The 138,515-nt window shown below is 35.0% G+C and overlaps 7 protein-coding genes across 25 annotated transcripts; 4 read left to right on the top strand and 3 right to left on the bottom strand.

Annotated features, from left to right (window-relative positions):
- Positions 1–48,816: 48,816 nt before the first annotated feature.
- On the bottom strand, positions 48,817–55,668 carry LOC110814218 (cell division cycle protein 48 homolog). The gene is made up of 9 exons (XM_022041613.2): positions 55,474–55,668; positions 55,176–55,341; positions 53,495–53,723; positions 50,880–51,646; positions 50,572–50,793; positions 50,391–50,462; positions 50,022–50,303; positions 49,512–49,871; positions 48,817–49,393 (listed from the first exon to the last, which is right to left on the bottom strand). The coding sequence occupies exons 1-9, from the start codon at positions 55,500–55,502 to the stop codon at positions 49,100–49,102; spliced, it is 2,421 nt and encodes an 806-aa protein (XP_021897305.1). The 5' UTR covers positions 55,503–55,668; the 3' UTR covers positions 48,817–49,099.
- Positions 55,669–69,123: 13,455 nt separating this feature from the next.
- On the bottom strand, positions 69,124–75,689 carry TKI1 (TSL-kinase interacting protein 1). Of its 5 annotated transcripts, none has more exons than XM_022041678.2 (14): positions 75,524–75,689; positions 74,491–74,748; positions 74,298–74,380; positions 74,171–74,218; positions 73,962–74,071; positions 73,447–73,531; positions 73,068–73,344; positions 71,917–72,054; positions 71,671–71,816; positions 71,335–71,573; positions 70,884–71,244; positions 70,109–70,513; positions 69,924–70,013; positions 69,124–69,731 (listed from the first exon to the last, which is right to left on the bottom strand). In XM_022041678.2, exons 2-14 carry the CDS (start codon positions 74,612–74,614, stop codon positions 69,504–69,506), a joined length of 2,334 nt encoding a protein of 777 aa, XP_021897370.1. In that variant the 5' UTR covers positions 74,615–74,748; positions 75,524–75,689; the 3' UTR covers positions 69,124–69,503. The 5 variants fall into 5 exon arrangements, with proteins under 5 accessions (XP_021897370.1, XP_021897367.1, XP_021897369.1 ...); XM_022041675.2 differs by having other exon boundaries at positions 70,109–70,525; positions 75,524–75,687; XM_022041677.2 differs by having other exon boundaries at positions 70,109–70,525; positions 71,926–72,054; positions 75,524–75,686.
- Positions 75,690–76,693: 1,004 nt separating this feature from the next.
- On the bottom strand, positions 76,694–93,987 carry LOC110814219 (uncharacterized). 10 transcript variants are annotated; one of them, XM_022041614.2, is made up of 16 exons: positions 93,848–93,987; positions 93,596–93,739; positions 93,262–93,458; positions 93,116–93,168; positions 92,133–92,400; positions 91,552–91,895; positions 91,166–91,448; positions 89,390–89,457; positions 88,234–88,485; positions 86,638–86,713; positions 84,069–84,145; positions 83,932–83,981; positions 83,617–83,701; positions 83,101–83,199; positions 77,232–77,581; positions 76,694–77,126 (listed from the first exon to the last, which is right to left on the bottom strand). In XM_022041614.2, exons 3-15 carry the CDS (start codon positions 93,422–93,424, stop codon positions 77,351–77,353), a joined length of 2,049 nt encoding a protein of 682 aa, XP_021897306.1. In that variant the 5' UTR covers positions 93,425–93,458; positions 93,596–93,739; positions 93,848–93,987; the 3' UTR covers positions 76,694–77,126; positions 77,232–77,350. The 10 variants fall into 10 exon arrangements, with proteins under 10 accessions (XP_021897306.1, XP_021897312.1, XP_021897308.1 ...); XM_022041620.2 differs by lacking the exon at positions 93,262–93,458 and having other exon boundaries at positions 92,133–92,766; positions 93,116–93,179; XM_022041616.2 differs by lacking the exon at positions 93,262–93,458 and having other exon boundaries at positions 93,116–93,179.
- Positions 93,969–96,222, top strand: LOC110814220 (membrane magnesium transporter-like protein). The gene is made up of 4 exons (XM_088210102.1): positions 93,969–94,104; positions 94,184–94,236; positions 94,342–94,442; positions 95,737–96,222. Exons 1-4 carry the CDS (start codon positions 94,032–94,034, stop codon positions 95,828–95,830), a joined length of 321 nt encoding a protein of 106 aa, XP_088066228.1. The 5' UTR covers positions 93,969–94,031; the 3' UTR covers positions 95,831–96,222.
- A 5,992-nt stretch (positions 96,223–102,214) lies between these two features.
- Positions 102,215–105,041, top strand: LOC110814212 (actin T1-like protein). Its single transcript, XM_022041605.2, has 3 exons — positions 102,215–102,461; positions 104,636–104,714; positions 104,830–105,041. The coding sequence occupies exons 1-3, from the start codon at positions 102,310–102,312 to the stop codon at positions 104,896–104,898; spliced, it is 300 nt and encodes a 99-aa protein (XP_021897297.1). The 5' UTR covers positions 102,215–102,309; the 3' UTR covers positions 104,899–105,041.
- A 248-nt stretch (positions 105,042–105,289) lies between these two features.
- LOC148240422 (uncharacterized) lies at positions 105,290–115,737 on the top strand. 4 transcript variants are annotated; one of them, XM_088209148.1, is made up of 3 exons: positions 105,290–106,673; positions 106,884–106,954; positions 107,198–110,327. In XM_088209148.1, the coding sequence occupies exon 3, from the start codon at positions 108,520–108,522 to the stop codon at positions 110,317–110,319; it is 1,800 nt and encodes a 599-aa protein (XP_088065274.1). In that variant the 5' UTR covers positions 105,290–106,673; positions 106,884–106,954; positions 107,198–108,519; the 3' UTR covers positions 110,320–110,327. The 4 variants fall into 4 exon arrangements, with proteins under 4 accessions (XP_088065274.1, XP_088065275.1, XP_088065270.1 ...); XM_088209149.1 differs by adding an exon at positions 115,516–115,737 and having other exon boundaries at positions 105,290–109,966; XM_088209144.1 differs by having other exon boundaries at positions 106,884–110,327.
- Positions 115,738–125,794: 10,057 nt separating this feature from the next.
- On the top strand, positions 125,795–135,802 carry UPP (uracil phosphoribosyltransferase). Of its 3 annotated transcripts, none has more exons than XM_022041665.2 (12): positions 125,795–126,075; positions 126,251–126,343; positions 126,456–126,534; positions 127,018–127,076; positions 128,280–128,357; positions 128,547–128,628; positions 128,799–128,847; positions 129,064–129,125; positions 134,411–134,478; positions 135,264–135,319; positions 135,412–135,459; positions 135,545–135,802. In XM_022041665.2, the coding sequence occupies exons 1-12, from the start codon at positions 125,938–125,940 to the stop codon at positions 135,594–135,596; spliced, it is 864 nt and encodes a 287-aa protein (XP_021897357.2). In that variant the 5' UTR covers positions 125,795–125,937; the 3' UTR covers positions 135,597–135,802. The 3 variants fall into 3 exon arrangements, with proteins under 3 accessions (XP_021897357.2, XP_088065695.1, XP_088065696.1); XM_088209569.1 differs by having other exon boundaries at positions 125,939–126,075; positions 126,232–126,343; XM_088209570.1 differs by lacking the exons at positions 125,795–126,075; positions 126,251–126,343; positions 126,456–126,534 and adding an exon at positions 126,591–126,730.
- The last annotated feature ends 2,713 nt before the right edge of the window (positions 135,803–138,515 follow it).

Genomic DNA, 138,515 nt, shown 5'->3' with positions numbered 1-138,515 from the left:
CTCTCTCTCTCTCATATGTATATATAGAGGTAGGTGAAGCTTCTTTCTGATCACCTGATCACCGTCATCAGACCAATATACATAAAACTGATGGCTGATAGAGAAAAGATGAACCAGCAGCATCATGCATGCGATCCCTGCAGATCATTTGGGCAGAAATGCAGTCATTTAGTCAAGAAGCAGCGCGCCAAATTCTACATCCTTCGCCGCTGCATTGCTATGCTTGTTTGCTGGCGCGACCGACCCGACCCTTGACACATCCGACCCATCATGTTTATATCCCCCACCATGTAAATTAATTATTGTTTAATTTAAACAATCAAGTTCTACTCGTGCTTAATTTTAATTATATATATATATATTTATATTATATTTCATGCCTTTAGTCTGTAATCTTCTTTGTAATCTCAGAATTATATGTAGTCTGTAGAGAAATCATTGGATGAATTTTAGCTTAATTTGTCAGACAACTTATTTCTAATATCAAACCCAATTCCCAAATCTTCTACCTAATTATTTATGTGCTTGTTAAAGAAATTGTTGATCCATCACCAATCATTTCTATTCTTCATATATATTCAAATCTTCACTACTATATACATATATAAATATATATGTATGTATATACAACATGGGTTTTATATAATTATTTACCTTTTTTAGTGTTATAACTTTTTCAGCTATATATATATATGTATATGTTAGATTCGATCTTTTATGAGGCATGAATTTGTTTTTTACTGTTTTTTTTTTTTTTTTTTTTGAGTGATGGATACTGTAGATATAAAGCTTTGAATATATAATCGTTTTAGTCAAAGTGATGATTATTAATGGGGCTAACAAAAAATTCTCTTATGTTATCCAAGCTTGGATTTAGTCTTACTTATAGAAAAAGTAGAATCTCAATCATTTCAAGATTACAATATCAATTTTGTGAAATACATTTTGACATAAAGTTTTTGTACTCTCTCTCCTTTTAATTAACTTTGCTTTACGCTCTCCCAACCATTCCCGTCTTTATCATCTACAGTTTCTCTCTCTCTCTCTCTCTCTCTATACATATATATAATTATATAGTACTTCACTACTGTGTGTGAGTGTGTATATATATATATATATGTTATGTATGTATTTATATTTAAAATGGGTGAAGGAGACCAAAAGTCTATACGGGTATGAACTAAATAGATCGATCACGTCTCCCCCGCTTAATTTATTTTATTTGAATTGCTTAATTTTCTGTTTTATTACAATCTGAAAACGATTTGTGATCTACAAGTAGAAATTTCAGATTCGTCTTTTGATTTCTAGTTGATTATCATTGGTCTGCAGACAAACATAATGATCACAATCTACAAATATTTCCAGATCGATTTTTACTTTTTTAACTTCTGATCATGACAGTTTTCACCCAATCTTATTTCAGTCAATAATAAATCATTTGTTAAACCTAGATTGGTTCTCTTGTAGACATAAAAAGAATTACCCATATTTTTTATTTTCTAATAAAATTAATAATTGGGAACAAATAGAGCTAGCAAATATATGTACGTGTATTTATATATATATATATATATATTAAAAATTAATTAAACAAGCATGCATGCCCACCACCCTCCTCCAACCTATCTATATGATTGGTCAATTCAGACAATGCGATGACACTAGCTAGCTCCTTCGCATGCCAAGGGAACATGAGACAAAGCAAGCATCAATTTTGAGAATTATTTTCTTGGGCCATGGCCACCCTTCAATTTAATTTAACTTCCTTAGTTTATGTATGTAATATATATATATATATATATATAAGTATGTATGTGTTTGTGTCCTCCTAATGTCTTCAAATAATCCCACTACATATGTTTTGACTTGTGCATTAATGTTTCTTTATATGAAACCGAAGTCCGTTTGGTCCATTTCAATTGGAATGGATGGCCATTCATTTAATCATTTATATTTATATATTTATGAAACTTTTAGTTCCACTTGAATGAGTTACACTAAAATATAAATACAGCTCTAGAATGAAGCATTTAAACTTCATTTATTCAATTTCAAAAATAATATTTGAGTAAAATGCATTGTACTGTTTAGGCTAATATTAATACATATGACTCTTTAATCAATAAAATAAGAAAGGTTAGGGTGGAGGGTTTAATTTGTGATTTGTAAGTGTTGAGCAAGAAATCTCAATTTTTTTTTTCGAGATGTGGTGTTCATTTAATACATCTTTCCTCTTGCTTCTTTCATGAATAAAAATTCAGGTAACCTTATTTTATCTTATGTTGATGACTTTATGATAGCAACAAACAATTATATAATTTGATTTTCAACTTAGCAAGATGATGAAAATCATGACAACTCAAATCAACCGATCAATTATGGTAATGTACTCATTTTTCCTTCTGAATCTTATAATAACCATAAATAAAAATATAAAAATACTTGTTTTGATTATCCTAATAATAGTCAACCATCTTTACCATCTAAATGTTCAAATAGGTTTATAAAGCAATATTCTTATTTAGAGGATTAACATTTATATGTGATGACAAAAGACAGAAATTAATAGCCGCAGAAAAATTAATATCCTTTACTAATACCTGATACAATCTCTTTATATATACAAAGAATGAAACTATACAAAGAGACTAACTAGCAAATAAGGCTAAATAGAAAATATACAATTAAGTATATAATTACAGGAACATATTAAGGAATATAATCTACTAAAATTATGAAATTAACATCACCACAATTATAGTTAATTATGTTGACGCCCCCCTTAAATTGATGCTAAGTGTCAAAAAGCATCAATTTGGAAACCAAATAATGATGACAAGCACATGTCATGGATTTAGGGAGCAAATCGACAACTTGATCTTGAAAAGGCACATGATGCAGTTGTAGAATCTGTTATTTTACAAGTTCACGAATGTAGTGACAATCTACCTCAATATGTTTCGTACGTTTGTGGTAAACAAGATTGTTGATTATGCGAATAACACTAATTTTGTCAGCATAGAGAGATATAGGATTATTATAAAAACACCAAAATCTAAAAGAATCCGACGAAGCCAAATAATTTTTGAACTAATCGATGACATGGAGCGATATCTTGCTTCAGTTGAAGAGTTAACAACATGATCTTGTTTCTTGCACTTTTATGAAATAGGTGTTGAACTGAATAAGACACACCAACCACTAGCAGAACGTCATGTATCAAGGCACCCAGCATAATTGGTGTCAGGAAAGGCAACAAACTCCATAGATGAAGTGGAAGGAAAAAAGAGACCTTGATCCATTGTATCTTTTAGGTACCGAATGATTCGATGAAGAGAAAAAAGATGTAACTTACAAGGATCTAAAACAAATTGATTCACCACTTGAACTGCATAAGAAATGTCAAGACGAGCCGTTGTAAGATACATGAGACTACCAATAAGTCATTTATGAAGAGTAGGATCAAATAATGGTTGACCAGATCCTTTGTTAATTTAAAGTTGAGCTCCATTGGTGTAGCACAAGATTGGTTGTCAGGAAAACTGACCAATTTAATCAAATCAACAGTATTCTTATGTTGACATAGATATACATCTTCCTTAGATCGTGAAACTTCTAAACCCAAAAAATAAGTCAATTCTCTAAGATCTTTCACGTGAAATAAGGATTGAAGAAGTTGTTTTAACTTATTAATACAATACGAATCATTACCTATGATAACCATATCATCCATATATACTAACAAAATAATGATGCCATTAGACAAATGAGAGGTGAATAATGAGTGATTATTGGAACTTTGTTGAAAGCCAACTAATTTAATTGTGGATGAAAATTTTTCAAACAATATACGATGAGCTTATTTAAGTCCGTAAAGAGTTTTATAAAGCTTACATACCAAATTTGGATCAGATAGTAGATAGCCTGGTAAAGGTTTCATATACACGGTTGCCTTCAAGTCACCATGCAAAAAGTATTTTTGACATCTATTTGATATAAAAGCCATTTTTTTCAGACACAACAGCCAACATAGTTCGAACCATGGTCATTTTAGCAATTGGAGAAAAAGTCTCATCATAGTCAATATTGAATTCTTATGTGCATTCCTAAACAACCAGCCTGACTTTATACCTTTCAAGAAAAATATCAGGCTTGAGTTTAATAGTATATACCCATTTACTACCAACTATTGAGGCATCAGAAGGAGCAAGAACTAAGTCCCAAGTCTGGTTTGCCTCAAGAGCTAAAATTTCCTCATCCATAGCACTTTTGCAACACATAATTTCTGTTACTTGCTTATAAGTAGAAGGTATGAAAATATAGTCAACATTATTATGGTAGACAGTGAAAGGATCATATCATTATAGAGTATAACTGTAGCAATTTGGAGGCTACCCAAAATTAAAATGGATAGATCAACGTGGTTGAGATGAAGTAGGAAAAGGTGATGCTGGTGATTGAGGAGCCGGACCTTCGGAAAGATGATCAAGTTGAGGCATTAAAGTCCTATTTTCATTTGTTCTTGATGAATCAGTTTCTAAATTGCTCTTAAGATTAATACAATCATTTAAAAATGAATGCATAAAAAAATAGGTTCACTATGGGAAGTTGTGGAAGAAAGAAAAGAAAAATTATACATATTTTTTTAAAAAATGTTACATGATGAGAAATGCATATTCTTTTTTCTGTAAAATCATAACAAAGATAGCCTTTATATTTATTGCTATAACCAAAGAACACACATTTAGTAGACTTAGGGGATAACTTTGTCCGCTCTTGTGAAGGCATTAAGACAAAGGAGACATAACCAAAGACTCTAAGATGTGAGTACTTAGGTGTTTTATTGTACAAACAAAACCAAGATGTTTTATTTTGAAGAAAAAGTGCAGATTGTTAGTTGATAAGGAAAATAGTTATATGAATAGCTTCCACCCAAAAACTCCATGGGACATGAGAATCAAGTAAGAGAGTATGGAAAATTTCAAAAATATATCGGTGTTTTCGTTCAACTTATCCGTTATGTTATGGAGTTTGGGGACAAAATAATTGATGTAAAATTTCATTTTCTTGAAAAAATGGTAAGTTGTGAACAACTAAATTCTTCCAAAGTCAGATCTATAAATCTTAATGAGCTTGCCAAATTATGTTTCAATCATATTGACAAAAGGTTTTTGCTATATTTGTAAGATTTAATTTAGCATACAAGAAAAATGCCCAAGTAAAATAACAAAATATCAATAGCCCAACCTAGACAAAGATGGTGATGGTCCCCATAAATCAGTATGAACAAGATCAAAAGGTGCATCAACATTAGAAGAACTAGGAGTAAAAGATAACTTTGTACCCTTACAATTAGAACAACCTTCATAATTAAACTTTTAAAAATCACTGTCAACATCTAAATAAATAGAAAAAACACCTAAATAAAATATATTTTTAAATCTACTTGTATGAGGATGTCCAAGGCATCAATGCCAAAGACCACTTTTTATTATTAATATTATTTGAAGAAGAAATAGAACAACAAAAAGAAGAAGGTGCATAATCTTAAGAAGATTGATTATCTAAGTACAAGTGAAACAACCATCCTTGTTATGCCCCTCCCCGATCACCTTCCCATTATGAAGGTCTTGTATAGAACAACTAGCATGAGAAAAATTAACTGAACAATTGTGATCAACTAATTGACCAATAAAAATTAAGTTTGCAGTTAAATTTGGGATATAAAGAGAATTAAAAAGTGAAATGATTTATTTAATGAAAGTGTTCATATACCATTAATAGGTAATTTTTCTCCATTAGCAACAATAACAAATTGATTTGGTGGATAAGGCTGAATTTTTTAAAAATTATATTTATGGTTGGACATGTGGTTAAAAGCTATAGAATCAAGGAACTAAGAAGATAAAAGACTGATTTTACTTAGTAAACCACCAGCAAAAAGAACAGATAAAATAACACCTAGTAGAGTTGTTTGTAACGTAGTTTGAATCATTGGTTGTATGGCTTCTTAAATGATGTTTAAGTTGTTACTAAATTAACCACTAGCCTTATCATGTTCTTCACCCAAACCATTGGTGAAAAATGTAGATTGATTTTGTTTGCTTTTCTATAAGAGTCGACAATCAAGAATCATATGTCTCTTTTTCTTACAATAGTTACATCCATTACTCTTCTTGCAATGAGATTATATGTGTCTAATGTTGTTACAAAATCGACATTGAATTTTGCTATAATCTCCACTGATTGCTTCATTTGAGGTCTGCCATGAGAAGCTAAAAAAACAATACCAACATAATTAGTTTTAGTATCCAAAATAACTTAAATGCTTAGTCTGGTTTCCTCATGAAAAAGATCACCTAAAACTAAATCAATATATGTTGTTCCTCGATTTATTATATTGCTTATAGCATTCTCATACTCAGGTATGAATTTCATGAGAAACTATAGTACTAGTACTTCTCCTATCTCTTTCTTTCTTTACCTCTTGATAGACTGACCTTTCAACAAAGTTCAAAGACATCATATCTAACTTAGTCCATAATCCCAATAATTCAACATAAAAGTTCTTATATCTTGATCATCTTGATTGAGTTTAACAATAACATATTCAATTTTAAATTGTCTAGCTTGGTTTGTTTGAAAATACACTTTCTTAAGGTTATCCCATATTGAATTAGAAGTACAAAAGGATCTCGAACTTAAAGCAATATCTTTCTCAACATAATTCAAAATGGAAGTAATAATTCTAGCATTATTTGCTTCCCATTTTGCCTTTTCTTTATTATCAACAGGTTCTCTCAATGATCTATATAAAGTTCCAGATAATTAGTTTTCTTGTATGAACATTCAAAAATGAAACTCAAAGGGGATAGTTTTTTCCATTAAAGTTAACAGAGATAATATCATATTTTTCAAAATTCATGAGGTGAAAAGAGACAAAGTATAGATTGCACTTAAAAAATGGTTGAAGCTAAAGACTAGCAACGAAGAACACTGTATAATTGCCTATAATAGTTGAGAAGCCAAACCCAAAAAAATATTTATGATGAAACAAAGAAATTTTATATTATCACAACTTTGATACTATAAGAACAGAAGATAAAAATTGATGGGCACAAAAAAATTGATCTACCTTTACTAATATAATCTCTTTATATATATAAGAAAGGAAATTATACAAAGAGACTAACTAAGAAATAAGAATAATTAGGAAATATACAATTAAGTACATGATTATATGAACCTATTAAGGAACATAATTTGCTAAAATTATGAAATTAATATCACCACAATTATAACTAATTATGTTGACAATACGGTCTGAAGTCTCATGTCAATTCTAAAACATTAACCCCTCATTGCATTTTTAATGTCCATTCTTACACAAATATAAATGCTACTCATAAACCATTTGTCCTTACCATATCTCAAGATAAAAAACTAACATCATATACTGAAGCCATTAATTTTCTTGTTTAAAAGAAAATATGCTTGCTAGAATTAAAGCACTAGTCAACAAATTTGTCTTCTAACAAAAAGCTAATTGGGTATAAATGAATCTATAAGATTAAAAGAAAAACATATAGTTCTATTGAAAAATATAAAGTAAGGTTAGTAGCAAAAAGATATACTCAATAATTCAATATTGATTATTTAGATGCTTTTTCACTGGCTACCATATTAACTCCTATCCGCACATTATTAGTTATTATTGCTTTTAGAGGTTGTTGTTGTCATCAATTAGACATAAATAATGCTTTTTTACATGGTGATCTAATAAAAAAGTTTATATGACTCTCCCACTTGGGTTTTAAACCAATCAAGATAATAATGTATATAGGTTGAAGAAGACTTTATATACCTTAAAACAAGGCAGTAGAAAGTTGCATTTTAAGCTGACATATGCATTAAGGAATCAATAATCAAACGAGCTCATTCAAATTCATCTTTATTTCTTAAGCGTACTAATTTAACATTATAGTTTTGATGATGAAGTACTATTATAATAAATTAAATTTTATATGAGCATGTGTTAAATAATTACTACTGATTTTATGACACGTTTTTAAATTTTAATTTTGGCGGTAAAATTAATTTTTCATGATAATCTACTCATCCAATTCACATATATGTAATCAATCATGAGATTAGAAATGACAGCATAATATGAGAAACCCTCTTAATTAACGTAAAGCTCAAAATCTTAAAGAGAATTATTATAAAAAAAATCACATTCTTCCTTCTTGTCTTCAATGATTTTCTCTACATCTATAAATGGAAATGAAACAATAAGCTTTTAACAAGAAGTGAGAGAAGACTTGAGAGAGATTTATTTTCTATGCAAATGCCGGAAAAGAGATGATAACATTACTTAATTTTAGAGTAAAAGGATTTGTAGATTTTATACTGTCAATAAAATAAAACTAGTAATGTTTTCATATGTTTTCAAAATACAATTATATATTTACAAATTATTATATATTTCAGTCATGTATCGTATGTATATAATAAATATAACTCAATAAAATTGAGCTCATTATAGAAGAACAAATTTATTCATCTATATTGACAAGTTACATTTATATTGTGTTAAAAATGCATCAATAATTTCACAAAAGCAAGCGAAAGGCTTTTGTCAAATCAGGCCAATGCATCTGCATGTGACTGTAAATTATATAATTAGTCATAAAAATACGCTATATATATATATATATATATCTTTCTCTCTCTCTCTCGTAAAATAGAAGGCTTAAAAATCACATGCAAATAGTGAAGTCTCTGATCATGATTCACTGACGTAGCCACAACAATTTTTTTTTTTTTTAATATTTCAAATCCCGGCCCACACCACCAACCATCTCTATTCATTGTATATATTTTTATTAGTAAATTAATTATGTTATTATTAATGTATAAATAATATTTAAATATTAAAATATATAAATTTTTCTCAAAAAATTTAAAAGAAAAACAAGAATAAAAATAACACCGGAAAGGTTTGTGATTGCCTTTTTAACCTAATGACATATATACAGTAGCATTATACATATACATATTATTTACTGTAATTTGACAACGACAATCTTTTAAACTTACAAATTATCATTCAAAGACTCGGATGTGATTAATGATTACATTGATTTTCTTTCGGAAAAAATAGATTTGGCAAACAGTAGTGGTACTACTACTAGAAACCAATACTATATATATATATATATATATATATATATATATATTATTCAACAACATGGAGAAAAAAAAAAAGAAAGAAGCCAATATTATTGGCCAACTTTTTTGTTGTCACTTTTTACTATTATTTTTCTTTTCTTTTTCCTGTAAAACTATAGTCTTAATATTTATGATAACGTATAAAGTGAAAATATATCCTAATTAAGAAATGCTATATGTGATATTGCCAAATCATGCATACGTTAGCAGCCCCCAGATGGTTAATATTTGATTGGCATATATGTATATTATATATGTATATGTGCATATATGTATATTCAAATAGAAAATGAATCTCTCATTGATTAAGCAACATTGAATAAATAATAGAGCGTGGATAATACAGACTGGAAAAACAGTACTACTTCTGTGGTTCCACCATTAATGGACATATCATCATCATCTTATTATTATTATTTTTTTTCCCAAATTTTTAATAAAGAGTTTAGCAAACTTTTTAACCCCAAAATTAGGAGCCTCCGGCTTCACCTAGATACTACCAGATCTCGAAACCCTTATGCATACATACATATATATATATATATATATATATATACTTGCTGGTAACATCTCATGAAAAAGGGAAATAGCTTCTTCAACCCGCAGCTTTTCTTCAATAAGGCTTGTATTGTGTAGTGGCTACGGATTGATAGTACATTTACATTTAAAATTTTAGAGGCATATGTATATATATAGTATGATTGTAAAGCTTTTGTAATTGGGATTCCCATATGGAACAAGACGAGAAGAACTTCATCTTTTGTCTATGCTGCTGCCAAGAGATATTCATTCTGAATTATAACAGCCTGCTTTTGAATCATACCTAATTAATCCTCCCTTGGTTTGCAGAGATTTTTTATAAAATATTTTCCTGCTTCTTGTTAAGGTTTGGAGAAAGGTTTTGTAAAGGAATTTGTATTTTCCATTCAGCATGACCACCTAATATATAGGTGAATGATGGTACAAAATAAAGTCAAAAAATACCTACTTATTCTCCTGAAATCAAGGCCAAGATATACACAATATATATGCGATATATATGCACAAGATATGGGAGGATCGTCAAAGATATGTCATTACTCTCCCTCAAGTTCGCGCATGAAGGTTACACATGCCCAACTTGCAATACAAGTATTAGAATTGGGATCGACCGAGCGCCTTTGTGAAGATATCATCAACTTGATCAGATGAGCAAACATGAGCAATAGTAATGTGACTGACAAGTAGCTGTTCACGAACATATTGGCAACTGATTTCAATATGTTTTATAATTTCGTGGAAGATAGGGTTGGAAGCGATGTGTAATGCAGCTTGGTTATCACAGAACAAACACATGGGTTGAGATAGAAAAACTCCCAGCGATGCCAAAAAGGACTTCAACCAAGATAGTTCATAGGCCACGACGGCCATAGCGCGGTATTCTGCCTCGACAGAAGAACGAGCAACAGTGGGTTACTTCTTTGTTTTTCAGGAGACTGGAGAGTGACTCAACTTGACAAAATACCCTATAATCGACTAGCGAGTGAGCAGGCAACCAATCCAATCAGAGTCACAATATATAGAGAACTGAATGGAGTTATCTGCCTGCAGGGACAAGCTATTATCAAGGCTGCCCTTGAGATAACAAAATATGCAAAGTACTGAATCCAAATGCTTCTGACAAAGTTCATGAAAAAATTGAGACAAAGTGTGAACATCATAACATATGTTGGGCTGAGTGATGGTGAGATAAGCGAAACAGGGCGGCCAACCAAGCAACGGTAGCAAGAAGGATCAATCAAAAGAGGACCATCAGAGACAACCATAGTATGATTTTGCTTAATGGGAAATTCAATCGATTTAGAGGCTCTCAAACCAGCGCCGTCCAAAATATCGAACATATATTTGTGTTGCGACAAAAGCAGACAGGATGAACATCGAACAACTTCAATGCAGAGAAATTATTTTAAGGTGCGAAGGTCCTTAATGTGGAAACATCCGTTCAGGTAGTGTTTGAAGGAGGCACAAGCTTCAGGGTTGTTCCCGGCAAGGATCAAATCATCCACGTAGACAAGAACAAAGAGTAAGACACCATGTTGGTGATAGGTAAATAAGGTATGATCGGCATGGGACTGCGAGAAGTCGTAAGCACGTAAGGCGGAAGCCAATTTAGCAAACCAATTTCTGGGAGACTGATGGAGGCCATATAAAGATTTTTAGAGCCAACAGACTTTATTCAAACCAAAATCAATGAAACTCGAAGGTAGATGCATATAAACCTCCTCTTGGAGATCCCCATGAAAAAAGTGATGCAAACAAGGCTACTCAAGATACTCAAAGAGCATCAAAGGTGACTTAGAGCAATTTTCAAATGACGTGAACACAAATAGAGTTTTAAACCTGGAAAGTTTCAGTGGACCAGTAACAAGATCAAATGCAAAGAAGCTTAAAGAGTTATTCCAAGTTTTCACTCAAAAACATGTGGATGATGGGCTGCCTAATTATGAAAAGTTCAAATATGAGCTTTTTGAACAGCCCAAATTTGTAACTTTAATTGGGTTTAAATGATTTGGGATAATTTGGGCTTGTTTGATTTTAATTGGTAATGAGTGAATAAGCCTTGTGTATAGACTTGATTAGTTGAGTTGTTTTAAATATTTTGGATTGTTTTATTTTAGTTTGAGTTAATTAAGCTCATATAGTCAAGTGTAACTCATTTTGGGTTTAAGTCTTGTCTTAGTGTTTAACAAGAATGAGCCCATAACTATATGATACCACAAATAATTAGTGGTGTTGGTTAAGAAGATTGAAGTTACAATGAGTTACATAATAATTAGATGCCTATAATTAGCATAGTTATTATTGGAGTTACAATTGTAATCATCACATAATTAGCATGGTTATTGTGGGAGTTACAATTGTAGTTATTGTATTGTACCTTATCATTGATTTCTCTGATTATAAATACCAAATGAACTCTTCTTTGTGGACATCAAGAGTTGTAATCAAATAATTCAGAATTGAGTTGAGAGTGTTTTGGCTTTCTTTTCACTTTATGCACAAGGTGTTGATTTGGAATACAATTCTAATCACTTGTATTTTAATTTTAATTTTCTATTTCAATTGTTCTTGGTGCTTGTTTGGATTGGGTTCAAGGGATATCATTTATTTTTATTGGGTTTTATTTAACTTCTACAGTTTGGGTGATTGAACAATTTGATTCTTTTTTACTTGTGATCTAAATTCTGTTCTAAACCGATTAAAGACTTCTAAGGTTCAAACAAGGGTCTTGGGGTTCCGCATCAAAAAGGCATTGTTAATATCTAGTTGATGTAATACCCACCCTTTAACCATAGCAACAGCAAGTAAGGTGCGGACACTGACTAGTTTGGCAACATGTCTCAATATAATCAAGACCTTCTACCTGAGTATCTCCATGGACCACAACACATGCCTTGTACCGTACAATGGAACCATTCGAGTGACACTTAATTTTGAGGACTCATTTGGAGCTAATGGGTTTCTTTCTCAGAGGAAGATCCTTGATGATCCAGGTACCCGTTCGCTTTAAAGCATCAATTTTTGCTCGCATGGCCGCATGCCACTTAGGGTCACGGCCAGCCTTAGAACAGTGATGAGGCTCAACACTAGTTGTAACTGCAGTAAAAAATTTGGTGCGTGCAGGAGAAAAAATATCATAGGAGACATAATTTGCGAGTAGGTAACTTGTACCTGGTGATGAGCTTGAAGGGTTGTCGAGAAGACAGGTTATGTGGCAGATATAATCCCGAAGAATAACCAGATGATGTTTAGTTCGTTTACTACGACCTAAATCAGTATCTGAAGCTGGAAATAGAGGTGGGACAAAGGGATACAACTCAGAAGAAGGTACAGGTGAAGCAGTACTTGTGGGGGAACTCCCCCTGTTAAAGAATCAGGACTCGGATAGTCCCAGTCCCACTGATTAGTAGAGATCAAAAGTGAAGGCGAAGATGATGACAAGCTAGACTCCTGTTCTGAGTGAATGTTAGAAAACAGAAACATAATTTCTTCAAAAAAAAAACATTGTGAGACATAAAGGCTGTGTAGCTGTCGAGGTCTAGCACCTTCCAACCTTTATTTCCATGTGGATAACCTAGAAAGACACAACAACATCTGCGAGGAGCAAACTTGTCTTTTTCCTAAGGATTGGCAACAACTAGCGTAGACACCCAAAAACTCGAAGATGGGTGCATGTAAGGGGGCCTGAGAACAATACTTCATGAGGAGTTTTGCCATTGAGAATAGAGCTAAGAGTACGATTAATAAGATGTGTTACGGTGAGAACACATTCACCCCACAGTTCGAGAGGGAGACAGGGGATGACGGAGAGAACACCATGTTAGTTTTGACAGCAGAAGTCTTCACATTTGCTTTGATACCATGTTAAGGTTTGGAGAAAGGTTTTGTGAAGGACTTTGAATTTTTCATTAAGCATGACCACCTAATATATAGGTGAATGATGGTATAAAGTAAAGTCAAAACATTCTTATTTATTCTCCTGAAATCAAGGCCAAGATATATACAATAGATATCTGATATATATGCACAAGTTATGGGAGGATCGTCAAAGATACATCATTAACTCTAAATTTGATTCTAAATGTTAAGTATACTTTATTATATATATGTAGATAAATATATATGTACAAGGTACGTGTGAGATGAGATCAATTGATACAAAAAAAAAAAGCTAGATGGAATAGATGTTGTGCGTCTCTAATTATTCTTTTACAAATATTAATTAGCTTCTATAGTCACGTTGAAACTGTCATACTGATAATTAAGGTTGAAGGTATTAAACAAGGACTAAATCAAACTAGACATAGGAAAAAGTGAGAAAGTTGCGAGCATCCACGAATAACTTCATGAAGCTTAAAATGAAATTGACATTAAAGGAAAGAAATACTAAAGTTGTAGATATAGGAATTAGCAAACCTTAATTTGGAGAGGAAGACAAAAAACTAGAAAAATTAACACTTGTTGTTATGGGATTGAGAACATGGATATATAAAATGCAAAACAATCTTGCTTATTACAGGTATTTCTATAATGGACTACTTATAGAGGAGCTTTGATTGTCAAATGATGAAACAAAATCTATAATTTGTCTTATTTTATGACTCAATAAATAAAGCACTAAAGACAATGTTCTAACTAGTTTGAAGGCATGATTTTGTGAGAATTTAATGTAATAACTACATTTTTATAGTCTGCAAATAGACCTCTAGGAATTTTTAATATTATATTATTCTTTTAAAAAATGTGAATAAATAAATATTAATAAATCGTCGAGGACTTTAATTTTTTTTTTAGTATATATTTATTTGGAAATAGTTTTCACAATAATATAGAATTTACATTTGATGTGGAAAGATTTTTTTGTAATTTTTTTTATTTTGCTCTTTGAGCAATTATTATTCTATTTAGGCAAATTATTATATTAGTTTTTAAAGTTTGATATTTATTACATATTAGTTCCTATATTTTTTAATTATAATTTGACTCATTACATCTTCTATTTATTTTAAATTTGTAGTTTTCTTCTATTTTTCTAATGGAAAAAAAAGTAAAATGATTAAACTATGTTCAAATACTTTAAAAAACAACCTCAAAAAAATTAACTAATCAATTAATAAGAAATAAAAGCAGAAACAATATTTCTATTAATTTATCAATTTAATTATAATTTATAAAATCTATTATTTGAGTTGTTTTTTAAAATATCCAAACATGATCTAATTATTCTAACTTTTTTATTATAAAATAAAAGAAAACAGAATATTTAAAATAAATAAAAAATGTTAGAGACTATATTATAACAGAAAATATTTTATACTAAATTGTAACAAGTACTAAAATTTGAGGACTAATTTAATAATTTATCTTTCTATTTATTTAGAGCATAATTTGCAGACTGTCTAATGACATAATGATTTAATTCTAAGAAAAGACATGGGTGTCCTCTTGTTCCTAAAGGAAAGCTTATGGAATTGTTTGGTCATTTTTTTTTTGAAAGGTAAGAAAAATAGATTTATTAAAGATATCATAGCACAAAACTACTCTAAAGATACAATAAATATCTCCCCATAAAATGGACCTCCAACCTATTTCCAATAAACATAAAACACATCCATAAAGCATCACAAAACTTAAATAAAAAGACAAGCTAAATCATCCTTGAAGTAAATACTTTAGTTCCAATTCATTAATCCCCCATCAAATGAAAAAGAAAAATAACAAACAAGGAAATAACATAGCGCAACAAAGGTGCTTCTTCCACCCATATATTTTTTAGAAAAATAGTTGTAAAAAATTGGATCATAGATTTTCCATCATTACATTACATTACATATCAATAAAGTTAAAATAAACTAGTTGTGTTGACCAAGAATTAAGAGACTTTAAGGATGAAGAGATAATCTAAGTACATAATTGAGGTTGAAAACTACAATCACTTCTCAATAAAATCTTCACAAAAACACTAAATGTAGATGATATTATAAGAGCATCATAAATAGGCATCTTTTTAAAGGCCCAAAATTTAATTGAATGGAAATACTGAATTAATGAAATATAAGCAGAAGCAATTGATAATTTTAGGGTCATATTCCCTATACAGTTAAATCAGAATGCCCAATAGCACTACGAGAATGCCCCTTAAAGGATATTAAAATAACAGAAATAGAAATATAATCAAGAAACTATAGGGTCAACCCTCGCAGTAGAACTTTGATGAAAAATGGGAGACAATCTTTAGTCGCTAACTTTCTTATTGTTCAGGATCCGGATCTTGGTCGTTCTGATCTGAAATGGTTAAATAAGGGAAATGAATTACACTACCCCAGTAAGAATATCAACATTTAACAAATGATACGAAAAATCAAAGGTTGGTAAAAATTACAAGACAACCAATGGAGCCATTTTTCTTTTTTGGGTAAATTCATTTAATTTTAACGACGTACTTCATACTCACATTTTAGGTTCTCAAATATGACTTGCGAATACAATAACCAAGATAACAATTCATTAGACATTCTAAGAAACAATAATAATAAAAGTTTACCTTTTTAATTACTTACCGGTATCTCTAAGGGTCCATAGGGGTTCTCTCTATACGTGGACTCAATATCCAATCTATTAAATAACTGGCCGTCCCCATACCCCATCTGATAATGGGTGCCAAATGTACTGCCGCTTCAATACCCCGTCCGATATGAGGGTGAACAAATATTTTTTAACCCTTTTCGATATGGGACTTCTTAGTCCTGTTCGACTGAAGAAATGTCCACGGTAGAATTTGCCCTATATACTGGGTCCATACACCCTTTTCTATGACACCCGATAAGTCTTTCACATACGTATCCTCATTATCAACTAATCATCAATTGCATACAAGAATCTTGTTTCATAATTTCAAGACATTATAACGACAATTCAACGACAATATAATTTGGTACTTTAATCATTAAGAAAACATTGTCAAAGCATTTATTTCAAATCAATCAACAGATAGGGATAAAATGATTAAATAAGCTAATAAACGAGAAAGAAATTAAAACCAATAAATTAAAGCATACGATGTAACAGTAAGCAGTTTAGGCAATATAAAAACAACAAATAAACTACACACTTACCAGTTACCGGCTCCATCGGTGATCAGTATTTCGTTAATAGAAGGTTGCCAATATTCACAAATTTTACCATTTATTATTATTATTTAAACTTTAATTAATTATAACGAGAGAAAGGGTGAGGGATTCTTACCTCGGGCTGGTGTTTGAAATACCATCTTTTCACTACACTTCCCGGCGGTTCCTGAATTTTTTGGTCAGTTTCGGGTTCCAGCACGGTGCCGGCTCTGCCACCTACAGTAGTGTCTCCTCTCAGTCTGGCCAGTTTCGGCTGGTCCTATGGGAAAACCTGTAAAATTCGAGGTTAGGTGGCCTCTATTGGCCGGAAAAAGAAAAAAATCGAAGCTTATTGGCAAGGTAGTCTTCCAGTGCGGCGCTTCACCGTTCCTCTCTCGCGGTCGGGGATTTTCTTTGGTTTTCTTGCACTAGAAAAGAGTAAGGAATACAATGATCAGAAAATAGAAGGAAACGGGAAAGGGATTCGGGCTCACCAGAGGAATATTAGGTCGCAGGTGTTGCAGCTCGACCAAGCTCCACCCTCAATTTTTGGTTTCCCTTTTGGTTTTTCGGCACTGATATGGTTGTAGGGAGGCTTAGAACTGAATTTTGAAGCGAAAGGGGAAAAACCTCACCTCCCCGGTGTTGGCGGCGGGCTCCAGTATGGCAACGATGACGACTGATCTTCTCTAGGGATTGGTTCGCTTTTTGGAAACCCCTCTTCTTCTTCTATGATTTCATCTAGAGGCTAGGGTTAGGGTTTCTTGTGGAAGAAGAGCTTAAATACTCCTCTTCATGAAATTAGGGTTGTCCGTTCAAGGAGCTGTTGCCTACTCCCGACTGTTGGATCAATCCTATATGGAGAACAAATTTAGATCGCACGATCAGATAAAATCAGGATCGTTTGATCGCACTTAAAGGGAGAATGAATCTGAGCCATTCGTGCGTGCAGGAGCAGATCTGGTCTGTCAGATCCATTGGCATGCGGATCGCCTATGTGGCTTCCCATATGGACGCGTGTTCGTGTGTCTACCACACGACGCATTGCGACCGGTAGCGCTGCTGACGTGGCAGTCCACGTGGCCATTTTTATGTTATTTTTACTTTTGCCCTAGTTTTTCAGATTTTTTTTCAAATAAGTTATTTCTTATTTCTACTTTGACCTTGACTTTTAAAAATTATTTTCAAATACACCTAAAACATAATTTCTTCAAAATTTCAACTAAAAATTAAAAATTAAAATTTTTTAAATTATGTATTATTATAATTTGTTATCTCGAGGCTAAATTTCAGGCTCAGGTGTTACAACTTTCCCATCCTTAAGAAAATTTGCCACTCTCTCACTAGTCAAACAATTGAGGGTACTAGGCCATGAACTCTGATTCTAGTTCCCAAGTGGCCTCGTCCTACGAGTGATTCATCCATAGGACCTTAATGAAGAGAATTTCTCTGTTGCGAAGCACCCTGCTCTTTTGGTTCAGAATATCAAGTGGTAACTCCTCATAGGATAGATCCTCATAGAATAGAAGTGACTCATAAGACAAGATATGTGAGAGGTCTGAGTTATACTTGCGTAGTATAGACACATGGAATACATTATGGACTTTGGATAATTCTGTAGGTAGTGCTAATCTATAGGTGGACGTTCCAATCATGTCCAAGATCTCAAACGATCCGATGAACTAGGGATTTAACTTCCTTTTCTTTCTAAACTTGTTGATACCCTTAAATGGGGTGACCTTAAGGAACACTCGATCACCCATCTCAAATTCCAAATCTCTCCTTTGGGTATGCACATAACTCTTTTGCCTACTCTGGGTTATCTGGATATTCTTTCTGATTTTAACTATCTTCGTTGTGTTCTCATCTGTAAGTTCTGGGCCAATCAATTTTCTATCACCCACTTCTTCTCAACAGATCGACGATCTATAGGGTCGGCCATACAATGCTTCATATGTAGCCATGCTAATAATACTTGCTTGATAACTGTTATTGTACGCGAACTCTATCAGGAGTAAGTGATCATCCCAAGTTCCCCTGAAGTAAAAAACACAAGCCCTGAGCATATCCTCTAATGTACGAATGGTTTGCTCTGACTACCCATCTATTTAAGGGTGAAATATTATGCTGAATGATAGTTTCGTTCTTATTGCTTGTTAAAAACTTGACCAAAAGCAAGATGTAAACCTGGGGTCCCTATCTGATACAACTATCACTGGAACTCCATGTAGCCTAACTATCTTCCAAATATAGATTCTAGCTAGCTTGTCCAAAGGGTCGGTCATTCTGATGGTCAAGAAATGAGAGGAATTAGTGAGTCGGTCAACAATTAACTAGATTGCATCATGCCCCGAAAGTGCCCTAGGCTAAAATCCATGGTGATATGTTCCCATTTTCACTTCAGGATTGGTAATGGCTGAAGTAATCTGCTTGGACATTGATGCTCTATATTGACCTATTGATATATGAGGCACTTGGAGACGAAATCAATAATTTTTTTTTTCATCCCGCTCCACCAGAATCAGAGTCACATACTTTGACACATCTTAGTACTTTTGAGATACATAGTGAATTTTGAATTGTGAGCCTCTGTCGTTTTATCCCTTTTCAATTCACTGTCATTTGGGACACATCTAGAATTTGAGAAACCCATCGGTAGAGATTCAAAATTCTGAATTTAAACCATGTTTTGTATCCTTTCTGAGAGCTACTAGAGTGAAATCAGTCAGTTGAGCTTTCTTTATTCTCTGAATCAATTTAGGTTGGACTGCTAAATGGGTCAGACATGCGTAGCTTTTATTATCCTATATTCATAAACCATTATATGAGCCAACATACCTGCAGTCTTCCTGCTGAGAGCATTGGTTACCACATTACCCTTGCCGGGTGATATAATATCTTATAATTGTAATCCTTGAGAAGTTCTATCCAATGCCTCAGACGCATGTTGAGATCCGTCTGGATGAATATATGCTTTTAGCTCTTATGGTCTGTATAAATTTCAAATGTCTCCCCATACAAGTAGTGGCACCATGTCATCAATGCGTGGATAATGGTGGCAAGTTCCAAATCATGGGTGGGATAATTCTTTTCTGTTTTCAACTGCCTAAACCCATAGGCTATGACCTTTCTGTGTTGCATCAGAATGCAACCCAGTTCTTGGTAGGATATATCATTGTATACTGTATATCCAGTTGTCCCACTCGGTAGAACTAAAACTGGCACGGTAGTTAATCGTTTTTTGAGTTCTGTAAAGCTACTTTCATATTCATCATTCCACTCAAACTTGATGTTTTTGTTCGTAAATTAGGTCAGCGGGCCGGTAGTTAATCATTTTTACAAACCTATGGTAATAACCTACCATGCCCAAAAAGCTTCAAACTTTCTTAACTGAAGTCAATTGCGTCCAACCCATCACTGCATCAACCTTCTAGGGATTCACTGACACCCCATCCTTTGATATTATATGCCCTGGGAAGGAAGTCTGCTCAAGCCAAAATCCACACTTACTCAATTTTGCATATAGTTTCTTTTCCCTAAGAACTTGTAAAATTTGAGTCATATGCTAAGCGTGTCTCTCTGCTCTCTGAATAGACCAGGATATCATCAATAAACACTATGATGAATTGATCCAAGAACGGCCTGAAAACCCTGTTCATCAAGTCCATAAAGATGGCAGGTGCATTGGTTAACTAGAATGGCATGATCAGAAACTCATAATGCCCATACCAGGTTCTGAAAGCCATCTTAGGGATGTCTTCTGCCTTGATCTTTACCTTATGATAACCCGAATGCAAGTCAATATTAGAGAAAACCTTAGCACCCTATAACTAATCGAAAATATCATTAATCTTGAGGAGGGGGGTACTTGTTCTTGATTGTGTCTATGTTCAATTTCCTATAGCCAATACACAATCTCAAAGGCCTAGCACTTTTCTTTGCACATGTGACTTCAGCACCCCAGGGAGATATATTGTATCGGATGAACCCATTATCCTATAATTTCTTGATTTATTTTCTCAATTCTTCCATCTCAACACGACTCATTCGGTAAGGAGAAATTGAGATGGGCTAGGTGTCATGTTAAAGATCTATGACAAATTTAACTTCTCTATCTACCGGCAGTCCTGGTAGTTCATCAGAAAATACCTCTAAAAAATCTCATACCACAAGAATCTCTTGAATACAAATTTCTTTCTTAGATTGATCTAATATAGAAAAGAATAGTTGAGTTAAGGTATATGATAAACAATGCAGTTACCATGAGTTAATAATATTTAAAACTTTTATTAATTTGTGAAGGATTCTTCGTTAGGAAGGTTGAATACAAGCTTCTTATGAAAAAAATCCACGATGGCATGATATGTTGCTAACCATATCATTTTTAGAATTATATCGAAATCCCCGTGTCTTGTGCTATCAAATTTACACTCAATTTTCTACCTGCTATTTCTACGATACAAGCTTTGTATATGATATTTACTAATAGTGTCCCATTCCTAGGTATATATACAAATAGTATAAAATCAAGGCTTTCAGGTAATATATTTAAAGTTTTTGTATAAACATGTGAAACAAAATAATGTGAAGCACCAGTATCAATTAAAACATGTGCAAGGTGGTTATAAATAATATACGTACCATGCATTATGTCTGGCTTGGCTACAGTATTCTACTGGGTGAAGGTATAGACTCTAACCTGGACTGGAGGTCTAGCCTGATTCTGATTTCGCGGGCACTCTCTCGTGTAGTGCTAGGCACTTCTGCATATGCAGTAGGTGTTGTTGAGTGATAGCAGGGTCGGTCTCCATGGTTCTTACCACAATACTGGCAAGTCCTGTTGCGTCCTATTGCCGAAGCCTGAGGAGGAGCTTGAGTTGCAGGCCTAGGTCTCTTGCTTTGCTAATTTAGTGTAGTAGGTGCTAGCCTGCGATGTGGAACTGGGGCCCTGGGGTTTCCCACTAGTGGAGAAAATATGCGGAGGTTCCTTTCTATCAGCTGTGCCTTGGCCAAAACTGTTGAGTAGGTGTTAGGTTCGAATACATACAATTGTTATCTAATCTCGGGACAGAGACCCCACTCAAACTTCCTTGCCTTTCTGTCTTCCTCCATCATGCTCTTAGGAGGGTATCGGTGATGCAAACGAGGCTAAAAACACTCAAGATAGTCAAAGAGCATCAAAAGGTGACTTAGAGCAAATTTCAAATGACGTGAACACAAATAGAAACATGAAAAGTTTCAGTGGACCAATAACAAGACCAAAGGCAAAGAAGCTTAAAAAGTTGCTCCAAGTTTTCACTCAAAAACATGTGGATGATGGGCTGGCCAATTATCAAAAGTTCAAATATGAGCTTCTTGAACAGCCCAAATTCGTAACTTTAATTAGGTTTAAATGATTTTGGATAATTTGGGCTTGTTTGAGTCTTATTAGTAATGGGTGAATAAGCTTTGTGTATAAGGTGGATTAGTTAAGTTGTTTTAAGTATTTTGGATTGTTTTATTTTAGTTTGAGTTAATTAATCCCATATAGTCAAGTGTAACTCATTTGGGCTTAAGTCTTGTCTTAGTGTTATAACAAGAATGAGTCCATAACTATATGGTGCTACAAATAATTAGTGGTGTTGGTTAAAAAGATTGGAGTTACATAACAATTACATACCTATAATTAGTCTAGTTATTGTCGGAGTTATAATTGTAATTATCACATAATTATCCTATTTATTGTGGGAGTTACAATTGTAGTTATTGTCTTGTAATTTATCATTGATTTCTTTTGCTATAAATACCAAAGAGACTTTTCTTTGTGGACATCAAGAGTTGTAATCAAATATTTCAAAATTGAGTTGAGAGCGTTTTGGCTTTCTTTTCACTTTTACACAAGGTGTTGATTTGGAATACAATTATTATCACTTGTATTCAAATTTGATTTCCTATTTCAATTGTTCTTAGTGCTTGTTTAGGTTGGATTCAAGGGATATCTTTTTTGGGTTTTATTTAACTCCTATCATTTGGGTGATTGAATAAATTTGATTCCTTTTTATTTGAAATCTAAATTTTGTTCTAAACTGATTGAAGAGTTCTTAGGTTCAAGCAAGGGTCTTTGGGGTTCCACATCAATTAGCCTAACTCCAGGAATTTTCAGGCATACTCAAACACTGTTATATCTCTCTGGACCAGGTGTGCAAACTCCATCTCTTTCAAATGTCAAAGGTGTTATAGGAGGTACTTTGCATTAAAAGCTGCCAGGAACTGTTCCTAGGTGATTGGAATGGATAAGGTGGCCTACTTTAGTTGCCACCAATGCCCTGCCTCACCCACGAGGATGTAAGTGGCAAGTATGACCTTCTATTCAGGAACCAACCCAAGAGTTGCGAAGGCTTTCTCTGTCTCTGCTAACCAGTACTCAACTTCTTCAAAAGTGGATACCCCTGCAAAAGTAGATGGGTTAAGTCTTTTATATCTTTCAATGTAGTCTGGGTCCATCACAGGTAGAGTTGGGTCCTATTGAAGAAAAATTGGATTATGCTAGGAAGGGATCGAGTGACCCTGTGGCGACACCTGGTTGTATAGTGGAGGCACTAGATTGTACCGTAGCGGTGTCGAATGATACGGTGGAGGAGCATGGTTGGACTGAAGTGATTGGATCCTCTCATTGTGGGGGTGGCTCATACTATGGTAGTGTTGGAGGAGGATCAAACAGCTCCCTAATCTCTTCCCTAGCCTGCTGAGCAGAGGTGAGTCTCTACAGCATCTTGAAGAGCTGATCGACAATCTCTCAAAGCGACCCATCCTAGGCTGCTCTGTTCAGTGGGGACTTTCATCTCCTCATGTCCTTGTACCTGCATTTCACAACAAATGGTTGAGAGTTGGGTTGTATTAAATGATTCTAACTTTTTGTGCAATGAATGCTTCCAAAGAACGTAACTCTGATACTAACTGTAAAGACCTAAAATTTAATTAAATAGAAATATTGAATTAATGAAATATCAGCGGAAGTAATTCAGAATGCTCAATAGGGCTACGGGAATGTCCCTTAAAGGATATTAAAATAATAGAAATAGAAATATGACTAGAAAACTATATGGTCGACCTCCGCAGTGCACCTCTGATGGAAAACAGGAGACAACCTTTAGTCGCTAACTTTCTTATTGTTCAGGATATGAATCTTGGTCGTCCTGATCTGAAATGGTTAGATAAGGGGAATGAGTTACACTAGCCCAGTAAGAACATCAACACTTAACAACCACTATGGAAAATCAAATGTTGATAAAAATAACAAAACAACTAACGGAGTCATTTTCCTTTTTTGGTAAATTCATTTAATTTTAAAGACGTAGTTCATACTCACCTTTTAGGTTCTCAAATACGACTTGTGAATGCAATAACCAAGATAGCAACTCATTTAATCAAACTTTACCTTTTCACTTACTGGTATATCTAGGGGTTCTTTCTATACGTGACTCAATATCTAATCTGTTAAATAACTGGCCATCCCTATACCCCGTCCAGTAATGGGCGTCAAACGTACCACCACCTCAATACCCCATCCAATATGAGGGTGAACAAATACTTTCCAAACTCTTCTGATATGATACTTCTCAGCCCCATTCGACTGAAGTAATATCGACGGTAGGGTTTACCCTATGTACCGAGTCTGTACACTATTTCTCATGACACCAAGTAAGCCTTCTACATACATATCCTTATTATCAACTAATCATCAATTACATATAAAAATCTTGTTTCATAATTTCAGGACATTATAGCGACAATTGAACGACAATATAATTCGAAATTTTAATCATTAAAAAAATGTTGTCATTGAATTTATTTCAAACCAATCAACAGATAGGGATAAAACGGTTAAGTAAGTTAATGAACGATAAAGAAATTAAAATCAATAAATTAAACCATACGATATAACAGTAAACAATTTAGGCAATATAGAAACAAATATGCGGCGTAAATAAACTATATACTGACCAGTTACCAGCTCATCGGTGACCTGTATTTCGTTAATAAAAGGTTCCCAATATTAATAAATTTTACCGTTTATTACTATTTAAACTTTAATTAACTGTAACGGGAGAAAGGGTGAGGAATTCTTACTCCGGATCGGTGTTCGAAAAACCATCTTTTCACTGTACTTTCCAACAATTCCTGAATTTCTTAGATTTTTTATGCGAAAACCAAAAACACGCATTACATATCCCGAAATACCCAAAAAAGGACCAAAAACAAGGGTTTAAGAATTTTTCGACCGATTTCAGGTTCTGGCACAGTGGTGCTGCTGTGCTCCGACGCAGGCTCCACCACTTATGGGCGTGTCTCCTCTCAATCTGGCTGGTTTCGGTCGGTCTTGTGCGAAAACTTACAAAAATCGAGGTTAGGTAGTCTCTATTGGCTGGAAAAGAAAAAAATCGAAGCTTACCGGTGGGTTGGTTTTTCGGTGTGGCAGCTCCGTCGTTCCTCTCTCGCGACCGGAGATTTTCTTTGGTCATCCTATATGAGAAAAGAGTAACGAATACAATGGTCAGAAAATGGAAGGAAACGGGAATGGAGTTCGGGCTCATCGGAGGGATTTTAGGTCGCGGGTGCGGTGGCTCGACCCAGCTCCGCCCTCAGTTTCTCGCTTCCTTTTTTATTTTTAGGCACTGATATGATTGTGGGGAGGCTTAGAACTGAATTTTAAAGTGAAAGGGGGAAAAAACTCACCTTCTGGGCATCAGCGGCAGGCTCTAGTACGGCGATGACTGTGGTTGATCTTCTTCTCCGGCGACTAGTTCATTTTCAGGCTGCCGCTCTTTTTCTTCTTTGATTTCTTCTGGCTATTAAGGTTAGGGTTTCTTGTGGAAAAGAAGTTTAAATACTCATCTTCATTAAATTAGAGTGATCAGTTCGAGGAGACGTGGCTCACTCTCGACCATTGGATCATTCCTATCTGGAGAACGAATCTGGACTGCACGATCAAATAAAATCAGGACCGTTCGATCGTGCCTGAAGGAGAAGTGAATATGGATCGTTCATACGCGCAGGAGCACATTTAGGATGCCGGATCTGTTGGCATGCGGGTTGCCCGCGTGGCTTCCCGCATGGACGCATGTTTTCATTCTGCCATACAGTGCACGACGATCGGCCGTGCTGTTGACGTGGCGACCCACGTGGCAATTTTTCTGTTATTTTTATTTTTACTCTAGTTTTTCAATTTTTTTTTTAAAAAGGTCATTTCTTATTTCCACTTTAGCCCTAGCTTTTGAAAATTGTTTTTAAATACACCAAAAATTTATTTTTCTTAAAAATTTCAATTAAAAATAAAAAATTAAATTTCTCTAAATTATTTATTATTATAATTTGATTATCCTGGGCCTAATTTTCGGGCTTGGGTGTTACAATCTTAGCATTGATAAGGAAAGTAGTGTGGGAATATGAAACTAACTGATGTAAAACGTAGAATCAACCAATGTGATAAAAAAGTCTAACATATAATTTAATACAAAAACTTAATTCGTAAATAAATCATCCCTACTTAACACACAATCAACCTATGATTACAAACTAAAATAATTGCAAAATAAAATAAGAATTGATAAAATACCACAAGATTATCTCGACAAATAGAACAAAGTCTCCATCCAACAAGACAGTTGAAAACAACCTCTCAAAAAGCACCCACATTAGTTGAAAGCTAAAGTAAAAACTTGAATTTTATTAATTTGAATTGATGTTGAACTCTACAGCTTGATGAATAAAATGTGTGGCAATGATTGTATTCAGATAAATAACTTAATAATGTAAAATCACGACTTGATTTTTAGGGATAAAATCTTTTATTTTCATATGTAAAATACGCTCCAAACTCGGATAGGACACTCTCAAGGTAAGTGATTAACTTCCACTTGTAAAAAGAATACAAAATCTTGAGAGCGCAAGGGATTTAAGACTCTTTTTGATAACTAATTGTGTGTAATCTTTTTGGGATATTTATTGGCCAATTTCTTATACTTGTAAGACTCCTTTTTGGATGAACTACTATAAGTTCTATCTGTTTTATAATTCCATCCAATATGTGCATGATGAGTAAATGACAAGGAGATTACTTGGCCAGGAGTTTAAGATTTTGATGACTTTTGATGACTATCATATATAATTTCCTGCTTGAGTTTCTTACCTCTAACTCTTGTGATTGGCCTACTAGTTATGATTATGCTCTTCTCAAGTGGCCCAAGTCCATCATTCATCATGTCCAACCTTGTTTTCCTTGTTGCACTTTATATATAGGTGATTTAGAGTCCAAATTGCAAGGATTAAGTGTTAGACAACCTTGCCCTAGACTTGGATGGATAGATTAGTCCCTTGAATGTTCCATGTCGTCTAAGATCACATCACTAAATCTAAGGTAGTATGAGAAAAATTCTCAAGTGTAAAGGTCATGGTCCTTGTCATTGTAACACATCTCACATGTTTAGCGAAGCAAAAAAACTTAACATCGTACAAAATAAATGAGATCGTATCAGCAACCAAAATACAGAAAAACAAGAAGTTTCTTGTTGCCATTAAATTTTGTATAAAAGGACAAAAACTTGGAAAACATATTAACATACCTGTCGTTGGATCATATATGAAATTTTTCATTATGTCATAATGTTCAAAAAGGTTTAAAAAGAACTTTATACATTTCAAATCGAAGAAACACTAAAGCTTTTTTTCTAATATACCACTTCTAGTCTAAAATAGATAGTAAAAATGGTTGAAATAACTCTAACAAAAAAGGAAAAAAACCTTATAAAGATGGACAATGGGACGAGTGATCCACTAACTTACTTCAACTCACCCGAAATACAGTAGGTAAAAGAATATAATTAACAAGAAAGTATGGATTTAATAATTTACCCGCTCCACACCTATCCCATCTTGTCGCTGTATGTAATTCGTAAATTTATAATTTTATTTTAGTTTTGGTTAAAATAAATCTATTTTCGTTAGTAAATGTTTAATCTTATATATTTATAATTTTAATCTGTATTGTCATTGGGTATTATATCTAAATATTATTTTAAATAATATTTTATTATATTTAGTATTTAATATTTTGTAATTAAAATTATTTAAATATTTTATAAAATTTTGTAAAATTAAAAAACGAGTCAATAAGACAGATAACAGATAGAAAGTTTTACCCACATAGTAGGTGGTAGGCAAAAAACTTTCTAATAACTTTGAGTATATAATGGGTACGAATGTATAGTTTTATTAGTGGGGCGAGTATGAGGATTTATGTGTTGGTTCCACACTCAACTCTCCCATTATACTCGGCCAAGGACGTGAACACCTTCCTATTATCATCACCAATATTATTATCTCTTTGTACAGAAAATTATAGATCCAAACTATGCTCCTCACCTCACAAATAAACCATCAAGTATCACAAGGCACACATATAAGATACAAAGATAAGATATATGACATTTTAATGCCAAATATCTCTTCTGAGCTAGACAAGAAAAAAATAGAAATAAAAAGATTGTTTTCTTTAGCACCTCAAAGTATGAAAAATAAATATTTGATTCCTTACCATACAAACCTTATCCCACCCTTGCCAGAAAACACTTACCTTGGTACTCTGCCAAAAGTTAAAGCCATCATTGTAGTTCTATCTCCCTATTAACACCTAGTCTTTCTAATGAGCATTAATGAGTTTATTTAGCTGTTCACCTTAATAAAAGCAATCAACTTCAACTCTCTAATGCCATTTCTTTTCTTATTTATCACCATCCCTAACCTCTATGTCTTTCCCTATTCACCTTAATAAAAGCAGTCAAGTTCACTTTCTAATGCCATTTGTCATCTTATTTATCGCCATCCCTAACCTCTATGGAATTTTATCTCTCAACACATAAGGTAAAACCACATGGGAACCACTCTCTCACTATCAAGTCTTTTCTAATACCCCAAGGTTGCTTAACCATCACTTTAAATTACATGACAAAGGATAGAGAGTTCTGCCATATTAACCCCACTACCCCTACCACTTTAGAGAAGATACATCTCATATGCCTCTCTTCACGCCTTAACACACCATCAATACATGCCAATATTGGCGATTCCTATAAGGAAACATCTAAATTAAACTTGAAAAATCCTTTGGCAGTGACATCCACATTGATGGTTGTGCAACTACTATAACCCTTCATTCTTTACACATCTCTTATAAAGACAATAACAACTGGTTAATGGGTACCTCATGTATTCTTCCTGAATTGATTTCAACCACTAAAAGAGTATCATATGGACCAAACCCAATATTTCACCCATGTCATCTCTTTCCCCTAAAAGTATTTTCCTTCCTCATAAGCCACAGCAACTATATCACCATATAGAATAACATATTAATTGTTTTCATTAAGTATACAAGACCTCCAATGTTATAACATGACATAAACATTGTGAAAATGTTTCTTGGGGCAACCACTAGATATCCCACTAAGATATATTATCAATCTGTACTAATCACGATAAACTATAGAAGAAGAAAATATATTCGATAGTCTATGGGTGATGGTTACACATAAGACAAACATTTAGTATTTCCAACTTACAATTGCACCTATATAATGCATCCATCATAGGATGTAACGGCCCTGAAAATTCAAAAGAAAATACATATAATAATCTGAGTGTGGAAGTAAAACAAAAGATTAAGGTTAACATCCCTTACACAATAACTTAAAAGTACTAAACAACATCACAGAATAAGTTCTCTAAAAGAAATACGAGAAATGAGAAAAATAAAGAAAACTATAAAGCATCTAGCATCTACTCGCCGTCTTCTTGTGGATCGGGCTCGAGAATCAGGTCCTCCTGATCTGAAATGGTTAAATAAGGAATGAGCTACACTAGTCTAGTAAGGACATCACACTATATCACCGTCACAGAAGCAATGGTTGGTAAAAAGCCAAAAACAACCAATGGAGCACAATTTTAAAGCAATACATTTATTTGAAATAAAAATATTTATCCTTTTTTTTACACTTGGAGATCCTGTGAAAACAACCTATAAAGACAATAACATCATACAGATCACAATTTTACGTATAATCAGTAACATAAAATATATAATAAATCCGTATTCCTTAACAATAACTGATTGTCACCATTTCCCGTTTTCGCCAGCCTACTAGTATCCATGGGGATCAATAGGGGTCCCCGCTATACGTGAACCATTCCCCATAACAATCTTAATTCTAGGGCCGTCCCATACCTCGTCCGGTATGAGTGCCAAAACAATAAATTTCAATACCTCATCCGGTATGAGGGTGAAGCGGGTCGTCCCCATACCCCATCCGGTATGAGCGCCAAACGACCAAGTCTTCATACCCCGTCCGGTATGAGACAACATTCATGGTAGGGTTCTCTATGAACCCAGTTCGTCCACCATATCCCAGGATATCTAGTGAGGCTGTCATCTTATCCATTTATTAAATCACATCCCATTTCTATTTGTCCTTAGTCTCTGTTACTAACTCAAACATAAATACATAAACAAGTAACGTATATCCAACGAAGCAAGCATATCTTAGATTCCCAAAATCAAACAGTAATGAAGTAAGCAGTGATACATGCATTTAAAACCATAGAATAGATAAACCAGATATCATAATGCATTTAAACTGTAAAATAAATCAAACAGGAATCGATAGAGAATAATGTCTGGTTCGGGCTCCATTAGCAACCGTAATTAATTATGCATATCTATTTAATTTGTACAAAATACAGTATCATCATTTATTCAAACTTCAATTCCATGATAGAAAATAGGGTGAGGGGGTCATTACTTGATTTGACGCCGAAAACTAGATCGTTACTGCGCCTACGGGCGGTCTCTAGGTTCCCTGAAATTTTTTTCGAGAACTAAAACGCGCTTACGGTACCTACACATGTCCCAAATAACCTAAAAATCAGACCCAAGGCTTACTCGGTCAATTTCAGAATTCTGGCATGGCGGCTCCGCCGTGCTCCGGCAACGACAGTGCTGCCGTGCCAGAACCCTAAACTAGCAAAAAAAAATTTAAAAAGCTCATTTTGACATTTTTGGGGTATTTTAATAATTAATAACGGTATTTTTTGTAAAAAAATTAGAGATCTTTAAATTAATTACAAGTCAGCAGTAGAGCTAAAACCGGTCAGTGTATAATTGTCCTAACTTATTTGTGTTATTATTTATTCCTATGTTGTCTGAACTACTTACCGTTCACAATCGTATGCTTTAATTGATTGATTTTAATTGCTTTCATGTTTATTAGTTATTTACCCATTTTGTCCCTAATTGTCAATTATTTTGCAACGAATGTTTGATCATGTCTCCCTTAGTTGTTAATCTATTAATTCATATTGTTTGTATAATTATCACTCTATTATGTGTAAATATGGAATGGGTTGATTGTGTGTGAATGGTGACTAACAGATGATGTGAATCTGTTTGCTAAAGGGCTTACCAGGTATCATGGAAAATGGTGTATGGACCTGGTGCATAGGGCAACCCTATCGTGGACATTACCTCAGTCAGACGGGGCTGAGAAGTCCCATACTGGAAGGGATTGAGATGTATAGTTCACCATCATACCAGATGGGGTATTGAGGCAGTGGTACATTTGGCGCCCATTACCGAACGGGGTATGAAAATGACAAGTTAATTGATAAATAGGATATTGAGTCCATGTGTGGGGGGAATTCTTATAGACCCCCAAAGGTACCGATAAGTAGGTAAAAATGTAATGTTTACTATTACCGTTCCTTTACATGTGTAATAAAGTGTTATCCTGATTATTTTCTTCATAAGTTGGTTTTGGAAACTCATAAATATGAGTATGAAAATTACATTTTTAAATTAATTGAATTTACCTATAAAAAAATAATGGCTCCATAGGTTGTTTTACAATTTTTATCAACCTTTGATTTTCCGTATCGGTGTTAAGTATTAACATTCTTACTAGGCTAGTGGATTACTACCTATGCCTAAATCGCATATAAATGGAAATTTTATTGATAAAACCTTTTCAATTGTGGCCAATATCTTATTACGAATAATTCTGACAACCTCAGGAGAAAAAGAGGCATTTACCTATTACAAAGGGTTGGCTAGAGATTTCTTGTAAAAACATTAGCCCTGCCCAGTTCATAATGACATCAACCTTTTTCCATATATTATTCTACCTCATCCCTCTTATTTAATCATTTCATATAAGAAAGATCAAGATCTGGATCCTGAGCAGAAAGAATGTTGTGACTAAATGTTGCCTCCCACATTCCATCAGAGTTGCCTAGTAGAGGTTAACCCTATAGGATTTCAGTCATTTTTTTCTTATTTCATTATTTTAATTTTTAAAAGAGACATTCTCGTAGCCTTATTGAGTATCCTGATTTACTGTGTAAGGAATGTAAACCCTAAACCAATAACTGCTTCCGCTATTATTTTATCAATTCAATAATTTCTTCTCCATTAAGTATTGGGCCTTTACAGTTTGTACCAAAGCCGCGTTCCTCAGAACCATTCCTTACACAAAAGATCATAATCATTCAATACAACCCAACACTCAACCCAACACTAGTGAAATGCATGTACAAAGACATTACGAGAGGAAGGCCCCCACTGAACAGAGTAGCCCAGGATAGGTCGCTTAGAGAGGATGTCGATCGACCCTTTAAGATGCTGGAGAGACTCATCTCTTCCCCACAGGCTAGGGAAGAGAGGAATGAGCTACCTGACCCTCCACCACTACCACAGTACGAGCCACCCCTATGATGGAAAGATCTAGTGTCACCTCGGTACAACTCTACTCCTCCACCGTATCATCCGACACCACCACAGTATAATTCGGTGCCCCCACCATACAACCAGGTGTCTCCACAAGGCCATCCAATCCCTCTCCAGCATAATCCAGTCCCTCTTCCACAGCACCCAATTCCACCCATGATGAACACATCCTAAATTGAGAGGCATAAAAGACTTAAACCATCTACTTTTGCAAGATCATACTTAGGGTGGTTCCCGAACAGAATATCATACTTGCTACCTAAATGCTTGTAGGTGAGGTAGGTCGTTGGTGGCAGCTGAAATAGGTCACCTTGCCCATTCCAATCACCTGAGAATAGTTCACGGCAGCTTTTAATGCATAGTACCTCCCAAAGCAACGTCGACATCTGAAGGAGATAGAGTTTGCATACCTGGTCCAAGATGATATATCAGTGTCTAAATATGTGCAAAAATTCCTGGAGTCGAGTCGATACTCTTCTGAGAGTATGATGGACGAAGGAAGAAAGGCAAGAAAGTTTGAGTGGGCCCTCCGTCTTACAATCAGACAGCAACTGTATATATTCAAGCTCAGCACCTACTCAGTAGTTCTGGCTAAGGCACTATTGATAGAAAGGAACTTCCGTATCTTTTTTCCAGTAGTAGAAAATTCTAAGGCCCTAGTTCCACATCACAGACCAGCACCCACTGCACTGACTCAGCAAAACAAGAAACCTAGGTCTATGACTCAAGCTCCTCCTCAAGGCTCGACAATAGGACGCAGTAGGACTTGCTAGCACTGTGACAAGGATCATGGAGATCGACCCTACTATTGCCTCAATAATACCTGCCGCATATATGGTAGTGTCCAACTCTACACAAAAGAGTACTTTAAGAATCAGAATCAAGTCATACCTCTAATCTAGGACATAACCTACACCCTCACCTAGCAAGAGGCTAAAGCCAACTCCAAAGTGATAGAGGATACGTACACTATCTGTAATCACCTTGCACATATTTTAATTGATATTGGTGCTTCACATTCTTTTATTTCGCATGTTTTCACAAAAAATTAGAATGTATTACCTGAAAGTCTTAATTCTATGTTGTTTATGTCTACACTTAGAAATGAAACATTGTTAGGGAATGTCATATACAAAGCTTGTATCGTAGAAATAACAAATAAAAAATTAAATGTAAACCTGATAGCGGTAGACATAAGAAATTTTGATATAATTCTAGGAATGAACTAGTTAGCGGTATATCACGCCACTGTGGATTATTTTCATAAGAAGCTTGTATTCGATCTTCCTAACGAAGAGTCCTTCACAAATTAATAAAAGTTTTAGATATTATTCCCTCATAGTAACTCCAATGTTTACCTTATGTTTTAACTCAGTTATTTTTTTCTACGTTTGGCAAGCCTAAGAAAGAAATTTACATTCAAGAGATTGCTATGGTCCTAAATTTTTCAGACATATTCCTCGATGAACTACTAGGACTAACGGTGGATAGAAACGTTGAATTCACCATAGATTTTTAACCTGGCACCCAGCCTATTTGAGTTGCCCCTTATCGAATAAGTCGTGTTAAGATAGAAAAGTTGAGGAAATAGATCAAAGAATTGCAAGACTGTGGGTTCTTTCGACACAGTATATCTTCTTAGGGTGCTGGAGTTACATTTGAAAGGAAATGTTATAGGTCCCTGAGGTTGTGTATTAACTATAGGGGATTGAACATGGTCACAATCAAGAACAAGTACCCCCTTCCCAAGATCGATGATCTTTTTGATCAGTTACAAGGTGCTCAGGTTTTCTCCAAGATTGACTTGCATTCAGCTTACAATCAGGTAAATATCAGGGTAGAGGACACCCCAAGATAGCCTTCAGAACCCGGTATGGGCACTATGAGTTCTTAGTCATGCCATTTGTGTTAACCAATACACCTGCAATTTTTATAAATTTGATGAACAGGGTCTCCAAGAAGTTCTTAGATCAATTTATCCTAGTGTTTATTAATGATATCCTAGTCTATTCAAAGAGCAGAGAAGAACATGCTCAGCACCTGAATCAATTTTTACAAGTTCTCAAAGAAAAGAAGCAATATGCAAAACTTAGCAAGTGTGGATTTTGGTTTGAGCAGACTACCTTCGTAGGGCACATAATATCAAAGGATGGGGTGTCAGTGAATCATGAGAAGGTTAAGGCCGTAATGGTTTAGGAGAAATTAACTTCAGTTAAGAAAGTTTGAAACTTTTTGGGTATGGTAGGTTATTACTACGAGTTTGTAGAAGGATTTTCAAGCCTAGCCGCCCCTTTGACCCGACTTACGAGGAATAACGTCAAGTTTGAGTGGAATGATAACTGTGAAAAGAGTTTTATAGAACTCAAGAAGCGATTGACTACCGCATCAGTTTTAGTTCTACTAAGTGGGACAAGTGCATATATAGTGTACAGTGACGCTTCCTATCTAGGTTTAGACTGTGTTCTAATTCAGCACGAAAATGTCATAGTCTATGGCTCCAAATAGTTGAAAAGTCACGAAAAGAATTATCCCACTCACGGCTTAAAACTTGCTGCTATTATTCATGCCTTAAAGATCTAGCGCCACTACTTGTATGGAGTTACTTTTGAGATCTATACAGATCATAAGAGCTTAAAGCATATATTCATCCAAAAGAATCACAACATGCATCAGAGGTGTTGGATAGAGCTCCTCAAGGACTACGATTATAAGATCTTGTATCATCCAAGCAAGAAGTAATGTGGTGGCCACGCTCTCAGTAGGAAAAGTGCAGGTATGTTAGCTCACATAATGGTTTTTGAATGCAGGGTAATAAAGGCTGCACAATAAATATAGCTTCAGGATTTGAAAAGTGCCATATGCCTGACCCACCTAACTGTCCAACCTGAATTGATTAAAGAATAAAGAAAGCTCAACTGACTGATCCCACTCTAATAATTCTTAGAAAAGATGCAGAACAGGGTGTAAATCTAAAAATTATGAGTCTCTGTCGATGGGTTGCTTAGGTTCTAGGACAGGGTATGTGTTTTAAATGATAGTGAACTAAAAAGTGATATCATGACAAATGCTCACAGTTCAAAGTTTGCCATACATTCTGGAAGTACTAAGATGTACTAAGTGTCTTGTATGCCAGCAGATTAAGATAGAGCATCAACGCTCAGGTGGGCTACTTCAGCCACTACCAATCTCGAAGTAGAAATATGAACATATCACTATAAATTTTGTAACATGGTTACCTAAAGCACGTTCAATGCATGATCCAATCTAGGTAATTATTGACCGATTCACCAAGTCCTCTTATTTCTTAGCCATCAGAATGACCTACTATTTAGACAAACTAGCAAGAATCTATATCCGGGAGATAGTTAGGCTATATGGAGTTCCGATGACAGTGGTATCAGATAGGAACGCTAGGCTTACCTCTCGATTTTAGTCAAGTTTTCAGCAAATAATGGGAACGAAACTAACCCTCAACACGGCATTCTACCCTCAAACATATGGACAGTCAGAACGAATCATTCGTACACTAGAGGATATGTTTAGGGCTTGTGTTCTAGACTTTGGAGGATATTAGGACGATCACCTACCCTAGACAGAGTTCGCCTACAATAATAGTTATCAAGCAAGTATTGATATGGCTCCGTATGAGGTATTGTATGGTCGACCTTGTAGATCGTCGATCTGTTGGGAAGAAGTAAGTGATAGAAAATTGATTGACTCAGACCTTATAGATGAGATCAAAATGAAGATAGTCAAAATTAGGAAGAACATCCAGACGACCTAAAATAGGCAAAAGAGTTATGCGGACATCCGAATGAGATATTTAGAATTTGATAAGGGCGATTGAGTGTTCTTTAAGATCACTCATTTTAAGGGTATTAATAGCTTTGGAAAGAGGGAAAAAGTTAAAGCCCTTGTTAATCGGATCATTTGAGATCTTGGACAGGGTTGGTACATCCGCCTACAGACTAGCACTACCTCAAGAGCTATCTAGAGTCCATAATATATTCTATATGTCTATGTTACACAAGTACAACCTAGACCCCTCACACATCTTGTCTTATGAGCAACTTCCACTCCAAGAGGATCTATCCTACAAGGAGGAACCGGTAAATATTTTAGACCAGAAGAGCAAAGTGCTTCACAATAGAGAAATTTCCTTCATCAAGGTTTTATGGCAGAATCACTCGAAGAACGGGGCCATTTGGGAGCCAGAATCCGGTTTCAGGGCCTAGTACCTTAGAGTGTTTGACCAATGAGAGAACAGTAAATTTGAGAGACCAATTTTTTCTTAAGAGGAATGAGAGTTGTAAGACCCATACTCACAAAGTAGGCCGGGATAATTTAATGATAACAATAAAATAAAATAAAAACAATTTAATTTTAAACTTTTGTGAATTTTTAAAGAAAATTATGTTTTGGATGCATTTGAAAATATTTTCAAAAATTAGGGCTAGATTAGAAATAAGAGAGAACCTATCTGAAAAGAAATCTGAAAAATTGGGGCAAAAGTGAGAATAATAAAACTTTGGCAACGTGGAATGCCACATCAACAGCGCGGTTGGTCGTCGTGCGTCGCGTGGCAGACATATGGGCACGCGTCCACGTGGGAAGCCATGTGGGCGATCCATGTGCCAGCAGATCCAATGGCCCAGATCCCCTCCCACGTGCACGAATAACCCAGATATGTTCCCTCTTCAGGCTTGATCAAACAGTCAAATTCAATTTGATCGTGCGATCAAGATTTACTCCTCGAATAAGAGAGATCCAACAAACGAGAGAAGGTCACATGTCCATGCACGGACTACTCAAATTGACTAGGGGAGGGTATTTATACTTCGTATTCTAGTAAACCTTAACCCTAGCCGCACCAATCCTTGCCGGAAAAGAAGAAGAAGGACGGCCAAAAAGAAACTGACCGCTATCTTCGCCGCACCGGATCCATGATTGACGCAAGAAAAGTATTTTTTTTCCTTTCTCGTTCGAAATTTGATTCTAAACCTCCCTATATCCATATCGAAGCTAAAAGATCATAGGGTAAGTCAAAAAACGTGAGCAGAGCTTAGTCGAGCCGTCGCAGCCGCAATCCAAAACCCCTCCGATGGTCCTTTTCCCATTTCCCATTTTCTTTGATTCTTTAACCCTTGTGTTCCTCATCTTTTTCTAGTGCCGGTTAGCCGAAGAGAAGCCTCGACTGTGAGAGAGGAACGATGGAGCCGCCGTATCAGAAAACTCCTTCACTGGTAAGGCCTCAGTTTTTCCTTTTCTCGACCGAGAAAGCTTGCCTAACCCCATTTTTTACAGGTTTTCATGCAACACCGACCATAACCAACTGAAAATGGCTAGGGCAAGAGGAGATGCTATCGTGGGCGGCTGAGCACGGCGTCGCCGCCGTGCCCGAATCCTAAACTAGCCAAAAAAAATTTAAAATGCTCATTTTGGCCTTTTTAGGATATTTTGGGAATATGTAACACGTGTTTTTTATTTCCATAGAAAAATCTAAGAAATTCGAGAACCGCCAGGAAGCGCAGTGAAAAGAATGATATTTCGAATACCAATCCGGGGTAAGAATCTCTCACCCTTTTCTCCTATTACTGTAAATTAAAATTTAATAATTAATAATAGTATTTTTTGTAAAAAAATTAGAGATCCCTAAATTAATTACAGGGCACCAGTAGAGCCAAAACTGTTCAATGTATAATTGCCTTAACTTATCTGTGTTGTTTATTTATTCCTATATTACCTTAATTACTTACTGTTCGCAATCGTATGCTTTAATTGATTTATTTTAATTGCTTTTGTGTTTATTAGTCCATTTACCCGTTTTATCCCTAATTTTCAATTGGTTTGCAATGAATGTCTTGATCATGTCTCCCTTAGTTGTTAATTTATTAGTTCATACTGTCTGTGTAATTATCGATCTATTGTGCTGTAAATATGGAATGGGTTGGTTGTTTGTGAATGGTGACTGACAAATGACGTGAATCTGTTTGCTAAAGGGCTTAGCGGGTATTATGAAAAAGGGTGTATGGACCTAGTGCATAGAGCAACTCTACCGTGGACATTACCTCAGTCGGGCGAGGCTGAGAAATCTCATATCGAAAGAGGTTATGAGGTATAGTTCACCCTCATATCGAATGGGGTATTGAGATGGTGGTACATTTAGCATCCATTACCATATGGGGTATGGAGACGGCTGGTTAATTAATAAATTAGATATTGGGTCCACGTATAGGGAGAATCCTTATGGACCCCAAAGGTACCGATAAGTAGGTAAAAAAGTAATGTTTACTATTGTTGTTCCTTTACATGTATAATAAAGTATTATCCTAATTATCGTCTTCATAGATCGGTTTTGAAAACTCATAAAGGTGAGTATGAAATTATATTTTTAAATTAAATGATTTTATCTAAAAAAATGATAATGACTTCATAGGTTATTTTACGATTTTTACCAACCTTTGATTTTCTATATCGATATTAAGTATTGATATTTTTATTGAGGTAGTGTACCTCATCCCCCTTATTTAACAATTTCATATTAGGAAGACCAAGATCCGGATCCTGAGCAGTAAGAAGGTTATGACAAAATGTTGTCTCTCGCATTACATCAGAGTTGCCCAACAGAGGTTAACCCTATAGGATTTCAGTCACGTTTTTTTTATTTCATTATTTTAATTTCCAAAATGGGTATTCTTATAACCCTATTGGGCATCTTGATTTATAGGAATGTAAATTCTAAACTAATAATTTCTTCCGCTATTATTTTATCAACTCAATAATTTCCTTTCCATTGAGTATTGGGCCTTTACATCCGGGACCATTGGGACTCCTCTCATATCACCGCCTCATCAACCAAAATGTCTAGATTGACACCCAAAGTAAAATCCTTACAAATCTTGCTGTCAAAGTCAATTTCCCGCCAATGCATTCTTCTAAATTCCATCACCTACTAGCATTATGAAACCCCATATTCAGTCCCCATCTTGTCACCCAGAAACATATTCGCTATAATGGTCTCTTTTCAAAAGGATGACACATGCTTAGATATAACTAGTCATAAGGGGATTAAGATTAGGGCATAATTGTACATCCTGCACCTAATGACTCTTCTCTATAATGCTTTCTCTTCCATTCCGTACCTCCAACACATTTCGCCAATAGAGCCATGTTAATTTGTTTTATTTCACTAGTTACATCTATGATATAGTGAAAAATCTATATCCTTCAAATAAGGAAGAAATAAGGATTCTATAAAATGAAGAACTCATTAAAAAAATATATAAATACTCACATAAAAAAATAAGAATTTTATACAATTATTGCTCATGTGTTTATTATACAGAACATAGTTATTTTTTTAAAACATAATCATATTTTCTTTAAATTTGATTTACATTCATTTTTCCTTATTAAGTAATTTATTTTTTAATTTCTAACAAGAATTACATGGATAAAGATAATAGAGCAATTGATGGGTTCAGATCAAGGAGTGGCACTCGAGCTAGTGGGGGAAGTGCCTGCTTATAACAGCTCTATTGATTAAGATTTGGGCATTGTATCATCTACTGCTCGTGATCATAAAAAGAGTGTCGTTGTTACAACCCCTACTTATTGATTTGTTGGGGCCACTAGTAACTTAGGATCGAACCTATTCTCGATCATGATACTATTTACTAGTTAGATTTGTGTGGTCAAAAAGATTAGTAGACCCTTAATTAGCTCTTTTCTAGTCATTGTCTCATCCCTATCTCATAACTGAGATCTCTATCTCATAGTTGATGAGGTTTATTATCATGAATGTTAACACATTTACATAGTTATGACTATCATTTAAGACATAATTACTAGTACAACTATGTGATGTGAGTACAGAAGTTGCCCAAAATGTTGATGGACAAATACTAAATCATCTTGACGAGGGTCAATGTTATTAGTATAAATAATATTCTAATAGTCACATATTTTTTCTTATTTTTTTAAGTGGGTTAGATGTTTTTGAATCTTCTTATATTTATAATGTGCTCCTTTTTAATTTATTTATTGTTTTATAATTATGTAATTGACGCGAAATATATATTTAAATTTTTAAGATGTCTTAAAATTTGAGCTTGACTTAAAATGTACATATGTATATCTACATATTTATATAATAAATAACTTATTTGAGTAATTTTACTCAATCTCAACGAAATTGCAATAATTTATTAAAAATCAACTCTAAACTGTTGACAATATATATAGTTTGAAAAATATGAAAGGAAATAAAGCAAGCAAAAGACCAATAACCCAATCCAAACATCAATACACTAAAAAATTCGTAGAGGCAACAGGCATGCTGGCTACACGACAAAGTTCACCCAATTAAGACTATTTAGCAATAAGCTACACTTCATGTTATATATATATATATATATATATATGTTTTTTTTTTCTTTCTTCAATAGAAGTGGAATTGGAAATTTGAAAGTTGACAAATAAAAAAAAAAAAGGTGAAGATATAGACAAAAGAAAGTAGAAATTTAATAAAGATATATTTTTAATCGATGGATAAAAAAAAAAAACGTTTGGACGTTTTCTCTTCACATTACTATTTTTTCTTTATTGTTATTATTGGAATATTTTGGTGAGAAATATTTAGAATAACTCATGATTTCTCCCTGTTAAGAAGTAGAAACTAAACCAGAAAATATGAAAAAGAAATATATATATATATATATATATATATGTATGTATATATAAAGGCAAAGGGCGGGTGAGTGGAAATGTCAGCCGACAGCGAGAATCCTTAAGAGGAAAAGAAAAAGGAAGTGGGGGAGGCAGGACAGAAGGGTACAATTCACTTATCTCCCTCTAGATGCTCCCCTCGTGCGGCCCTCCCTTTTTGCTGTTTCCCTCTTTTATCACTTACCACTTTGTAATTTCAATTTCAACCATGAATTTATTGGCAACTAAGCATTTATTTTTTAAGAAAATGCTCTTCGTAAATTGTTTTATCTTAATATATAAATTGCTTGCCAACTAGATGGGAGAAACAAAATTACTTTCAATACATGAAAGTTGACCAAAAAAGTACCCTAATACTAAAGAGATTAATTAACCCTTATTGTAATTTCTACATTCCTAATTTTAGAATATAAAAGTATAAACATACTTTTCTAGAAGTGATTAATTTTTAAGAATAGGTTATAACTACTAAAACAAATCAACTCTTATTGTAAATTCTAAATTCTTAATTTTGGAATAAAAGGTTACAAAGATACTTTTCTAAACGTTGTTAAGTTTTAAGAGTAAATTTGATGTATTTTAAAACAAAATCTAGTGGTTTATTTTTTTTTTATGGAAGTTTAATATATTGAGGTTTTATAATAGGCTAATATGATAATTTTGTTATCTAAATAACTATACAAGTTTCTTATAGATTTATTGCCAACACAGTGGTTTAGTTGTTATGAGTTTGAGTACTTAGACTCTCATTTTACTAATACATTATGGGTTGACTATTACAGACTTATCATGCTTAATTTAGAAGACCAAATATTTAACTTATTAATGTATTAGTTTACCAAGTTTGGTATTATCACAGTAAGTGATGATATTTTTATATAAAAAGAATATTCTTTGACAACTAAATTTTTTTACTTTAGAATAGCCCTAATAAGTAAAAAATTTGACCTAACATTTTTCTATTCAAATAAAGAAAGTGTCAGCATGGATTTAAGACTCATCTTTATAAAGAAAAAGAAAAGGTATTTGTCATTTTTCTTCTTTAGTTTAACAAATAATAACTTATGCAACATAAATTAGTATTTAAAAAATATTAAAGTTTCATAAATTATCCTCATATATTTTTTTATCTAGAACTATAAATAAATTTTAATAGAATATATTATAAAATTAATATGATATTAATGTTAGTCATTTAATTAATATGTTTATTTATTTTGTCTGTTGGTAAAAATAAGACACCAAGAATGAGCAATAACAAGTAGTTTATTTGACCTAGGTTAGAAACATGGGCAAGCTAGCCTAAAGGTAGCTGCAAATCGACTCAGTTTGGCCAAGCCTTTGCATGCTTGACCATGACTTTTTCATCGACATGTTATGATGATAATGTCCCTAAACTAGCTATAAATTCTTGTATTCTTGATCTTCTTGACCCAATAATCCAATTTACTTCTCATTTTTTTGGCTAATTAAATTAGTATTCAATTTTTAAAAAAACAATGACATTATTATACCTATCTTGTATGTTAAGAAGACAATATCATTCACTTCATTAATATAAAATACCATTATTCCCAAGGCTATGTATTATCTTCCATAATTGTATCATGCACTATGTTCAGAAGATGAAAATCTTCTATATATGAAAAAGGTAGATATATATACATTATAATAAAATAATTAATGGAAGAAAATATATAAATATGTATCATTTCTAACAAATGAGAATGGAATACGATCATTTAATATGATCTTATTAAAAGTGTTATCAATAGCCTTGGATAATGATCCTTCCTACCCTAGAGGAGAGGTTTGTGGCATGGTACGTAGATCAATGATATGGATGAGAGATTGAGGAGTAATGTAATAAGTGATGGGAGTGAGGTAATGCAGTGTGAATAGCTGAAACGACACTGTTACTATCCTTTATAGTCACGATCAATAGTACATAAGATTATCATCAAAGACACTCAATATTAATATCTCAGTTTTACCATAAATTTTTGTATGTAATACCTTTAGCAACAAAGACTTTGTCATCCTTAGAAAAATTAATTATACCATATTTTATCATGTACGTCGGTGCTTTATCACTACCATTGCCATGATCGTAACCATCTATGCCACTACCATCATTAATCCCCTTGCTTCTCATTGTGTTTATGATATATAAGAAATTTGTTTACTAAGCTAATAAATTAATAACACCATCCAACACTCGTGATGCAATAACAACATCAACTTATTATTCAATTACATTTACATAGTATAAAACTAACTCTAGGCATAAAAAATATGCATACATTTTTTGAATAACTAATTACTTAAAAAAAATATGTATTCACAAAATTTTATATCATGACCTTCTTCATTGTCTCTGTCCCTGTCATCACTTTCATCGTCTCTAAGACCAAATTTGTTTACATTAATGTTATAGTTGAATTGAAGTTCTAATTTATTATCTTCTAATTTATTAGTGTCATCTTCCATCTCTATATGGCCTCCTCAAGTATTTTGGTGAATTAAAATTCCAACCTCATAGTTATATTGATTTCTACATGAGTTTTATTATCACCCTATCCATTTGAAATGTTGAATTTATCACATACTTAAAAATATTACGTTAAGTTTTTATTTTTAATCACAAATGAAAATTCTAATAATATCCTCCTTATGACAGGATATGGCACCTATGTATTTGCTCCCTTTGTTATACTAGTAGCCAATCACAAATTGGTTGGACTTTATATACTTTTTCATATAGTTTACGTTAATAAGTTTATACTTGGGGTGCACCTCATTCTAGCTATGTGGAGTTCAACTGAGCCTATTGCATTTAAAGAAGAAATACCACGATGGATTCTTATTATATGCTCCAATCAAAAAATATTTTTAAAGATATTAAAATAATCAAAAGAGGCACCATCATAGGTTTTCCCTTTAGAACAAACTCCAATTTTCATACGTATTTTCATAACTTTGTGATTAATTATGTTGAAAATAAAGTCATTGATAAGATACATAGGATATGTGTGGACTTTCTTGATCGACATATGTGATATGTCCCCCAGTGAATTAAACATGGTATATTTTATAGGAAGTAATGGTAATAATCAAACCCTAAATAATTCTTAAAATGTATGAGAGTAAATATCTTAAAATACTCTATGTAATAACATCATACCAGCATGTAAATTATATTTAGTTCTAATAACATTTTATATTTAGGATTTTATAAATCATTCGTAATAACATCACCCTCGTATGATATTTATGACTTATTGACACACCATATATCATCGTAGCATTATAACATGAAAAGAAATCATACCCTCAAAATATGTGAACAAATTTTTAAAAAGATTGTGATTAAAAACTTAGAAATAAAGATTATAACAATCAACCGAATGCAAAGTAATTGTGTGAGACACCGAACCAAAGGTTCAACAACTTAGATTTAGGACAATTTCAAGGTAAATAACAAGTAAAATATAATATTAGAACTCATCTAATTTTACTAAGAAATTATAAAAATTCATGCAAGTTAAATTAAGATAGAAGAAATGGGACCCAAAAGAATTGGGAAAACACGTGGAATATCTGACAAGGTTGAAAAATTCAGACATCAGTGTTTGTGTTGGAGCCTTTGAAGACCTTCCACGTGGAGACGCACGTGCGGGTACACTGACAAAATTAAAAGAAAAAACAACGGTGTCTGTAAATCAGAGCAACTGTAAACGTACACTCTTTTCTTTTCTTTTTTTAATTTTCTTTTAATCTCTTTTTGGGTTATCTTCTTCAACCACTTGTCAGTTGTCCCATAATAAATTCTTCTTCATCCTGCATCATATCAGAGCCGTTGATCACCAGATTCATTCATTTCATTACATATTAATATGTTGAACCCAGCAAAGATTACTGATAACTACCCAGTTGATGTTGAATATATATAGATATATATATATATATATATAATTAATGAGAGAACTGGAAGATGAGAAATGTGGTGGGGTTAGAAGGTATACTTGCAGAGACATGATTGATATCTACACGTATGATCTGATATGATGATATGATGTGCCTCTTATTATTATTATTATTATTATTGTTCTTGTTGTTGTAGTAAAAATTGTATACCGTGTACATGGGTTTATAATATAATATATATGAAAGATTTTTTAAATGTGTGTGCTTGTTATCCCAGTGGTATCTTGATTGTAATTTTTGATGATTGCCCAACCATTTCATGTCTCCTTCCATCACAAACATGAGGCTGTATTTGGTCTGCTTTCAAATAGCAATGTTCATCTCATTATTATTTTTAGAGATCATATAAGTAATTAGTACTATATTATATATAGACATAGTCAGGAACGAATCTGTAAAAATTATTGTTTTTATTTTATTCATATTTAGATCATTATAATTATTTTTTTTGGCCACCTTTAATCATTTCGACAGAAATTATCATATTTAAACTATTTTTAGATGTAATTTTAGTATATTTTATTGACATATACGTATTAATTATAATATATCAAATATAAGAACTCAAACTAACAATCTTATATTTAAAAAAAATATCAACCATTTAATCAATGAATAAGTGAAACTAGTTTTATAATTTTTACTCCTTAGATATCATTATGCCTTAATCCAATTCTCTTGCCAAATGGAAAGGTTAATTATTTGTTTCATTACAAATTCTTACATTTCATAAATTAGAAAGAGAAAGAAGTATTAATCATTCGATTAACGTATTACTAATGAGAGATTAATTATCTAAAATCAGTTTGATAACAAAAAATTAAGTTAAAGAAGAATGGATCTCATTAATAAAATAAATATCTAAGGTAAGGAAAGATGATACAATAAATATCTATATGTATGTGACAACGAAGGTGTGGATGATATTTCTGAAATTGAGTATTTTAGGGGTAAATTACATAAGATTTTGAAATTTGCTATAATATTTAAAAATTACTCAATTTATAATAAAAAAATTGAATAGAAAAATTTTGTTATTTTATAAATTATTACACATTGTATATTATTGCTGTTAAATTTAATAAAATGATAAGATTATCTTCATATCCTTTATTTAATAATAATAGCATGCCAATTTAATAAGTTTTCGATAGTCAAAGCATATAAAATCTTTTGAATGAATGAGTAATTAACTATGATAAAGATTATCTAAATATATAAATAATTTCTGTAAATAATAGAATAAATGAAAATTATTTTTGATTTATCTAAGTATAATTTTTTCTCCATCTTCATCTTTGGAGAAAATATTTAGATAATTTTAAGTAAATAATTTTTAAAAAATTATTTAAAATTTATTAGATGTGTTATTTTTAAACCGTGGTAATTAAAGTAATCATTAAGTCATAGTATTTTATGGTAAATTTTATTATTAAATAAAAAACATTATAGTAAAGAAATCAAAGGTCCCCTCAAGGGATCCATATTTTTTTTATGAAGTATGGCAAAAAGTTCATAGTAGTTTATAAAGTATGGTGTCCATGTTCAATTTTAAAAAGTTGCGATAATCACCTATATTATACCAAATCCTAGGGAGTTTTAATGCATTTTATATAATGGGTATATATGCTTATACATATTTCTCTCTATTAATTACAAATTATAAGTATGAGAGTGAGAAGAAAAATGGAAGTGAACAAAATGATCTTCTAACTATTTAGTAGTATTGAGATACTCATAATTTTTTGTTGTATTTTAGTGTTTTTTAACTAGAGCTTATTATTTATAAACACCTTGAATATTAATTAATTATTACTAATAAATTTGAGGATGTTGAAAGTCAATAAGAATATATCAACAATAATTTAGAATCAAACAATAGCAAAATGGTTGGTTACTCATGTAGAAATAAAAGTAGCATAGGCTTCCCAAATACATATATAAATAAGTAAAGATAATTATGAATTGTTTTGTTTTTTTGTTGTTCACGTGGGGTTTGTTCCCCAAAAAGTGGGTTAGTCTAATCAACAACCCAAAAATTATTGTGTTTAAGACTCCCACCTTTCTCCTGCTCTCTTCCCACCAAGCATGATTCCTACAATCCCCACAACCTCAAACCCATTTGTATTATTATATTTACATAATATATATTAACTTAAAACATTTTAAAAAAAAAAAAGTTCATTTTTAAAATACCCATTTGTATTTCTAACTAAATTACCAAAATTTTGTTCTATGATTATTAAATGCATTTCTATTTTCACTTTTTTCAAGAAAATTTGTATGAAATTTATTTCGAATTTGCATGGAATTAAGTATGAAAGTCTATTTTTAATTATGTAATAAAGATTTTTAACTTGGGTTGTGGAAGTCAAAAGAGTAGGCAGCGGTGGGTAGGAGCAGAGGGTGTCGGCGATTTAAGATATATCTTGTGAAAGTGAAATTTGACAGTGTTCAGAGAGCCACCTAATTAACTTACTAATTCACTACATTTAATATTGTTATTTAAAAGTAAATATTATGATAGATACTAAATTTATAAACTGATTTACTCTTATCAAAAGCAACAAAATATTAAAATATTCCATTTTTTTTTTCTTCTAAATTATAATTACGACCACCTTAAAAATATTATCGAATCTATTAGAGTATTTCAAATATCATTTAACACTAACTAAATAATAAACTACTGAATTACAAACACAGTCAATAATGAACGAAATGTTAACAAATTACTTTAAGAAAAAAAAATGAAATCTTCCACATTGCTTTTCTTGAATCGCTTCCAATCATGACAAATCTTAAAATCATTTATGAACTTCTTGTTGTCAATGTAAAATGAATGTCAAAGATTTGCACGTTGTGAATGAATACACATTCTTAATGTAATCTCGAGTCGAGGCGCCAACTACCGCTATTCATTCTTTAATCTCAAATTCGTATTGATTTTTAGTACATTATTTTGGAGGTACAGAACAATCCGGGTGTACAAGCATGTCAAACAAATGAATTACAAGGTGTGAACTGCCCAGTCAGGGGCACATAACCATTGCGCTGTATATCTGAAGAGTTATTTTACGAAAGCTTTGTAAGCATATTTTTGTCTTACAATTTCCTTTATGCAGAGTTCAACGAAAGACACAACTTACTTCCCCCATGTTAGCAGTGCAATATCTTACTTTCTAAGCTAACTTGCTTGTCATGAGGGACACGTCTCATGACACGCCTGATTTTGTGTGAAATAAAACTCCAGTCCCACCATAGTAAAGATTGTTGGGCAACTGATTTTATATATACTTTCCTTCCCCGCATGCGAAGTATTCCACAAAGAAGACAAGAAATACTTTTCATGTAAACATTAAGGAAGTTTTCCACAATACTGAAAACATTAAAGACTCACTCACAAGAGGAAGGAAGGGGATATGAATTACATATTATGAAATCCAGCATCCAATAACATATCGTAGAAAAGCTTCCAATAATGTCAGACAACTAAAATTTAGATCTTCTAAGGTTTAAAGTTCATCCATTATAACCTCCAAAAGAGAAAGCAGGACTCCAGTGGCCCAGACCTCAATTCCTTGGTATCCAGACGTTTACCACATCATCATACAACAAAAGTACATATAATCTTTTACCCAAAAAATACACAAATAGAACTGAAATATTATCTTGTGCCAAATTAAGAAATTTAACTGTAAAGATCATCTTCTTCAGCTCCACCTGCCGGTGCTGCAAATGGATCAGATCCGGCTGCACCTCCTGATCCAGACTCAGCAAACCGGAACTCAGTTCCAAAACCTCTTGATTGCTGCAATGTTTGGGCAAATGCCTGGTATTTGCGGATGTCTGCATCACTCACACTCCTCCTAGCATACTTCATGGATTCTTCAAAATGTGCTGCCTTGATCTCCGCCACATCGTCTTCAACATCTTCCTCCATAGCCTCAGGGTTATCCCTTCTCTTCCTTTCCCTCTCAATGTCCTGAAAATATTAAAGAAATTTCCTCAGTTAATACTTCTCCAATTCTCTGTGAAAAGATAGTGCAACAGCCAGTAATAACAAAAATCAACTCAGAGGGAAAATAGGCAGAATTATATACTTTCTCAATGTTCTCTCGTATGGCATATTTGCATGCACGTTGACATATTTCAGTAATATCTGCACCACTGAAGCCTTGAGTGTATTTTGCAAGAGCTCTGAGGTCAACATCTTTGGAGACTGGAGATTTCCTCAAGCAGGACTTGAAAATTTGATGACGAGATTCCTCGTCAGGAAGAGGAATATAAATCAACTGATCAAGACGGCCTGGGCGGAGAAGTGCAGGGTCAATAATGTCTGGTCTGTTGGTTGCACCAATAATGAACACAGTTTTCTTTGCAGACATGCCATCCATTTCTGTCAAAAGTTGGTTCAAAACCCTGTCCGCTGCACCTCCAGCATCTCCAACACTGCTTCCTCTCTGCAAAACCACGGAAGAGCATGAGCAGCTTGCAACACAGTAGACTACAACACAACTAAGAAAAAGAAAATATAAGCCATTTATGCCTATTTGTAATCACCAAATACTATGTTATCATAATCTTTGGGGGGAAGAAGATAGAAAACAAACCTGAGTAGCAATTGAGTCAAGCTCATCAAAGAATAAGACACAAGGAGCAGATTGCCGAGCCTTATCAAAAATTTCTCGTACATTTGCCTCACTTTCTCCAAACCACATAGTAAGTAATTCCGGACCCTTAACACTTATGAAATTTGCCTGGCATTCATTGGCAATAGCCTTAGCAAGAAGTGTTTTCCCACACCCAGGAGGTCCATAGAAGAGGACTCCCTTTGAGGGTGACATTCCAAACTTCTCGAATTTCTCAGGATGCTCCACTGGGTATTGGACAGTCTGCATGACAAAGTATTACAGGTCAACACAGTTTCAAAAATATTGGTTGAAAGCAAGTACATGCATGTAAATAGATACAGCAATTACCTCCTGAAGCTCCCTTTTAACATTCTCAAGACCTCCAATATCTTCCCAGCTGACATTAGGTACCTCGACAACCTAATTAGAAACACCTCTCCGATTAGATACCAAAAAAAGGGGAAAAACAAAAGTTCTGTTATCATTAGAGGAGGATTTAGGTCGACAGAAGTATCTGAATAATACTCACAGTTTCACGCAGGGCAGAAGGATTGCTTGTTCCAAGAGCAGCCTGAAAGTGTTCATTTGTCACTGCCATAGAATTGAGCACCTCGGCATCTATTGACTCATCTTCTAAGTCAATGACATCCATCTTCTCCCTGATGCATTGAAGAGCAGCCTCGGTACATAAAGCAGCAAGATCAGCACCAACATAGCCATGTGTATCTTTAGAAATTCTTTCCAAATCCACCTGAAAAAGGAAACCAGAGAAACAGTTACTCATAAATTTACGTTTAGAAAAGGAAGATGGATAGAGGAAGGAGCATTTGGTATTACATCTTCGGCAAGCTTCATGTTCTTTGTATGAATTCGAAGAACTTCAAGACGTCCAATTTCATCAGGAACACCAATATCTATTTCCCTATCAAACCTGCCAAACCTTCTGAGAGCTGGGTCAATACTGTTGGGCCGATTTGTGGCCCCAATAACAATAACATGCGCACGAGATTTCAGTCCATCCATGAGTGTTAAGAGCTGGGAGACAATCCTTCTTTCCACTTCTCCATGTGTCTTCTCTCTCTTGGGAGCAATTGAATCAATCTCATCAATAAAAATAATGGACGGTGCATTCTTCTCTGCTTCCTCGAATGCTTTCCTGAGGTTGCTTTCACTCTCCCCAGCCAATTTGGACATGATCTCAGGCCCATTGATACAGAAGAAGAAAGCACCAGTTTCATTAGCAACAGCACGGGCAATCAGAGTCTTCCCAGAACCGGGAGGTCCATAAAGCAGAATTCCTTTTGGTGGCTTCACACCGATTGACTTAAAAAGCTGTGGATGCCTCAATGGGAGCTCAACCAGTTCTCTTATCTGAGCCATCTGTTTCCTAACACCACCAACATCATCGTAGCCAACCTCATCCAGTCTATCTTCATCCTCTCTCCTAACTGGCTCCCCCTCACAGAAGATTTCTGTGTCTGGAGCAACTACACAATACTCAGGAGGATCAGTCTCAATAACTTTGAACTCAACGCTTCGCATCCCTCCTCTGACAAGGAAGAGATCACCCTTTCTAACTGGGCGGTATGCTTCGAGGAAATAAGCTGCAAATATTGAATCTCTCGTTTAAAAACAATTCATAACAATAAGAAAAGAGTCAGCAAAATGAAGATTTGCATTAGATATTATTCACATAAATTGGCCTGTGACACTACTTTGTTTCACACTTATATTCCCATAAAAAATTTTGCAGATATTTTAACCCACAGTTTTGCATGTTTCTTCAACAAGGTACTGCCCCTGCGAAACATATATACCACTTGAAAGCATTTATATTACGCTGCAAAGAAGTGGTTATCAAGAAGTTTTAAATATCACTATCAATGGCAGAAAGCAACTTTTAGATAATTCTTTTTAAGATAAAAGGTTAATAATACTACTAGAAAATTAGCTTCGAGAAAAAGAGTTGTTTGTGATGGACTAACAAATTTTTTTGAGGCTCTTAAAAGTTAAAATTCAAAAGAGGATCAGTAAAGTTACTATTATGATGAAACAAAAAGTAGGAGTTTCCTTAAAGATTTAGAGGCCCTTAAGTTTGTATTTATTTAGGTTTTTCCCTACTTGAGTTGGTATTCAACAATGTGCCTTTTTTTAGGATAGCAAATAGGAACTATGTCTAGGTCTTCAATTATTTCAGATTAATTCCTTTTTTTAGTCAGGTCTACTTTTCTACCATTACTACAACATTTAGGGCCCAGAATCCAAAGCGAAAGCCACAATATTGTTTTAGTTTTTTCAGATAATTTATTGTAAAGAAAATTTCTTGCTCTATTCCTGGTTTTTATTTCAGAAGAATCCAGCCTATAAAAGAGAGGCACAATATTGGAATTTGACAGTTCTTCAGAATTTAATATAATTTACCACACAGAGAATTCATTTCTATTTTCCTGGCTTTCATACCAAAAGAATTCACCGTTGCTTGATTATACACCTAACTTCCTATTTCCTCTCTCAAGTATCATTCTACATCTGCTGGGTCATACAATCTCTAATAGAACAAAGTTGTTACAGTCACCAATATAATCTTCTTTTTGAACTTGTAGGAAATGGAGATCAAAAGCAAACTCAATGTCATTACATATCGCCTTAAATTTTCATTATTATATGCTATTTGTAAAATAGAATTATAATGAAAACCCACTTAATCCTTTTCCAGGAGAAGAAGTTGTACAATCTAACAAAGCTAAATGACACTATTTATTTAACCCCAAAGGTAGGGTACACTGCCAGCACTCAGCTCAGGGTGGAACTATGTGCAACATGATTGCTTCTCTATGTCACAGAGCTAGAGATATTAGATTTTTTAAAAATGAATCACACTTCAATACTTTTTATACCTTTTACATATTCATCCAGAGACATGGAATCCATCCAAAATACCTCAGAAAATAAGAGTCTGTTTGGCTCTTTTTGGTACATAGAAATACCTTTTACTTCTCATTTTCTAAATTCATATTTGTTTATGCATATTTTATTCAAGAAAGTATATAGAGTTGTACACCGATATAATAATTAAAGCAAAAACTAATCAGCTTTCTAGTGAAAAACAAAAACAATGTTTTAAATTTTATAATTCAAGCATTATCATTCACTATTGTTCTCTTCATTATTAACTAACTTGTATAATTTTGCGAATGGAGTACATATAATTTTGAAATTAAGAACTAAAAAACATTTCCATGTACCAAATGAAATCTAAACATCTAGCTTTACAAAAAGAGATGCACTGCAAACAAAATGCAGAACACGCTACTTCAAACCTAGCAACATATGACTTCAAAATAAAGATTGATAAATGTTATACCCACAGCAGAAAACCAGATAAGAATAGAAGATTAAAAATAAGTTTACATGTTCTATGTATTCTCGAAAAGAAGAAAAAAGAAACTTACGTTTTAGATATGCATCAAAGAGATTCCCAGTAACTCCTTCAACAGTGTCGTCTATTGGCAGTATGTGGACACGCTTTCCATATTTAACATCAGGGCATTGGTGAACAGAAACAACATCCCCGAGCCTAACCCTTAAGTTCGATCTCACAACCTTATTCATTCTAATTTTTGGTTCATCACATGTGTCATCTGCAAGGGCAATGCAGACAGTATCTCTTCTTTTCTTTCCCTGAAAATCAGAGGCAAACCATGAATGATGGAGAAGTTATCTCCAAGTAACAAATGATCAAACTTCAATTCCAAAATATACATCAATATAGAGATTTTTTTAACAATTAAAGAGGGAAAATTATCAAAGGTCCATCAACTCCATCCCAAACATATCACTGGGGAACAACTCCACATATACTGAGTGCACATAGGGGCTAGTAAGAGCAGACAACAATCAAATACATTAACTGCAAACAGCCTCACTTTGTGGGATAAATAACGAATATCTATTAAAGAGCCTGAAGTAGATAAATCATTATCTAAACAAGGATGTAAACCAAGTCAAACAAGTAGATCGGCGATGTCAGCCAAGTCCAACAAGTAGATGGATTGTGTCAGCCGAGTCCATAACCTATCCATAAAATGTAAATCAAACACACACTTGACACACGAACAGCTCCTAGTAATCAATTTTTTAGCTAATTCCTAGTTGCAATTTTTATATCTTCTTATGTATAGCAAAAACATTAATTTTTCATGTGCAGAGTGACCTGACTCATCTTGAGTTCCATCACTTTCTTCCCTCTCAACAATGAAATTCATTTCTACAATCAAGGAATCATGATGAGGATGGGATAATTTATATACGAACATGTTATGGTTATGCATATCAAGACAATATAAAAATCTAGTAATTAGTTGGAAAATTATATAAGAAATAAACTAAAGACAACCTTACAGTATATTTGGATTGAGGGAAGTGAAGGGAAAGGAAAAGAAAGGAAAGGAGAAGATGGTCTCCCTCTTTTTCTCAAAGATAATAATTAGTTAAAAGAAAAAAGAGGGATCACAATCATCCTTCAAATTCCAATTTTTCTATTCCTCCAAATTTGGGAAAATGGACGGGAAAGAAAAAGATTTAATAATTTTGAAAAGAATTTTTTTATTTTTTTCCTTACCACCTAAATTATCATTCTTTTAATACAAACATTATAGTGTATTTAAAGTAAAACCAAACAAAATATTACAACAATCCTTTCTTCTATTTTTAATCATCAAAACAAGAGAAACATATTTCCTTTACTTCAAAAATTACGTTTTCCCTTTCCTTTTATTTTTTTTTTCCCTTTCCTTCACTAAAACAAAAAGGCCCCCAATTTGGAAATTGACGGACGCTTATAATAACTTCCTTCCACATTCAAATGAACAGCGAGAACTAACACAAGCAACGCAATTCACAGATCTTAAACATCAACAATAAAACCCATAAACCCAGGAGGAAACATAATTAGGCGACTAACAAAAACCCTAAATCGCCAAATACCCACAAGAAGAAAACAAAAACCCAGCCAATCAAACTTGAAACACAATAACATTACAACACAATAACATTACAACACAATAACATTACAACACAATAAAAGCAAGCACATGAAAACCCGAATATAGAAACCAGAGGAATCAATCAAACCTTAACCAAGATCGTGTCACCGCGAAAGAGCTGGAGCTTCTCCATGGTATCCGGGTGAAGAGACACAACTGAGTTGTCATCGTTTACGGCCTCATCAACAACGAGCCTATTCGGTGCCTTCTTACGCTCCAAAATCGCAGTACTAAAATCCCTCTTGGTTCCCTTACTGTGTACACGATTGCCACGAATCAATCAATCAATAATCAAATCGTACTAAAGAAAATCCACAATAAGAAACGAAAAGACAAATCTATTGAAGAAAAAAGGAAAAAAATTAAAAGGAGATCTGGGTACTCACGAATCGGAGGATTCAGCTTGGTTAGACATGGCGGATTGAGAAGAGAGTTGAGTTCCAGAGCGAGCGAGCGAGCGAGCGAGAGAGAGAGAGAGAGAGATTAATGGGCAAGTGGTTGTTGTTTGGTTTTGGGATCTGAAGAGAGAGAAAGGGATTGCGAATTTATAGGGAGAGTAGCTCCGTTTCTTGTTTGGAAAGAAAAGGTTTTCTTCCTCTTTTGTTTGTTCCACTTTACTCCGGTTCTAGACTTTCAAGGAACCTTAATACGATGTCGTATTGGATTTTCTCATAAATTTTTCCTCAAAAAATTCAAGAGATAAACATATAACTCGTATCCTTGAAGATAAATATTATGATTTAAGTATATTTATCACATAAATACTTTTTAAGAATCATAGTAAACACATAACATAATTTTTACTCATTATTTTACATTTTTTTTTGTTTTCAATAATTGATTAAATTATTTTTAATGTTAATCTTTTAAATTTAAATATATTTATTTTATATTATTACTCTATTAATCAAATAATTAAATAAAATTTGTTGATAATAATCATGAATCGATTAATTGTCAATGTGATAAAACACACATGGTTATGGGGTTTTTTTTTTTATCTTTTATGAATGGAGAATTATTTTATTCAATATATTCTTATGAAATAAAAAATAAAATTTGATGTTGGTTGAATTTAAACGAAACAGAATATAAAACTTGAACTTAAATCATTAGATATTTAAAATTATTATAATTCTCATAGTTTTACTTTTATAATTATTACATGTATGTTTTTGCAATTTGATTTTAAATAAATTAAAAAATAAACAAAGTCATAAAAATTCAAATGTAAATAAAGCCAATTAATTGGTTCCTACTGAATTTTGTTTGTGAATTTTTAATTTTTTGTGCTATATTTGAAATGAATTTAAAATTTATGTAGAATTAATTTATAATTTTATATTTATTTTAATTAAAAAATTCTGAAATTTCTATAAAAAATAAATTCAAATTTATACTGAATTTTATCTAAAATAAACGTATATTTTAAATTCTAATAATTGTGGTAGAACTAAATTGTACATAAATCTCATATCAATTCAATATTTTTAACCTTCTATTAAATTTTGATATTTTATGCTTAAAAATAAATTTTACAAAAATTATACATTTATTACAAATTTATTAATAACAGTTCAAACTAACGATCGAAACTCCCCCAAATATTTTGTTATGTTTGAAATAAATTCAAAAAAGTTTTGTTGAATTTAGTTATTAATTATATTTATTTTAAATGATTAAAATTTATATCATTTAAAACTAAATATTATATTTAAAAGATGTATTCTAGATTTTTATTAAATTTATTAAATTCAAAAAATTTATTACAATGTAATTAAAATTTATTAAATTCATAATAGCATAAAGTTCGACAAAAATAATTATTTAGTTTAATACTATTAAATTTATGTCTTAATTTTTAATCAAATAACTTCTTGTACTACTGAAAAATTCTTATTTAGTCTCTTCTTTAACCTGTTATTAATATCATTAAGTCTAGCATTATGTGTCAAATTTAATATCATTTGATACATTATAATTATGTTATATACAAGTGAATATTACATCATATGTCATGTGGTATTCGATGTGCAATTAAAAAATTTAATATGAATCAATTAAAATCAGTTCACAAATTAAAAAATAAAAAGGTCATAACTACATCTCTTGGAACTTAAGGTTATGAGGAGGTTTTTTTTATGGATTTTCCTGTTCAATAGAGAATAAAGGAAGACACAATCTTGAAGTTTGCATACTTGACAAGAGGGATAATGAGTCGGTATTTGCTTTGAAGGAATAATAATCGTTGCTCTTGGTGTGCCAATCACCAATGAAGAGGATTCAAACCATCGAGCCTACCCAAAGAGTAGCCATTGTCCAATATGATGTCATCTGAATCCAACAAACACAAAGTAAACCTTTGATTATGACCAATCACATCTGCTATTTGTGCTGGCAACGAGATTTATGTTCTTCACAAAAAAGAATCAGAAATTGAGTAGATAGACAATAATGTTTTTCTCAAACTTTTCTTTATTTTTTTACTTACAAAAATAATATTTTTCTTCCTTTTTGTTTTGCTCTCAATCCCTCCCTTCTTTTCTATTTTTTTTCCTATTTTGAAAACCAAAAAGTCTTCCCATTTTATAGCTAAATTTACTTAATTTATTTGTCTCTCCCTCACATTTGTTGCTTTCTCTTTTCAAACCTTTGCATATCTCACACCAATATTCGTTCTATCTTTAAACAGTTACACTAACTCGTGTTTTTGGATTTTTTTTTTCTTTTGCTCTTTCGTTGGTGCACTATGGCTTATAATTTTCATCACCCCCAATAAATCTCTCTCCTCTATAGCTTTGTGTTATCCTGTCAAAGCCCCACTAGCAAGCCCCTGCATCAAAAATATCGAAATTGAACTAAATAAAGAGACAAGATTTATATACTAGTTTTGGCATGTTTAATGATGGAGAGGAATGAGGCACAAGAGATGTAATTTTTCGTTTTTTTTTAATTTATGAGTCGGTTTAAAATTATACAAATTAATTTTTTTTAATGCTACATCAGATATCACGTGACATCTGATATGACATTCACTTATTCAATACTCAATCATAAGGTGCCATATAATGTCAGGTTTGATATGTGGTAACAGACTTAATGACGTTAATAGTAGATTAATATGAGAGACTAAATTAGAAGTTTTTCAAAAATATAAGGATTAATTTCACCAAAAATTAAGGTAGAGACTATTTTGAATAAACATTAATAATACATGGAGAAAATCATTAATTTTTGCAAATAAGATTATGATGCATATGTTCATTTTACTTTTTTTTATCAGATATTTTACTTATTTAGGATAAAATTGTAAATTATTATAGCTTACAATTATCACCAAAAAACATTGATTGTGAGTCATTTTGAAAAAATACACTCCAACTATTATGAAAATCAATGGTTAATTGTTATGTCTAGTTATGTTATTTTCATACTATCAAATAGTGCACAAAGTTTAATTGGATATATATAAAAGTATACATGGATAGAGTATCAAATTTCAATAAAGATTGGCAAATTTTGAATTAACTAATAAAATTTACAGATTAAGATTTGTTTGCTAAATTAATAATAAAATATAAATATTAATGTGCATTCTTTATATAAATAATTTCTTGATGAAACAATTGAATAAGAATGCATTTACATTGCAATGATGTGTCTGGTCTTTAATGAACAAAATTAATTATAATTATAATTATAATTTTATAATAGATTAATAAATTTAATAGCCAAAATAATATATTAATATAATTACTAAAAACAAGCTACATTCTTTTGGTTACGAAATAGGAAAAAGGCAAAATAATAATAATAATAATAAAACAAAGATACTATGCCCTAAGAAGACAAGCCCATGATGTATCACGGTGATCAATATAGAGCAATCTCTTCAACTTATTAGAGGATGATCGAGCTTGGAAAGATTTGTAAGAGTATGTTATGCCAACCTAGCTAGATGATCCAAACAAGTATTGTCTTCACCATAAATATTACTATAAACATGCCAATTGCTATAAAGAAGAGTGTGAATCAAAGACGTTTGTACCTCTCCGGATCTAGTAAGATTTCTCCTTCTTCTGCATTTAGTTTTAGTTTGAAAAGGAGGGGAAAGTGGCTTTCTTTCGTATCTTCCATCTTTGTATCTTGTAAAATGTCTTTAATGTATTTTCTCTGGCTGATGTAAATCCCTTCTTTTAACCAAGCTATCTCGACTCTAAGGAAGTATCTTGTTTGGCCAAGGTCCTTGGTCATGAAAGCTTTATCTATGGCGTTTTTGACTTCACAAATCTCTTCGTCGTTAGGACCCATAACAAGTAAGTCATCCGCATATACCACAACTACAATGTAGTTTCCTTTTGTACTTTTGTGAATAGACAGAGGTCGGCTTCTGACTTGGTGAAGCCGATGGATTGGAGCTTTGAAGTAAGCTCCTTGTTCCACTAACGACCGGCTTGTTTCAGGCCGTACAGGCTCTTGGTTAAACGACAGACTTGCCCTTCACTGGCCTTGAAGTAGCCCTATGGGGGTTTTAAGTATAGCTCCTCTTCTACAAACCCCATGTAGATATGTATTATTGATGTCTAATTGATATATTGGTCAAAAGCTATAATGATAGTCTATGCCAAACTCTTGGTTGTAACCTTTAGCCACGAGTCTTGCTTTGTATTTATCAACTGATCCATCGGCATTGTATTTTATTCTATACACCCATTTTGAGTTGATTGCTTTCTTCCCTTTTGGTAGTGCAATTAGTTCCCAAGTGTTATTTTCTTCTAGTGCCAATAGCTCGACTTGCATGGCCTTAACCCATTTGCTGTCCTTTTTAGCATTCCTGTATGACATTGGTTCCTTCGTAATAGACACTTGTGCAATTAAATTAACATTGTCATGATTTTATACAGGTGAGGTGGACACGAGGAAGGGAGGTTCGGGCACAGGTTGTTCGGTGGTATGGGCGATAAAGTCTTCCATCCATGCGGGCTTGCTTCTCACCCTGATGCTCCTCCTCATTTTAGACTCTTGGGGAATGATGTTTGGTAAGGGAATTTCTTCTCTTCTTTGTAACTGGTTTTCAGGTGTGGTTACTGTGTCGATACTTGTATTGGCAGTAGTGAGTCATAGTAACCTGATTTAGGGTGTTGTGTTTGGTATGTATGAGAGAATATATTCATGGAATATGACATCCCTTGACAAAATTATTTTTCTGTTTATTATATCATATAATTTGTAGGCCTTAGCATCGGGTGCATACCCTAAGAAAACACATTCAAAGCCCTAGGTTCAAATTTGTTCTTTTGGGGGTTGACATTTATAGCAAAACATAAAGAACCGAAGACTTTTAGGTTTAAGTAATCTGGATGTTTTTGGTACAAAATTCCATAAGGAGTTTTTCACTTTAAAATAGAGCTTGATACAATGTTTATTATGTATGTGGCTATGAGTATGGCTTCGTCCCAAAACCTTTTTGGTAATTTTGATTCAAATATCAATGCTCTAGCAATTTACAATAGGTGTGTAATACCCTAAATTAATTTTTAATATAATCTAAGATTTATTTATAAATATAAGTTTTTAATTTTTTAATTTTTTAATTTTAATTTAAAGTAAAAATGAAGTGAAATTGATAGAAGATTAAATTGAAAATAATTTTGGAAAAAAATGGTGAAAATTTGGGTTCTATGGGTATTTTTGAAAGAAAAATCAAAAATCAAGGTCAAAATACAATTTAAAGAAGTTTTACCACATAGGATGCCCGGTCAACAACCTCGGTGAATCAGGACACGTCACGTGGCAGCAGACGCTGATACAGTGCCACACAGGAGGCCCCGCGGGTGATCCGCGTGCCCGCGATCGGACGGTCCAGATCCGTTCCCACCCGCACGGATAGCCCAGATGTGTTCCCTCCCCAAACACGATTAGACGGTTCAGATTAAATCACAATGAACGGTTCAGATTCACTCCCTATTTAATCGCGATTGGACGATTCAGATCAAACGCGATAGACGACCCAGATTAAATGCGAATAACTCTCATTCACACCAAACCCTAACCCTAGCTGCCAGACCCCCTCGTGGGAGAAGAAGATCCAGCCGCCGGGAAGGAGACCACCACCACCCGCTGTCATGCCGGAGGTCTTTCTGACCGCCAAAAGAGGTAAAAAAAATTTCATTTGCTCATAAGTCAAATTTAAACACACGCATGGCCAAATTAGAGCAAAAAGACCGGTTGATTGGCAAAAAAACGAGGGCAAAGCCCGGTGGCACTGCAGCAGAAAATTCCACAAAACGAATCCGATGAGACCATTCCTGATTCCCGTTATGCGTAATTTTTTCACTGTTATGATCACCGTTTTCTTCTCTACAGGTTGATTGGAGCAAAACACACAACTGCAACGTAAGCTGGAGGAGCCATCGCACCAAAGAGCCCCGCCACCGGTGAGTTTTAGTTTTTTTTTTATCAACCGAGGCCCCTTAACATATTTTCTCGCAGGGATTGATGTGAACTCGGCCGAATTTGATCGAAAACGGTAGAAAACAATTGACCCGAGCCGGATCACCGCCGCGAGGGGTTGCACCATCGCTGGAGCACAGCGGAGCTGCCGCGCCGGAATTTTAAAATTAGCCAAAATGGGTCCTGAGACTGATTTAAGGTTTGTTTGGGACATTTATAGGTATTTATAGCACGTTTTGATTCTCGAAGAAAAATTCAGGGAACTCGGGGACTGCTAGTGGGTGCAGTCAACAGTTTAGTCTTTCGGACATCAAATTGAATAAAAATCCCTCACTCTATTATCTATTATAGAATTAAAGTCTAATTAACAATAAATATAGTATTTTGTACAATTTAAAAAATATTCAGGATTAATTACGGATTGCTAATGGAGCTAGAACTATAAACTATTCTCTGTTGATTTCTGTTGATTGTTTTTACAGTTTAAATGCATGATAATGCCTTATTGATTTATTTTATAACTTTGGCTGCATGTATTATTGTTTTATATGTTTATGGTTTAATTGGAAAAATGGAGGTTAAAGGTAACAGGAAAACTTGTGTGATTAAGTGACTGGATGAAACGACAGCCTTACTGGATATTTTGGGAGATGGTAGACGGACCGGGTACATAGGAAACCCTACCATGAATGCGTCTCATACTAGACAGGGTATGGAGACTTGGTAACTTGGTGCTCATACCAGATGGGGTATGGGGACAGCTCGCTTCACCCTTATACCGGACGGGGTATTGAGGTTTGGTAATTTGGTGTTCATACCTAATAGGGTATAAGGACAGTCCGTAATTAAGAATGTTAAAAAAAAAAGTTCACGCGCAGCAGAGACATCCCTATGAACCCCCATGGATACCAGCAGGTTGGTGAAAAAATGAAAAATTATTGTTTGATGATTTGAATATGAAAGTATAATTTGTGCTATGTTGCTAAGTATATATGGAATCATGATAGATATAATGTTGTTGTTTCTATAAGTTGTTTTCTATAAATCTCACTACGGTAAGTGGACGGTAAATGGTTTTATTATTAATAAATGAATTTGCTTAATTTAGTGCTCTATTAGTTGTTTTTTAATTTTTTCTACCAACCTTTATTTCTGTGTCGGTGATATAATATGATATTTTTACTGAGCTAGTATAGCTCATCCCTTATTTAACCATTTCATATCAAGAAAATTAGGATTCAGAGCTCGATCCGCAAGAGGAATGCGAGTAGAATGCTAGTTTTCTTTATTTTCTGTTCATTTCTTTATTTCTTTGTATTTCTTTCAAAAAGGTGAATTTTGTAACACTAATTGGTACTTTAAGTTATTGTGTAAAGAATGTAAACCTTGAACATTTATTTCGCTTCGCACTTTAATTATCATTTATTTCCTTTGGATATTTCCGGAGTCGTTACAAGGTTTTTATGTTTCCTTTCCACCACACCATTTTGTTGTGGTGTGTATGCACATGTTTTTTTATGCGTGATTCCCCTTTCTTGAAAAATAATTTTGTATGAGGTATTTATGAACTCAGTGCCATTGTCTGTCCTAACTGTTTTGATTATTTTTTGAAATTAGTTTTGTATTAGATTGCAAAAATATTTTAAGCTATTTGATATACTCGTTTTCTCTTTTAGTAAATAAGTCCAAGTGGCTCCTGAAAAATCATCAACTATGGTTAAAAAATAGAGTGCACCAGAAATATAATTAACCAGGTATGGTCCCAAAAGGTTAACATGTATTAAATTTAAAATGTCACTGGTATTGATGAAATTTTTAGGGAAAGACAAACGCTGCTGTTTTACCAAGGGGCATATTTCACAATCATGTAAAGTTGCACTGCCTGGTAACTTTAGACTAGGGATGTGGATCAATTTTTTGTGGATGTGTGGCTGAGTCTTTTCTGCCATAGTTGTAGATTGTTTTCTTGGGTGTGGTTGATGCATGCTTTGTTAGAGTCTATGTCTTCACTCAGGGTGTACAGGCCCTTCATTATTGTTCCCTTCTTCAGTATTTTGTTAGTTGTCAAATCCTGCATAAAACAATAGTTGAGATGAAAAAAAATGTAGGTATTTGAAGCTTGGGTTAGCTTTCTGATAAAAATAAAGTTACAAGTGAATTTTAGTATATAGAGGACATCCTGCAGAATTAGATTATCACACAGTTTTATAGTTCCTTTGTGGGTTGAATGACTCGTGGTTCCGTCTGGTAACGAGACAAGTACTGTAGGTTCTAGTTTTACATGTTTTGAAAGCATTTTAAAATCATGGCATATGTGTGATATGGCATCTGTGTCTATTATCCAAGTTCCTATATCATTAAAGGCATGTAAAAAATAGTATTTAGGTTGCTTACCAGCAGGGCCATAGTAGCCCACGCATCCTGCCAATTCTGTCGTGTTTGCTCCTTGGTTTTTCATGTACTTGCTGATCTCTTGTTGTATGAGTGTGACCATTTCTGTGCCCTAGTTTGTGTCAGATGATTCTATTTTTGTGCCATTGGGGGTGTTGTTTGCCACTGCATTGGCTTTTTTTTTTGTTCCTTTTCCCGTTGAGTTCTGCAAACCGTTCTGGGTAGCCATGGAGCTTGAAGCATGTGTCCTTTGTGTGCCCTGTGTTTCTACAATAAGTGCATGTCCTGCTTTCCTTTTCCTTTTTTCGGTTTGAAAATTTTGGATTGTCTTTCAGGTTGGTGTAAAATGCAGTGGGCATCCCTTCAAGTGAGTTGATATTATGTACTTCTCTTTGTTTTTCAACACCAATCACCATGGAATAAGCTCTATTCATACTGGATAAGGGTTCCATGATCAATATTTGGTTTCTAACATGGTCGTATGAGTCATTAAGACCCATTAGAAATTGGATCAAGTTGTCGGTATTGTCTATTTAAACTTTATTGTGTTGCAGCATGGCAAGTGCAAGCAGGTGAGGGCCATAGGTGAGTTAACTCATCCCATAGCCTTTTGAGTTTTGTATAATAGGCTGTGACAAAAAGGTTAGATTACATGGTGGAACTTATTCACATTGTAATTGATACAACAGAGGCTCGTTGCTTTCACCATACCTATATTTTATTTCATCTCACAAGTTTTTTGCTGATGTGGTGAACAGGAAGGCGCTAGCGAGCTCTTTGTTCATCGAGTTTAGGATCTAAGACACCACCATGCTATTTGTTTTGTGCCATTGTTCATATTCTGTTGCATCAGGTTCGGGCTTTTTGCATATACCATCAACGAGAACGAACTTGTTCTTAGCTATCAATGCAATCACCATGACTCGACTCCAAGACAAGTAGTTAGAGCCATCAAAGGTGGTTGTGACAAGTTGTATTCTAGGCTGATTCGAGTTTAGGAGTGTCAACACATATGTATTAGGGTTTTCCATTGAGTAGTAGAGTAATAGTGTAGTGTAGAAATAAGAAAAATCAGTGCTTATCACAGGTACTGCTCTGATACCATGTAAAGAAACCCAACCGGGTGAATTGAGAGTATTTAATGCTCTTTAATTTTCTGCATCGTTTATTGTGTGGATGTATTGGGAATTTACACACATGCAGGAGAGTAAAAGAAAAAAGGGTAAGGTGGTCTCTAAAATCTACTGAGACCACCAACTGTCCCCAAGAGTAACCAATTTTAAAACTGAAAAAATCTTAACCTTTCATTTTAGGGTTTTGATCTGAGCGGTCCACCTGTCCATTTTTTTTTCAGTTTTTTTCTATTTTTTACACTTAATTCTTTTCAGTAAACATATTTAAAGACATTTTAAATTGTAAATTTTGATTAGTAAAATCAATAAAAATTTATTTTTTCTTCATTTGAAAAAATTCCAACAAAAAGAAACAGAGATTCAATCACACCTTGTTTTTTGACCAATAAGCATTAGCTGTTGTTCCCCATGGACGGTGGAGTCCTCCGTATGGCATGGGTCGTAGTGAGGTAATATCCTCCACTTTTCCATCTTTTGTTTAATTGTGGTGCTGATGAGCTGGTCACTAGCATCCTCGCCAACACTTGTAATTTGTGAGAGTGAAACAACTAGTTCACTTATTTCATGATGGGCTGGCAAAGTTGAGAGATTGCAAAATACTTGAATCTATCTTTCTCAGGCTTAAGTAATTTTGTGACTTCTGTTTTCTTTTTTAGCTGGGCTGGGCTTGCTTTTAACAGCTATAGTTTTTTTTTTTTTTTTTTTTTAAATTTTTAAAGCCTTGTTTTCCTTCTTCAGGCCTTGCCTTCTCTCTTTACCAACCCACTTTCACCGCTTCATTTTTCTCCTGATTTTCTACCACAAAATCCTTATCATCGCAATCCTTAATTTCTTCCATCCTAACTATAATCCTGCAATTTATGCCCATCACAGATTTATTTAATCCCATATTCGTCTCTTGATTAATAGTCATCTTTTCAGCCAAAAGATGCGTGTTATCACCACCTGGTATTGCATGCCTTGACGTGTCTGCTTCCTCTTCTATTTCTAGATTTTGTGGATCCTCATCAATCATATTTAGAGCCCCTAATATCAACATCGCCACTTGCAGATCCATATAGGAGCATAGATTTCTAGTCTAAAGGCAAATATTAGCTTAGATTTCTTTTGGCTCTCGGTTGGCATTGTTGAAAACCTGAACGACACTGTCAGTCATTGCAGGGACTTCTTGACCACCGGGATCATACGCCAATGTGGCTGCTGTAGGCCAACGTGTGCTATCTGAAGAAACAGGCTTAACCATAGAGTACTTTTTCCAAACAAGTATTTTGTAATAAATTTTGAATTATTTTTATAAGCTACATTTGACACATAAAGAAGTTAAGCTTGAAGTAGGTGAGTATGATAGCCTTAGCTACATATGGATGAGTTTATTATTCTATCACATATTTGGGATAATTATGTAAGAAAATTAGAGAGATAGCACGAAAATTATATTAATATTTTTTCTAACTCTTATTAATAATAATAATGGTAATTATAGTAACGGTAAAAGAATGATAATAGAGATAGTTATTACAGCGTCAACAATAGTAATTATAAAAATATAAATTATAACGATAATAATAATAATAATAATAATAGATAGAGTGGAGGAGGTGATGGTAGGTTAACAACAACACCATCACTAATGACGATGATAATGATAGTAGTTGTGATGTTACAATAATAGTGATGGTGACAATTATGATAGTAAATTCTGTAATAATTAGTAGTATTTATAATGATAATAAGAGTAATATTAGTAGTGGTAAAACCAATAGTAGCAATATCAATAAGGTTTAAAAGTAATAACGATAATAGTAACGGTAATAAAACATGGATAATGTCTATTACGTCAACTATAAAATATTAATAATAGAGATAACAATAATGATGACGATAGTTAATAAAGTAATAATAATAAAATTATACATAATTTTTAGAATATCATCTATAATAATATTATTAAAGAAATGTAGAGAATGAAACTAAAATTTTGTTTAAGATGGTTTTTATGATCGTTTATTTGTTGTGGGATAAACTAACTTCAAGAATTTTACTCAAATTTTAACAAAAATTTAAAGAATATTTCTCACTCATTAATTCTTATATTTTTTATTCAATCAATTTACTTACTAGTTTCTTAGTATTCTCTTAAAATAAATAATATACAAGCATAATATAATGCAAGACACAAGATATTTGTAATAAATACATACATTTTTTTTTGTAAAGATAACTTATTTTTAATTCATAACTTTATTTAAATGTGTAATTAATTATTTTAAAATAAAATTTGTATGTTTTAATTAACTTAAAGACAACTAATTTTTTTAAGCACATATATTTCAGATCAACTTCATGTAGTTTATTTTTAGTAATTTCAATACATGCCGTTTAATTTGTTAATTAGGTAATAAAATATATTTAATTTAAGAATTTAAACAACATAATTTTTTTTAAAAAAAAAAAAAATTAATACGGTGACGACTTATATTAGACTTTTCAAAATTTAAAAAACACCAAAAAGTTGCACCCCATTTTCTGAAAACTTCTCTGATTTGTATTTTCATTTTTATGTTTTCTTTATTTAAGTTAAGCCATTATTTAATTTAATTTTAGTTTTATTTAAAAAAAAAAATTCTAATATAAGTGGTGTACATACCAAATTTTTGAAAATCTATTTTTTTAAAATTCAGATCCTCCATTTATTTAGACTAACAATATTATATTTCACGACTAATAATTAAAATATAATATTAAAATAAAAAATAAATAAATCACATATATTAAATTAGAAAAATTTCAAACCACAATGTACAAAAATATCATTTGTTAATAAGACTATAATCCTAAACTGAAACTAGAAATTCACTTAGTTGTCTTTGGTCCATTTTAGTCCTAATCAATCGATTTTTTTTATTTATACAATTTTTTTATTTGCTGCAAAAGAAGAGAAAAGAAAATCAAGAATTTAAAGACTAATGCTCCATTAAACGTACCTAAGTGATATCATCTATCAAAGTGCAAAAGAATATGAAGTTTAATAAGGGCATGAGTTAATTTTGAACAACCAATGGAAATATGATGGGCCTATTGTGTCAACTGATCGATACATGATGAATATAGGAGAAGTAAACATTTCAATCGAGATTGAGTACATCTCTAACATATTTTTTGATCTGATGAGGTTATAAAATAATTAATAATAAAAATTTGAAAGAAATATTTAATATAGATGAAGTCAATATAAAAAAATTAAAAAAATATTTGATACTCATGTTCGAAACAAGTTAGAAACCGTTTAGAACAATTTTAAATTCAGCTATTAAGGTCTTAACAGTATTTAGATTGCACATAAAATTAGTTATTTAGTAATTATTAATATCTCTAATGAAGCCACCAGTAAAAAAAATAAGTTCAGGATCACCACAGGTATATTCATAATCAGAATCAGTATTAAATTTGAACAGCTTGACAAATGAGTTTTTTATGCTACTCAAGTATACCTAAAGTGATCGATCATAGTTTTGGAGTTATGATTCGCGGCTCAGTAATTAATAATATAACTTTGTTGCTTAAATTACATTATCCCCGTCTTCTTTAAGATTAGTCTAATACAAGACGAGAATTAAAATAAAATTGATATTCTAATTTTAAACTAATTTCATGTCATGACTAATTGTACATGTAACATAATTTAGGTTTAGAAATTAAATAAAAATAAATTATATTGAACTAAAAAATTACAATTTAATTTATATATTTTTTTAAGGTAGTGTCAAATTCTTACTCCCAAAACATTGAAGGTGCTGAAGAGTAACTTAAAAACAATAAAATTATATTATACTTACGTATATTAACACTAAATATAAATACTAACATTATTATGAATTAACTAAAAGTAATGGAAAATATTCGCAATGGACCATTAGACCATTCTCAAATAGGAAAAGATTGTGGGAACTCATTTCCCAGAGATGATGAACTAGTACAAGTAAATTAGAGAAGCTTTTACGACCAGTGGATAGTCATCTTCAGAGAAATTGAACTAAATCACAATAATTTGACAAAGAATTAAGAAAGAACTCTCACAAAGGTTCCATTATGTCATCAAAGACATTAAAAATGAAAAAAATATATATATTTTTATCTAATGAGTAGCATACTTTATCACATCATCAGTGTGGACAGCACTATGCAAAAGATACAAACCGAGAGCTAAGAACTTTGACAAGTCTCCTCATGTTCACTTTTGTACAAATGGAGGCCACTCCTCCCTCAGTGAATTCCTATACATGGCCAGGATTCTCTTGGCAACGCCAGCTCCTATGGCTCTCTTGTCAAGTCAGGTAAACTGGAAAAAGATCCTACTGTCACAATTTCTATGCCAAACAACCAATTTCTAAGCTTGCCAAGAATATCCTTTTACGATGTTGTGGTTGCAGGTGATAATTTCAAACCTCACTGCCAATTTTGAAATCTGCAAAAGAGGTAGGTTCTCGAGGTTCAACTGCTGAAGTATGCTCCTTTTTGTCCATACCGAAAAATGAGCAATTTTGAAATGCATCCAGACTGCTAGCTATCAGACGGTTCAAGCCTCCAAGGCTATCTCCTAAAATAATATCCTCACTATGGTATCTAGTAGATGGAATATCCAGATCCAGTGGTCCTAGTGACTCAGGCTGCAAAGTGAAGAACATCAAATCAGGTGAATCATCCAGAAAATGTCTATGAAAGCTATTAAGAAATCATGATGGCTAAGAGCTCTTCTACACTGGCAAAAGCAAGCACATCAAAACAGTGGAAGCAATGTAATCAAACTTCGCAAGTGAAATGGAAAGAGTGTTATAAGGATATAAGATGATGAAAGATACCCAGTATATCTCTGTTAGTGCACTAAAATTCTTTGGTGAATTGTCCATGACATTTTGATCAGGTGGACACTCATCATCATCAGGTAACATCTGCAGAAAACATTGACATATTATGAATGTTACTTTGCAAACCACCTTCACTCTTGCACCTGATGAATTTATAAACCATGGATATGAAATAATACCTCAACGGTGTCAAAGCCCCTTGTGTTCACTTTCTCAATCTGCTTGCATATCTCTGGAGAAGCAATACCAGATGAACTTGGAACCTCAGGACAGAGAACAGGATTCTTTTGAAATGAGAAGGCATCACATGTTTCCTCAGCATCCCATATGGAAGATGAATGGGTAGCCAACATTGATGCAATTCCCATCTTGCTTTGATGTCCGGATATATGAGCAGCAATAGCAGCATCAAATGAATCACAGCTGAATGGAGTCTGTGGAAGACACTGAGATGCTTCAGGGACAGATGGGCCAACACAGTCAGCATCTATACCATGAGGCACTTCTGAAAGTAGATCCCCAATACTTATGTTGGTTAGACTATCAGCCCAGTCTCCAGCTGACAAAGCAGATCCGTTCCTTAACTGTAGACCATCCTAGGTACAGAGAAAATATGGCTACTTCAGAAGAAAATGGTGCATCAAATTCTACTTAATGTTAGGCCATACCCTTTGGTTATCAGAACCCCTCTAAGAGCTGCCATGTGGCCAAAGGTTTGGCTTTAGCTCAAACATAGAAACAATGCCATAATTCTACATCTCATTATTAGCGTAAAAATTATAATACCAATTAACAAAAAATCTTACGTGAATTTAACTAAACATGGTCTTAATATAAATTCAATCTCAAGAATATGGACGGCACCTGTTGGTGACTAAATAACAATTCACATTTTAAAGATTAAAAAACAGAAAGATTCTCTCAACTTAAATTTACAAGAGTAAAGACACTTACAGCATCTTCCAACAGTCTAGTCGAAGTACAATTGCCAGTCTCCTTTCTGTTCCATGGTATAATGGTCGCAGAAACTATGCTGTTATCTTTAGGACCTGTGGTAAGACATGTATTCATAGGCATACTAATCAAAGATTGTGTAGGAACATAATGTTTGTCAACTGAAGTTAGTGTGTTCTTGCTGGGAGTCCCAAGTTTCTCAGATTGGTCATCAGTCGAGGGTACAGGTATCTTCCCTGATTCCACCATCAGCCTCTTCCTATTTTCCACATTCATGTTATCTACAACAGGAACATTAAATGACAATACTGGAGCTTGTGACGTTAGAGACCCAGCTGTTGAGCGGGAAAACCAACCATACCTTCAACGAGATATTTGACATCAGTAACTATCAATAGGTAATTTGATATAGAAGATATTTATTTAAGATAATAAGATTGTGAAAGGAAACCTCAAGCGAAACACTGAAGAACTTCCAACCATTGCATGTACATCTGCTGCACTGACTGTGGAGTCCTGAGTCCATCTTGGAGAACTCATCAAATTTTCCTTCCGAGCACTGTAAGGCAAAAGCATTAGCTCACCTAGTGCTGCACTTGAATTCCCCCACTTACGGTTGAGATGCTCCCATACAGACGAAATCTTTTTCCTACTACTAAGCGTGAGCTCCAGATGTGGATTATGTTTATCCTGTTGGCAAATAAAGATTTTAGGTTTACTCCAAATGCTCCTATGTCAAACTTCATTTGGAACCAAAATCATTAATAGAATATACTTTTGCACTCACCATTTCCATGGCTCTTCGAGTAGCATCATCAATCGGAAACAACTGGAGTTTCAGTTTTACATTATGCATATTGCTTTCAACAAAAAAAGAATGAGGGGTCACTGATAAGAGAGGAGGTTTCTCAACTAGGTCAAGACCTTTTTGCCCTGAGATTAAGATGTAAAAAGGTCATTATTTTCATGGTTCTCAAAGGTTTTTCTTAACTTATTACCGGAGAACGTAAATAGTGATACAATTTAATGTCACCTGGTATACCTTGGTCATGATTAGTCTCTTTATCAGTTGCTGTGCGCTCCAAATGTTCAGCAGCATCAGCAACCAAGGAAACCCCAGCAATTGCAGCCTTTTCCCACTTTTTATAAGCAGCTGATGAAGGAACACCTGCTAAAATTTTAAAAAGCACGATACTAAAAGTTCATATCTAGAACTCGCAGTGTGACTATTTTAGTAGTCAACATTCATCTTGCAAACATCAAGGAGAAGGAACAAACCGTTGGAAAATCTATTATGATATGCACAACAAATTTCTTTTTTCAAATGGCACTTGAACTAACCCCAAATAACATCCATTACAATACAACAACATTGATATGCTACATAAATTTCGGACAGAATTCTCAATGACACTACAATGCCATGGTATCATAACGACTAACAAAAACGAACTACTAGATATCTGCTTATTCTGAACTACTGTAAATAAACATCTGACTAATCATATTATCACCAAAACACTTGGCTGATAGCCACAATAGAATGATATACAACTTTTGTTGCACAAGAAGTTTTACTTTACAAATCGGTTAAAAGTGAGAAAATCTTCTTACTTATAAGGAGAGACTGCTGTCTCCCCAAAAGAAAATGATTTTTATAGGACAAAATCTCTGTGATGTATACATTCACTTGGGTTCAACAAAATTCTAACCACATTATAGGCACCACTTATGGTAGTCTGGCTATGAATGGTCTGCTCATAGACTCGCAATTTGAGGGACTACAATAAGAAAATAAAGTTGACAAAATTTATTGGCTCAATCTAGCCATAAGGTTGTCAATCTAAGACCGGGCTATTGATATTTATATTCCTATAAACAGTCTAATTCTCTTGTCAAAGTTTCGTTGAGCCCCGAGTGAAACATTGTTCTAATCAAGATTTCGCCGAATAAAAGAGCACTCTCATCCTTAATCTTCTCTCATCTCTAATATAAGTAGGATGATAAGTCTTTATGATGGGTAATGACAAGTCCCCACAGGCAGTGCAGGTTCTCACATCCTACCTCTCATCTCTTTTTTTTTTTCTGTCATAACAATAAAATTTAATCAACAAATAATTAGAAACAAATAACCTTGATTTCTCAAGAAGTTAGCAGGGGGAATTTAAAAAAAAATAGAAGCACCTGGTTTTCGCCGTTGTCTTGCACTTTTTGCATTTGTTAACTCCCCTTTATTGTTGGTACGCACACCTATATTGATATTACGTTTAATAGATCCTTTTCCAGCTCCTAACTTTTGAATGTTTTGACTATCAACAAGAACCAGTTTAACTGGCCGGCTATCACTTCCTGTCTCTCTAATCTGATTTAAGACATTGCTTGGAGTTGCAGCGGCACAACTTTCCCCCTGCGAAGGCCGTTTTCTTACGTTCTTCTTCCGGTCCTTCAAGAGTTGGTGCTCCTTCATGGGAGAGATAAGTTGACAAGTTCAGCACATGCTCATAATGACAAGTTTCAAACACGAATTCCATCAATAAAGGAAAAATGGATAGCAAGGACTAACCAAAGCTTCTGTAAATATCTTGAATCTTCGAGGCTTCAAGTGAAGTTTTGAGGCTTTGCAACTATACTTTTCCAATAAAGACCACCTGTTAAAAAGTTGAAAGAAAAAATAAGACAAAGCAACAAACTATGAACATAGTGAGACTAATAAGCCTAAACAAAATTTTCCAGAAGAAGAGAGCAACATTTGACAAGTTCAACAATTTTAATTTCTAGATAATAGTAAACTGTAATGATAGCAGAAGAAATGCTCGATAATTCCGCACTCATTCATTTGCTGTCAAGAAGGTCATGCTAAATAATTTTCCTCTCATGCAAATTCTTGCACTGCTTCTACCTTGGTTTGAATAAATAATAATAATAAGTAAAATAGGGTATAAAATACTTTTATTCTAAAATGAAAACGAATGTGATTCTGTGTGCGTGTGTGTCTGTGCTTGCATTTGTGTCTCAATGTCCATGTGTGTGACACAGAGAGTATCGACAGAAGTCCAACAATCATGTCATTTATGTTACCAGCGAAGCATTGCAGCATTTGTGTCTTTAGAGTTTTTGGCATCCAGACTCAATTCTGGACCTAACAGCTTGTTCATCCGTCGTACAAGACGATAGTAATAATGTCTGACCTGCAAACCAGAGAATTGAAAATAAAATAGTTACAAAAATAGATTAGACTTGAGAACACAAGAAGAAAGAAATCAAGACTAAATCTTGCAGCAAATAACCTGATCCTTGTTTTTACTTTGGACACGGCAAGTGATCTTCTCAAAATTCTGTAATCAAGGGACAATAAAGTTAAAGAATATATAATGCCAAAAACAACCCATAAACTACATATCGTCTGTAACATGCCTTTCCAACTTGTCGTAATGCAGTGAAGAAACTTTCCTCCTCCTGATGTGTCCATGCAGCCCATTGTCGTGTTGGCTTTTTCACTTCAATCAGAATTTGCACCAATTTAGAAATAGATAAGTAAATTACGAATTGCTATCAGGAGGCACATTCAATATAATAAGAGGATATAAAAGTTTCAACCATAACATACCAGGAGGCTGCGGTGCAACATTATTAGGATCAGCTGAAGCTACAAGAGCTCCACCATCCCCCTGATGGACCTCCTGATGGAGAGGTGTGTCAGAGTTCAATGGAATTTGTGACTCTATTTGCATGCTTGAACAATTTTCAGAAAGACTAAGTATTCATGTTCTTGAGATCCCAAACTCCCAAGTAATGCTCCTTCTGACCTTCAGCTTTGTGTAGAGTCCAAATGCAGTGGCCCTAATTGCAACAATGGAGGATAAGCCTGAAATAAGGAGGGGAAAAAACAAAGACAATGTAACTTAAAACTTTAAAATCTGGAGAGAACAAACAAAGAATAGGGAAGAAAAGCAACTAAAATTATAGTTAGATCCTTAGCAATGACCACCACACATAGGAATGTCTAGTCTGAGGGCATTTGCACCCATGCAAAGTATCAATTCATTGTCAAAGTGATGGACCACATGATTAACTTGATTAATTTTAAAGCATACGAAGTTATTAGGAATTTGAAAAAGAAAATGAGAATCAAGCAAATTTAGAAGCTCCCAACCAAAATGCCAACACAAACCCTAACAACACGTTCTAGCTTCAGAACCTTGAAAGCCATAGTAAAGAACAATCATCTTTAATAAAACGAAGCAACCAACGCCCAAAATATCAGTACCCAAAATTTTGAACAATCATAAAATAGATCTCTTTTGGTTGGTGCAAAATGTATGAAAGTAAATAAATTTCAATTAAAATCGAGTTCATATGACCATGAGGAACAATACCTCAACGGAACAATGCCCAAACAAACCAATGTTCTAACCCGAGTATAACCTTTTTGTGCATTTAATATAAACTAAACAAGTAAACTCCTAATGAAGTTATTCAATTTTGCTTCCTTTCGTTTCCCCTAATTTTCTCAACAACCAAACATAAGCAAGTGTTTATTTTCCAACTAGAAAATTAGTCAAGAGAAGGTTTAAATAGAACAAATAAATTAATCTGTTCGTAAAGTTTGGTAAGCAAAATAATAATAATAATCATCATACCTGCGAAAGAGAGAAGTATCGAAGAATTAAACAAACCCTAAGAAGCGAACGGAGGAGTTGGAGATTTGGGATGAAGTAAACAAATTGAAACCGGAGAGAATCTTCCGACAAAGGTCCGGAGTTGAAGGAGGAGGAGAGAAGGAAAAAAAAAAAAGGGAAAAAAAAAAAAAAGATTTTCACTTTAGAGAAAATTAAAATAAAATAAAAGAAGAGAAGGTTGTTAATTACTAGTAGCATGGAAAATTTCTGAATTTTCTCTTAATTTTTAAGAATTAATTTTAAATTTTATAAATAATAAAGTAATAGTAATCAGTCTTTTCATTTTTAATTTTGAATTTTCCAATCTAATGCATTATTATTTAATAATATAATATAAATAATTTTAATGGAATTAACATTCATCTTTGTTGTAGGTGTCATCATTTTATTATTTATTGTTTGGATGGAATTTATGTGGGTGGATAAAGACAGTGTTGCATTGGATTTCTTTTGAAGGAATTTAGAATAAATTTTTTTATTGATGGGTAGTGGAATAAGGTGATCCAATTCTTGTTTATCCAAAATATTTTAAAAATTAATTTATAAAAAAAAAGAATAATGTATATAAGACTGGTTATTTGTTTATGTATTTGCATGATCCAATTCTTGTTTATGTACTTGTTTAGTGCCGAAAGCACCACTTGCTTCATTCACAACCCTAATACACAACTAAACTTGTATGATTAACTTATTCATTAAAGTTCACTTACAAATATAATTCCAAAACCATTTACAAAAGATTGCGATAGAAATATTTTTGGAGTAATGATCTTACACCGAAATTAATTATATATGTCGATTTAAAATTGTTTCATAAAAATTTTAAAGTGAATCTTGTTCAAATTCGTAATATGAAAATATTATTCATTATTTAATTAAGAGATAACTTTTCTTTAATATATTATACTAACCAATCAATTTTTTCAAAAATAGAATAAAGGAAGATAATCTAGGGTAAATTTTTTTTTTTTTAGTAGATAATCTAGGGTAACTTAGTTGTGTTATGATTAGGAGAAATATTTGCAATACTTTCTACAAGCAAAAGGAAAAATATAAGATCATCAAGGATCTAACAAGCGATGAATGAATACTTAATAAATTTAGTGGTCCGATTCGTTATAAATCACGGAATGAACATACAAATATTCTTTCATAATAATATTATACACCAAGGTTACAATAATTAGAATGTAATATCTAAAGAAAAAAATAGAGTAAAGCAATCATAGTACATAAATGAGATTAGTCCTCATGCCTTTCCCTCGTTCTCATATGTTTTCTTCTTCCATGAAGTTTCATGGATTGCTGAGGTAAATAATACCTCTAGCTGCTCTGGTTTAGGCCTTTACATCCCGATTTATTCTGATCTCCATGAACAAAAATATCGCTGCTTCTAGTTTTCCGTTATCTTCCAGGTATTCTTTCTGTCTACTTTAATTTCAAATAGTTCTGTATATGGTTTGTAAACAATTTTACAGAAAGAAGCAATAGGTAAGCATCTGCTGACTCCTCATGGCACCGCTATGTAACAGCTTCAATTATAACTTTTAATGCAAGGTTAATACTGAGAGGACAAAGAACACCACATTTGATCAGTCATAGACAAAACTGCAGCAGTTTATTAAGACAATGAAATTATCAGGAACCAAACTCTAAGAGAATTGTTTACCTCTACGAAATGTGGATGTAGCGACCCAACTTAAATGTAAATAGAGTTCTCTGCAGTTCATCTTGGAAAATCTGAGGATGTATCAACGATCCAATGCCCGCAAAAAATTTAGTAGTTCATCAAATAGTAATGGATTTCGAAAGCACTAGTCTATACATAGGGCAGCCTCGGTCTAGAACATGTTGCTCCCAATCTGATCTCACTCCAAATGGGTTCTCCTCGAGCCAAAATGGGTTGTTTGTTTTGTCATCATACTGGTTATGCACAAGTGCAAATTTACCTTTTCCATATTGCAGAAACTGATCTTTCATTCTCAGAACAACTGCCTCTATGTCAGATTGTAGAAACACCTAAAAGAAATTTTGATTTAAGTACTAGTAAGTAATGGAAAATTTTAATGTATAAAATGTTTACTCTAGGAGAAATAGCTAGTCTTGGTCTAATGGCTTAGTTTATACTATCTGCTTTGGTTTGTCTTCCAATGTCAGTCAAGACTTCATTTATTTTGGATATATGGTTCACCCTGCATAAAGAACACTTTTGAAATAATTTTAGAAATTTTATGTATATTAAAATTAAGAATTCAGAGCTAATTATTAAGATCCGATATCTCCATTTTAATTTGTTCCTTTACTACTTTTATCTTCATTCTCTCCTCATCCTACATCAAAAATACTAATAAACAACTCGAAGAGATTTAATCTTTTCCTCCCATTGCTAGGTACAGCTTTCTCCATGTTCTGGAAGAGAATGAAACCTTAAAAAGTGAATTCACTACTCTTATGCACAAATTTGTACTTTTGTCACTTAGCTCTATAGTGACAGATATTGCCACCGGTTAAAGGAACAAAGGCTTCATCTAAAATAGACTCAATCTTCTCGTGGTTGTGTTTGGAACCTTAGGCCACTTTCACCATGAGAACATACGTAGATAAAAGAGGCTCAAAGGTCTCACTAAATTGATATATTCCCACATAAAACAAGTGTAGAAATATTGCAAGACCAATCTCTTCCCATTTCTTACCATTTTACCCTTTATTCTGTTATTCTCCTTTTTTGTCTTTTTGTGCAGGTGTCGAGTATGGCAGCTGGGGATGCCTCTGCCTCTGCCATTTTACGTTTATTCCTTTTGTTGAGGAAGGTTGTTATTTTTGTTTTATTCTCCTCCATCTGCCTATATAATGGCAACCCGATGAATGAAAGAAATAAGAGAAAATTTTGAGAATTTTCCATTCTCAAAAACTTCATGGTATCAAAGCATACCTGATCCGAAATCATCATCTCGTTCGCATAAAATGACCACGGATGAGCAGACCTCCTCTCCTCCCGAAGTTCTTTCGGAATCATACCTTACCGCACCGGTAAACCACACTCTGGTTGATCAGACTCCTTCGTTCGTCACTGGGCACAGATTAAATGGAAGTAATTATCTCCAATGGTCATCGTCTGTGTTGATGTTCATATGGAAAAAAGGCAGAGACAAATACCTCACTGGAGAACTCTTAGTACCTCCTGCCAACGACCAAGTGCTCATTCATGGAAGGTGGAGAACAGTCTCGTCATATCCTGGTTGGTGAATTCCATGACCATCGAGATTGGAGAAAACTTCTTGCTATATAAGACAGCACACGACATATGGGAAGCCGCTCGTGAATCTTACTCCAGTCGCGACAACACATCTGTCATCTTCGAGATAGAAACTCATCTCCACGACCTGCGACAGGGAGAGTTGATAGTGACCCAGTACTACAACATCCTCACTAGGAACTGGCAACATCTCGACGCATTCGAAGAACGTCAATGGAGTTGCCCCGAAGACGCCCAATTGTTTAAGACCATCACCAAACAAAAACGCATCTTTAAATTCTTAATGAGTTTGAATAAGAATCTGAACGAAGTTCGCGGTCGTGTTCTGGGCACCAAGCCACCGCCGAGCATTCGAGAGGCGTTCTCTAAAGTTCACCGTGAAGAAAGCAAGAAGGTCGTGTTGGGATAAGCTCACTTTGGCCCAACAGAGATTGTTTCAGCCCTCACGGCTCGAAATAAAGCAGTAATAGGTGAAGCCCAGTTCGACGCACACCAAACTGAGATCGTCACTGCTCTCACAACTTGGACGACTGATTTTCAAAGGAGGAAAGGACGACCTTGATGCGAATTTTGTAGAAAATCAGGTCACTACCATGAGAAATGCTGGAAGCTTCACGGAAAACCAAACAACAAAAAGATCTCAAAGCCGGAACCAAATCGGGGCAACCTTGTGATGACAGAAGACTCACCTATCACTCCCACAAAAGCTTCTCCTTTTAGCCCTGAGCAGATGGAAGTGTTGCAGAAGCTTTTTTCCCAAAAGACCCTTGGTAATGCCTCCACTGCACACAAAAGTAAAAGTTTAACTGATTTTTCAGCTTATTCCACAAAAGGACAAATGTGGATTGTAGACTCTTGGGCATCGAATCATATGACAGGAGATATGTCACTCTTTTAAAATTATAATCAGTGTAAGGAGGATTTCACCATCCAGATTACCGATGGGACAATTGCTAAAGTGGCAGGGACGGGGTCAATTGTTGTGTCACCATGGTTGACTTTGTATTCAGTACTCTATGTCCCGAAGTTGAATTGCAATCTTTTATCAATAAGAAAATTATCTCAAGATTTGCATTATACTGCTAAGTTTAACTCAAATCTATGTGAATTTCAAGACTTAGACTCAGGGAAGATGATTGGCAATGCTAGGATGGATTCTGGCCTATACCTCCTACAAGCTGATAGACTCTGAATCTGTAAGTCATTTGCACAATTAAAGTTCCATCATGTTATGATATTATCGCTTAGGATATCCAAATTTCTTGTATCTAAAAAAGTTATTTCCACCTTTGTTTCGGAATAAAAATCCAACTTCATTCCAGTGTGAAGTGTGTCAATTTTCTGAACACATTTGAAACTCATATCCACATTTGATTTACAAACTTTCAAAACTATTTTCATTAATTCATAGTGATGTATTGGGTCTCTCACGAGTTACGAATATCACTATAACAAAATAGTTTGTATCCTTTATTGATACAAAAAAACTGAAGTTGGACCAATTTTTCGACAATTCAACACTATGATTTAATATCAATATACAAGTGTTGAAATCTAATAATGGATGTGAGTATTTTGAAACCAAATTGAGAAAATACCTTTTTGATCAGGGTATTATTCACCAAAGCTCTTGTGTAAATACCCCACAACAAAATAGTGTCGCTAAGAGAAAAAATAAACATATCCTTGAAGTCACCCAATCAATCATGTTCACTACCCATGTCCCAAAATATCTTTGGGTAGAGGTAGTACTCACAGCCACATACTTAATAAACCAAATACCCTCCCGGATACTCAATTTTCAATCACATTATGACAAACCTTTATTATGAGTCTGGCTACCAGTTCGATTACGGAGAGGAGCGTTGTGACATTTACTCATATGCCCCTCATGGATCCGGATTAAGTTTTCCAGGTCATTCCGCTCCGAAAAACTTACGAAGTGCTTTTACCCTAGCCGAGTCTTCTTTTCCTCCTTTCTTTGCAGAGTCACCGCGTAGGAATGTATCCCGCCAACATTCATCAAAAAATGAATGGGGATGTTATAGTGGGGACAATTAAAAGAGGCATTCTCTGGCACCTTAGCATCCTGCGTTTTTACCCGCAAGCATAAGTTCTTCACCATTGAAGGCATATCCTTGGTTCGATGTTTTTTAATAGGTGGTTCACAAGTTCAAAATCCGCGACAATAAGCTTCCACCAACCCTTTCCATGTCTCGCCCTGAGGAAAGAAAATCCTCTTTGCCCTCTGGTTTCCATTCACTGACAAAACTAAATACTCCCCTCTATTATTGTTTCTACACGTCAACCAAAGCTCGTAACTCCTTCTCACTAGATGCTTCGCCCATATACCCTTCTTTCTTTTCCACGAACCATTTAAGTTCCCCCTTATCTAGAAAGATTAATTTTCGAAAACCCTTCCCATTTTCATAGATTCTCAACCCTTTCGCCCTCCTGCTTTCACAAACTAGGTAAAAAGGTTTGTTATTGCATGTGAAGTCCTGTCTCTTGTACGCACTCATGAGAATCACCCCGGGGCGATCTAGTTGGTCAGCCTAAGTTCACGACACTAAATAATCTTTAAGTCATTAACCCCTAAGGTCAATGATTGTTGAGAGAAGAAGAGAACTTTTCGCCTTTAAATTAATGGCCAGATGAAAGTGCTTAATAATAGTTTAAGTAATCTACTCTGTGCCTTGTGGAATAGAAACAAGACGACTAAGACCTAATTTTATCAATTGTTGAGTTTGCCCAATAATTCTTTATACAGGTCAACCACAAAATGTTCCTCTATCTCCTTATACTTGCATCTTTTAAACCCAACAGGTCTTTTGCCAAATACATTTTTTTTTTTTTTGAAATAAAAAGAGCTAATATGGTATTATAAACATAGTACCAAAATGGGTACCGCCCATGTACAGTAAATTTACATTCTAGTAAGGGTATCAATGACAATCCCAAAGTCTACTCCACTCATCATGTCACGCCCTATTACATATTCCCAAAAAAAATGAAATCACAAGGTCTTTTGCCAAATATATACATGACTTGAATGCTAAGAATAGGCAGAGCATTGCTTTAACTAAAGTAAACTACAACCTTGTTGATGTTTATAGTTTAATGTTAGTGATTATATCATGATAGGTGTTTGCTCTGAATGATATTTTAAAAATTCAGTGAAAAGTTGCATGCTCCAGCCTTTGAAGCTTTCCCCATCTTTTAACCCCTTAAACCTTATAGAGACTCACTTTACTTATCTAATCATATCAAATATAGAAAATGAAATAAGATTACTCATAAACATTAATTCTATGTTTATTGTGGAAGACTTATCACTTTATTGAGGCCTCTTAAAGCCTCACTTTTTGTCTTCAAGTGGTCCTACAAGAAAGTAGCTTAACAAGGTAAGGTTCCAGTGTTGTCACCATCAACTGAGAAGATTGAGGATTTTATAGACAAAGATTTTGTTATTTATATTGACGGTAGTAGATGCTATTTCAATTAAGTTGGGAATGTGACCAGATTTCAATACTTGAATTTCTGATGATTTTATGCATAGAAAATCATTGAATAATCATAGACGTCTAAGCTTAAGCTTTGTTAGGGTCTCCATTGTGTTGGCAACTAACTTCAAATCTATTCAAGCACTACATCACCCACACCCAAAAAATAGGGGCAAAATGTTGAACCTGCCTAGCGAAAGAACTAGAATAGGAAAAATAAGTACTTAAAAACTCAGGTCCCGTTTGGAACAGCTTTTGGCTATGACTTTCAGTTTAAAAAACAATTTTGCAACCAAACAAGTAAGATGAAAAATACTTTTAGCAAAAGCCGAAATCAAAATTTGATAGGTTTAAACACAAAAGCTACAATTTATAGCTTTCAGAAAATAATTTTTTTTTTCCAGTAAAAATTTACATTTGAAATCTCAGAATTCATTTTCACAAAATACACATCTTTTATTTTTTTAAACTTATAGCACTATATACAACTATTTTTACCAAAAGGCAAACAATTTTGACCAAAAGCACTTTTAGTGAAAAACTGATTTAACAGCACTTTTGAAACTCACAGCACAAACTACAGGCACCTTAGTCCACTCATAATCAAGAATACTAACGAGATAAACTATGATGTAACTAGGTTCGAAAATGGAGCCTTCCCATTTCTTTTAGAATAGGTTTTTGCATAAAGCTTATTTCTCTCTATTAGTTCTCCATCAAATTCTACCAAAGACTTTGAGTATCATAGTGTACTACACAGAATATGGAAGCTGGTCTACCTTTCCATTATATACAAGGAGATCCGCCACTGCTTCAATTAGTGGCTTCTGCAGCATCGTCCATCTATGCTCTGGTTTGTTAAAATCAGGGTTTGGACACTGTAGAAGGATTTAGTCATGCTTAAACTTCAAATATGAAATTATAGAACATAATCTAAAAAAGAAATCAAAGACAAGAACACATCACTATTATCTTCTTCACTAGTCCATTTTCAACACTTTCATAATACTTTTATCGTCATCTTAAATGAAAATTGAAAAAGAATAAGATTTTAAGAGAAACTGATAAATCACTTCCTCCCAACCTCCATAGAGTGGCAGCTCTTTCCTTTTGGGCAATGTAGGAAGAAAGGTGGTGTCATGACACAAATAACAATGGCAGTGAGAAGTTGTCTAAATGCTTTCTAATCAAGCTGAATTTCGCAATTCATTGACAATTTAAGTAACATTTTACTTTATTCTTTATTTCATGTTTAAGAAGCAAATCAACTGGAAATCAAAGCAGTTAGTCTTTACCTGTATTGAAACAAGAGCCAGATCTCCTGGGTAGTTTGAAACAATAGAACGAAATGTGGATGTTGCGTTCGTTGAAATGAAATACCTGAAGAGAGCCACAACAATGTAGATAGAATTATATAACAAGAGAGCAATCACCAAAGGAAGCATTACGAGCATCTTTGACCAGCCATCAAAATTGGAAATGGAAATGAAAAGAGAGCACAAAACTAAATGGACGAATACCATATCTGCTTTACAATTACCCTAAGAGGGAGGGAGGGAGGCTGGGTCAGTGGATGTTTCATATATATTGTTAAAGGTTACAGCCCATACCTGTTTTTTATGCCAAACTGATTAACAGAATCTAGACAACGCTGTACAAGCTGAAAACATTTCATATGTTAAAAGGGAAAACAAGGATAAAACTGAAATATAGAAGGAGAATAAGAAATCTGGACAGAGCAGAAAACCTTGCCATTGATTTCCAAACCGAGAAAATTCAAATCCTTCCTCTTGCTAGACATTCCCATGATAAACAATCCATTACCTGTCATTTTTATTCCAAACATAAGAAAATTTTGCAATATTCAGAAATCTGAGGTCTTTCTCTTTTTGTTCTTTTCTTAAATGGCACTTTAAAGAAAATATATTTTGTTCTGAGTGTAGAAAAATACAAAATATTAACAGACTCTAACAAGATATTCTCACGTTACGCAGTCTACATAAACTTTTTTCATTCAATTTTCCCTTTCTAGCTCCTGTTGTTGAAAATGGTATATTATTATTCTCTTTTTCAATCATATAAGAATATTGATAAACTTTTTTGAGGAATCAGGGAGCAATAAACATAAGCTGTTTTCTATTTCCATTAGGAAAATAAAAATGAAAATAAGCATGATTTTGAAAGAATAGAAAAATGGCTCCTGTTTGGTATGAGAAAATATTTCCAATTTTCATATTTTATATGCGCTTTATGGCATAGTAGAGAAAATAATAACATGCATTACAGTTGAACATGAAAGAAATATTTGGAAATAAATCTAAATATAGCATCAATTTGAAAGTAATAAAGTATCTCTTTATAGCTAGAAAACTATATTTTGTTGATACTTAAATACCATAATTTACATGCTAACATAAATTCAAATAAATATGTATACATAAATGTGTAGGCACAAACATAAACTCATATATAACTACATCTAAATGTATACATATTTGTACATATGTACATATATTTTACGCAAATCTATCAACACATATATAAGTACATGCAATTATAGATACATATATATATGTATCCTTCACAAAACTATATATACACACATATATGCTCATATACTTGCAAAAGTATCTGTATATAAATATCATATACAATATATAGTTAAAAAGAATCATATACCTAATACACAGCTTTCAATGTTTCCTCAGTAGTTCTATTTGTACTTAATTATCATCATTACAAGTTTGTTTCAGAGTTCAACTGAGATACTATGCAAGCAAACATAAAGTACAACAGACAGATATTTAAATATTTATATACATTACATACATGACATGAAATAGATAAACATGTACATTCATATACATAATTTCATACATAAATATATATATATATATAGATATACGTACATCTGTCCATTTCCATGCATACACATATGTATGCACACATCAATATAGATAAACATATACATACTTTACTTATTTTCTTGTCTGTATATCTTGTGTGCATAACCCCGCATGTACACATATACATCTAACTGATGTAGGATAGGAATCTTCTGTATGATCTTTATGTATCACTAAAGGCATGTATCTTATTTCGGAACTTTTAGAGTATAACAATACACTGAACCTCTGATCAACTTAAGCTTTTGAATAATTAACCACATACATTTATTTCACATAGTAATAGATCAGGCATCCAGAATTAGAATTTTGCTGCTCTATTCCCGTTTTGCAAAGGGGCAATAGAGTCATACTTGATTAACGCTTTCATGCTAGAAATCATATGAGTGAGAGGACATGTAAACATAAACAATAAATTACATCGTTTCCTATTGACTTAGTTTTTTACATAATTACTCAAAAAATTATCTCACAAGAACTGTCAGGAATAAGCTTATTATTGATTTACAATTTTTTTTAAATAAATTGTTGGTTTACAATTTTTATTTCTTAATTTAGCCAACAGTCAATTTTCTTTTCCTTTTTTTCTATCTTTTTAAACCTTAATTTGTTCGTACCACATATATACCCACATTCGACATACATATGTACAAACATACATAAATTACATATATATATTCATAGTCCTAATTTTGGTTATAGATAATTTCTTTTTATCCTTTCATAACAACAAAAAGGAGAGGAGAATGACATGTGTTCAGACCCTAAAAGACTCGGGTCAAAATGATAAAAAAGCTACTGAGGAAGGTAGTAAGGCACTCTTGGTTTATTATAAAAAGAAAAAAATTGCTGAGCTGAGCTGGCATACCAGAGTTGAGTATTTAGAAATGGAATAATTCTGTTATTATAGCTGGTAGTTTTACACCAGTAGTAGTTACTATTAGGATTTCCTCTATGTTATGGTCTGTCGGATTTTTCTGTATTTTCATACTAGAGTGAGAATTTAAGAGAATGCAGTCCTGTAATGGGCATATTACAATTTGCCTACCAACATTTTTGAATTAATCAACAGTATCCTTTCTAAATTCTCTCCTCTCACCACCTCTTCTCCTTTTCTTCTCTCAAGCTAACCCTAAAATATCTCCTCCTCTCTTTTCTACTCACCTCCAAAACTTCTTCTCACTCTCTTTCATCACCTCACACAAGTTCACAGCGGAGTTCATGTCTGGAGCTCCTAACCAAAAATAATGCCATCAAGTTCTAAATTCAACAACAAACAAATTTTCTAAGTTCACAAATCGGGAAAATGAAAAATGTTTTCATTTTTTCTAAACTGAAAATAAAACTAGAAAATAGTTTGTTATACAAGATGCACATTAAATTACATGAATGCAGTTGACGAAAACATACCACTACCAATATCAACTACCAAAGGTTGAGCTGGATTGTAGTAGGCAACATTCCAATCAATCTCGAGTGGGTATGACTACAGAAAGCATGAACTTTTAACAATTAGAGTTATATTTAGAAAGAAGTATACAAAATCTCAAACTTTTAAAAACTTTGACAAAGCTGCTCAACAAAGCTTAAAATTTTTGGTCGAGTAGAGTTTATAAGCTCTTAAGAAACTTAAGACTTTTCTTACCTAGAGAAAAGCTTACAATCTAGCAATTTATTTTATAAGCTGATGTTGGATAGCTTTTTTGTTAGAGCAATGAGTGCTCTACAATAAATTGGTGATGACCAAATAAATGATAATATTATCCTAAAATGTTGCAGCCCCGAGCCAAGGATCTGGTCACTAGAAACCACCATACTTCTAACCCATGCAGTTTCCCCTTTCTCCCAGAAAAACTGTCCCAGTAATCTGAACAGCTACACAGTCTCTTTTCCCGACAAAATAATCATTGACCTAAAACCCCTTCCATTTTCACTTACATTGACACAATCCACCTTCTCACCCAATGGCAATATGTCAAAAGTCTTCCTATCAATGGCAAGAACCTTCTAGATCAGGGACGAGACAGGGGTGCAAGCTCGAGGAAATGCTCTGACAGCCAAGGGTAATTGGAGCAGTGGAGAACCCAGTGAAAATGAGAATGATATGAAGATAGGAAGTAGACTTTTGATCTGGTAACTCAACAAAGTCTTCAGACCATACCAGCCATAAACCCAACATCCAACAGAGGAAGCACTACACTATAAAGCTGTTCTCATGCTAACTCAATGATCTATGAATGTAAAGAACAGACATAAAAACTCATTCATTCATCAATTTCTGTTGTTCAGGCATATCACAATTAATCAGGCCAGACGGAAAAATTCAGCTATATATATATATTTGCTAAATAAGCTTGTACAGCTTTAAACTAATCACACGCTTATGCTCTACAACTCATAAGCTTCTCTATTATGCTAAGTCAAACATACTCTAATTTCTTTATTTGAATGGATGAATTAAATTAAAGGCCCACCCAAAGAATCAAATGCATCCCACCTTTAAACTGCATAATTCAAGAAAATTAACTTACTGCCGTCATAATTACAACCACATTGTTAGCAACCAATAAACCCAAGGATTTTATTTCTCACAATGACATATTAGAGCGGATTGGAGAGGAATAGGTCATAAGATTAAAAGGTCTTCTAATTGACTTACAGACATAGATATCAATACCAAACTCTTATTCTAAATGTAAAATTCTAAAGGTTAAAGTCACCGAAATACCTCCAGAAAAGCCTGATTTGGGCACTGATATGATAAAAGAGCCCAAAACTTTTGTTTGGAAATGCACTTTGAAAACCAAAGTTATATGAAGTGAAGCATCTTCACTCCATTACAGGGATTTAAAAACCTTTCTTCTCTGAAGTACCAGAGAATCTAAGCGTGACAGACAAGAGCTTAAGCAACAAAACAATTGTCTTCATTAAAACAACAGAAAATTTCTTCCCTCAACTCTCTTTTTTACAGTAGTAAAAGTGAATGCAGGCAAAGTTTTAACATACCCTATCTAAGGCCATGACCGCAGGAAGCTTTCTTCCTTTCAGAAACTCCCATGCAACTGAACCATGCTCTACCATATTAACAACTGGAACATAACTTACTTCCTCTGCTATAGCAGAACATGCCGCATTCCCAATAACAGTTATGTCAGAATCATTTTTACTCTGTTTACGAACCATTTGAGCCAATCTAGACATTCCACTTGTATATGAACTTGAGAACCTGAATTTCACAGGACCAATCCATAGAATTTTCTGCAAAAGTTCGAGAAAAATTATTCAAGGAACATGAGCATGACAAAAGCAGCAGCAACAATGGGTGAACTAAGTCAAAAGCAATCTGAGAACAAGATAGCATCATGAAATAAAACAGATAACTGAATAAGAAAGCATCTAGAATGTGTTCTCTTCACTTCCTATTGAATTCCTAGTTCTAATTCTTGTAATAGTCTTAATATGCATAATTAGAACATTACTTGCTTTTGAGTTACACCAGGCTCACTTGATATCTTCTGATGGCGGGAAATTCAACCCCTAGCTTGAAAGGTGGAAGGATAGTCACTCAAATAAAACAAATTATATTCTAATTGTGCATATTAATACTAATATTAAAATTAGAACCATGAACTAAATGAGAAATGAACCAAATGCAACTTTAGTCATTTCTCTATCAACTCCCATTTTCATTAAAACACCTTGATAGTAAAGATTTATGTCTAATCTAGCCAGTGGTTGAGAAAATATTATCATTGACATTTAAATTACCAGAAAAACACATAAAAGCACAAGTCCAAAACAAAATAATACAAATGCTCCAAAGTACAAAATGAAAAGATTTTGACTTGATCAATTCTTTTTTTGTTTTTGAAATAAAAAGTGTAGAACTATATTAACATGGTACCAAACAACTGGGAGTACCACCCTTATACATAAAGTTTTACAATGTAACTAGTGAGTCAATAACATGCCCCAAATCCACATCACTAATCATATCATGCTCTAAACAATAAAAACCCAAAATTGAGTGGATCAATTTTCAGCATATCATATTCAGATTTAGCTAAAATTATACTCATGTTTATAACTCTTAAGCAGAAAATACCAACATACAGAAAACACCACTAGAAACACTAAAATATCAATTCCTTTCTTACTTTACCTTGCATTTGGTAAGAAAAGAATTAATTTCTTCCAACGACCTTGGCCCAAGATCAACTGGCATCCAACCTAGTATGAACGAAATTAGGATAAGTGATGTAAAGTGAAAAATGTCTTTGTTGTGAAGTTGGAAGGTAAGGAATGAGAGCTATATATCCAATGGCTTGCTATACTGTATCAATGACAAACTACATATTACTTTCTGGTAGTTTTGCTTCTAGTTGCATCTAACAGGTGGAAAAGAAATAGTACTAATCGTCTTAATCACCAAACTATCCCTGATATTGGATCCCACCAAGCACCATACAAGTTATAATAAAAGATTCGTGAACTGTAAGCAGCATACAAACTCAGCCCTTCATGCTAGATTTGATGGGCTAATAATCATGAGATTGCATACCCTTATAACAATGAGGTGGAAACAGAGAACGATTTTACTAGGAATGACCACATCTTATAATACTTAATATAGCTGATTGAACATATCTACAAACAAATGATGAGCTTACAGCAAAAGTGATGCAAGAGATATCTATAAACCGGATGTATAGGAGCAACAGGGAAAAGGAATAAAGCATAATAAATCCTGGATATTAAAATATTAGAGATAAACAAGGGATATAGTAGTTCACCATTTTACATTTATGACAGTGACATTTATGTTGTTTCACTACAATCCCAATTCAAATTTATGCGCCAGATATAGATATATTGTTATTTCCATCTCTAACTTGAATATCACCAGTCATTCCAATTGAAAAACTAACCATATCTGTGACTTCCAACTATTACAGATAATATGTACCAGTCAAAAAGTCTAGTAATAAGCCTAGTTTATTCATCTATAAAAGTCATGTTGTTCTACCCCAATCCTTATTCGTATGATGTTGTTGATGTAGTATCTCCTTCTTGCTCCCTGCTAAAATATCATTCTTCTTTCCCATTTAAGAACATAATATTTTTCCTTAACTGCCAACAGTTAAAACAAATGTATGTGCGCCGATATCCCAATTTTTAGATGCTAAAATCAGACTGCTCAATAGATTTTATACCATATGGTTTCTGATTATCAGCTTATAAAGCTAGTTCAACTAAGATATCGTGCCAACAGTTTCATCTCCAATGACTCCATAATAGATAGTACTAAGTTTCATCTCCTCCTTAGAGGATACTGGAGCAGTTGTTGATATGCTAATTAACATATAACATCCTTTTGTATATTGGACGATACCTTCTTGGTACCTTTTAATCCGAATCTTCTTTTATTTCAAAAAAAAAAAAAAAAATTTTTCAAAAAAATTTAATAAAAAAAAAAAAAAAAAAAAATTTTTTTTTATAAAAAATAAATCAATATTACTTACAATCATAGACATATGCCAATATACGATATGGTAACTTGATTTAGTTTGATTTGGTCTGTGCTTAAGCATATAGCAAACAATATGCCAGAGATGGAAAAAGCTATTATAATGTAATATTTGAAAAAAAAAAAGACTAAAATAACCTAAACGTTGTATAGAGTTACAGGCCTGGACACTAAACCAAAAAAAATGCAAAATAATTATTAACAACTATGGAAGTCTATTGCAAAAATGATTAAGTTTAACAATCAGTTTTGCGAAAACTAGAGAATTTATCTGCAAGCCAATTAATGTAACTGAAAGCATCAAACCAATAAAAAATTTAAAAAGAAAAGAAAAGGAAATCAATTTCTTCCAGGCTGAAGAAGCAAAAATAAATATATAGAATGCCATGGTCGATGTAATTACTATCTCACCATCCAAAATTCCTTGGGCAGGAAATATTTCCAAATGTTTTTCAAGATCATTCACACACCAAAAGTCTTTTGGACATAAAATAGGTATGTTTCTATCATGTGCCAACTTGACTATATCTAAAGCGGCTTCATGTGCCCCACGTTCCAATAAATTTGAAGGGACAGCTTGTCCCAAAGCATGCATTATTTGGAATGATATTGGTCCAATCAAAATCAACCCATCACATCTAGAAGCCAAAAATTGCAAAGCAGCTGCTTTATCATATATATTGCCGCCTCCAATCTACATTCAGAGAAGACACAATTGACAATTAAAGAACAAACACTAACAGACAAAAAATGCCCAAAACTTTATTTAAAAAAAAGGATAAGAGGTAGGTACATACGATAGCAGCAAAAAGTTTCTTGTTAGCTTTTATAGCATTCTTTAGCTGGGAGAGGCATTCTTCAAAGTAAAAACCAGCCACACATGCACCACAAAAGCGAGCAACCCCAACAGTTGATGCAAGGACTTTATGGGACCGGGAAAATGAGTCATTAACAAAGATATCAACTCCAGATGACAATAATTTGGCAAACTTTGAACAGTTAGCAACTTCCTCTTTAAACTCAGAAAGATTCTCAAGAAGAAGAATTTCAGCTTCGTCAATGACTTCTCTCTTTAATGACATGCCAAAAGATAAGCCTTTTACTGAAACCACTTTGTATTGGAGAAGTGATGATAAGATGTCTGAAACATAGAGCACATAATATTTAACTGGATAGCAACTTATTGCCATGGCCAAAAGTTCCTATACAAAACCCGGGTTTCAAAATTTCATATCTCTCTTTTCCATTTGAGTTTTCCAATATTGCAATAAATATGCAGTAAAAACAAAGGCAACGATATCCTACTTGGTAAAGTTTTTTATCTGAAACAATCAACAAGAGTTCAGATCATAAGTGTAAACAAATTAAGCCCTCATACCTGGAATTGATTCTTCAACAAGCTTTGAAGTAATTTTCTCACTCCAGTCACTGACAAGAATTATTTTGGCTCTGGCTTCAAGTAAATATTTAATTGTGTAGAGTGCCTTGGAAACTGATTTAGAATTCCACTCTAGTTCCTTCTCAAGCAAAATTGTGGAGTCAAATCTAACCATGACAACTTTAGCAGTAAGCTCCTCCATTGGAATTTCTCTAAGAGATTGTATAGATGGGAAGTCACCTGATAGTACTCCATTGCAAATAGTGGTCTAAATAAAGCCAGTAAGGAGAGCATTATTACAGTGAACCACGAAGAAAATTTTCCTTCATGAATTCAAATTGCTTCCAATCAGTTACAGTTATCAGTTCGAAATATATTTCTTAGCTATCATATTTCCTTCCCCTCATATACATTCCAAAGGAGTGCCAACCATGAAAGGGAACTTATAAGAGAGAATTACACAGAATACTAGTGAGGTACTTTAGACAATCTCCATCTTGAAAGGCATGCCCCTTACATAAAATATACAGGTACTCTAACACACACAAAAGGAGGAGCCCTCAAATGCTCTTTGTTCCTTTGCTTCTGAATGATCCAAAGAGGATTAGGGATACAATCTCCATCCTAATCCTACCTGCTTGAATTCCACGCCAAGCCCACAACTCAGCCTCTATATAGAGTCGAACCACCCAGCTAATTTAGTGAACGTGAACGTCTACTTTGTTCTATTTTTCAGCCTCTATAGATTCCAATCATATGCATACAAGTACACGGACACATACATACACATAGATATCATATATGGATTTCATAATCTATTGCTCACAACAACACTCTTTAATATAAACTTTTTATCACCATACACAAATGTTATGTAATTACAGAGATTAACCATATCATTGTAATTAGAATCACTGGCATAATAGTTGAAAGGCTTAACCATATCATTGTAAGGACAAAAGGAAAATAGCCGAAAAAGGTACCTCTTTGTGAAGTGAGCTTTTAACATGATCAAGTTCAAGCACTTTCTGCCCACCTGCCAAGATGCTATTCCAAAGAATCAAACATGGTAACAAGATAAAGCAGTGTAATCTGTGCAGTTCTAAAGTTATTTACTTAAATTGGTAACCTTGCAAGGACGATTTTCGACAAAATTGGTTAGGCAATTTTCCATTTCTAGTATATGAGCATGAATTTTGTTCAAAACACGTCAGAAAATTGCGGGGACAAGTGAAAAAACTGGGTTTGCTAATCAACAGAATTCCATTAAGAAGGTACAGAGAGTGACCCATCCCTGCTACTGCTTGATGAGAAGCCTCTTTAACTCTTTGAAGCAACACGAGAAACAGGAAAACAAAGACCCAAAAACCAAAGTTAATGAGAAGCGAAAAGAGGTGAAAGAGGCATAAGAAGTAGTGATAAGCAGCGCATTGATGAAGACAGAAGAATAATTTTGAACTTACCTAATCTGCAATCAAATTGTCGAGAAACTAGGGTTAGCTGGTTCCCATTTGGAGAACTTGTCACTGAACTTCAATGGGTAGTAGCCACTGGGCCTTGCGCTCTTCCGACAACGGTCAGAGAAAAGGTTGACCCTGAGAGAATTTCTGTAAAAGCAAAAATAAAATATTATTTTTATCCATATAAAACTGTTTATATTGCAATGACACCATTCTAGTAGATTTAGACACGACACCGTTCTACTAGTTTTGAACCTTTACAAAACGGCGTAGTTTCATCGTTTGTTTTATACGTTTACTGTGAGGAGAACATCGACGGGACGGCAGAGAACAGAATCGTGCTTCGGTGGTTTAACTCAATCACTGGGAGCTCCCAAGTGACAGAGATCAGAAATTCAGATATTTCTATTCAGAGAAGAAGAAAAATTTCCTTCGAAAGATGGGTCTGGGTTTTATCGTTGGCGTCTTGGGAGTCCTAATTCTCAGTCACGCCGCTTATTCAACCATTCAATGTAATTTTCTCATATTTACGCATATATGCATCTATCTCTCTGTGTCGAGGTTTTTCAATTTTTTTGTTTTTCTTTTCAGATAGAGGATTGTTAAAGATTATGGAGGAGGAATTTTCCGGGCCTCCTACGAATGTAAGTGTTAGATGTTCTCTTCCTACCGGTTTTTATCTAGTATCTCATTTTAATTTTTATTTATCTTCGATGGATTTTCATATTTTCTTGTTTGATTCTGCGCAGGTGGTGCTGGAATTGATTATGGGGTTAGTATTGTGTATGTGGGCAGCCCTAACTGTGCCCGGTAAATTTATGTCGATACAACCAGATTCGGAGGAAAACATGTATGTGCTTTTTTTCGATTTATTTATTTGCTGGATTTAAATATGGTTTTAAAAGAAAATTATGTTCGGTTGAAAGGCAAACTAATTATATTTAATCTTGAAGTGCAATATACCTATGCTGAGTGGGGTAATTGGGGAAGAGTAAAACGCAAGGGAGTTTAAGTTAGTTCGTTCTGCTTTAGGGTTTTTTCTATTGTTTTGATGTCTTGAATACCCAAAGTACTTGGCCAACCAGCGAATTGATCTTTGAGGAAGAAGGTGAATGCCATCTCGCACTCAGTAGCTTACCTGATTTATTTGAAAAGTGATTCCTTCGGTAGGATCTGCTGTTCTCATCTGTTAGGGAGGAAACCAGTATCAACCTTTGCATATTTGAACCATGGATTTCATAAGCAACATCATGTTTAATGTTTTCCATATCATTTCTTTTGGGATTTATTAAACAAAAAAAAAAAAAAAAAAAAGATGGTTAGGGAGAATGAGTTCGGATGAACATTAGGCAATCCTTTGGACCATTCAGAATGAGCTTTGGGCTCGGCATGGTATCTAGAGTGAGAAGAGAAGAAGATAACTTATCTTCCTTATTACCTTGGCTACCCTGTGGTTATTTGGAAGGAAAAAAACTGAAGGGCTTTTGACCTTTTTCCTTCTTTTGTTACAGTTAGAGTCTCTTGGCCCGGATCCTATGTTTCTTGTTTAAGGGTTCATCACTTCATATTAAGTAGGGATTGGGAAGACCTAATAGATATTTTGACTGAGCTGTAAAACTTTTTCTTTTTGTAGATGGATGGCACCCCCTTGGCATCTTGTTTATGACAGTCCTTTTTCGTCTAAAAATAACCTTACAACATGTATTCTAATCGATCAATGGGACAACCTGCAGTATTTTTTTTATAGGATGATAAAAATGTCCACATTGCATTATGACACTTCAGGTGTTCTTGATATCTGTGAAGCAAATGACTATTCCTAATTGGATGCTTTTACTACCAGTCCCACCTCTTGTTTTCATGTTCTGTTTGGATATTTGGGTTATTTTCCACATATCCTGTTTAGTTATATTTTCTTTCTTGAGAGGTTTACCTGGAGCTAAAAAAAGATCTAGTTCTGACTTCAATTCCTGTTATTTACGTTTCTGGCTTGCGGTTAACTGCAAGATGGTTCTTCAATCTTATATGATTCAAAGATGAAGCTTCCTTCAGCTCTAGTTGTTATTCTGTAGAGTGCTGGTTAATGTGGTTGCTTGAGTTTATTTGAGCAATTAATATAAGTTTTTCTGTATTCTGGGTTGCAGGATAGTTTCTTTACCAGAGAACTTAGACTTCATGATCTTCAATCATCGTGGGAAGCTCTTTCCTCCTAAAGTAGACTTGAAATTGAAATGCTGATGACATCTCCACAGAGTGAAAGGATATTTTTCAGGTTTTAATTGAGGTGAATGCTGCTAACACTGGGGGTTGCTAAACTTTGAAGGATTGGCCAGCATGTGGCATGTTAAATTTATTTTGCTGTTCGCCACTTTTTAGTTGCTCAAGATTGGTTTGTCTCCGTCTTCTCTTCCATCTGCAATTACTCGAGACTTTTTTTGCTGTATGTTTGACCATTATTAAGGAGATTTTCGTTAATTATGTCAAAAAAGCACCAGATCTTGAAGATTCAGGGCCGCTGTTTGGGACCTAAATTGTCTGAGGTTGTTTTGTTCTTCCTTTCTAATTTCTAGCAGTAAACGCAAAAGTGGCTTAAATATACAGCGGATCACGTCAATTTCTCTTTTGCAAAATTTCTTGTTATCGCTTCAACCAGTATGATAATTGGTTTAGATGCCAGTAATAGTTTATCAGCTTCTTTCTTTATGAAGCTGTCCCTTCTTCTCTTTTTCAAGTATGCTATTTAGTTCTTTTCTAACGCAGCTTTTACGAAAAGTAGAGATCACGGAGGTGGAGAAAATCCCGTGGTTTGTACCTGTAGTTAATTTGGTTACCTGTAACTCTTAGCAAACTATTAAATTAGTTCTTGTACTACTTCAAATTAGTTCATATGCTGTCTTCTTGTAACTATGACCTACGTACTTTTTAAAAGTTTTTAATTTAGTGATGGATTATTAATACATACTAATATCATTAATGAAAATGTCATATGGATTCAGTGTTATATTTTGATTGTGCTAATATTCACTTTAGATGTCACGCATCTGAAGCATTTGATATGAAAAAAAAAAATTATAAAATTAATTATAATAATAAAAAATTTAACCTAAAATTTGATTTTTTTTTTTTTTTAAAAAAAAGGCATTTCACCTGCGGATTAAGTGTTTGTTTTATTTTATATTTTTAATTTTTAAAAAAATTAAATTTTTTACACATCAAATATCATATCTTTAAATATGTGGCATTAATATAGATACTGATTTAATTTAAATATTATATGCGTTCAACTTGAATACATGTATCACTTCCATTAAAAGTATCAGCGTGCATTAATAGTTAAAGATTAAATCAAAAATTGTTTAAAAGCACAAAAATTAAAATTACAAAAACAAATAATATAATAATTAATTTGAACGTTTTAAAATAATATAAACTAATTTAAGAACAATTTATTCTAAAATTCAAAAGTTAAAGCAAAAATTTGTGTCTTAATGTTATTAACTACATTTCTCTTCACTTTATCCATGCATAAGTTGATATCCCAAAAGCAGCAATTGATCTCTTTCCTTAAATCCCTTCCCTTACAATTTGCATTCCAAGATTACAAGAACTACGGCTATTTCTCTAAAGATTGTAGAGAGTTTATTGGTTGTGATGAAGACTATTATTTTTCTTTCCCAATCTCCCTTTGTATATCCAAGATAATAGATATTCAAGAGAGGTCTTTTCTCTTCTAAATTTTATTAAAAATTTATAACAAATATTTTGTAGCACCCGGGAAAAAAAAAAAAAAAAAAAAAAGGGGGGGGGGGGGGGGGGGGGGGGGGGGGGGGGCCACGTCAGCAGCCACGTCAGCAGTCCCGGCTAACCGGAGTCTGCCACGTGGCAAGACCGCGTCACTCCGAAAGCAGCCACGTTGGCGATCCGCGTGGGTGCGATCCGACGGCCCAGATCAATCGCGCGATCGGACGGCCCAGATTCAATAAAAAACGAACGGCCCAGATTAAAACGAAATGAACGGCTGTGATCAAAAGGCAAGGGGTTATAAATAGAACCCCCACACCAGACCACAAACCCTAGCTGCCCGCCGCTCGCCGGAGAAGACGAACCAGAGGCCGACCGCCGCCACCCGCCGCCGCACCGGGGAAATTTCCGACCGCCGATCGAGGTAAATTTCATACCCCCGACTCGTTTTTCCCCGCTGATTCCTCCTATGGCCAAATTGAGGCCGAAATCCCAGCCAAACGGCCGGAATACGCGGCCGAAACCCAGCGGCGCCGCCGCGCCCCCTCTCGGTTTTTGCCTCCGACGAGGTCCTTCCCGGCCTCCGTTCGATGCAATTTTTATATCACCGTGATCACCATTCTTTTCTCTACAGGTTGACCGTAGCCGAATCACCAAAACACGAACCTCGCCGGAGAGCCGCCGTACCCGAGAGCGCCGCCGCCGGTAAGCTCCGCTTTTCCGTGATTTTTTGGCCCACCGAGGGCCCTAGGGTTGTTTTCTGACAAGGACCAATGCGAGTGTGGCCGAAAACAGCCAACCCGAGGCGACTTACCGCCGCCAGCGGCGGCGCCGTCGCCGGAGCACGGCGGAGCCGCCGTGCCGGAGTTGCGATTTGGGCCGAAAGAGACCATGGGCCTAATTTGGATTTTTTTTGGAACACGTGCAGGTACTGTTAGTGTGTTTCAGTTCCCCGGGAAAAAATCAGGGAAAATTAGGGACGGCCTGCAGGCGCACTGTGAATCGTATTCGGATCCCGAAAACAAGTAAGGACCCCTCACCCTATTTCCTATCACGGTATTAAAGTTCAAAATGATAAAACGGTATTTCTTGAATTAACGAATGTGTGAAATTGCTTAAGGTGGCTAATGGAGCCCGAGTCTAGTGTGATTGGTGATTTACTGTTATTTAGCCTGTTTACAGCTTTAAATGCAAAATGAGGTTTGATGTGTTCATTTTACAGATTTGTGTGCATATACTACGTTTTTATTAATCATGGGTTGAATGACTGAAAAACTGATACTGTATGTTGTCTGTTCGGCATGAATTACTGTTTTGCTTGTTTGTATGTGAATTGATGATGCTGACTGAGGAAAAGGAAAATGAAAGATTGTGTAGACTGATAATTGTATTATGGGAGTCAGCCTAACTAGATATCCTGGGAGATGGTGGACGGACCAGGTCCGTAGGGAACCCTACCGGGATTGTGGTCTCACATGCCGGACGGGGTATGAAGATCTTATGGTTTTGGCGCCCATACCGGACGGGGTATGGGGACGGCCCGTTTCACCCTCATACCGGACGGGGTATTGAGGTTGATGGTTTTGGCGCCCATACCGGACGGGGTATGGGGACGGCCCGTTTCACCCTCATACCGGACGGGGTATTGAGGTTGATGGTTTTGGCGCCCATACCGGACGGGGTATGGGGACGGCCCGTTTCACCCTCATACCGGACGGGGTATTGAGGTTCATGATTTTGGCGCCCATACCGGACGGGGTCTGGGGACGGCCCTGGAAACTGATTATGAATGTTAAAGGTTAACGGGTAGCGGAACCCCTATGGACCCCCACGGATACTAGTAGGCTGGTAAATGAGAAAAAGATATGTTGTACAATGATTGAATTACAAGAGGCGTGATAAGTGTTATGTTTTACAGCTTATATTATTCAATGATTATGATAATGTTATTGTTTTTCTTATATTGTTTTCATAAATTCCACCGAGGTAAGTGGATGGTAAAGGTTTTCATGTTAATAAACGAGTTTATTGTAAATTATGCTCCATTGGTCTTTTTGTATTTTTCTACCCACCTTTACCTCCGTGACGGTGAGATATCGTGATGTTCTTACTGGGCTAGTGTAGCTCACTCCTTATTTAACCATTTCAGATCAGGAAGACATGGTTCCCGAGCCCGTTCCGCAGGAGGACGACGAAGGGGATGCCTAGAGACTCTGTAGTCATCTCATAGTTTTATTTTCGAGTTTCTCTCTTAGTTAGTTTAATCTTTTATATTTTAAGTACGTTTTTGGTTTTTCGTGTAAGGGATGTTAACTGAAATTTTGATCTCGCTTCCGCATTTGATATATTTAAATACTCATTTCATTTTAATATTTCCGGGGCCGTTACATATTTAATCTCAAATTATGATTCACTGTTTATGTAATAAGATCATAGATCTAGATCCAAGATTCAAACTAAATATTTATTATTTCCTCAATAAGATTCATATCAAATATTTAAAACCTCTAACTCGTTCACATAGGAAGAGTGATTCTCAAAAAATATTTTTCCAATTCATTTTACACTTATTTTATTATATAGAAGATGAATCATCTAATCATATACGAGACACATGAAAGAAGGAATATAGTATTAAGTCATAACTTAAACTAACAATATGTCACTCAAAAAGTAGTGTTTACTATTTTGTATTGTTTATATTTATTAGAATAAGTACTCTTGAATTCCTTTTAACACGAATTATAATCAAACCCTCAAAGTCGCCAAGATAATATAATTCTTGTGTTATATTACTTGAATGAAGATGCAAAATAATTGAGTTTCAACCTCTATCAACTTAAATTAAATAACAAAAACAAATAGAATAATTACAAGAAATTATGTAATAAAAAATTATGTTTAAATAATGTTCTATCCAAAATAATATAAAGGATGACAAATAAAGGTAAAAACAAACCACAAAAGCAAGAGTCTTACATTAATAGTAGATTATGTTGCACTCTTAGTGTATAAAGCACGTAATGTGGTACTGCTGTAAGCCAAGCTGTTGACGGTATCATGAGCCAATCTGAAGCGGAAGAAAAAATACGATATACTTTATTGTTAAATCTATCTTTTATAGAAGATTTAACAATTTATGGATTGGTTGTCACATTAGTGTTTTTATTTGCGAATCTTTTTGTTTAATCCTACAAATTTGAAATTTATATATTTTTTTTCTTATTTTATGGATTGGGACTTGCTCCTTGCTTTTTCGAATTATATCAAGATTTCACTCGTACAGTTATTTATTCGTTAAGACCATAATCCACGGAATGACTAATTTGAGGATGAGGAATTAGCACACTAACTCACTTTCTTCCTTCTCCCCTCTTATTTTTAGTCCAATGAAAATCTTTTTATTTGTTTTATGGAGTGTTGTAAAATAAAAATAAAAAAAGTATTTTGAAATCGACATGACGTAACTTGAGTTAATGCTTCATTTCATCAGTATCATTTCTCGTTTAAACCCTTAATGCTCAATAAATTAATAATAAAAATGTTGTCCACTATTGATATGCATATTTAGTCACTCTTATATTTAAAATATAAATAGGATTAACATAAACAATTAAAACATGTGCATAAATAAAATTAAAAAGTAAAAATTTATGTGCATAAATACATATTCATCTTAGTGCAATCAAAAGTAGAGTTTCGTTTTCTAACAATTAAGCACTTTACATTAGATTTTTTTTCTTCTTACCATTTATTTATTTTCTGTTTACTGACCTATTCTTTTTCTTTTTTAGGATACTTGATTATCTGTAACTTCTTTTTTATCAATACTTTTTTTGGTGTTTATTATTTTATATAAAAAAAAAAACAGTTTTAGATTACCTTTTAATATTTTCTTATGATTTAACATAATTAGTATATCTAAAAGATTTTTTTTTGATGTTTTCCTAATGAATTACGATATACTTTATCATATCAGAAAAATTATGTATAATTTTTTATGGTTTTTTTGCTTTTGAATACTTTTTTTACCCCTATTTTACAATTTTTAAAAGCAAGGAAGAAGCATAAGTCTTCTTCTTTGACCTTTCCCAATCTTAATGAAATAACAAAATAATTCATCTAAAATGTCGTCTATAACATTTAGGAAAATATTTGTTGATCGAGCTGGTTAAGAAAATTAACTTAGATTTGGATAGAAATGAGTTGGGTGAGACTAAATGGTTAAATAGTTTTTTTCATTTTTTTTTTTTAAATTTTTGGGCTAGATGCTTATTTGCATGTGACGAATTAGGCATCTTTTATGACTTTAAATAAATAAATAAAAATTATATTTACCATGTTTGCTAATTGTAGAAGTTAAGTATTATCCGATCTAAATTGAAAAATTAATTAGATTGACAAGTTCGGTTTGAACCTAATCGGAAAGTTTTTGAACTGAAATTTCAATTATATATGAGTTCAGTCTTAATTTTTTAATATTAAAAATTAAAATAAATATATAAATAATAGTTTGTATATTATATATTATATAAATAAAATATTTAAATAACAAATGTAAAAAATTAAATCTTTAAATAAATTTCAGTTCATTTTGTTTCAAGACTAAACTCAAATTTTTTGATCTGGTCTCATCTGAATCCAAGTTCCACTTTGATTTTGGTCCAATTACAAATTGATGCTCACCACTAACTAATGAGCTGTAGAAGTTAATAAACTTACATAAAATCAACTAAAATTAATTTATTCAATTTTTAACCAAAATTTGTGCAGTGTTCTCTTTTATTTATTTTATTTTCTTCTTCTTCTTATATTCTTATTTAATCTTTAAATTAAAAAAGGAGATTCCACACGGCGTCGTATTCTGTTTCGCCTTGATTTTCTCTCTCTTAGCTTTTGGGATAAAACCAGTATCCCCGCAAACGGAGAAGCCTGCGGCTACTAGAGAGCACGAGTAGCAGAGAGCATAATCGAAAATGGAGAAGTACTTTGGAAACGCTTACAGGGGCGACCCAGGAGTTCCTCATGCCGACGCGGACCGGTTCGTGAACATATGGATCGGGTCGGCTGCTTTCTCTGTTCTTACATGGATCAATCCCTACATGTGGCAACTTTCTAATCAATTCAAGTATTTCCTTTCTCTCTCGTTCAATCTAAAAGAGGGTTTTGAGTGTCCTTAATTGTTTCTTCTTGGTAGCTTTAATATATTCCCTCATCTTTTTCTACCTGGTTTATGCCAAGAATTTTTGTCGTCGCTTCTGATAATACAAGTCAGTGACAGTGTATTATTCAGTTTATTTAATGGGGAGTCATTGTAATTCGTGTAAATAGACGTATAAATTGTTTTTGGTTTAATGGTTATTCAGAGAAAGGGGGCTCTGTTCTAGAATTGATGCTAATTAATTCCTTAAGATTGCTTACCTGCAAGCATTGATAAAAGCAGGCGGATCATTTTCGCCGGGGTATAGGAAACTAATGCAATTTGATATCTTGTAGGATGCATAAGTTTGTCATACTATAATGAAAAAGAAATAAATGATGAGTTGATTAGGACGATGCATTTTCTTCACTGATTTATTTTTTAGCTAGTCATTGATAAGATAATTTCCTTGAGAAAATTTAGTCGTAACTGGTGTATACTCAGTCCAATACTTCCTTAAGCTAGTCGAATAATATTTCAAACGAAGAAAATAACACCCATTGGGGCAGCTGTAAGTGCTAGGTTTTCAATCTCTTCTTTCTCATGCTTGTTTAGTTAGTATTGCAACCACTGTGGGTGAATTAATCAGTATACTGCCCAGTTCATGGCATCATTCTCTGGCTAGCTTTATACCAAAAGCTGTAGGGAATTTATCTGTCTTTAGGGAACAAAAATTTCTTTCATCAATACTTCCGATTATTTTCAAATGGAGCTACTGAACTTCATTATCATTTCTAGGGTTTCCCTTCAAATATTTTTTAATTTGAATTTCTTTTATTGCTATGTAATGCATGTTTCGGTTCAATCCTGTGTTTAACCTTGACGGAACATGCTAAAGTAGAATGAATAATGTCAATGTAGATGCAAATTTTTTTGGCTTTGATAACTAAAGACATAAGGGACTTGTGCGAAGAACCTCATGATACTTTACTTTCACATACATGATATCTGATGTGTGAAGAACCATTTGGTTCCTTTAATTATCAGTTCAGAAATGGTACTCCTCGTTGAGTTTAAGAAACTTGTTGAGCTATATTTCCCTACTTTGACGTACCTCTACTCCTTATTGGATGTGAGACATCTCATTATGCATTCAGGGAATGCTAAAAGGAACAAAATTAGCTTACAGAACTTACAGCTTGGAGTTAATCTATTATAACAATTTAGACAAATTACTATTTTAGTCCTTGAACTACAAATCATGTCACTACTGTGTCCCAATAAACTTATAAATTTATTCAAATATGTGATTTTCAATGAAATATTTTGTAGAAAGAACAAAATCTCTTTTTGTTGTGTTAGATGTGAATTAGGACTGCGAACTTGGAAAAGAAAATCTAAAAAGATGGTTATTGTCGGCATGTCTTCTTTTTTTAAGTTTCATGGTTATAATTTAAATGGAAGAAATTGATTGTATTATCAACTTTCATTTGCACTTGCTGTAACTCTAGAGACTAGATCTAGATAGAAAGTTTTAAAAACCAAAAAATAAACAAAATATAGATAATGCATAAAGAACTTCCACTCTCTGTTTAATTTTCATGATTCTGTAGAAAAGAATCCAAACAACTGCATATTTGAGGATCAGATTATAATGGAAAGAAATGCTTTTAGGATTCAACTATAAATGGGTCGGAGCTCAAAGGTTACAATTATAATGTACCCTAACAATTGTATATTTTTCTTCTACCATCCCTAAAGTTCTAAACTTGAATTTAGATAGGCCTGCTCTGGGACCTGTTGGAGCTTCCATGAAATCTTGAAAAAAAGTGACAATTTTTTTTTTTAAAGTTATGAATTCTAAATTTAAAATACAGAATTTATGTTGGTCAATCAGATTGCTTTCGCTTCTCACAGCTAAGCAAAATATCTTGATTTAAGTAGATCTTGCTGTTGCCACTTCCTAGCTTGATTTTGTAGGTTGCCAGTATTTGTATTTCAATGAGAAATTTATTGGTAGTTTTGCTGATAGTTGGTGTTGTGAGAAGCCAGGAAGTTAATGCTCTTTCGTTCTTGAATGCACTTGTACCTTCTTCTTTGCTATATTTTGCAGGAATAGATTCTGCTTTTTAACCTAATGTTTGTAAAGTTTATATTTGCAGTTGGCATGACAAAGCAATGTTATTTGAGCAGCATCACTGGAAGAAGGCAAGGGCAAAGAACCAGCCATATAAATTCAAGGTTTGTTGCTTAAAACTTTTGAATCCCAAAATTGTACTATTCCATTACTTGCTGTTTGGTTATGCTAGATGGAAGAAATATATGCTCATCTTTATTTTGTTGTACTCTTTAACAGTGGAATGAGTACATGGACAAGGACCACCGAGACTCGTATTACTTTAACTGGCCTGTCTACTTCCCTTAGGTTCTCCTACATAAGAAAGGTCCATGCTATGAATGTTGTCCGCAGAAGTATTACATTCTCCCCTTTTCTTTCTTGGCTGTCTTCCTCTCTTTTCGGTTCTGATGAATTTGAAGCTGTTTCATTAATTGAATACTTTTTTGGTATTTTTTTTCTTATGATGGAAATTCAATATCTTATCCTGTGAAAGATTAAAAAAAAAACCAATGAATATAGAAACAACAGGAGGTGATGGGTTAGTTGATAATTTTATGGCAGGTTCTATTTCTCTACCAATAGCACAGTCGGATTGTTATTAGGGCTTGAAGTACATTTCTATATATGCTTCTGTCCTACATAAGGAACTTGAGTATAAATTTTTGCTAGCTAATTGCTTGGCTCAAAAAAGTTATTAAGCTAGTAGCTGAGTAGGGAATTACAAATGGGATTGTTGGACGATTCAGTCAAGCAACTGTATTATACCGAGTGATATTGGATCTTATGGGACTTTCTAGTATGATTTGTGGTTTTAATAAAATATGTTTAGTACCTTAGTACCTTAAAACTATTGATATTAATGGTTTATCTATGTGATAATGATATTTTGGGAGTCAGACTATTTCCCTCAGTTGACTCCAAAAGGATTATTAAACTAGTAGCTGGGTAATGGTATTAATAAAGCATGCATCAAGTTCCTGCCACGATCTCGGATCTTGTAAGACCTACAATTGTGATTTGGATATTGTAGGATCTTCAAATGTGATTATGGTTTTCCCTTAGTATCTTAAACTATTGATTATTTGCATGAGTTAGTGTATATTTTTAGTATTTTATGTAGGAATATTTTAAGAGACTTTACAGGAATACTTTTGGGAAACTAAACTTTAGGGATGAAAATTATCATAAAAAAAATCATGTGGAATCATGAGAAATACAAGAATGGAAGCATACCTTGATCTATAGAGCATACTATTATGCATGGATTTGGACTTTTGATTTTCTAAATTGATAAATAAAAGATTTTTCTTTATAGAAAACACGAAAGAATTTTCTATGACTCTCATTCTCTCTTGCTAATGATGAGATTGTAAACAAGTCCTCTCTCATTTAAAATTTAAGGAGTATAACCACTTTTAGCTTTCCAAATTTTCTAATTTTTATTTTGGGTCATCATAAGATTTAAAAGTTGAACTCTTGATATCTAAACATAATTAATTCTATACTTGACGTCATTGAATCTACACCTTAAAACTTTATTTTGATCACTCTTAATTAGACTTAATTCTTTATGATTATTATATAATGTACAATTACTATTAAATATATGTAGGTCTACTAATATAATAGTAGATTATATTCTGTAGCACCCGGAAAGGAGGAGAAAAAAAAAAAAAAAAAAAAAAAAAAAAAAAGGGGCGGCCACGTCAGCAGCCACGTCAGCAGGCCCGGTCAGCAGTCCCGGCCAACCAGGGCCTGCCACGTGGCAAGACCGCGTCACTCCAAAAGGAGCCACGCTGGCGATCCGCGTGGGTGCGATCCGACGGCCCAGATCAATCACGCGATCGGACGGCCCAGATTCAATCGCACGGACGGCCCAGATTCAATCAAAAACGAACGGCCCAGATTAAAAGAAAATGAACGGCTGTGATCAAAAGGCAAGGGGTTATAAATAGAACCTCCACACCAGACCACAAACCCTAGCCGCCAGCCGCTCGCCGGAGAAGACGAACCAGAGGCCGACCGCCGCCACCCGCCGCCACTCGCCGCCGCACCGGGGAAATTTCCGACCGCCGATCGAGGTAAATTTCATACCCCCGACTCGTTTTTCCCCACTGATTCCTCCTATGGCCAAATCGAAGCCGAAATCCCGGCCAAACGGCCGGAATACGCGGCCGAAGCCCAGCGGCACCGCCGCGCCCCCTCTCGGTTTTTGCCTCCGACGAGGCCCTTCCCGGCCTCCGTTCTATGCAATTTTTATATCACCGTGATCACCATTCTTTTCTCTACAGGTTGACCGAAGCCAAATCACCAAAACACAAACTTCGCCGGAGAGTCGCCGTACCCGAGAGCGCCGCCGCCGGTAAGCTCCGTTTTTCCGTGATTTTTTGGCCCCCCGAGGGCCCTAGGGTTGTTTTCTGACAAGGACCAATGCGAGTGTGGCCGAATTCGGCCAAAAACGGCCGAAAACAGTCAACCCGAGGCGACTCGCCGCTGCCAGCGGCGGCGCCGTCGCCGGAGCACGGCGGAGCCGCCGTGCCGGAGTTGCGATTTGGGCCGAAAGAGGCCCTGGGCCTAATTTGGATTTTTTTTGGAACCCGTGCAGGTACTGTGAGCGTGTTTCAGTTCCCCGGGAAAAATTCAGGGGAAAATTAGGGACAGCCTGCAGGCGCACTGTGAATCGTATTCGGATCCCGAAAACAAGTAAGGACCCCTCACCCTATTTCCTATCACGGTATTAAAGTTCAAAATGATAAAACAGTATTTCTTGAATTAACGCATGTGTGAAATTGCTTAAGGTTGCTAATGGAGCCCGAGTCTAGTGTGATTGATGATTTACTGTTATTTGGCCTGTTTACAGCTTTAAATGCAAAATGAGGTTTGATGTGTTCATTTTACAGATTTGTGTGCATGCACTACGTTTTTATTAATTATGGGTTGAATGACTGAAAAACTGATACTGTATGTTGTCTGTTTGGTATAAATTACGATTTGCTTGTTTAAATGTGAATTGATGATGCTGATTGGGGAAAAGGAAAAATGAAAGATTGTGTAAACTGATAATTGTATTATGGGGGTCAGCCTGACTAGATATCCTGGGAGATGGTGGACGGACCGGGTCCGTAGGGAACCCTACCGGGATTGTGGTCTCACATGCCGGACGGGGTATGGAGATTTTATGGTTTTGGCGCCCATACCGGACGGGGTATGGGGACGGCCCGTTTCACCCTCATACCGGACGGGGTATTGAGGTTTATGGTTTTGGCGCCCATACCGGACGGGGTATGGGGACGGCCCGTTTCACCCTCATACCGGACGGGGTATTGAGGTTCATGGTTTTGGCGCCCATACCGGACGGGGTATGGGGACGGCCCTGGAAACTGATTATGAATGTTAAAGGTTAACGGGTAGCGGAACCCCTATGGACCCCCACGGATACTAGTAGGCTGGTAAATGAGAAAAAGATATGTTGTAAAATGATTGAATTACAAGAGGCGTGATAAGTGTTATGTTTTACAGCTTAGATTATTCAATGATTATGATAATGTTATTGTTTTTCTCATATTGTTTTCATAAATTCCACCAAGGTAAGTGGATGGTCAAAGTTTTATTATTGATAAAAGGTTTTGTTGTTAATAAACGAGTTTATTGTAAATTATGCTCCATTGGTCTTTTTGTGGTTTTTTACCCACCTTTATCTCCGTGACGGTGAGATATCGTGATGTTCTTACTGGGCTAGTGTAGCTCACTCCTTAATTAACCATTTCAGATCAGGAAGACATGGTTCCCGAGCCCGTTCCGCAGGAGGACGACGAAGGGGATGCCTAGAGACTCTGTAGTCATACGCATAGTTTTATTTTCGAGTTTCTTTCTTAGTTAGTTTAATCTTTTATATTTTAAGTACGTTTTTGGTTTTTCGTGTAAGGGATGTTAAATGAAATTTTGATCTCGCTTCCGCATTCGATATATTTAAATACTCATTTCATTTTAATATTTTCCGGGGCCGTTACAGTTGGTATCAGAGCCGCATTTCCTCGGACCCATCCCTTACACTATAGTCCTTTAAAGAAATACTCACCGATTGGTCGTTACTCAACCATTCCTTGTAAATGCAGGTACACAGAAATGAGGAGAGGAAGGCCCCCACTAAACCGAGCGGCCCAAGATAATTCGCTTCGGGAGGATTTGGACAGATTATATGAGATGGTGGAAGCTCTCGTAGCTGCTCAGCGAAGGCAAGAGGAGAGAAGGGAGTTACCCGGACCTCCTCCGCTAGCGCAGGTTGAGCCCCCGTTACAGCAGGCTGATCCCGAGCCACCCCGGCAGGAGCCTGTTCCTCCACAGTACCACCCGGCACCACAGCCGCGGTACGACCCGGTACCACAGCCACGGTACCAACAGGTACCGCCACAGCACATTCCAGTGCCCCCACCCCATCAGCAGGCGCCACCACAGGGTCCCCCAGTTCACCCTCAGCCGGCCCCAGTTCCTTTACCTCGGGACCCCGCTCCCTCCTTGATCGACCCTGGCTTCATAGAGAGGTACAGGAGACTGAACCCTTCTACTTTTTCGGGGGAATCCTCTTTTGAAGAGGCCCAATACTGGTTGGCGGAGACTGAGCGAGCCTTTGAGACCTTGGGAGTAATTCCTGAGCAGAGGGCTGCCATTGCCTCCTACATGCTGGTAGGGGAAGCAGTACGCTGGTGGGAGCTCAAGCGGGCCACCCTGCCTGTACCAGTTACTTGGGAGCAGTTCCTAGCGGCTTTCCATGCGGAGTATCTCCCTAAGCACATCCAACATTTAAAGGAAATTGAATTTGCTCAGTTGGTCCAGGGTAATATGACAGTGTCGGAGTATGCCCGCAAGTTCCTGGAGCTGGGCCGACATGCCCCGGAGACATTGTTGGATGAGGGCCGAAAGGCCAGGAAATTCCAGTGGGGTCTCCGCCCGGCGATCAGACAGCACTTGTTGGTGATGGAGCTCGAGACATATTCGGCAGTCCTGGCAAAGGCGCAGATCATAGAAAGGAGCTTCGACACCCGCCCTCAGCTAGCGGGAAGTTCCCGACCTTCAGCCCCGCTCCGCAGGCCAGGCCCTTCCATGCCGGTCCAACCCAGCAAGAGACCCAGGCCTGCCGCTCAGGGCCCTCCTCAGGCTATGGGGGCAGCTCGTGGGAAGATCTGCCAGTACTGCGGCAGGGATCATGGGGACCGACCCTGCTACCGCCTCAACAACACCTGTCGCATATGCGGCAGTACCCAGCACTATGCGAGGGAGTGTCCTAGGAACCAGAATCAAGGGAGGCCTCCAATCCAGGGCAGAGTTTACAACCTTACCCAGAAGGATGCCGATGCAGACCCGGACGTGGTACATGGTATGTATACTATCTCTGGCCACATTGCTCATATTTTGTTTGATACTGGTGCATCACATTCTTTTATTTCACATGTTCTTGCTTCCAAAATTTGTGTACCACCTGATAGACTTGATTCATTATTGTTTGTATCTACCGCTGGGGGGGAGACATTATTAGGAGAGGTTGTCTACAGGGCATGTGCCGTGGAGATAGCAGATAGGAAATTGAGGGTAGACCTGATAGGGTTAGACACAGGGGATTTTGATGTAATCCTAGGAATGGATTGGCTGGCGGCGTATCACGCCACCATAGACTGCTTTAATAAAAAGATTGTATTTAATCCTCCCAACGAGGAACCATTCACAAGTTAATAAAATTATTCGGTACTGATTCTCCCTAATGACAAATTCTTTTCTTCTTAATTCCCAGTGCGTTGATATTGTATTTTCCCTAACTAGGTAAACCCAAGAAGGAAGTTTGTATCCAAGAGATTCCAGTAGTCCGAGACTTTCCAGACGTATTTCCGGATGAACTGCCCGGTCTACCAGGGGACAGAGAGGTCGAGTTCACCATAGACTTACAGCCAGGAACCCAACCCATCTCGGTAGCTCCTTACCGAATGAGCCGCATCGAGATGGAAGAGCTAAGGAAACAAATCACTGAGCTACAAAACAGTGGCTTCATTAGACACAGCATTTCCCCATGGGGTGCCGGGGTTACTTTTGCAAAGAAAGGAGATGGAACGTTGAGACTGTGTATTGATTATAGAAGGATAAACAAGGTAACAATTAAAAACAAGTACCCTCTCCCCCGGATTGATGACCTTTTCGATCAGTTGCAGGGTGCACAGGTCTTTTCTAAAATAGATCTACGATCAGGTTACCATCAGGTAAAAGTGAGAGCAGAAGACATCCCCAAGACGGCATTCCGAACCAGGTACGGACACTATGAGTTCCTGGTTATGCCGTTTGGGCTAACCAACGCCCCGGCCATCTTTATGGATCTAATGAACAGAATCTTCAGAGAGTTCTTGGATAAATTTGTCATCGTGTTCATCGATGATATCTTAGTCTACTCAAAAAGTAGAGAAGAACATGCTCATCATCTTGCCCAAGTCCTCCAGGTACTCAGGGAAAAGAAGTTGTATGCAAAGTTGAGCAAGTGTGGATTTTGGCTCGAGCAAACCGCCTTCCTAGGACATGTTATATCGAAGGAAGGGGTGTCGGTGAACCCCGAAAAGGTTGAAGCGGTACTTGGTTGGGAAAGGCTGACAACAGTTAAGGAAATTCGCAGTTTCCTAGGGATGGCGGGTTATTACCGCCGGTTTGTCGAAGGGTTCTCCAGTCTAGCGGCCCCTCTAACCCGACTCACAAAGAAGAATGCAAAGTTTGATTGGAATGAGAACTGCGAAAGGAGTTTTTCAGAGTTGAAGAAGCGACTGACTACTGCACCCGTGCTGGCTCTACCGAGTGGATCAGGAGGGTATACAGTTTATAGTGATGCCTCCTATCTGGGCCTGGGTTGTGTCCTGATGCAGCATGGAAAGGTTATAGCATATGGGTCTAGACAGCTAAAGAATCATGAGAAGAACTATCCTACCCATGATTTGGAGCTTGCCGCAATCATACACGCCTTGAAAATCTGGCGCCATTATTTGTATGGAGAGACCTTTCAGATCTACACCGATCATAAGAGCTTGAAGCACATCTTCACTCAGAAGGATCTCAACATGCGTCAGAGAAGGTGGATGGAACTCCTCAAGGACTATGATTGTGACATCCTATACCATCCAGGTAAGGGCAACGTAGTAGCCGATGCCCTCAGTAGGAAGAGTGCAGACACCCTAGCCCATCTGATGGTTTCGGAATGCAGGTCCATTGGGGCTACGCAGCAGGTTCGACTGCAAGATCTGAAGAGGGCCACATGTTTGAGCCACCTAGCAGTCCAACCCGAGCTAATCCAAAGAATAAAGGAAGCCCAGTCAATCGACTCCGCCCTAGTAAACCGCAAGAAGGATGCAGAACAGGGAGTGAACTCAGAATTTCAGATCTCTGCCGACGGATTGATTCGTTTCAAGGACAGAATGTGTGTCCCAGACGACAATGAATTAAAAAGAGACATCATGACAGAGTCCCATAGTTCAAGGTTCGCCATGCATCCAGGAAGTACAAAAATGTACCAAACTATGCGACCCCGATTCTGGTGGAATGGGATGAAGAGAGATATAGCCGACTTTGTATCTAAGTGCTTGGTATGTCAGCAGGTCAAAGCAGAACATCAACGCCCAGGGGGGTTGCTTCAGCCTTTACCGATTCCAGAATGGAAGTGGGAACACATCACCATGGACTTCGTATCGGGACTACCCAAGGCACGATCGGGACACGATGCCATATGGGTAATTGTTGACCGACTCACTAAGTCTTCCCACTTCCTGGCCATCAGAATGACTGATTCGTTGGACAAGTTGGCAAGAATGTATGTCCGGGAAATAGTCAGACTGCATGGGGTCCCAGTAACAGTGGTATCCGACAGGGATCCCAGATTCACTTCTCGGTTTTGGAATAGTTTCCAGCAAGCTATGGGAACAAAGCTGTCCCTCAGTACTGCCTTCCACCCCCAAACCCCCAAACCGATGGACAATCAGAGAGGACAATCCGTACGCTGGAGGATATGCTCCGAGCTTGTGTCCTTGACTCCGGAGGCCATTGGGACGACCATCTACCCCTGATAGAGTTTGCCTACAACAACAGTTACCAAGCAAGCATCGGCATGGCCCCATACGAGGCGCTTTACGGGCGTCCGTGCAGGTCACCGATTTGTTGGGAGGAAGTGGGCGATAGAAGATTGTTTGGCCCGGATTTAGTGGAAGAAACCACGTCCAAGATAGTTAAGATCAAGAAGAACATCCAGACAGCTCAGAGTAGGCAAAAGAGCTATGCTGATACCCAAAGGAGGGACCTGGCCTTTGAGAAAGGTGACCGGGTGTTTCTTAAAGTCACCCCCTTCAAGGGAATTAGTAGGTTCGGCAGAAGGGGAAAATTAAACCCCAGATACATTGGACCCTTTGAAATCTTAGACAAGATTGGTACCACCGCCTACAGACTTGCACTGCCCCCTGAGCTCTCCCGGGTTCACAATGTGTTTCATGTATCTATGCTGCGCAAGTACAATCCGGACCCTTCTCATGTCGTGGCTCATGAACCGCTCTCACTCCGAGAGGACTTGTCTTATGAAGAAGTACCGGTCAGTATCACGGACCGAGAAAGCAGAATACTCCGTAACCGGGAAATATCATTTGTAAAAGTCTTGTGGCAGAACCACACGCCTAGGGAGGCGACTTGGGAGCTGGAATCAGAATTTAGGGCCCAATATCCTCATCTGTTTGATCAAGAGTAATGAGGCAAATTTGGGGACCAAATTTCTTTATGGGGGGGAGAGTTGTAGCACCCGGAAAGGAGGAGAAAAAAAAAAAAAAAAAAAAAAAAAAAAAAAAGGTCGGCCACGTCAGCAGCCACGTCAGCAGGCCCGGTCAGCAGTCCCGGCCAACCAGGGCCTGCCACGTGGCAAGACCGCGTCACTCCAAAAGGAGCCACGCTGGCGATCCGCGTGGGTGCGATCCGACGGCCCAGATCAATCACGCGATCGGACGGCCCAGATTCAATCGCACGGACGGCCCAGATTCAATCAAAAACGAACGGCCCAGATTAAAAGAAAATGAACGGCTGTGATCAAAAGGCAAGGGGTTATAAATAGAACCTCCACACCAGACCACAAACCCTAGCCGCCAGCCGCTCGCCGGAGAAGACGAACCAGAGGCCGACCGCCGCCACCCGCCGCCACTCGCCGCCGCACCGGGGAAATTTCCGACCGCCGATCGAGGTAAATTTCATACCCCCGACTTGTTTTTCCCCACTGATTCCTCCTATGGCCAAATCGAAGCCGAAATCCCGGCCAAACGGCCGGAATACGCGGCCGAAGCCCAGCGGCACCGCCGCGCCCCCTCTCGGTTTTTGCCTCCGACGAGGCCCTTCCCGGCCTCCGTTCGATGCAATTTTTATATCACCGTGATCACCATTCTTTTCTCTACAGGTTGACCGAAGCCAAATCACCAAAACACAAACTTCGCCGGAGAGTCGCCGTACCCGAGAGCGCCGCCGCCGGTAAGCTCCGTTTTTCCGTGATTTTTTGGCCCCCCGAGGGCCCTAGGGTTGTTTTCTGACAAGGACCAATGCGAGTGTGGCCGAATTCGGCCAAAAACGGCCGAAAACAGTCAACCCGAGGCGACTCGCCGCTGCCAGCGGCGGCGCCGTCGCCGGAGCACGGCGGAGCCGCCGTGCCGGAGTTGCGATTTGGGCCGAAAGAGGCCCTGGGCCTAATTTGGATTTTTTTTGGAACCCGTGCAGGTACTGTGAGCGTGTTTCAGTTCCCCGGGAAAAATTCAGGGGAAAATTAGGGACAGCCTGCAGGCGCACTGTGAATCGTATTCGGATCCCGAAAACAAGTAAGGACCCCTCACCCTATTTCCTATCACGGTATTAAAGTTCAAAATGATAAAACAGTATTTCTTGAATTAACGCATGTGTGAAATTGCTTAAGGTTGCTAATGGAGCCCGAGTCTAGTGTGATTGATGATTTACTGTTATTTGGCCTGTTTACAGCTTTAAATGCAAAATGAGGTTTGATGTGTTCATTTTACAGATTTGTGTGCATGCACTACGTTTTTATTAATTATGGGTTGAATGACTGAAAAACTGATACTGTATGTTGTCTGTTTGGTATAAATTACGATTTGCTTGTTTAAATGTGAATTGATGATGCTGATTGGGGAAAAGGAAAAATGAAAGATTGTGTAAACTGATAATTGTATTATGGGGGTCAGCCTGACTAGATATCCTGGGAGATGGTGGACGGACCGGGTCCGTAGGGAACCCTACCGGGATTGTGGTCTCACATGCCGGACGGGGTATGGAGATCTTATGGTTTTGGCGCCCATACCGGACGGGGTATGGGGACGGCCCGTTTCACCCTCATACCGGACGGGGTATTGAGGTTTATGGTTTTGGCGCCCATACCGGACGGGGTATGGGGACGGCCCGTTTCACTCTCATACCGGACGGGGTATTGAGGTTCATGGTTTTGGCGCCCATACCGGACGGGGTATGGGGACGGCCCTGGAAACTGATTATGAATGTTAAAGGTTAACGGGTAGCGGAACCCCTATGGACCCCCACGGATACTAGTAGGCTGGTAAATGAGAAAAAGATATGTTGTAAAATGATTGAATTACAAGAGGCGTGATAAGTGTTATGTTTTACAGCTTAGATTATTCAATGATTATGATAATGTTATTGTTTTTCTCATATTGTTTTCATAAATTCCACCAAGGTAAGTGGATGGTCAAAGTTTTATTATTGATAAAAGGTTTTGTTGTTAATAAACGAGTTTATTGTAAATTATGCTCCATTGGTCTTTTTGTGGTTTTTTACCCACCTTTATCTCCGTGACGGTGAGATATCGTGATGTTCTTACTGGGCTAGTGTAGCTCACTCCTTAATTAACCATTTCAGATCAGGAAGACATGGTTCCCGAGCCCGTTCCGCAGGAGGACGACGAAGGGGATGCCTAGAGACTCTGTAGTCATACGCATAGTTTTATTTTCGAGTTTCTTTCTTAGTTAGTTTAATCTTTTATATTTTAAGTACGTTTTTGGTTTTTCGTGTAAGGGATGTTAAATGAAATTTTGATCTCGCTTCCGCATTCGATATATTTAAATACTCATTTCATTTTAATATTTTCCGGGGCCGTTACATATTCAACAATCTTCCACTTGTGTCATATATATATCACTTCATAATTATAATCCATAGCATAACCATATAAGTTCAAGAATTTGTTATTATTAATCTAAGTATCTTCAATCAATTCAACCCATCAATTATATCAACATAAGATCAAAGTGGTTTATATAAGAGATAAAACTATCAACGGTCACGTATATTAATATGATGAATGACATGAATCAAATATGATCGTGTAGCATGACAATTACATTTAACATGCTTATTTCTAATAGGTACAATTTTACTTTTAAGTGAATTTGAAAGGATCCTGAAAGATTAATATTTGTTGTTTCCGCTAGGGTGTAAACCTTGTCCAAAACTTACTCGTGTACGAATTAATATTTGCTGCCAGAGCTACTAGGTACAAGCCTTGCCCAAGGCTTGAGCATATATGACGACTTTGTGTACTAAATCAGTTATGTTGCACTATTTTTCGAATATTCTGTCTTTTGTTTCCACATGTATCAAAATTTAACAAAATCTTTTAAATTAAGCAGTAAGTGATTGAAATATACATTCATCTAAGCAATAAAAGTAATATTTATGCACACTATCAATATATGATCTAAACATTTGTACCATGATGTATCGAAATTCTCATTGATTAATTTTCAATTCGTATTAATTGAACTCGAATGCAAGATTTTTTTAAATAAGGTAATTATATTAAGCAAATATAGGTTATCAAAAAAAAAAATAAAGAACTGGTACTAATGACATTTGAATTTTTTACAAGACTAAAATTTTTATTTTCAAATAAACAAGAATAAATTTATTTGTCAAGATAGAAATATAAATTAAATTTCATCTAAACGATAGTACACCACATGTCTTCTATAAATTCAATTATAACAAGTCTTTAGTAATAATCTAAAAGTCTTAATGATCTTAACTTTGACCACTTTGCCATTGTCTATATAGATAAATTTCAGCATCATTTGGCATTCAAAAACTCAATGAACCCTGTATAGACATATTTATGTGAATGTTAACACCCGAATATATCTAAGGATACAAAAATTAATTAATCTCATAACAAATCAAAGTGAGAAAGTATCTTTCTTTCCATGTTATGCATGATACTTAGTACAATCTTCTTTCTATAACTATTGATCTTACAAAAGATATAGATAAATTTCTCATCCTGTGACTTTTGTTTCTTTTTTAAGGTAGAATATTTGTAACTTTTTTATTCATGTATTTTTTTTTTTTGCTTTTGTTCTTAGAGTGATGCTAAATAAGCTTTTTCCGTCCTCTCTTATTTAATCATTCCCTCCTTCTCTACACAATAAAAAATGAACTCATTTAGAGTCCATTTCGTCTCTTACTTAATTTTTTTCGCTTTCTGCATACAATAAGAAATGAACTCATTTAAAGTTCATTTATCCTTTTAATAGTTACAACTTACCTATATTTTGTAGAAAGAGATATTAAAACTAGATGTACGAATGAACCCTCAGACAACTCTAATTTTAGTTTATGCGGAACCCAAAATTAATAACGCAACCCAAAACCCTGCATATATATCAGCAACCACGAACTTAAAACTCTAAGTAAACCCTCCCTACTTGAGCTGTACTTAACAGGGGAGTGAAAACCAAAATTATAGGAAAATGAAAAAATTTAGAATTGAAAAAATACCACGAGACTTAACTTGATAAGGGATATCAATTCTTTACTCAATAAATCGATCGAAGACACGCTCACTAAACTCACTCTTGGAAACTTGAAAACTAAAATAAAAGAATTTGAATATTATTGAAATCTGAATTATGTCTACAAGAAGGGGTGGTAGTCTCTATTTATAGAGTTGACCATCTTTATTTGACTCAAACTAAGAAATAAGACTTCTAAACATAGTTCTTAATTTTAATCTCAACAAAATATTGAAATTTAATTTAACTAGAACTCAAAAACTAAAAGAAAATTGCAATAAAAAAATTCTGGAATTAACTAAGGTAAACTCCTCTTCTTTGATAGGCTTAAACTCCCTTTTCCACTTTGACACTTGTCTTCCACATGATTTCATCTTCTAATTTCTTTATTATTTAATTCTTTGTGGAGGTAGTGGCTGGACATATTATTTCTTCCAAAATTATAAATAATTTGGGAATTTAGGAATCAAGTAGGACTGTACCTCCTTTGGACCACTCACTCTCCCATGCTGTGCGGTCTTCGTCCTCTCCTCTCTTTTTAGTTTCCTTCTTTTACTCGTCTTTGGCATTCTTCATCTCTTCTTCTTCTTATTGTGCAGCCATGCAGACTTTTCTTCTTCCTGCAAATCAGGGGAAATAGCTTTAGAAAACTAGAAGATGGCTTGCGGCAAAGAGAATCCTTCTCTGGTTGCAGGTGTCTTTTTTGTCTCTATTTTGCTTCTGTTTTGCATGTTAGTCGGAGTTCATGGAGAGGGCTTCAACCTCCTCAAAGAGAAATCCAACTCAGTCTTTCCTAGTTTGTCGTAGTTCCCGCGCGGGTGAGCAAGACTGCACCTCCATTCTCTTCCCAAACTAGAACCAGTATGGTCGGGGCTCTTCTTGCTTTCTTGGACCTGTTCTTGCAGCTTATTGAGATTCAAATTCTATTTCCTGAGTGATCCAAGTTTGGACGAGCAAATTGAAGGCCTTTTGAAAGCCTTTGGCGTGAGCTCAGGTAATAGGTCCCTCCGGAACTTGAGTCGTGCTTCCAGCTTCTCCTAAGTTGTCTTCTTGGTCTCTTATATCCAGGTTTACATCATTAGTACTTTCAGTTTTGAAGTAAGATGACACGTCTCCATGGGTGCTTCATTCCTTCCCATTTGTTTTCATTTTCTGGATTTAGTTTCTCCTATTTAGATTAGTGACATAGTTTGATGTCTCATTCCACCTTAAAGGATTGGTGGAGGCTCTTTTTTTTTTTCATTCATTTCAAATGCTCATTTTACGGAGTTTTGTTCCTTCATCACAATTGTGACAAGATCGAACGACCTCCTATTCCTACAGTTAAAAATTCCAATGATGATCAAAAGAACTTTAAGAAATGGGATCATTTCAATTGCATAAGTCCCATGATCATCATGCGTGCAATTCTCGAAACCTTCATTGGCATTATATCTAAAGAGACCGATGCCAAATGGTTCCTTTAGGAAATAAAAAGCATTTTGCTAAAAACTAAAAAACCAAGACAAGTACATTGTTGGCTATCTTCGTCTCAACGAGGTATAAAGAAATGAGAACATAGTGGAATACATCATGTAGCTAGTGGCATGGATTAATTAGTTTTGGCTAAACTGAGTCTAAAGATCAAAGATCCAAATTAATAAGAACTAAAGATATCTAATTATGAAATAGACCTACGTATCCAAAGAAATAAATCAGTTTCTTGCTTGAAGAGCACCAGACATAACTCTAAATATAAAATCGAAGTATCAAATGTAAAGGGACATAAAATAACCCCTGATTCTCATTTATTTTACACATTGTTCTCGTATTAATATATACTTTATTTAGTTACTAAATGTGTAAACTATGATGGCCAATACAAACACATAAAGACGACCTTGATTAAGCTTTAAAACCCTTGTTTACATACCCAAAACAACCTCAATATTCACTTGTTTGATTTTTAAATAACATGTATTGTATTCAAATAACAACAAATAACATTTAAACATGAAAGCCAAAAATTATGAATGCAAATAGACAAAAAAAAAAAAAAAATCTTTAACTCCCATTTTTCTACTTTTAAAACTACAAATAATACAATGATTATACGTTTTAGACAACATAAAGCTTAACTAAGGAGGTATTGTAGTAAATTGATAGCATAGTTAGAAAACAAGATCAAACTCACAAAGTTATTATGAGTTTTTTTTTTTAATAAAAAAGTAAACAAAATATAAAAAAATATAAGAGGTAAAACCCTATAATGAGATTCTGAGTGTTCATGTTTTAAGAAAAAAATCATTTTGAGTTTAGGGATTTTGAAATGCTTTAAAGAGAGTTACACCCCTTACTTGAAAAATGAAGTAAAACTAATGCAAATGTCAATGTTTGTAACTAGGTTTAAAATACCTAAGGAAGAAGCATGGCCATGAAAAAAAAGAGAGAATTATCTAAATAAATTTTAAAAATTATTTACAAATCATAAATAATTTTAAAAAAACAACTTGAACCCAAAATGTATTTTTAAAGTCTTTCTTAGAATAGTTTCACAAAGAACAAAGATACACAAGTGGATTAAGGTACATTAGATTTCCTATGAGATTTTGCTATCTAAAGTTAGAGACTTAAAATTAACTTTGGTATCTTAAAAATAAACAAGAAATCAAAAAAGTCAAAACCATCAAATAGAAAAAACGTAGATGTAGCCGTTCAACACAAAAGTGGCTCCCATACTAGTAGGAATATTTTGGAGAGATTAAACTTTAGGGATGGAAAACTATGACCAAAGGTGAAACTTTTGTGTCAAACTATTATTTCAAGAAATCTTAGAACAGAAACATACTTGAATACATAGAGAATTCTTTTATACATTGGCCTTGTGGTTTTTGTTCTTCCAAGTTGACAAATAAAGGATTTTCTCTCAACTTTTCTTTATAACTCTTCATTTCTCTCTTACTAATTATGAGACTTTAGATAAAAGTCACACTTGTTTATATAATTTAGAGACCATAACTACTTTTAACTTCTCAAGTTTTTTAATTTCTGTTTTGTCCTATTATAAAATTAGAAACTAAACTTTTTGATATCTCGCATAGTTAAATTCTATACTTAATTATATGTAATCAAATCTATATCTTAAATTTTATTTGGTCACTTAATTAATTTTGTAATACTAAATGGTATACAATTATTATTAAATACATACAAGTACACTAATATAATTATACATTGTATCCAACATTTTTAAATTTTTAAGGTACAGTTATTACTTGGGGGGTTTGAGAAATTGTTTGGTCAGTGTAGAGTTATCAACTGGGACAGATTGCCTGTAGCTTACTTCGTCTAGCAACGATCGATCCATAAAAATGAAAAATCCTAGTTTGGATTAAACTGAGCAAAGTGGGTTCCTCTCACTTACTTCTAGTTTGGGCTCGATATAATAAATTAATGAAAGCATTTTAGTCTTTATGTTGAGAATAAAAGGAGAAATTTGAATGTGCTGCTCGTTTCTTTAGGTTGGTTTAACCCAATTAATATCTCTAGGCTACTAATATTTGAGCTTAGGACAACATTGCTAATGTCTCTTTAATTAGAAAGTGTAATTACTACTTTTCATATTTGAAATTTGAAATTATTAAATTTTGTTAAAACTTGAAATTTAATTTTTGGTGCTCAAATGCAAGGCTAATTGCTTTTGTTGCATTGCTTTTTTTTTTTTTTTTGTAAAAAAGAAAAATTAATATTAATTGAAAATTTAAACACACTTATTCAATCATTCATTTCTTAAGTTAACATAAAACTTGGGTAATAATTATTATAAAAATTAATTGAATGTTTTTTATTTAATAAAACGATGTAATAAAAAAAAAAGGCTAACATGTAAAGAAATAATATGAATGTCAGTTACTAAAAGATACTTTAGTGGTGTCAAAAAGACATTTCATGTAATAGTATTTACTTATGCAAGTATTATTATACTAAAAACTACTTCATATAATATTATTTACTTATGCAAATATTATTATACTAGTGAATTTAAAGAAAACAGAGAATCTTATGATCTAAGTCTTCTGTGATAACTTTAATCCAATTATCTTAAAACACTTCCTGTGAATTTTAATCTCAGTCTCTCTTAAACCAATAAAAATAACTAAAATAGTAAAAAACTATTTTTTTCATACGTGAACCTAAAAGCAAAATACATACATGAAATAAGGGAGTCTCAGTTGAGAAAAACAAGCTAATCAACTCCGCTTAAGTTTTACCATACAGGTAATACATGTTAAAAACCTTTCTTTCTTAGTCTTGATTGGAAGATTTATCGACTTTATCATATAACTGAAGAGCAAATAATAGAGCATAACGAACAAATCTAGGAAGACCAAGACCAAAATAAAAAACGGTTAATTGAGACCTAAATAAAATATGCTTCAATATATTTTAAAAAATTTATTATATCAAACAACTACTTCTATACCAAATAACTAATTATCTATTATATATTTTATTTTATTTTCCTAAACTTATTAAGTAGAGATATGATTTAGTATGAAAACAAAGACTATTATTGTAGCACCCGGAAAGGAGGAGAAAAAAAAAAAAAAAAAAAAAAAAAAAAAAAAAAGGGGGCGGCCACGTCAGCAGCCACGTCAGCAGGCCCGGTCAGCAGTCCCGGCCAACCAGGGCCTGCCACGTGGCAAGACCGCGTCACTCCAAAAGGAGCCACGCTGGCGATCCGCGTGGGTGCGATCCGACGGCCCAGATCAATCACGCGATCGGACGGCCCAGATTCAATCGCACGGACGGCCCAGATTCAATCAAAAACGAACGGCCCAGATTAAAACAAAATGAACGGCTGTGATCAAAAGGCAAGGGGTTATAAATAGAACCTCCACACCAGACCACAAACCCTAGCCGCCAGCCGCTCGCCGGAGAAGACGAACCAGAGGCCGACCGCCGCCACCCGCCGCCACTCGCCGTCGCACCGGGGAAATTTCCGACCGCCGATCGAGGTAAATTTCATACCCCCGACTCGTTTTTCCCCACTGATTCCTCCTATGGCCAAATCGAAGCCGAAATCCCGGCCAAACGGCCGGAATACGCGGCCGAAGCCCAGCGGCACCGCCGCGCCCCCTCTCGGTTTTTGCCTCCGACGAGGCCCTTCCCGGCCTCCGTTCGATGCAATTTTTATATCACCGTGATCACCATTCTTTTCTCTACAGGTTGACCGAAGCCAAATCACCAAAACACGAACTTCGCCGGAGAGTCGCCGTACCCGAGAGCGCCGCCGCCGGTAAGCTCCGTTTTTCCGTGATTTTTTGGCCCCCCGAGGGCCCTAGGGTTGTTTTCTGACAAGGACCAATGCGAGTGTGGCCGAATTCGGCCAAAAACGGCCGAAAACAGTCAACCCGAGGCGACTCGCCGCCGCCAGCGGCGGCGCCGTCGCCGGAGCACGGCGGGAGCCGCCGTGCCGGAGTTGCGATTTGGGCCGAAAGAGGCCCTGGGCCTAATTTGGATTTTTTTGGAACCCGTGCAGGTACTGTGAGCGTGTTTCAGTTCCCCGGAAAAAAATTCAGGGGAAAATTAGGGACAGCCTGCAGGCGCACTGTGAATCGTATTCGGATCCCGAAAACAGGTAAGGACCCCTCACCTTATTTCCTATCACGGTATTAAAGTTCAAAATGATAAAACGGTATTTCTTGAATTAATGCATGTGTGAAATTGCTTAAGGTAGCTAATGGAGCCCGAGTCTAGTGTGATTGGTGGTTTACTGTTATTTGACCTGTTTACAGCTTTAAATGCAAAATGAGGTTTGATGTGTTCATTTTACAGATTTGTGTGCATGTACTACGTTTTTATTAATTATGGGTTGAATGACTGAAAAACTGATACTGTATGTTGTCTGTTTGGTATGAATTACGATTTGCTTGTTTAAATGTGAATTGATGATGCTGATTGAGGAAAAGGAAAAATGAAAGATTGTGTAAACTGATAATTGTATTATGGGGGTCAGCCTGACTAGATATCCTGGGAGATGGTGGACGGACCGGGTCCGTAGGGAACCCTACCGGGATTGTGGTCTCACATGCCGGACGGGGTATGGAGATCTTATGGTTTTGGCGCCCATACCGGACGGGGTATGGGGACGGCCCGTTTCACCCTCATACCGGACGGGGTATTGAGGTTTATGGTTTTGGCGCCCATACCGGACGGGGTATGGGGACGGCCCGTTTCACCCTCATACCGGACGGGGTATTGAGGTTCATGGTTTTGGCGCCCATACCGGACGGGGTATGGGGACGGCCCTGGAAACTGATTATGAATGTTAAAGGTTAACGGGTAGCGGAACCCCTATGGACCCCCACGGATACTAGTAGGCTGGTAAATGAGAAAAAGATATGTTGTACAATGATTGAATTACAAGAGGCGTGATAAGTGTTATGTTTTACAGTTTAGATTATTCAATGATTATGATAATGTTATTGTTTTTCTCATATTGTTTTCATAAATTCCACCAAGGTAAGTGGATGGTCAAAGTTTTATTATTGATAAAAGGTTTTGTTGTTAATAAACGAGTTTATTGTAAATTATGCTCCATTGGTCTTTTTGTGGTTTTTTACCCACCTTTATCTCCGTGACGGTGAGATATCGTGATGTTCTTACTGGGCTAGTGTAGCTCACTCCTTAATTAACCATTTCAGATCAGGAAGACATGGTTCCCGAGCCCGTTCCGCAGGAGGACGACGAAGGGGATGCCTAGAGACTCTGTAGTCATACGCATAGTTTTATTTTCGAGTTTCTTTCTTAGTTAGTTTAATCTTTTATATTTTAAGTACGTTTTTGGTTTTTCGTGTAAGGGATGTTAAATGAAATTTTGATCTCGCTTCCGCATTCGATATATTTAAATACTCATTTCATTTTAATATTTTCCGGGGCCGTTACAATTATAGTGTTATCTAATTAGCATAGTAATTTTAAATTTCTAGTGATGAGTAGGTCTACATATTCATTTATTTTATTTTTTTATACTTCAATATTTGTTCATGTTTCAATAGCATGCAAAATTTTTTAAATTTATGTTTATTAAAAAAAATATTTAATGTAATTTACAAAAATAAGACATAACTTACAATAACATATTTTAGCTTTGTTTAAAAAAAAATTTAGGAATGTTATTTTATATAAATAGTTAGACAATCCATGATCATGATGATGATGAATAGCATGAGTTTACATGTAGCTCAATATTATATGGAACATAGTTATATTAGTAATTATATTATATTTATAATTATAACAATACAAGTGAGTAGCATAAAGATAAATCTTCTGAAATTTTTTTGAATTATTTTAAATTAAATTTACAATATAATTATTATATTGCAGAAAAAAAATTATTAATTAATTTTATAATTTCACAATTTAAAATATAAATAGCATGTCATGGATTAAAGTTTGATTCGAATAATAATCTCAAAATTTTAAAATTCTATCAAAAGAGCATCACATTGGAAACTTTCAACTTTGGAAAAGTGGAAAAAATAAAAAAAAAGTGAAAGAGTCTATTGACCCTTCAAATAATCATAAAGGACGCCAGTTTTTTTCAGTAATTTTATTTAATTTATATTTCATTGACAAATTAAATTTTCTTACGTTAAATTTAGTTTATCATAATTACTTTAATACATCTTTATTTTTTGAATAATTAATGATTAAATAACTAAAAATAATTAAAATACATCCCATGAAAATTATATGAACCTAAACAAATCAGCATATATAACCATCTTTGCATAATTTTTTGTGTTATTTTCAAAATTCTAACTTTTACTAAAATAATTTCATGATATATAAACAACAATTTTAGTAATTATATTATATGTGCAAAAATGTAATCGTCAACATAAAAACATATTAAGTTCAATAGCATAAAAATGAATTTTCTATATATATATATATATATATTTAAAATTGATATAATAATTTGTTTGCAATTAAAATATGAAAGATAAGGAGAAGTAAATTATATAGAAAAAAAAAGGTATATCTAAAAGAATAAAAACAAAGAAATTAAGGGAAGACCAAAAATTAAGGAATCTTCATTAAATTGAAAGGTGGACACTGGTGCATATTGGTATTTAATATTATTACAAAATTTATAATTATGTATGTAAATTAACTAAAAATATTTTTACCATTTAATTTAATTTACATAAAAAGATAAAATATTAAGTCTATAAAATATTTTTAATTAGATGTTTTTTTTCCATTAATTTAAAAGAATAATTTTCTAAAATTACACGGAACTTCGTCATCTTCCGAACTTTTTTGAGAGAGGGATTGAAAAAGGAAACCAAAAGGATAAAAATGGAGGAGAGCTCCATGGGGCCGAGGCCCGACAGTGAGTTGTGGAAAACGAATCATCAACCTTAGAAACCCAGTCTATCACAAAAGCTCCACTGACGCTACCCACTCTCACTTCTCTCTCCAGCTCGATTTCATCGGATGCATGGCGAGCCGTATTAATTTTGCGCTCCGGTGCCCTTCCCATTCGCCGTATTTCGCGCCTACTCGTCAAACCAGAATCTCTAATAGCCTACCTATCACTTCTAATCTCCTTCCTTCATCTTCTCTTTCTCACGCGAAGGTAGCGAGCACACACCTCTCTCCCTCTCTCTCTCTCCCTCTATATATATATGTATGTACATACAGACATACGATACCGCACAAACGTCTCTGCCTTTGTTAAATGTGTCCTCTTTCTTCTGTTGATTAAGTCCACTTTATCCTAATTGAATATCAGTGTTCCTATTCTACTTTAGATCGCGTGTTCCAGTAGTCGGCGGCGCAGCGTCGTCACTGTGAGGTCTCACATGGCTACCGAGGACAGATCTCTTCCTAAAGACAGAGTGCTCGTTAGTTTATTTTTAATCCTGTCTTTTTTGTTTTCTCTGGTTTTTCGATTCTCTTTCCGGTTCTTTTTACTTCAAAGACAACCTAAATTCCACTTTGTCACTGGATTATCAGGTGTTTGTGCCACCGCATCCGTTAATCAAGCACTGGGTTTCCGTGTTGAGGAATGAGCAGACCCCGTCTCCCATTTTCAGTGAGTACAGATCAATTTTGATAAAACACTTTCCTACTTTGAAGTGTGGAAACCGATAAATACTTCAAAGAATTGCTACAGCCTGGATGAGAGATGTCACTTTTTACTTACGTTCCAGTTCTAGATACTGAGATTCATGGAAATTTTTGTCCACTCATCAGTTTATCAAAGGCTTTTCGCATGGCTAGTCAATAAGGTTCTTGGTTCTCTGCTTCCCTTTTTTTGGGGCCTGCATACTGTTTTCTGTTAAATTTATTTAAAGCATATGGCAGCTTGGAGTTCCCTTTAGGGCAGGCACCTGATGATTTGATTTTTTTTCCGGATGATGGCATAGTATGTCCAGTGCTTCAATTCATGGAAAAAAATAGCCTCTTTCTTTATGTAATTGAGTAGTCTTCTAAGTTTTGGACTCTTTCCATTTTGTACCTCGTTGAGTGTGGTTTGTTTCCATGATCAACATTTTCCGAAAAATCTTTTTTCTAGGAAATGCAATGGCTGAGTTGGGGAGACTACTTATGTATGAGGCTTCAAGAGATTGGTTGGTGAGTGTGTTACAATATGTAGTGTTAGAAAATGTTATATTGTTCTTTATTTTCCTTTTCTATCCTTTTCCTGTTATGAACTCTTTCTCCACCCTTTCTTTCTTCAAAAATCATGGTAGGAGCTTATATTTTGTTATGTGCATCTTATATTCATTGGAAGTTGTTTCTCATAATCTATTATTAAAAGTTTACTAAAAACCCCTAGAATCAGGGAAAAATTATTTATAGCAAAATAGTGCAGAAAAACACATGATTAATATGTTCCAGAATTTGAATTCTTTCAGTGAAGAAACATGGGTCACCTTATACGTCTCCTATTTGAGCTTAGTTTGAGGCTTTTCATTGTCATTGATGCTTAATCAATTTTCACCTTGGAAAATAAATTCAAGTTGTTGTTCTTTTGCCTTAAGTGGAATGGTTCCTAAGGTATTTTCATAACATAGTAGCATACCTAATATATACTCCTTTTTTTAATTATTATATATGCTTTTAATATTGAATATATCAATTTAATATTTGTTTTTGTCCTTTTTATCTTTGTCTCTTTATTTGTCTCTTCCTCTCTCTACTCTCTCTCTTCTTCTCCTCTAAAATGTAATATGTAGAGAAACTGGAAATTTGAGGTCTCTGATGAAGAATCATGCGGAACATAGTTGTTGAATAATTTCTCATTTACTTGATTTTAACTTCTATTTGATTTTGAACAGTTATTATGTAGCTTGATAATCTATGAGCAATTTTTTTAAACTTTTGAAAGAAGCCTGAAGACATCTGGTAATTTCTGTTTTATTTATGATACTAGTCTTTTTCCCTTTTCTTTGTTATTTTCAAAAAAAAAAAAAATGATACTAGTCTTTCTCAAGGAAATTACTGACCTAGGTCTCAGTGATAGCAGCTGCCATGTCACAATAATCTTAGGATTATGGTTAATTTTTGTTGTCGATTTCATTTTCTCAAATGATCCATTTCTGATACATGTCTTCAAATAAATTCATACATCCAATTGAGCTTATTTACTACTATGAGCGTATTGTTTGTTTATTTAAAAAAAAAATGAGCTTATTGTTTGTGCTGGCTAAAGTCTTTTCCCTCAGATATTAGTGGGAAAATGCTTCAATTTATTATTTTATGTTGTGTGAGCTTTTCTTTTACAACTTTCTTTTCTCATCCCTCCCTCACATCTCTTTGGGCTACTGCTGGCAGCCAACTGTAACAGGGGAGATTCAGTCACCAATGGGCATTGCGTCAGTTGAGTTTATTGATCCAAGGGAACCTGTGGGGGTTAGTTTTCTAGTGGCAATTTTTTATTATTTTCTTTCGTCTTTCTTTATCATTGCTGCCTCTTAGTATCTAAAATTTGTTGTGCATTGTACTCGTCAACCTTTTTTTTATGGTTATAGAGCGCTAATCTTCCTGAGCAGAGATTTTATGCTGAATCATAATTAGTACTTAACCATTTTAGTTTCTCAGGTTGTTCCCATCTTGAGAGCTGGCCTTGCTCTCGCGGAGCATGCATCATCAGTTTTGCCTGCAACCAAAACATACCATCTGGGTAGGCATTTGGGAAATGGTCATGCATGTGAGCTAGTTTAGTGGAGGGTTTCCATTCATTTCTAAAGCTTTGTGAAATGTTAATTACGAAAGACATATTGCATTTGTTGTTTTGTACTGTTGCCAACATTAATATCTAATCATATGTTGTGTCTTTTTTTCTATATTAAGGAATAAGCAGAGATGAGGTGACGCTTCTGCCAACTGTGTATCTGAATAAGTAAGAATTCCTTGTTACAAAACCAGTTATTTTTGGTTTACATCTTCCTACATTAAGCATCTTTGCTATCTGTTAGCTAAAAAATGAGAAATCAGAACTTACTGTTTTGATCTTCAGCCTCATTTTTCATATATAATATTGAGAGTCCATCTTTTTTATATCACTCTGGATTGACTCCATTTTCTGCTTTTAAACATCCTACTACCTTCTTTCTAGGTTGCCGGACAAATTTCCTGAAGGTTCACGAGTGTTTTTGGTAGATCCTATGCTTGCCACAGGTAATTCTAGTGGCTGGAATTTTTTACTCTTATGTTCAGCATGCATAAACATGTTGCTTTTCAGCACCATGTTTCTCTCTCCCTCTCTATTCCCTGACTGCCTCTCTCTCACACACATGCATACATGTGGACATACATCAGGAGGAAGGATCTGGTTTTGTTGTCTGTTAGTGATATTACCTTCAGTTCCTATATTAGTCTTCCATTGGGTGGAAGGTCCAACAGTGCCTGTTGTTTTTGGTTTTAATCAAAATTTTGGGAGGCTTAATCTTTTAAGGAAAATGCCAATCTGTTTACTGGTCTGTTTATTGAAAAGATTCACAGAGGTAGGATCTACAGTCTGAATAAGTTAGGATAAGCTTCTTAGAAAATTATCCTAGTTTTGATGTATGCAAATAAACTCTCTTTGGCTTAGAAGTATCAGATTAAGTGCAGATGTCATTTTTACTTTACCTATTTTCTAATTGTTTAATTAGTATGATAGAATTCTAGGCTAATTAGTAAAGCTGCTGATAGTTAGCTACAGAGAAAGCATGAAGCAAATCATGGATATCAGATCCTAGGTTCTCAGAAGAGGGCAGGCAATACCTCCCTATATTTATGTACTCAGTTTGCAGTAATAAAAATTGTCTTAACAATTTCTCTTGAAGGTTTTAGAGGACCTAACTTTAGGAGATCGAAGGGTTTTCTTTGCTGAGTCATAGCCTAGTTATAGGAAGAAAATGACAAGCACTCGGCTGTCCTTTTCCAGGATTTTACCCTTAATCAACCCATAGCCTGATATACTTTTTGCAACCAAGAAGTAGTGTCATAGCTGGACTGTAACGGCCCCGAAAATTTAAAATGGAATGTATATTAAAAATATCAAATGCGGAAGCGAAGTCAAAAATTCGATTAACATCCCTTACACTAAAACCAAAAACGTGCTCACAATATAAAAGATCAAACTATCTAAAGGAGAAACTTGAAAGTAAAACCTACAAATATGGCTATGGAGTTTTTAGGCGTCCCCTCCGTCGTCTTTCTGCGGAACTGGCTCGGGAACAAGGTCTTTCTGATCTGAAATGATTAAATAAGGAATGAGCTACACTAGCCCAGTAAAGATATCACGATATCTCACCGTCACGGAGGTAAAGGTGGGTAGAAAACACAAAAAAGACCAATGGAACATAATTTACAACAAAACCTTTTATCAATAATAAAACCTTTACCATTCACTTACCTCGATAGAATCCATAAAACAGTGTACGAAAACAATAACATCATCATCATCATGAAATCATATATAAACTGTATAACGTAATACCTATCAAGCCTTTCGTAATATAATCGTTACACAACATATTCTTCCTCTTTTACCAGCCCACTAGTATCCATGGGGATCCATAGGGGTCCCGCTACCCGTTAACCCTTAACACTTGAAATCATATTCCAGGGCCGTCCCCATACCCCGTCCGGTATGGGCGCTAAAACTATAAACCTCATTACCCCGTCCGGTATGAGGGTGAAACGGGCCGTCCCCATACCCCGTCCGGTATGGGCGCCAAAACACATAAGATCTCCATACCCCGTCCGGTATGGGAGACCACAATCCCGGTAGGGTTCCCTACGGACCCGGTCCGTCCACCATCTCCCAGGATATCTAGTCAGGCTGACCACATTATACAATTACCCATTTACATAATCTTTCATTCTCTCTTTCCCTCAGTCAGCATTATTAATCCACATACAAACAAGCAAAACGATAATTTATGCCAAACAGACAACATACAGTATCAATATCCCAGTCATTCAATCCATAATCAATAAAACAGTAAAGATATGCACACGAAACTATAAAATGAAAACATCAAACCTCATGCTGCATTTAAAACTGTAAAACAGGCCAAATAACAGTTAACCGACAAACACACTAGACTCGGGCTCCATTAGCGACCTTAAGCAATTTCACACATTCGTTGATTCATGAAATACCGTTTTATCTTTTATTGAACTTTAAAACCGTGATAGGAAATAGGGTGAGGGGTCCTTACTCGTTTCGGGGTCCGAACACGGCTTCACAGTGCGCTTGCAGGCTGTCCCTAATTTTTCTTGAATTTTTCCCGGGGAACTGAAACGCACTACTGGTACCTGCACGTGTTCCAAAAAAAATTCCAAATTAGGCCCAGGGCCCCTTTCGGCCAATATCGCAACTCCGGCATGGCGGCTCCGCCGTGCTCCGGCGACGGCGGTTCGCCTCGGGTTGGCCGTTTTCGGCCGTTTCCGGCCGAATTCGGCCACACTCGCATTGGTTCCTGCGATAAAACAACCCTACGGCCCTCGGGGGGCCGAAAATTTACGGAAAACCGAAGCTTACCGGCGGCGGTGCTCTCGGGTGCGGTGGCTCTCCGGTGAAGTTCGTGTTTTGGTGATTCGGCTCCGATCAACCTGTAGAGAAAAGAATGGTGATCACGGTGATATAAAAATTGCATTAAACGGAGGCTGGGAAGGGCCTCATCGGAGGCAAAAATCGAGGAGGGGCGCGGCGGCGCCGCTGGCTTTCGGCCGTGTTTTCCGGCCGTTTGGCCGGGATTTTGGCTCCGATTTGGCCACTGGGGAAATTAACGTGGAAAAACGAGTCGGGGGTATGAAATTTACCTCGATCGGCGGTCGGAAATCCCTTCGGTGCGGCGGGGGGTGGCGGCGGCCGGCTTCTGGTTCGTCTTCTCCGGCGAGGGCAGGCGGCTAGGGTTTGGGGTCTGGTGTGGGGGTCTTATTTATACCCTTTTGCCTTTTGATCTCAGCCGTCCATTTTGATTTAATCTGAACCGTCCGTTTTTGATTAAATCTGGGCCGTCCGTGTGATTAAATTTGCGCCGTCCGTGCGCACGATTTGATCTGGGCTGTCCGATCGCGCGCACGCGGATCGCCAACGTGGCCCGTCCCCGGTCGACGTGGTTTTGCCACGTGGCAGGTCCTGGTTGGCCAGGACTGCTGACTGGGTCTGCTGACGTGGCTGCTGATGTGGCGCGCGTTTTTTTTTTTTTTTTTTTTTTTTTTTCCCGGGCGCTACATGGGTAGGCTTCAGGTCCTTCCGTTGACAGTCTTATAGCTTCTCAAAGATGCAACAGGGGGACAGAACAAGTGATGCAGCAGAAAGAGAGCAAGATAGGCATGCATTTGAGACTAAATAGGATTTGTCTAAGCAGATAGAGGAAATGTCAAAAGACTTGGGTAGAACTCATATAGAAAGAAGAGACATAGGGGATGGAGTGTTAACCGGCACATGCACAATCGATGCAATGGGGAAATGCTGAAACTACAGGGGGAAGAAAATATCTACCACGATTCTCCAAGTTTGATTTTCCTGTTCTTTGGTGGTATACATGACTCCTTTGGATGGTTAAACTGTTGTGAACACTTTTTCAGGCGATAAAGTATGTTGGAGGAGGGCAAGGTTGACCTAGCCTCATTCAATTTGGAGAGTGGTGCAAAAGACTGGTTCCTCAAGTTGGAGAGGGATCATCCAGAAATGTCCTGGGAAATATTCACACAACAGTTTAATCTCTTTTTTTTGTTGCCACCAGTAAGGAGCAACAAACTGGCAGACACATGAAGTTGTGCCAAGTTGGCAATGTGGAGGATTGCCAACAACATTTCGAGCAACTTGCTGCTTGTGCCAGCTTCCTCACTTCAGGGCAGGAGGTGCAATTATTTGTCTCCTGGAATACATCACAGCGGTTAGAATTGCAACACCCGATTGACCTTACAACCATGAGTCTTCCTAGGTTTTATGAACAATAAGGAGAAAGTCAACAATCTGTGGTTTCCACTTCAAGAAAAGCTTTGCAAATGGTTCTTCGAGGTTACTATAGTTAAATATTTAAGGAGCACAGAAGTGGAGGAGAGGTATTTAGTGGGGTTGTGTTACAATTTTATAGTTTTATGTCATCTATGCAACAAATTGTTTTGCTTACAAGTTGTGGAGGAAAACATCATTGAACAGGAAGAACCTCTAGGTCTGGAATAATATGTTACAAACATCTGGACAAGCAGTCTTTGGAGGAGGGAAATAATATTATGACCACAAATCCTAATCTGCTCACTGGAAAGATTTAGTGACTGTTTAGTAGAAAGATTTAGAATGGTAGGATCCGTGTTTGAAGAAGATGGGATCAGCTTCTTAGAAATATTATCCTAGTCTAGATTCATTTAAATAATACTATATTTAGCTTGGGGATTATTACATTAAGTTCGTATATCTTTTATTTTTGGTTTATCTACTTTACATTTATCTAAATAAATGTGATAGAAACCTGGGCTAATTAATAAGTTACTTATAGTTAGCTACTAAAAAACCATGAAGTGAATTGTGGTTGTCAGATCCTAGATTCTAGAACTGCTGACTCTTCCCTATATACACACACATATATCCGGAATTGACAGCAATACAAATCATCTCAACAGTTATTCTTAATGGTTTGGATACCTAACTCTGGGAGGACCAGTGGTTCTTTCCAGCGAGTCCTAGCCTAGTTATAACCAAGGTCACAAGGCAAGAAAATTACAAAAGCATTGGCTTAGCCTAATCCAGGATTTAAAAGTTGATCATCCATACCCAGATCAACTTATGGGAACCACGACACATGACCACTTACAGTTGTCTATATTGAGCCTTGGTTATAAAAATTGTAAGAAATTTTGAACTAAGACAGAAACAAGGAGAACTGAGTGAACTATTGCCTTTAGCACAACTCAGCTAAATGTTGTTGAAGGTGAATTAAGTTACGTACTCCTGGCTAAATGATGCTGTCATTTTCCTTAGTCCTAGTAGATCAAACTATTGGTCGTTTATGTTATTAATTAAGGATTTATCATCTTTATCTCAAAAAAAAAAAAATTAAGGATTCATCATCTGACAAACTAATTCCCTGTTGCTTGTTTTCTATCTTCAAGGACAATGATTTTGGGATGTAATTGAGAATTGATTACGCATACAATAAGGAAACATTATAATGCAAACCGTAATGCCTTTCATGCGACTATTGGAAGATATGGTGATAGGTTTAGATCTGTAATTCCTGTTTCAGCCATATATGCATGTGTTTGACTATTCTCTTGCTCCATGAACATAATATTTCATTGCACTATATGGTACTTTTTGCCTTTACTTACATGTTTTCCCCTTTCCTGTCAGAATTGCTGCATCTTGTGCATCATATTTTTATTTGGGAGCTCTTATGATTGGCTGGAAATTGTTCTGGATCTGTATTATCCTCACTTTGTTTCTTTATAACTGATTTCAGGTGGCACAATAGTGGCTGCACTTGGCCTCTTAAAGGAACGAGGGCTTGAAAATCAGCAAATCAAAGTGGTAAATAATTTAGTCGATCTCATTCTTGCTTTTATTGAAGTTTTACATCTGGTAACCTTTAAGTAGTCACTCAATATTTATGTAAGATGGTGGAACTGATTAGGTATTTATCTAATTGTTTGACTGCACTTGTTTAGTTATTATCTATCTGGCTGTTGATTTGTCTAGCATCGTAAGGATATGATGTTGCTTTTTCTTTTTCTTTTTTCTAGTTTATTTGTTTACCTTTTATGAAATATTATCTGAACTCATTAAACTAGGAGTATGGCAGACCATTGAAGTATAAAGTCTAAGATGCTGTAGTAAAGAAACAGAAATTTGTTGAGGAAAACTATAAATAATAAACTAAACTCCCTCCAGCAAGTCTGGCCGGGAAGCTTTCTACACATATTTAAGAAGACATATTCAATATTGTTTTATTAGAGAAATAAGAACTGGATTCAGGTGCTTCAAGATCTTTGTATTGTGAGGCAACCATAAGCATATGGATTATTTTGTTTCCTGTACATGAGTTCCTAGATAAACTGTAGGACGAATAGTTTTGAGTTTTCTACTTATGCATGGAAATTCTGCTTGTTAGAATGCTTAAATGGATATCAAAGCTTAGATGCTTATTAGTTAGATCAAAGCAGGCACTCCTTTGAAAGAGGTGGGATTGACATGTAAATTTATGACCATTAAACTTCAAAATGCCAATTTCTTCTGTCTTCGAGTTTCAGTTAAATATAGTTTTACTTGCTTCTCTTTAGTCAATACTCCAATAATTGGAATGCCATTTCAAACAGATTTCTGCTGTGGCTGCACCTCCAGCCCTTGAGAAGCTCAACAAGAAATTCCCTGGGTAATGATTTTCAGAACTATAACTCATTTATTTATTAATAAGATAGTCATCAATTCTAAAGCTAAAACTGATATTTTCTTTTGGTATTCCAGTCTTCATGTGTATACCGGAATTATCGATCCTACAGTGAATGATAAAGGGTAAGTCTCCCTCATCACTCCTTGCACTTTATGACTTGAAAATCATATATATGTTTCCCCATTGTGTTGATTTTGGCTTTCTCAGGTTCATAATTCCTGGACTAGGAGATGCTGGGGATCGCAGTTTCGGTACATAGATTAAGTATGTCTACAACGAGAAGGTGGAAAAGGATAAAACTCCATCTAAATTACGGCTAATCTATTCTTCCAAAATTTGGCAAATTTTGATAAGGGTCTGATCTTAATTGACTTGAAAATGGTTTGCTTGGAGTTTTCACTAGTAGATTTGCTTTACAGTTTTGGTAAGGTTACCACAAATGATCATAAAACAAGTTCTTTAGAATTGTGTTGTGAAGAGAAATGAAAACTACTAGTACGTATATTCAACCTATAGTACTCCAAATATTTAGAATTGCTCCAGAGCACTTGAAAAATAAAAAAATATGTATGTTCTTGGGATATTAAAGCTAATAGTGGAATATTATAATTTAATTGAATTACCAAGTACGTGTGTCCTTGGGGTATTAAAACTAATAGTGGAATATATCAAGATTTTATTTAGTTACTAAGTAATTTAAAGATAACATATAATCATATGTTTAAATATGATTATTTTTCGAAAGTGATATATATGTGTGTGTGGGGACACGTACATATGTGCTTATATAAAAATTGGTTAAATCTGTTAAATAAAGATGACATATATGGTGATGAAAAAAAATATAAAACTAAAACAAAAAAATTAAGTTTCTAAAATTCAGAAGGGAAAAGATAAATTGGTATCCAGTCCAAATCAAGGAAACTAGATTTTAAAGGATCTGGCTTTGTTTTGCTAGCTAAGTTTCTGACAACATTCTTTAAGATTTTAGTGAAAAATACAAACTAACAGCTGATATTTATATCTATTATTGTTAATTTTCTATTTATCTTTAATTAAACAAATCATAAATATTAATATTAAAATATATACATATTACATATAAAATATGAATATAATATATACTTTAAAAAATATGATTTTATTATTTACAATCAATAATTATTTATTTTTGCATACTATATGTCAAATTTTTAACTTTTAATTTAATTTAATTTAATTTAATTGTTTTATTTAAATTAGATAATTTATGCCTATAATCACATCTTTCTACCTTAAAAAAAATATACAAGCACATCTCTCAAATACTATTTTAATTTATTAATAAACTTTAATATGACATTTATTTTAAATATTACAACATAATAATTAACAAAAAATAAAAACGAATTACAAAAATTTTACACTGCAGATATACAAAATACCAAACGCATTGAAAGATCCAATATTAAATAAATTGATCATAGTTAATATTTTTCTAACTAGTTTGATTTTAACAACCAACTCCACCTCCGCCTCCGCCTCCGTCTCCGCCTCCACCACTGCATCCGCCGTCGCCTCCACCACCACTAAAAACAGATCCACCGCCACCTCCACCAATATCTATTGTGGTGTGTCCCGTAAATCCAGTATGGGCAGTATGCCCAATAATTCTATTATGTCCATGTCCTTCAGTACCACCACCAGTACGACCGCGCTTTGCTTCATTACATAAAGAAAGCAACATTAAGACAAGACCCAAAAATAAAAAAGAAGAAAAGGCAATAATTATAGCTTGCCAAATTTCCATTTTTTTAATTTTGTAGCTAGCTAGCTTCTGCAATTCAGATACAAGATTTTATATATTATATGTATATATATGTTGGCTATACCTACACCCGCTTCTCCTTTTATACTCAAGTACAAAAGAAAATTTCCTACGTTCTTTCTTGAAACAGTTCAGAGATATTTTTCAAACTTACGAACAAAAAGTCTAATAAGAGACTCTTGTTCGATTAATTATTCAATAATTGAATTTCACTGTGTTTGTATAAATGTAGACGAAATCTTTAAGTATATATAAATAACACGCATGTAGCGACGACTTGATTGACTGGGCTAACCTTGTTTTAATTATGGCACTTTGACTGGGTACATACATACAAGACAAAATCAGCTGGCGGCTGTCTAAACTTAATAATCAAGCTTTTATGCTCACTTGAACAAAAGGACAAAAGTAGTGTCATTGCCGGACATTAGGGTAGGCTTCAGGTCCTTCCGTTGACAGTCTTATAGCTTCTTAAAGATGCAACATGGGGACAGAACAAGTGATACGGCGGAAAGAGAGCAAGATAGGCATGCATTTGAGACTAAACAGGATTTGTCTAAGCAGATAGAGGAAATGTCAAAAGACTTGGGTAGAACTCATGTAGAAAGAAGAGACATGGGGGATGGAGTGTTAACCGGCACGTGCACAATCGATGCAATGGGGAAATGCTGAAACTGCAGAGGAAAGAAAATATCTACCACGATTCTCCAAGTTTGATTTTCCTGTTCTTTGGTGGTATACATGACTCCTTTGGATGGTTAAACTGTTGTGAACACTTTTTCAGGCAATAAAGTATGTTGGAGGAGGGCAAGGTTGACCTAGCCTCATTCAATTTGGAGGGTAGTGCAAAAGACTGGTTCCTCAAGTTGGAGAGGGATCGTCCAGAGTGTCAAAGAATGAAGATGATCTACGTGGTCAACAATCCACATCAGCAGAATGCACACGTGGTGGATACTTAGACAGGAAAGGAAAGGCAAAGGTGGCGGAGTTGCCACGTCAGGAGAGTGAAGGTCGTCTCCCTCCAGCTAAGAAGCAGCAATACAGAAACCGTTGAGGGTTTATCACCGTGTCTGGCAATCATTGGTGACCTACTGATGTGTTAATGATTTCACACATATTCCTTGTAATCGATTGTGCAGTGCGTGATATACTTATCGCGTTATTGCTTCTATTTATTTTATTTTTTTCGAATATATTTATTTACTTTATGTAAAATGGAGGTAAGCAGCTCCCTTAAAATATTGTAACTTCTTCTTCAATAAATATATACAGAAGAACAGGAAGATAGAGCAATACATACTCTATTTTTTCACCAAAACTGGAAATTTCATTTTCTCTCAAAACTTGTTCAAATCTTTACATGGTATCAGA

This window comes from Carica papaya, chromosome 8, assembly GCF_054855325.1.
Source record: "Carica papaya isolate Zhongbai chromosome 8, ASM5485532v1, whole genome shotgun sequence".
Taxonomy (NCBI): Eukaryota; Viridiplantae; Streptophyta; class Magnoliopsida; order Brassicales; family Caricaceae; genus Carica; species Carica papaya.
This window is presented reverse-complemented; position numbering and strand designations above follow the sequence as displayed.

What these genes read in the sequence shown, in the direction of transcription:
- LOC110814219 (XM_022041614.2), bottom strand. Translation starts at nt 93,424, where the DNA reads ATGGGTCACTCTCTGTACCTTCTTAATGGAATTCTGTTGATTAGCAAA. An exon ending in CTTTTCTTACCAAATGCAAG is followed by an intron (nt 88,486 to 89,389) that starts GTAAAGTAAGAA and finishes GAACTTTTGCAG; the next exon opens with AAAATTCTATGGATTGGTCC. An exon ending in CGGTCATGGCCTTAGATAGG is followed by an intron (nt 86,714 to 88,233) that starts GTATGTTAAAAC and finishes TGCTTTCTGTAG; the next exon opens with TCATACCCACTCGAGATTGA.
- UPP (XM_022041665.2), top strand. Translation starts at nt 125,938, where the DNA reads ATGGCGAGCCGTATTAATTTTGCGCTCCGGTGCCCTTCCCATTCGCCG. An exon ending in CTTCTCTTTCTCACGCGAAG is followed by an intron (nt 126,076 to 126,250) that starts GTAGCGAGCACA and finishes ATTCTACTTTAG; the next exon opens with ATCGCGTGTTCCAGTAGTCG. An exon ending in AAAATCAGCAAATCAAAGTG is followed by an intron (nt 134,479 to 135,263) that starts GTAAATAATTTA and finishes CATTTCAAACAG; the next exon opens with ATTTCTGCTGTGGCTGCACC.
- LOC148240422 (XM_088209148.1), top strand. Translation starts at nt 108,520, where the DNA reads ATGTTAAATGAAATTTTGATCTCGCTTCCGCATTCGATATATTTAAAT.
- LOC110814212 (XM_022041605.2), top strand. Translation starts at nt 102,310, where the DNA reads ATGGAGAAGTACTTTGGAAACGCTTACAGGGGCGACCCAGGAGTTCCT. An exon ending in CAACTTTCTAATCAATTCAA is followed by an intron (nt 102,462 to 104,635) that starts GTATTTCCTTTC and finishes TTATATTTGCAG; the next exon opens with TTGGCATGACAAAGCAATGT. An exon ending in ACCAGCCATATAAATTCAAG is followed by an intron (nt 104,715 to 104,829) that starts GTTTGTTGCTTA and finishes ACTCTTTAACAG; the next exon opens with TGGAATGAGTACATGGACAA.
- LOC110814220 (XM_088210102.1), top strand. Translation starts at nt 94,032, where the DNA reads ATGGGTCTGGGTTTTATCGTTGGCGTCTTGGGAGTCCTAATTCTCAGT. An exon ending in TTTCCGGGCCTCCTACGAAT is followed by an intron (nt 94,237 to 94,341) that starts GTAAGTGTTAGA and finishes GATTCTGCGCAG; the next exon opens with GTGGTGCTGGAATTGATTAT. An exon ending in CCAGATTCGGAGGAAAACAT is followed by an intron (nt 94,443 to 95,736) that starts GTATGTGCTTTT and finishes TCTGGGTTGCAG; the next exon opens with GATAGTTTCTTTACCAGAGA.
- LOC110814218 (XM_022041613.2), bottom strand. Translation starts at nt 55,502, where the DNA reads ATGTCTAACCAAGCTGAATCCTCCGATTC. An exon ending in CTTTGATGCATATCTAAAAC is followed by an intron (nt 51,647 to 53,494) that starts GTAAGTTTCTTT and finishes CAATATTTGCAG; the next exon opens with CTTATTTCCTCGAAGCATAC. An exon ending in ACATGAAGCTTGCCGAAGAT is followed by an intron (nt 50,794 to 50,879) that starts GTAATACCAAAT and finishes TTCCTTTTTCAG; the next exon opens with GTGGATTTGGAAAGAATTTC.
- TKI1 (XM_022041675.2), bottom strand. Translation starts at nt 74,614, where the DNA reads ATGCAAATAGAGTCACAAATTCCATTGAACTCTGACACACCTCTCCAT. An exon ending in TGTTGCACCGCAGCCTCCTG is followed by an intron (nt 74,381 to 74,490) that starts GTATGTTATGGT and finishes TTCTGATTGAAG; the next exon opens with TGAAAAAGCCAACACGACAA. An exon ending in AATGCTGCAATGCTTCGCTG is followed by an intron (nt 73,532 to 73,961) that starts GTAACATAAATG and finishes ACTTTTTAACAG; the next exon opens with GTGGTCTTTATTGGAAAAGT.